Below are 144179 nucleotides of genomic sequence, written 5' to 3' on the forward strand. Positions count from 1 at the left end.
TTTGGTGTTCAATGTTCAAGGCTGATCTGCGCTAAATATACAGCAAGTGCTTGCTTACTAGTGCAGTGTGTGTAATTCTGTTCAGTTTAATTTAGCTTGCTTAAGCGCAAAAACAATCAAATCTTTACAAGTTTTATATGTAAAACAATTTCTATATACAGTAGATGTAATTTACAGTGAAGCATAATACTGCTTCATTGATGTTAATTGTTAGTACTAATGTCTTTTGTGAGCGAGCTGTTCTTTTTTACTCTGAAGTACAGACAGAAAAGATTCACCTTTGTTGGTTTAGTTTTGACAGAATTCATCTGTGTGCTTAAGTCTCTTAAATTTTTTAATGATCACTGTGCTTTCGGTTGATCTCTAAAAAGGCTAACAGACTCTCTTACTTGTGATCTTTTGCACTGCACATTCACAAACGTTGAATCCAAAAGCTGATCTAATTCACAACTACAAAACATCTCTTCAAGCTGCATTTGTAATTACATGTTTTAATTTTATACAAAATAGCTTCACTTAACCTTTTGGATAGAGATGACTTTTAAGACTTTTTTTTCTAGTTAACCTTTCAGCAAACAAAACTAACAAATTCTCATGTATTTATTCTAATTGGTTTGTCTCAGCAGATGAATGACCAGCATTCCAGTCAACATAGTTTTCATTGTATTAATTAATACAAATAGCAGCAAAAGAAAATATTTTGCATCCATAAAGCAATGACAATGCTTACTATATTTAATGTTATTATTTTCTTGCAAATTAATTACTTCTTGACTAGAGATTGTATTTGGAGAAAGATACTCTGACCAAAAAAAGACAAGCAAAGACAGGGTTTGTTCATAATAATACAGTACACCACAAATGAAACCTGACAGACTAAGTAGGTAGTTATTAAGAATGGGTTTTCAAAAGTGACATTGTGGTGACAACTAGAAATAAATGTCTTTTCTTACAAATTACAACATGTAGTTTGCTCAAGCAAAAATGCAAATTACTGTTTTTGTATTTGATCACAGTTTGGCAATTGCTGGAAAAGCACACTAAAATTGGAAAGTGATGGTATTTGCATTCACCTATTTTTTATAATGCTGTCCTTTTATCTGGTAGTTGTCACTTCTGTTTCCTTCCAGTGATCTGATCTGGGAATACACTCTCTGGTAGATGTCACAAAAGACAACTACCTTTGTACATTCCTGGACCTCCAATGATGCTATGAATTACAGGGTACTTCATTTTTATTTATGCCTTTGCTCTGCAATGTGTGTTTTATGGGGTTCCCAGGAGCAAAGTGCATCATTTATACTCCTTATGTAAAATACAGGATGTTAAGTGACAGAGACACATTGAGACTGGCCAACTCATTTATTGAGATCCTGATATAAACCAAAGGGGATCAATGCTATCTGAAGTGCCCTCCAGATTTATTCTTATATTTCTGACTAAATAGAAAGAAAAAAACATAAAACAACAGAAAGATCCACAGATTGGCTATTGTATTCTAGTTAAAAATTCAAGACCTGTCATGCTGCAATGTTAATAACATGGTACAGAGCAAGGTCATATTTTTCATGTATAATTTAAATCAAGAAAAACATGAAGGTCGCATTTATTTGCACATATTTTGTAAATGCTCTTCTGGATTAGATAGTAAGATGTCTCCTATATGTGGTATGAAGTTTTAACACAACCTAAATTATTTTTAAAATGAAATTAAATGTTTTCAACCTGCTGGAATTGCTATAGGACTTTCAAACTATTTGGTTTTTGTTTGTGAACTGCCTCATTGACTTCAAACCACAAATGTTTGAGCTCATAAAATAGATTTGGAGATTGAGATGGAGAGTCAAGAACATTTATTTTCTGTATAATTATCCATTTCTTGGTTGAATTGGATATGTGATTTGGATCAATGGGATGCTGGATTGTCCATTTTCTTCTGTGTTTTAATTCAGATTTTTGTGGCGCACAGTAACCATTAGTTAAAAGTTAGTTTGGGAGGAAGGTGAGATCCTAATCTCACACTCATCCGCACACCTACAAATATATGTCTCGCACCCACACACAGGACTTTCTTTCATGTACAGTAGCTGTCTGGCCCTCCACCCCCGCTTCTCTGTCTATCTGTGGATAAATGTGACTTTTACGTTTTCCAGGAGTGCAGTGTGGCTCTTGTAGATGAAGACATTTGTGGGAAACTGGAATAATTTGAGCATCTTTCTCCAAATCCTGACCTTCAAATGATCCATTTTAATTGTATCCATAGAAATGACTTAACTACTTGTAGATGTTTCCCCAATGGAAATGATTGGCACCATGAAGTGTGCTCTTTTCTTTCAGGGAGCAACAGGGACCTATTTCCATATGATTTGGAAGTGTTCAGATGTGGCGTAAATCTCCTCCATATTAGCTTTTATTTCCTTTGTTGAATTATACAGTATCTTGTTGCTGAGTTTGGATGTGCAGCAGAGCTGGATTTGGCTGCTAATTGGGTGGTCAGTCTGCACTGGTGTGTCTCTGCGTTCCCTTCCATGGTATCAGTAGGACATTTCATTTTTTTGATGTTGTATATGCGAAGCCATGTTTTGCACATGACTGGGGTGAGGGCTGACAGAGATTGGGACACAGCAGAGGACACCAATCAGGCTTTGTTGAGTTCACCCCTAATACAGTTATCTGATGGGGATACGAGAGTTCCGTGGGGAGTCAAGGACAGAGGAGGTTTCCTGGATGGCAGACTGGGGGGAAGGGAGAGGCAAAGTTGTTAGAATAAGATTTTGCTTTTCCCTGTGCTGTTGCTTATGTTTTCTTTTTCTTTTTTCCCCAATCAATGACATCAAATTTGTTACAAGAAAGAATGGGTTGCCAAATTAACTTGGCTATAAGCAACTGCAATCATTGTTGCAGTTGTTCACCTACAGTTTTTGTTAACATCTCAATAGTGGCTTGATTAGAGCGTTTAACTTTTATGTTAGGTGTAAGCTTAAAAACATTTTTTATAGCAAAATAAACAAAATTGCCCCTTTTATCACTAAACAGACCTCTATTCTAACTCTAAAAAACGTTAAACTATGCAAAATTAGACTTCTGTAGAATGAAAAAAGTAATTAGAAAATGCAACACCTATGCCAAGGAATGAAAGCTTTACCTTTTTGACAACATTATCAGCTGAAATCTGTGATTAATACCATTATCTATAATGTGGTAATTTCATATATCAAGGTTAATTTTGAAAGGTTTCTTTGCACTTGAAATTCTGAAAGTTTTGGTTCTCCATTCATGCATGAAAAGGCAGGAACAAAATAGGCTTTTATAAAATTGGAGAAAAATTATACATGTAGTCAAAATTAAAGTGACCTGAAATATGATATGTTATGTTCAGTGCAATCTGCATGTGTTGTAGCATGGCAAAACAAATAATAAGATTGAGACAAGCCAAAACTGTATTTGCTTGGACTGAATCTCTCATTTTTGTCACTTTTTCTTTGTAATAAAAAAGTGGAAATTGTTATAAAATTGCATGATAATACAAAGTGGAGTCTTTAAAATAACTATTCTTACATTTGTCTTGAAAAAGCAGCAATAAAGGGGTTTAAGTGTAATGAAGTTTATGAATTTGATTTTTTCAATATTTTAATGATATAAGCACACATTAGACTTTTAACAAATGACAAATTGTAACAAATTTAGTAAGGTACTGAAAATTGTGTCATTATACTCAGTACTTAGTACAACTTAATAAAGTATTTCGTACAATTTGCTACCTACTTTTTATGAAACCTTATTTTATTTCTTATCCTTTGTAAACTGTGTTTATAAATTTTCATTCATTTAATTCTTTTAAAAAATGGTGTCCAGTTTTATAACTCTTCTCTTAGAGAATAAACAAAATTAAATATAATACATGATTTAAAAGCAGGATTTTGTTTTAGGTATATATTGGGAAACAGGACTTTTTTAACTTGAGCTTTGCTTTGATTTTACCCTGCCAGAGTTAAAGAAAATTCCAATCAAGACTTTTTATGCTGTAAATTAAATTATTCTTCCGAGCAGTTGTTAGTAAAATACATATATTAAAACAGACCATGAATAATAATTGAAAGGCATCTTTTTGCTGAAGTTCACAACTGATTGATATATGTATCCTGTATTTACCTGGTTTCTTTGAGTGGATCAGTGACTTTGTATATGTGTTACCAATTAGAAATATACTTATTTTTTATTTTTGTTGTTTAATGCTAAAAACTATTCTGAAAATGTATAAAGACATTTTTTCTTAACTACCTACTGTGGTACTGAAGAAGAGATTTTATATACAGAGATTTTTTTTTTCTTTATTGTTGCAATGATTTATTTGAAAAAATGATTCCAGATACAGTATATGGGCAGAAAACCCACCTACCTAAATGAAATTTGCTACCTACTTAGTCAAAAAATTACTCAGAATATTTTGTGTGTAAAAATACTTTTGTGCAAAACTGTGTAATTTTGGAGTTCTATGTTAAACACCCATTATCAAAATCTGTAAATTTACTGCTTCTGTCTTCAGCTGGAATATTTTAATTTCATGTATACTGTAAACACTGTTTCACATGATTGGTTTTGTTTGTTTACTTGTTTCTCTGCATTTGATTAAACACTGTCAAATAATGCCTAACTCTGTGGAGTGTGTTACTGATCAAAGCAGAAAGCCTAGAAGCAATACTGTACTTACATCAGCTTGAGGTGCAGAACAACATGCTAATTAGTTCTCTTTAATATGTATTAATATTAATTATCCATTAATAGCTGCTGTTACTGGTACATAGAGGGCAGCTAACTACAGTATGCTTTGCAGAAATAGAGAAATATATTTTGGATCCGACAGACAAGATTGTAAGATAGTCATGTGTAAACTAATGCTTTCATAATTTTCGTCATTTTAATTATAGTATTTTGCTTAATTATGAACAGAATAGCAAAGGAAAGAGCAAATTACTTTTTAATGTGTATGTTAATGTGTTTGTGTGTGTGCCTTTAGTGATCTATTCCATGCACAGCTTTATTGTGGATGGCAAAATCCCAACATGTGTGCCTTGGTATCAAAACACTCGGATGTACAATATAAGATCACATTAAATACCTTTTTTTAACACGTTAGATTGCTATAGTATATTATCCTATGGTTTATAATTTCCCAGGCTCTTAAAGGTTTTGAGCTTTTCTAATTTTAATATTGCGAATGGCAATATTATAATATTATTTTCAACCTATCTGTCACGGGCGTTCCTACTCTGTCCTGTCCCTTGTTTCCTGTGCTTTGCTCTCCTTCTGGTGTCTCTCTCTCTGGGGCTATATATTTCCGGGTCACTTATTCTCCTGCGCTCAGCATTGACGTTCGGATGTCCTGAGACCCGCCTAGCATCCAGGTTGCCTCATGTCCACTGCCTGAGGGCATTGGTTTCTATACGACTCCTGAACTGCTGAGCCCGGGCTTATTCCCCGTTCCGCTGCTACGCATATGGGTCTTTTTCCGCTCTCCTGCCTCTCCACAGTTTGTCCCTTCCAACATCCGTGACACATTTATGTAAAACCAGGAATTTTGTTATCTTAAAAGGCAACATTTTGTAGTGCTTATGTCCACATCATTTTGTTCTGCTGTTTAGCCACGACTTGGATGGCTCCATTGTTTGACAGTGATCCTTGGTCTAAAATAAAAGCATTAAGTAGCTATGGGCTCTTGTACTTTGTGGTCAAAACTGTTCTATATACAGTATGCTTGCTACAAGATATGGTGGTAAACTCATCTTAGAGAATGCCAGCCTGCCTTTAAGGGGTGTTTGTCCCTTTTCTTCCCTGAAAACAACCATCTGTGAATTGTGGTAGGTCTACTTGTGGTAAGACTGTCTAAACAAATTGACACAAAAATTAGCAAGTCAGAGCCAGTTATGTTAAAAATGTATATATCTCCAGATTTTGGCAACACAAATTAAATTATTTGCAAGCTTGTTCTGTATGCCTAAAACATAAAAAAGTTTGAAAATAAGTTTGCAAACTGTAAATATCAAGAGGAAATGTTTTTATTTTTACACTATTTCTCAAGTAATTTTCCCTTTAAAAAAAAACAAAAAAAATAATTCATAGCCATTAATATGTAACAGGCATGTCCTTTAGTCAGATATATTAAGCCAAAGATGGTTGGCTTGGTTTTATTGCTGTATAAAATGAGAAATCAGAGAACATAATTATCAGATGGAAATGGTTCTCACAGCTACAATAAATCAGAATTTAGGCAAAAATGTGTGAGCCCACCAGCTTAATGTACTTTGGTTAGATCATAGTGTTTCAACATTGCACAGAATCAAAGTACTGTAAATCATACTGAACAGCATTCACATTAGAGTTTTGAAATTTGAGTGGATAAATTGACTTTAAAACAAGTTAGCAGAGACTATAGATGATGATAACTATTACTTTTAAGTTTAGGAAGTTCACTACTTCTAACTGCTAATGTGACTACAAACTGTATGTTTTCCTGTTTTTTTTAGTTTTTTAAAACATCATAACTTGTGGAATGTGAACACTGTATGCATACTATATACAGTACATACTGTATATTCATGGCCTAACTTCAAAATAAATTTCTTCATATCCTGCTGCACTTGCAATTCATCTGCTACTTGAAACTTCATCAGTCAAAGGATTCATAAAACTTACTGTTCCTGTGGTTTTTAAATATAACATATCACATATGTATCTTAATCAGATAGGCTGTCTCACTATTGGTCATTTGATTCAGTGCCATTTACAGCACCTTCAAATAATTTGCAAAAACAGAAGGTGTCATTTCTCTTTTAGACTTTTGTCAAATCAAACAAATGTGGTTGTTTGCTTACCTTTATGCATTATACAAAGATAAGGTAAGATGAACGGAGGGAATTAAAGTAGACAGCAGATGATGCTCCCCAACCCCTTCAGTAGCTTGTGCACAAATACAGAGTTCAATTTTGTTACCATGGCAATGTTATATTAGTTTCATTTTAATGTAAGGTGGCTTGAACCCTGATTTGAATCACTCACAATTGTACTTTAACTCAGAATATACCTTTTTCAGCTTTGCGTTAGGCAGGAGAAACAGAAATTCCCTTCTTGCAGTCATTCTGCATTGACAAAACAATACCGATTAAGAATATAGTTATTACACATGCAGTATTTTTGCCTTTGTTCCTTCTACACATTTTACATGACTTTCTATAGCTAACCTGGAATAAAATAATTCTAATAATAAAAATAAAGTTGGCCACATTCCAATTTGAAGACAGGGTTATCAGAAAATTACCTATAGCCCATTTCCATGCAATCATTATTTAAATATATGTCCTCTGAAATATATGTTACTTTAAGTTACTTTGTGTTATTATTTTATCATTTTTTTATATACGCTTTTTACTTTTATGACCATGCTATATAAAATCATCTCATCCCCAATTTAGGACATTAAAAGGTCTGAGACATACAGTAGAAAACCCCAAAGTGGATTTATCTGTTGTTGCTACCAAGAGCCTCTGCACTAACATTCGTCAGGATGAAGTCTAGAAATGCATTGGAGGGCAACTATTAAAAGGTATGTGGATTCAAGCTTACAAGTTGGATTTACAAAGTTCACAACTGCTCAATTGATTCTCTGCAAATTATATGTGAAGGGATGCTTGGTGAGTTGCAATAACTTAGCCCATACGGTGATGTACTCTTTTTTGCACTCCCCTTACCTGCAAACATTTCCCTGCTGTGCTTTTGTTCTCTGCTTTTCTTTAGATCAATGATGAACGTCTACCCTAGACAGGTAGTTAAAACAATCTGTAAGGAAGGGAAAACGTATGAAGGGATGGGAAAACATAGGGATTTTTCAGCCTAAATCAAACGCTGTACAAGGTTGACTTGGCAGAGTCATTTCGTTACATTTCGATTTTTTTCTCTTGTTATATTTAATGGGTTTTCCTGAATGTATCATACACTACTTAAAACTTTGACCCACTTGAGGTGTCTGTGAAAAAAAGGAAATAGCCTCAGCATATACCCAACCTGAATCTCATGGTATTTTTTCACCAATGACAAATAACTAGATGAAACATTCCAAGCACAAGACCAAAGTTTAGTAACAGTGTTGTGCTAGTGGACAGTAAACAGATCCTTTTGTTGCACGAAATGCTGGCTTGGAAAAGGTACACAAGCAGGTTTGATTCTCTGAGCTCTTAATTGAAACCAGAATCTTTTAAATCCCAGTGCTTAAATTAACTACAAGACTGCATGTCTTCAGCTATTATAGGCATAAAACTACCCAATCCTACAATCGTGTTCAATTTTAAATAAAAATTGAAAGTGGCTTTGTACTTTGCTACATGAATCCTGAGATAAGCTCCCTATGTTTGTTTTATGCAAAGTCTGACCTTGTTGACAAGCCTGTTGACATTGCCAAAGAAAGTTTTATCCCACTGCCCATGAAGCGTTTTAAGTTTGCTGATGCATGTAACTTGGGAATGTCTCTGGCTCTTAGTTTTGGATGACATCTAGCAGCTCTGGAATTAAGAGACATACACACACGTACACATGCTCAGACATAGCAGATCTGACTCTCAGGCTGCCCCTGGAGACACAGGGATTTCAATTTAGGTTCTGGGTCTCCAAAATTGTAATGTCAGACTCCAAGCAAATGATTTAATACCCTGAGGTGGAAATTAATAACCATATGTCATACTTCACTCAATACACAGTACCATGCATATTGTAAATATAACACATGTCCCAAAGTAATGTCATAATAGTATTAACATATTATGACAGAATTATATATGAACATGTTCTCCTTCCCCTCAGCAACATTATGATCCATACTGTATATTGCTCCTCAGAATACCCTAAAATTTAAACATAGTTGGATATATTGCTGTGATACTCCAGCTACATAAAGGACACAGGTCCTAAAAATACTGTATTGTTTGGTCCCTTGACCAAAAGGACTATAGTTTTTTCTGTCCTGAATATTAACAGTATGCATCTGTGCTTCCAGACTAGATCTTAATTCCTTGCTAATTTTACTAAATGGTTTATATAACTTCATTTAGTTGTAAATTTTTCACAATAGCCTTTTTCTCCTGTGTCGTAAGGTGTTGTTTATTGATAACTACTATACTGTAAGACCTCTAGAAAACCAGTCTAAGGTTTTGACTGCCCATATCCCAGTTATTTCTGTTAAGGTATCCCACATGGGAAGCTATCCCTCTTTTTAGTCATACCTGCCTTCAGTAAAAGTGTAGTATTGCATTAACTATTAACATAAATATGAATTAAAGATATTCCTCTAAGCATATAAGCATATATAAGTTATAGCAGATATACTGTAATGTCAGTGTTATTGCACAAACTGTTTAATTCACCTTTTCATTATCAAATTCCTTCAGATTTATACTGAAAGTTTAAAGTTGCATTTTGAAGGTGCTTCAAATCCAACACTTAATGGAAAACAAAACAGAATTGCCAAAACAGACATAAAAGCATACTGTAATTTAATACTGCTTCTAAAACACAGCTCTTGGCTTTATAATAAAATTGTGTGTTGATACATACAGTATGTCTTCATTAAAGAGCTGGACAAAATGTGGCACATTTTAGTCTCAGTTTTGGTTTTTGGAAAATTTCTGTTTACCCAATTTTACATTCTGAGGGTACAAAAATTTATATTTGAACACTTTAAAAACACATTCTTTAAAGTGATAAGTCTTTACTTTAGGACTACCTTCAAAAATTGTGCACTACCAATAATGTATTGAGAACTATATTGCTAGCACTATAACATTACAGAAAAAAGGGTGTATGTTTAATTGAGTGTGCAGAGAATTACGCTCTATAGATATTTGATGTAGTTGACTGTGTATTTATAAACAGCTCTCACTGTTATGACAGTTAAGGTTGCTGCTTATAAGAAATGTACAGTATTTGTCTGTTCCCTTGAAGATCACTGCCAATATATCATCTTTCATGCATTTGTCCCTGTGTTACGTCCCAGTGTGTGGTCTGTGTTTTTTTTTATGTTCCACACTGCTGACCCTTGATTGTTCTCCCTTCCCCATTGGCCCACCATTACACCACACTTTCTGTATGACATCGTGATCAATTAGCTTATCGGCCAATCAGAGTGCATCTTATTCAGGCTATAACATGGAGGTTTTCTGAAGGAAAGCCTTTAGTTTGACTTCGGTCCTATTTGGGTTTGGTTATTGCTTCGGCTTTGTTGGTTTGTTGTTTTGCTTTGTGTGTGTGTGTGTTTTTGTATAGCTTTGGCTTTGTTGTTTTGTTAGTTTCTTTGTACTTTTGTTTGTTTGTGTGTTCATCCTTGTTTTGCCATTACCTTGCCCTAACGTGTTATATGTTCAACTTTTGTGTTCTTTGTACCCTGTTCCTGTTGATACTCTCGTTTTCCCTTATTTGTATTCCTAGTTCACTTGTGATTTTGTGTGAACTTGTGTATAAGGTTAATTTAGGTTGTTGGGTACATTCTACACACTTAGTTGATTTTGTGTTAGTAACACTAGTTTAGTACGAGTGAGTGCCGTTTGTCTTGTATGGTTTTGGGTAGTCAGTGGAGGTTAGCTAGGGTGTTGAAGATGCCAAAGACCGTGTGTTTCGGGTTTTCTTTTGTAGTCAGGTTAGCTTTCCCTCACCTTCCTAGCCAGCTCCATTTTGTTATTTTCTTTTCTTTGGCACCACTCTAGTTCCTTACCCTTGTTATCACGCTTCCTAGTCCCTCACCAGAACCCACCTGCTTCCAAATTATGATGTTACACCCCTTTACCCCTAGACACTTGGGGTCGTAACACCCTGAAAAGGTGGACCACGCTTGCCTAATGGATAAAACTAAGAGAACTGGACATTTAATATGTGAATATAAACACAAAACTTCATTACATACTATATAAAACAGATCCACAAACATTCAAATGTCAACAGGTTTACAGAGATACAGCAAACAAGAAAGCCAGATGGGGTATTTCACATAAGAAAAATAGCATTAGTGACTACAAAGAAAAAATGTACAACTTTAGGTGGTGGAATAAACACCTTGTAGCTTAAAAAAGACCAGAGATTCCAGTTTCTAACATCTGAGACTTTACAACGAATAATACAGGTGTGAAGATAAACAACACAGAAAAAATACACAATAATAAAAGCTTCACATGCCAGAAACAGCTTTGAAATTTGAAAAATAACAAATGTCATTTTAATCATATCTTACAGGTTTTAATCATTCAGCTGAATTCCTCTAGGATTTATTTTATGTAAAGTAATTATAATTTTATATTGCGCCCTAAACTTAAAATTAATTTGCCAAAATTTATAAGTTTTAAATGTCACCAGTAAGAGTAAATGTGAAAGTGTTTCCATGGGCACCTTAAATTTTTTTTTTTATTTTATATAAAGTCAGTGAGCAAATAAAAAGGAACGATATGGGAGCAGGTGTTAAAAATGTTAAAGTCTTCAGCACTCAGAGTTGAATACCTTCAATAAATTAGTATTAAAGCAGTGAACTATTTAAGAACAAGCATTGTCTTCATTATCATTACTGTTATTGACCCACTAGGTCTTTTCTAAGAACTTCCTGAGCCACAAGATTAGCTTATTTCTATAGCTATATATTGTATAGCTATATTTGTACAATGAAGAATAATGAGGACAAGATAGACAATCAAATTTAATAATGAGATTATAAGAATGTCTCTGCATTTTCGTTTTTTCTAGTATACTGTATGCGACATCTATTTGTATGACCCTGTCTTATGTTTTTGCTACTGTTATTACCTGCTATGCTATCAATTTAACTGGTTAACTATTCAATCAATCTACTCCAAATAAAACTCTCAAAACCTTGCTGCGTAGAATAGCACTGAATGAGCACGTCCAAGATATTGGTAAATGTTATGGTGCAGCACTGTGCATGACCACATTTCCTCACAAGTAAGAAATCCAATCATGTAAAAACACAGATGGTACACACTATTTTGTGATACACTCCATTTAAAGAATGCTTTAAATTTTCTATAGCTAACCTGGAATGCTAAGAATGCTTTAATCAGAATGTTTCTTATAGCAGGCATATTTTACAATTCAAGATCATGCATTTAACAAATTTTAGAATATTCACGAAAAATGTAAGATGATAAAATCATGTTAGAAAAACAGCACAATGTGTTCCATTTGACTGTTTCCTGATTTATCATGCAGTTAAAGCTGTGGGCTACAAGAATGGTAACTGTCATTGCCAAAAAAGCAAGAAAACAACCAGATTTCTTTCTTTGTGATGGCAACAATGTTGACTTAATTTGACACATAAGTGTGTTACTTATGTAAGTAAATCTTTAGTTAAACAGGAATCATGCCATTACATACAGTAGTTGTTATAGTTAAGAGACAAGGTGGTGACTTTGGGAATATAATCTGTTTTACAGAAACGTATTGCAGCCATTTTCACATAAATTTTAGGCATAGATTGAATTAAGCACATTTTTGCAATTGCATCACTGTCAGCGCCTACCTACAGTAACAACTTTGCTCATGCATTTATGATCAAATTTATAGATATTCCAATCTAATCTGCATACTCTGAAAATAATCAATACGATCCTACATATTTGGCTCAAAGAAATACAATAAGAGTACACAAAGTTCAAAAACACTAATTAAGACAATTAGAGAATATCTTTACAAGAAAACTAAAAGGAATGATGAGATGTTCCCAGAAAATCAATTTAGCTTGAAGCGTGTTTTGCAGTGTGGGAGTAGGATACAGTACTAGACACTAGCACATAGACAGTTAGATCACATTGGAGACATTTTATATGAGGAATAGACCCAGCAGAATTATTTTAAAAAACTGTGAATTGAAATTGGCTTTACATCACAGACACATGCAGAAGGTAAGCCAAATGTCTGTTATAAACCGTCACTCATTTACATAAAAGTTGTTTCAAAGGTAAAAATGGCTATAATAAAATAAAAGTTCACCTTTTCCTCAGCAAATCAAATCAGTTGGTTTTTTTTTCAATTTGCAATGTAGAGCAAATAGGTCTCAATGAAAGGAGATTTTCTCTAAACTGTTATTAGATTACTTTAAGGGCTGTTTCTTTCACATTCAATATTCACATGTTTTTAATACAAGCATGATGAATGGTAAAGTTCTGTGAAGGTAACAATCCAGTGACAGACAGGAAGTAAATAAGATGAAAGGCTTGGGTTTAAAGAGAAGATAATTAAGGAACAAAATGCTGCCAACAAAGTATAATACACACACAAAAACAGAATTCTTAGAATTTGTGCAGCTTTTGTGTTTGCTTTGTCAGGGGAAGAGACTTTTTGCCTATCATTTTTATTTTCAAGAGTGTCAGCAATCAGAATCTGTCGCTACATATAATTTTCCTTACATGGATATAGTTATCCAAAATATTGTGCATGATAAAATCCCACCAGGGTCAAATCATGCCTTGAAGAAAAAATGCCTCAGTACAGAAATACAGAGTTTATTTTGTCAAATTCAGTCTATTTTTTTAAGATGACATATTTGTGTTGCATAGTAGATGGATGTAAAAGTTTAAAAGACAAAAACCTTTTATGGAACATTTTTACATACAAGTAGTGGTTGTCCAGGAATATATAAAGGGTATTCCTTTTACTGTATCGACCCCATTTTAATTGGGTAAAAAAGATAATGTGAAGCTTAAACAGATGAAAAGTTGTAAAGCTTCCCAGTTTGACTAATAAAGTTTATTTCTTTGTTTTTTATTTTCATTTCGGCAAAAAGAAAACGAAGTGCAACCTTTAATGGTCCAATCAGAAAAGTAGTGGCTGATTAAAACACGAAGCTCACATAGAGAGCACCACCACTTGAAAATACAGAAACATTATAACATCATATTAAGGCATGTACATTGATAGACTCACTGAAAAACAATACATTTAACATAACCCACTAAAATATAGAAACAGAAAACGAGAACAGGCCAATTCATTTTGAGCATCATGTCATAACACATTTGTACAATACATTCAGCACTCAGTTCACACTCATTGATTCCAAGCGGAACCTATATCCTGGTTCATGTCAAAGGAATATGATCCCTAGAACACAGCTCCAATCTCAGAACATGTGACCTGGATTCTGCCAGGAGGTGATCATTTTGAACTCTAAAGAGAAAAAATGACAAAGGTATTCAGTTTTTACCCATATACGACACAGTGCAAAAGGTTAAAACAATAATACAGTATGCAGAAAAAGATGTAGTGTCACAAAAGTATTCACCTCCTTCCAATAATGTCCCAGTTTGCAGAATTAGAAATGATATATCATGTTTTTTAACAAAAATTGTCAACCAAACCTTGAATCCTCAATCTGTTCTTTTAATAGGTGAAATAAATTAAATGTAAGCAAAAACTGCAGAGAATAATCCGTTAAAATGATTGCATAAGTATTCACTCTTGGTAAACTTAAATTGATCCAAGAGCACAAAATTGTCAAGTTACTCAGTTGAGTGTTGTCTGTCTGCAACAATCGTGATTCACATGATTTCAGAAAAAAAATGCCCTTATCTCTGTACAGTCCCTCAGTCAGGTAATGAATTTCAAGCAAAAACTGATCTATGGAGACCAAGGAACTTTTCAAAACAACTCACAGGTAAAACTGCAGAAAACCATAAAACAGGAACAGGGTATACAAAATTAAAAGACACTTAAATACAGTATCTCCTTGAGCATGGTGAAACTGGTTATAAAGAAGTAGAAGGTGTATCATACAACGCCAATATTATGTAGATTAGGCTGTTCCTCTAAAACTGCACAGCTAGACAAGGAGGAAACTGGGTAGGGTTGCCACAGGGAAGCCAGAGACAATCTTCAAAAGTGTTCAGTGACTTAGGAGAAAATGTCCAATGAGTCATCACAACACACAAAAACAAAAACCTGGCCTGAATGTCAGATTGGCAAAACCATCTCAAGTCATGGAGACTGCAACAAAGCTTTTAACGGAACTCTAAAGACATGCCAAGGGTTTTGTGGTCAAATTAGAAAAAAATTGACTTTTTAGGTCAAAATGGAAAACTTTAAAATGCAAACCCTGCATGGTGCATCACCCACTGTTCCCTACTTTCAGGCATGGTGGTGGCAACATTATGTTGTGGGGCTGCTTCTCATCAGCAAGGACTGGAAGTTCCAGGGTTTTTTTACAGTATAGTGTCCCCATCACTATACTGGAGCATTAGGGTGAGCATCCCCTATTGGCCCCACTAACACCTCTTCCAGCAGCAACCTTAACTTTTCCCAGGAGGACTCCCATCCAGGTACTGGCCAGGCTCACAGCTGCTTAGCTTCAGTGGGTTGCTAACTGTAAGTTGCAGGGTGATATGACAAAGTTTTGCCAACTTAAAATGCTGACTTTAATGGCTCATTCATAAAAGTGTTCAGTTGAAACATTAAAAATAATCAATTAAAAATTTGTATACTGTGCAGCATTTGTAATTCAACAAAATGGGACATTATTAGAAATGGGTGAATATTTTTGCAAGGCTTGGAATATCCCGAACACATTTTATCACCAACTGAGCAAAAGAAAATTTGTAAAATTAGATAACACTACTGCTATGGTAACTCATAAATGTGACATTCCCAACTATTTTGTTATACGTAAAAATTAAAATACGTATCACACAACAGAGAACTAAAAGCATACACTTACAGTTCTTAAATAAATGTCTTTAACTGTTACAACAAAATTTAAACATTTTTTTTTTCTGTTTACTTGTTTTTTTGTGCTTTGACATCCTGTCAAACATACACTGATTGGGAGGGAAAATTCAATAAGCAAAGGTGTGACCATCTCTACCTTTTTTATCACATGCCTTCTGTAAGCTGAATTAATTGATCATTCCTATTAAAAAACAAAGCAAATACTCTACCTCTTCTTTCACATTTAGCACAGCAGAAGCTGGAGATGAACTACAAAGAAATAAAAGATGGATTCAGAATAATTATAGAGATGGACAAAAGTAAAGCATTATTTCAAAATAGCATTGAAAAGCAGCTTTAGCATTAAAACTACTTTGGTATGTAAGTCAGAATGTATGGATGTAACAGTACACACTTTTATACAGGTACTACTTGAGAATTTAAACCAGCAATGAATAGGGTTACTATTATGTAACTTGTAAAAGGATAAAAGGATACAAGTTAAGAGAATACCTTATTGTTACACCATTTTGTTGACGTGATTAGAAATATGTGAAGAGAATAACAACACAAAGTCTATCTACGTAATACTTGTTCTGTACAGCAGACACACCCTGTTCATGTGCAGTAAGAGTCCTACCTAACTTAATCACCTAATATATCCCTTTATCAGAACAATCAGTTAGTTTGAGCTAATTCCTGCACAGGGAGGAACAAGGAAATGTTCTTGTCATGTTCATAACCTAAAGGAAAAATCACATATTTCTTGCATGCTTCTGAATCTATGCGAACTGAGTTGTATTTAAAGTGGGGACTGCCTGGATTGTTTTAAAATATACTTTCATTTCATATAAAAATGGTCACTGTTTTTTATCATATAATGGGTAAAAATATAAATATAGGTCAAGAAGAAACAAGCACAATAATGTTAAATCAGTTTGAAGAATTACAGTAAGAGGATAACACTTTCTGCCAAGCACAAAATGGTTATTGATTTTGGTCTCAACGCACTATGAATGTGCCTATTCCACCTGAAAACTTTAATGGTTCCTGCTCTGCATCAGAGGCGAGTATAGGAATAATATACTTGGTTTTCCAGTCGCTAAGGAATGAGACCTTTATGTTTTTATAATATAAAAAGAGATTCTGTGTGTGGTTAAATATTGTAATGTTTTTTTCTTTCTTTCTGTATCCAAAAAACAAATTCATGGTAAAACTGATATCTGGCGAGCTTTTGCTCTGGGAACAATTATATTTGTCAAATACTTTCTAAATCACTATAACACTATTAAAGGAGAAACTGAAAAAGAAAACTATCTTTTGAACATTTTAAAATTAGATTTATTAATTTCACTCCAGTGTCTTGAAGTTGCCACAATTTTTCATGGAATAAATAAGTTAAAGATGATTAAAAATGGCTACATTATATGCACTTATAACAATACAGTACATTTCCATGTTTTTGGCCTTTTCTAAGAATACAAAACATGACTAAAGATCTGTTGTGTCTACTTGTGGCACTTCAAATAACCTTACTGTTTTCTTTTCATAAAAGAAAAATCTGTATTCATCATTACCCCTTTTCAAAATGTAAAATCCAGATAGAGGAACTGAACACATGGAAAGGAAATGTTTATGTGCCAAGTATATTCTATAGTATCTGATTGACAAAGGAAAAGTTGAAAAAAAAGATTTTTCAGAAAAGCCGAGAACCTTTTTAAGCCTTTAACATGACTTAAAAAGATCTTTTCTTCTTGGTTTTCTGCATTAGCATGTAAGCCTTTTCCTAACAGACTGTAAAGCCTGAACAATATAGTTTGATATATAAAGATCTCAGTAGTATTTACAAGGATCATTTTGTTTCTGCAATGATCCTTAAACTTTATTGGTGAAATGGCAATAAATAATAAGAGTCACAATACCATTATATTTGAAAAAAAAACTGCTGTCTGCAGACATTTCATTTTTTTTCCCGGAAGTCTGAATTTCTAAAATGTGACACCAGTAGAATTCTGCTTTATTCTTGAATTTTTTGACACATCGAAAGTGATTCATTAAGTGGTTAGAAAGTATGTGCATTTCCAGTTAGGAATCCATACACCTCCACAGTCCAATTATTGACAGTCATGAAACTAAACATTCAATGTACTGTATATAATTTATTATCTAAAAATACTCAAATCAATTTTAATGCATAAGGTTACGTGTACAGTTTAACGACAGATGTAAAAAAGATATACAGTATCTACAGGCCTATTTAAGCATAACAAATTTAAATTCTGAGCTATTGAAGGGTTAAAGGCAACCAGATATCTTGATCTGGCTGGAGTTATTTTGGATTCGCATGGCTGGGTACTAGTGCAAAGGGCAGTTCCTTGGTCATTTGTTTGTCAAGAGGATTTCTGCTAAATAATTTTGTACTTAAAATTCACCCTTAAATGCACAAATTAATAGTGACACATTGAAAAATCTAATGTATGTACACTTCATCTCATAATCAATTTCATGGTGGCCCAAGACCAATTTCAATGAACCAAAAATTCTTTCAGAGGGCATTTTCTTGGCAGGGGTTCTTCCCCAACTTAGCAATTTCCTTGTCAGTTAGCTTGCGTAAGTGGTTTTTGGTATGCACGTGTATCACCTGTCTATGTGATCTGTAGCAAAAGTGTGCTCATCTCCCTTGATTTTTAATGAGTGCTGCTGCCAAGCAAAATCCGCCTTTTTACATAACAGTTCTCATTGTTTTTCTTTAAGGTAATCATTTTCTGTTCATTAAACATGGCTTCTACCTGAAATTTGTGTTGTTTATTCATTCTTTAGGTTGAGAACTCAGTGGTGACCTGTTTTAAACTTAATCTAAAATTATATTCGTGTACAACTATTAAAAAGACAAAAGCACAATTTATTAAGCAACTTCTACACTGATCTAACCTGCCACGGTTAAGGCTCTTAAAACAGTCAAACTAAGCATTCAGTTTAAATTACTCATTTCCTTTTGCTCAGGTATAAAGGGAAAACAAGAGCAGACGCATGCTTGACTAAGTATGTCAGTCCTGTACTTTTTCTACCAATTCTGAGATATTATGAACAAATTGACAGGATTTTGGTTCTTCAGACTAAACTGAGGTCCATATGTTTATAAGACCTTAACCATTTCCACTTGGAAATCAGCATGCAAAGTGTGAAGGATGAGAACAGAACCCTTTCCTTTTCAGAACCCCACCGCCAAGCACACACAGTACTTCAGCTTCATTTACTGCAGAGAAAATAATGATAAAAATAAGGTTTCATTTGAAAACTCATCATCTAAAAGACATACAGCTGTGCCCCAGATACTGCACCAGTTGTACAATCCTAATGGATGTTGGCAACAAAAAAAACAACCATTTTGTTTTCTAAGACATTTCTTAATAGCGATGAAGAAAAAAAAAACACTTACCTCCCGATTTGTCTTGAGGCATTCTCGAAAAACTTGGCTTTGGAAGCAACACTAGGGAAATAAAAACAGGAAACCCTTTCAGACGATCAGCGATAAATATCTTTATTGCCAGTCAGACTCAGATGAAAAGCTATCCAGTCCAATAACAACAAATATACAACTGACAGCTTGAGAGAGAGCATGTTACCTTCGATTTATTTGCCCACCCCTGAGTTCAATTAACTCCTTTGACCAAAAAAGGACAAAAAGGGAAACTAATGAAATGACTGTAAATGTTATGTACATCCTTGACTATACACCAGTTCAAAAGTAAATTTACTTGGTACTGACAACACTTCTTATGGGATTCGAATTTTAGCTTGGGAGAAACACTCAATCTGAAATATAATAGGTCATATTAAGTGATATAGAGTGAATATAAAGTAAACCTTCAGTGAAGTGAAATACAGTAGCTTCACTTCAATTATTTAGAACATGGTATTGCATTTTGTTTTAATTGCCTATTCTCAAAAGTGCTCTCAGACACTAAGATTCAGTGTCTGAAAAAACTGATCAATTAATGTATAATAAATGACTGTTCATTCAATAACTTTTACATGCACAAATTCTGTGCTTTCATAGTCTCAATTTTTTGCAAGCACTCAGTAAAATAAAAAAAGACAAAGTGCATTTCCTTATGTTGTATGTGACCTGGCAGTATTCAACCAGTGCTAGAAAAGTTGTCAAAAGGAGTTAGAGGAAACCCAATACCTGCTGCATTTACATAACAGTAACAGAAACTAGGTTTGGCATTTTAACGAATAAATAAAACACATCTCAAAACAGTCAAATTTACAGTAGGTGTCAACTGTTTTGCGGACTATTGCTCATAGAAAAAGTGTCTGTAACCCCTTTAAATAAAATTGTTTTCTATGTTGTGAACCTTCGTTAGATTTTCTTTTTACTTTTGGTGATTTTAATTTGGTTATTGTTAAGAATAGAATAGTTTAATTTGTCTCCTTGAAAATTAAATAAAAAATAGATGCACATTGCCAGAAATTAAATACAGTTTTGAGGCTAGAGTCTTGCATAAAACTGTGGAAAAAGTATGTTTAACAGACATATTCTCTGTAATGATTAATGAAACCAGGGATTCTGCCAACAAAGAACAAGATACAAGATGTGGTTTGTGTAAGGTAATAAAAACAACCATAGTTTTCTTTAGCCTTTGCAGCTTTATCTTTTTGGGTGTCTTTAATCGTGAAATAGAGCTTAAATCTCTTGGTTTTCATTTTTTGAATATATACAGTATACAGTATGTTCATTTGGCAGTGCTGTTTGTTGGGCCTTGTGTAATGAAACACTGACTCCATTGAAACACACTCCCTCAACATTTTGATTAAATGCTCATAAGTGGGGGAAGGGATGTTGGCATGTCACTCTGCAGTTTTAAAAGCAAGTTTCCCCAGGCAGGGAAAGGCTGAGAAACACTGACCTAAATGTTGTGTGGCACAGACACAGAATGTCTGGAAGTGTACCACTGATTATCAGTCGACTGAACAGAAATCTGCTCAATGAGGTAGAGATACATAATTCCTGATAACATCTTTATAAACATTTCAGGTCTTAAATAGCAAATAGCCCAGAATGGTTGACAACAGCGTGAATCTGACATTTGTTAACAGGTCAGAGGTATATTTTAATAATGACCCCTATTATTTTGATATACAGTATGCTGCATTTTTTTACTTTAGAAATTAAATTCCACCCTCCCCCCAAAAGAGAAACAAAAAGCTCGACATGCTCTGTGATCACCCCCTTTCTTGTCTTGCACTTTCAGTTTAGTAACCTGTCGCCAGAAATTAATAATGAGTTTCTGCATCTTATTTTGGCTTTAACCTCCCACTCCCAGTCCTGTTCCCAGAGGGCACAATTCAGTTGCTGAGCATGTTCCAACCGTGAGATATCTATTTTAGAACAAATGCTAAATACCTCATATGCAGAATACAGAATATGCATTTTTCTTAGGACGGAAGACTTTTTTTCATCAAAGGATACTCCATTTCTAATATGCTGTTTTCCCAAAATCACAGACATTGTTGTGTTTTTAAAAAATATAGTGTTATAAAACGAAAATATTTACAATGTATAATTCTAGAATAAAGCAAAATACAGAGTTTGAAATAAAGACTATTCAAAACAGCTGTACATGTCTGACATCACTAAAGTGTGAATAGTGTCATTTTTAAAGGCTTTTTATGACCTCCCTTTAAAAATTCTTACCGTTTTTACTAGATCCTATTTATCAAAATATACTGATTGCTGTGATTGATTACAGGATGTGTTTTTTTCATCTGAAGCCATAATTATTTAAAAAACATTGCTGTGATTAGTTTATACTACAGAAATTTCCATTCTCTTAATCAAAATTGTCAAATATCTCATTCAGAAATCAAAATAAACAAATGCTCAACATAACACACATAAATCAATTAATAAACCTCATCATTGAACTGCTGAAAGAGATCAGCATCACCTGTAAAAACTGCTTTAGAGATTGGTGAAGCAAAACACCACGCCTCTGAATGTACAGTATCTTAATTTGTAATTAGCAGGAAAACAGATTTGGCGAAAATGTGAAGTGATGACACGTGGCAAAAAAATTAACACTTAAGATGTGGAACAATATTTACGAAACATGAAGACCAAGCCAATGTACTGTATATTATTACAAATTGCGACTCCTGTTATTAATAAAAAAATTTACCTATACTGTATGAAATGACATGCAATTTCTGTATTAACATAAGGAAACCTACAAATTAAAAGTTCTCAAGTTATGTTATGCTGTATGTTGCCTATAAAATACTTTTATGAATTAAAAACTAATTAAAGTGTATCAGTGTCTTTCCTGACTGATTCACAAGTACAGCAGAAATGCCCAAATGCTAATAACAACCTTGTCAAATATTCTGAATGCAGTTTAGCACCACTACTTAAAAAAAAATATTCTGAGAAGTGAATGTTTAATTCCCAGGCAAAAACACTTCCAAATATGTTTTATATTGAAACTTTGTCATTTCAATTTAAAAGTCATATATACTGTATAACACAGGATAGATTTTACTCACTAAGATACAGTGGTTTCCTCTGTGGCAGCTAAATTTGGTGGTTTTGCCGGTGCTGGACATCTAGTAGGTGGGTCAGGAGGTCTCATTGGAGGCCTGGTGATCATGTGCTTCTCTGATGGTGATTTCACTTTTAATACACTGTCCCCATCCCCTGCAAGGCAAGGATCACAAGGATTTAATCTCACAGAATTCAATCTGCAGTCAAATCTGACATAACTGAACACTGTTAAGAAGAGAAATTCACTGTTTAATATCAATACACATATTTCACTTGCTCACCTAAAAGAACTGGAAATGACTATTCACCCTAAATTAGGCTGAATATGTATTGTGAATGTAACTACAGTATCTACCCACTAAAACTACATTATGTTTAATCTGAATGATTTGAAAAGCAAGCCAAAAAAGATACTTTTAGTAAAAAAAAATATCTTATGTTCTGCCTAGAATTGCTCCTTCTTAACATTGTGATTGAACACTTCGAAAATGTATTATTTCGCTTTTAAAATGAAAGATGCCACCATTGTACATTAATACTTGAAAATAATCAATAAGTGCTTATACCCACTCCCTCCTAGTCAATGACAATAGATGTGTCTCTCCCTCTCTGAGTAAATTCAGTGATTCATGACAGCTTTAATTTTCACATTCATTCTCTCATACACACTCACAATATAATTGGAGAGGCACCTCAAATTGTGTTCAATGTCATAAATAAAGCAACTTAAAAATGTGAGCGACTTCTTACTGTGTTTTGTGCATGGCAAAAATCTAAATGTCAAGAACAGGGGAAGCCTAGCTTTGGACAGAAAAACGTGGTTTCCCTCTTTACCAGAAGCTGTGCCGCGAGGGGGAAGTTTTCGATTCTGAAAAGAAGATGCTCTGGTCACATTGATGCTTGTCTCCCCATTGGCCGTTGCATTATCAGTTTTCTGTCCCCCATCCTGCAGCCGAGCCACCAATTTCGCAACGTCGGAGTCAGAGTGTCTTTCAGGACGATGGGCAACCTTAGGCAACAACTGTTTTTGTCCAGACTCCTTGACATTGACATGGGGAACATAGTTTGCTAATTTTGTCCGCTGGAGTGGAACAGGGCTGGCTTGAGAGGTGTCGTCTGTTTCAGTTCCATCTGACCTGCCGCCATTTTCAGCATCAATGTTGGAGTCAACTGTTAAACAGCATAAAGCAAAAAAAAAACAGTTTGAAACCACTCAGGACTTTTCCTCCTCTCTCCCTACCCCCAAAGAGAGCTTACAAGCTCATTACTTGGCCTCAGGATTATGTCAGATCAAACAGAACACATTCGTCATAGCTAAAACAGACTTTTAAACTTTCCCTTACTGAGGGGAGTCCTGAGTCCCAAGTATGGGTCTAGTGAAAACTAACAATATCGTTCATATCTCCCATAAACATTACATAAGAGGTTTCATTAAGTCAGCTGTTAAGCTGTCAGTTAGGAAGGCATACAAACTTGCACAGAACATTAGAAATAAAACAAATTTTAAATTGAACAGATCCCTCAAAGTTAACAATCTTCTATAATTGCTCTGTGCATATGCTCCTTAATTAGCCAGATTCTTGAAGAGCTTTTTTAAACATCTAAAAAAAAATCTGAAACAAAAACAAAACAAAAGCTCGTTCAAATATACCAGCACAATACATTTTATGTCCAAAAACACCACTTTACCATGAAACACAGAAGTGTAAAAAATTGTATGTACTTCATAAATCTATGAATTTCCTATCTTTCTCAGTTATTTAAATATTTTTGAGGAATATTCCAAAATTCGTCAGATAAAAAGTACAGTAATAAAAGCAGTCTGAAAAACCTACAGAATATTTGAAAGAGTGAAAGAGTATTAATGTTTGGAAGTGGACTGCTATACATTTTAGTTGTTTTGTAAGACGCATTTTCATTCAGAATTAAGCTCCATATAAATACAGCAATTGATCCTGTATTTGTACACCTGATTGTGTCAGATGTTTGATTGTTTTTCCGGAGGTAACCGATACAGTAAGGTCTTGATTCATTTAATTGTGTGAAATAAACCAGATGAAATTCTGAAATTAATGAAAATAATGGCTATAATATTTAGTCACTTCCAAATAGCTGATATTATTTGTTGAATGCTAATATGTTTTTCAATTCCCTTTGTACTTTTATGCTTTCCCACTTGGGAATAATCACTTGTTAGGCAACTTGTCTTTCCACTGATATCCCTGTATAGTACAGAATGAATATATTCTATGCATGTACTCCTATGACATGGCCACCTGTCAGAGTCATCCATCATTTCACACACTGCAAACTCTAAAATGCTTTAAAGGTCAGTAAACACCTATCAGAGTTGTGATGTAACTCTCTCTGATAATATTGGAACGAATTATGAATTTGGCAAGTCCCTGCAGCTGATATTTAATAACAAGACAACGATCATTTTGAAATTGTATTATTAGCCAACTATGACTTGGGAAGCCATAGTTGGCTAATGACTTTGCCAAGGCGGATGATGGCAGGAATATACTGCTCAACAGTATCTTTACTTGGTAAGCCTCTTAGGAGCCCTTTTTAAAGTTTTTGTAAAACAGCTTTCTTTGATTAAATGTATATATATTTTTTTTAATTATGCCATCAGTGGCCTTAAACCATTTACAAAAAGACAAAAAATGGGGGAAGAAGTCTGTTTGTAGATCTGTGCCTATTAACTTTAAATGGGACATAAATCATATGATGATCTAGTTTTCAGTAGAGAACAGACACAGGAGAAACTGATGTCAAAATAGAAGTTTGAATTATTCTTATAAGATTGCCTTTCTTATCTATGGTATAGATTGAGCTAAAAATACATAAGTATTTAATAGGCACTTGAGATCAATAAAGTAATAGATAAAATTCCCATTCAATGGCAGTTATTCTATTTTAATTCTTTTTTAATAGTTAGGCTATTTCATGCTTCACTATGATCTTAATTAGACCGACAAGCATAATTCATATCATATAGGTCATGGGCATGGAAATACTTAATAACGTAAAGGGTAGAGTCAATGCTTTGATGATTTTCATCATGAGTCTGTTGCAGTGTCAGTATTTAATGTCAGTATCTTGCTATAGCTCAGGCACATAGTACAAAGTCTAAGAAAATAAAGCAATATTTGAATGAAAATGAATAATATTCTGTTTAGTTGATACCTTTCATTTTTCTAACTGTGCTATTCTATGCCAAATGTGCCAACTAACACATGGTTTGATCAAAGAAGTATTTAAAGTGCACTCTGAAACATGCTTTGTGACGAATTCTATAGTTCTGACACTGAACACGTATACAACCATAGTCATTTTAAATAACAGGGGGAAAGGACACTGAAAGATCGATAGCAGATCGATAAACATCTCATGGCACAAAGCAAAAATGTTGCTATTTGTCTAAAGGTGTTCAACAAAATACAAGCAGTTATCACAGTGTATGATTAAAACTGAATTGAATCCCCTTAATTCTATTTAAGTGACCTATGAACAAAGCTTTTAGCAATGCAAAATATGTTAACTGGTCTTTCATTTGAAAATGTGATTATGAAAAATTTCATTGCGTACAAGAAAAAAAAAACAGTAACAAATGTTAATGGCATTTATGTTTGACACAAGAAGATGAAAACCAAATTACGGCTAAATGTCCTTCCAGTTCAATTAACAGCTAACAGTACCAACAATAACAGGTTTTTGTTTTCTTCTGACCCTTGGGACTGGGAGGATAAAAAATACAGGAGGTGTTGGATAAACTGAAAGGCTTAGCAATGCCAATTGTAAAGAAGGAACCTCTTCAAAATGAAAAGGCACTATATAACAAACACAAAAGCCTTACTCACACTTCTTTTCTGCAAAGGAGAATCAAATATTGTACCTCTAGAGACAAGAAGTTCTGTAGAAAATCATGTAGCCATTCATGATCTATATTAATACTACTTTGACTTTCACAGATATTGCTTATATTCAGATGGATTTGGCCCCATGCATATGAAATGTTGAAGCTACACATATTAGATAAGGAAAAGCTCTCACATAGGTTAGTCTTCCTTTAAGACTGTATGTTAGCTAGATATCAAGGAATGAATGTCTATGACATAACAAGGCACCTACCATCAGCATTCTCAAACTGGCAGTGGTTGAGAACAGGCCGAGGGCGAGGCGGACGTTTGGAGATGGTGATTGGCTGCCGTTTCCTTGGGTTTACTCTGGGCGGGGGAACAGGAGGAGCTGTGCTTTCCTCTGGCGCAGCACTAAAGATCTGCAGGTTAAATGGTTCTTGTGAGCAAGAATAAAAACCAACCAGCCAAACTGGTTCGCTGGAATTCAACATGTAGCAGCAAAAGCCATTTGAAAGGACTAGTAGGAACACATATTATTTTATTGAACACACAGATAAAAGTATTTATCAACTTGCCAAAATACAGAAGCACGTAATATACAGTAAGGTTGAAAGTTATCAGAAGCTGGAACAAAGAAACAGAAGTAAATTAAAAGATTTTTGCTTAAAAGGTACTTTGACAGTTCACTTCTAAATGTATTTCATTCCAACGTAAATCACTGAAAGGATTAGATCAAGAAACTATAATGCCATCGTTAGTTTTTTACTCATTTTACCTTATTTTCAAAATGATTACATTCCAGACATCAGAACAGCGGGATGTGTTTATTGTAGTGAATGACACCAACATATTTTAGTGTTAATGAATTTTGAATTGTCGTTTTATTTTCTCTTTGGACTTGAAATGAATGAAATTACTTTATTATTGCCAAAGAATAATAATTAAAAACCTAGATGTGTTTTGTTTAGGTGACCTACTGTATGCAGTTGTTAAATTGAGGATTGCTATTTTACATTGGTGAATTTCCATGTATCCTAAACTCAGCTTCTTGTTTTCTAAATACAAATACTATTTTATATTAAAATTAACCTCACCCCCCAAAAAAAACAAATACCGGTGTTGTGGCGTTGTCCAGATTTCCCTTGAAAATTCTGTGGCCAGCAAAGCAAATCGGTCTTCTGCGTGATTGTCTTCCTAATCCTCTCCATGGTACACAAGGCCAAGCTACGTATCTTATATGAATGTTTTTGTGTCTGTTCCAACATGTGTTTGGTTACATTTGCCCTGCTTATTTTAAATGTGTCAGAGTTGTGACTGGGATTACCTTCTGATAGTCTTGTATAAGAATCTCAATGACAATGTTCTGAAACTTGATATTGAGCATTGCTGCCACAGTCTCTTCCTCGGCTCTCATCAGCGTTGGCCCAAAGATCACTCCCATGTTGGAAGGGGTCATCAGATTCTCTTCACTGTGATTGCACACACTGTAAAATGCATGTAGACACACACAAAGAGGGGCTTTAGCTTACATTAGAAAGGGATAAGGTCTACTTGGTGAACAACAACTGTTTTTGTTTTCATCAAAAATAGCAGATGCCTCAAGCACATACCCCAACCACAAAATCAAACTGAGAAAGAAGACTCTCACTGGCAACTTACCGAGGCTGGGAGGAAAGACTGGGAAGAGTACCAAACAAGAGGTTTCAAACCCCTATCTTCTGTCTGCTGCCAAATCACTAGGCCTCCAGAGTAATAACTGAAGGGCAGAACACATGTCACTGCCTGCTTCTGTTCGAAATTGCTGTACCCAAAGGAAGTCTAATACTTTACACATCACATTTAAATGCTTTGTCAGAACAGAGGTTGGATTGAAGTGCAGGAATTTCTAGTGTTACCAAGACGAGAAGAAAAGCAAGTGTGCAAACGTGAGTCGTGTGACCCATCCCATTCAGGCAGCTAGGTATTTTTTGGCTGTAAGTAGCTATCCAAGTATCTCAACCAGCCATTTTTTTTAAAGAAGTCAAGGTATCAGCTACAACAAGATGGCTAGGTAAGTTGCTCAGACCACCACAGTGGCTTGTGTAAAGAAGTACTTCCTGTTCTCATTTTTCAATGCACTTCCATCATAGTTTTCACTTGTATCACATAGCAAACAATGTACGTACATGTACAGTACATATAATATAATAAAAAGGTTGTGGTGAAATAATAACATACAGTATATAGATTCAATTTATTTTCCCTGAAAATATCCAATGATGTTTTGGAAAGACCAAGCATGCAATTTGCTTTGTAAGTCAACAATCTATACAACAATATTTGTCTTGTTCAAATGTTCAAATCAGGATACCATATTAGGATTGACTGAGAAACAGTGGAGAAAAATACATTCAGTTCTGTGAATAATGTTTTGATATACTGTACATCATAAGCAAGTCTTGACAGAATGGTATATACCAGGATCCTGTAAGATAAAACTAATGTCACCACTTCAATAAGCTTATAACTTCCACTCAATATTATTTGAAATCAGAATGACCTTTGAATGCAACTACTATGAAATAGAGGCCTTAAACAGTCCTCACCTGGCAGGCATGTATCAGGATATTCCTTAAATCATCATACTGCAGGTGATCCAGCTGGATCCTTGGTGTTAGTCTCCTTCAGTGCATTTATTCACTAGTCTTCAAGAACTTTCTTGTGTTACAAAGTTCATCTTTAACTGAGACTTGAAGCAATGAGTACCAAAAGAACAAATAAGTAGTTTTACAGTATGTAGTTATGAAACATACTGAAGTGGGTAATAACAGACAAGCCACAACACATTTAAAAACCAAGAGGTTTTCAAGGAAATTCAAATGAACAGCAAACAAATAATGTAAAGTGCTTTGCTGAATTTCATATGTGGAACTTTATGACAGATTCTACTTTTGTGATATCCTATAAAAAAAGCTTTGCTTTTTTAAAGCCAAGTTGGTATGCAGCAGTTTTATTTTATTTTGAATGCTTGAGTCAAAACTGTGCTTTGCCCTCACAAAGAAAAGCTGTCACGGAATATCTAATGTGAAAGAATGAAACAATGTATTTTCCTATCATTTTTGTATTAAAACAGCCTGCAAAATACATCTTCATTCTAGAGATTTAATTTTACTTTACCAGTACTGAAACCACAAATGTATAATGGACATCCACTTAGCTCAATTTAATGATCAGATAAAATGGCAAAGTTACTAAAATAAATTTGCTTCTATTTGAATACCTTATTATTTATAATTACCTTATAACATTATGCAAATATTTAATCGTCATGATCATAAATAGTGGTGTGTGCCATTTTAAATAATGATCATGTGTGGCAAAAATGTACTGTCATTCAAGAACTTTGTGTTTTGATACTTTCTTTGCCAAGTATTAAAACATAAAGATTTGTATTAAAACACAAAGCAGTATGACCAATCCCTGACAGTCATGTCTCCCTTTCCTAAACAAGATTTGCATTTCAATTAACTTACATGACCATCTGGGTAACTTGTGAAAAGCAAACATATTCAAGGCCATTGTCTGTGTTTCTAAAATTGAAGAAACATCAATGGCGGATCACCAATTGTGAAATAAGTACCTGGTAGAATTTAACTTAAAACACATAGAGAATTCCATGTTTTATGGTTTAGAGGCATTTGTCTTATGGAATACAGTGGATGGTATAGCAGTGGTTAGCATTGAAACCTCACAGTTTTAGGGCCCTAGTTTCATTTCTGGACACGTGCTATCTTAGTGGAGTTTGTGTGTTCTCCCTATGGTTGTGTGGGTTTCCTCCAGGTGCTCCAGTTTCCTCCCACAGTCCAAAATCATACATGTACTGTAAGGTTAATTGGCTTCTGGGAAAGTTGGCGCTTTTGTGAGTGTGTGTGTCTGTGTTTGTCTGCCTTGCAATGGACTAGCTATACCCTGCCTTGCCCCTGTTGCTTGCTGAAAAGGGCTACGGCTCCCAGATAGAAAAGGGTATGGATGGATTTTCTAAGGGGTCCTTAAACAGAAATTTGGAGGGAAATACCACAGTGAGGAGTGAAAAACAGGTGAAGGGAATTTGTGTGGAGCAGAGAATGATCATATTTATTTTTGTATTCCAGTTTGTTGTTTCTGAAAAATAACATAAGTTTGTTTACAAAAAAATGTCTAGTTAAGTATTGCCCCATCAAAGGAAAAACAGGTTTTCACCGACTGTATGACTTACGCATGTAGTTGCAACAGTTTACTTCAGTCAATACTTTAATTAATCTGAAATAATGGACCATCCCATTTTACAGAAACAAAAACCACCAAACCCAGGTATAATTACATGCATATCACTCACACAAAAAAAAAAGATATGAAAGGAGAGTTAGTAAACTAATGAAACAACTGTTCCTTGAAAAGCTGGTTCTTACTTGACTAAATGTCTGATCAGCAGGTTGAGCATCTCCCTGTTCTTCTCTGGGAGTTTGTAAACAAGGGAATGGATGGCACCCAGTCTGTAGTCCAGATTATCAGACTCTAAAAGCAGAGAAGTACAATATCACTTGGAATGCATTTCTTTCAAGTACCAGTTGCTGCTATACAGTACTTTGTACATACCGTAAAGGCATGGCTTCCAAGTTGTGAAAAATTAAAAAAAGTTACTGTAAATATTTAATTACAAATGGAAAGTGGCTTTACCTTAATGTGCCACAAATGGCAAATGGTTTTTCTATTCTTCCCTGTTTTTTTTCCTAACCATTTGAGTATTTAAGTATTTCAGGAACAGCATTTATATTCTGACAACTAGTACCACCCTCTGGTGAAGCATAACATTAACAGAGTGGTAAAAAAGTTAGGAAGTGAAGATAGGAATGAACAAGGTTCAATTTGACTATGTGATAGCATGAAAGAAATGACAAGATGAATCTTATATCCACTAGGATTTAAACAAATTCTGTATTTTAAACCAAAATGTAGAATCCGTTCTCCTGTGTGTAAAATGTCAATTAAGTAATACGGGTCTTGACAAGTAATACATCTGTATTTAAAGAAAATACAGCAATGAAATAATAAATTGATGATACATTACATATAATTGAATGTATCATGTACATGAAATGTGATACTAGAATCCACAGCATTCTAAAATAAGCCTAAGGACATAGTAGAGGCATAGTAGAGGGCACAGTGCCATGATTTAAGGTGGGTGGGTCTAAGTAAAACACAGGCACACTTTGTAACCATAAGCTAAATAATGCTCTTTATTTACAGTGTGGGGATACATACCAAATTAAAAAAAACAAAAGCCTACAGTAGCTTTTGCCTTCTGGAGAATGTCGTTCAGACAAGAACCCTCAACATGTCTTCAGTTGCCGCTCTTTTACAATACTCTATGTATTTCCACGTTTATAGTAGTCCATATATTTCACAAATGATACTGGAAGGCAGGTATTTTAGTCATTTTTTTTATTTTACAAGCACCTATTCTGTTATATTAAATATCCATCCAATTTCGAATTCTCAATTGAATCATTAGGTCTAGGCTCACAGCAATGACTTCTGTGTCCATATGGAGACAAATAAGAAAGTGCGAACAGGCTCCTCTGGCGCGCCCACTATCTTAGCCATTTGTGTTTTGACACATTGTAAGCTCTGTTGCGAATTCCAAAAGTTTCAGTGCCAATTGGAACAGCAGCACACCCTTCACTGATGTCAACACAAGCTTGCAGGTGACCTGAAAGTTGACCATGCTGACTAATCTCAACTCTGACAGTGCTAAGCCAGTTATGCACTTCTGCTACAGAAATCCCAGTCACAGTCAGAATGTAAAATGAAATACTTTTGTCTTTGACTATGGATTACCAGAGTCAAATGGAATATTACTTATCAAAGTTTCACAAAATGAAAACTGTTGCATTGTATCTCTCTCATTATGTCTTAGGATCAAATACATTTCATTGTGAAATGTTCTTAAAAAAATAACTTCTACACACCTTGGACAGACAAGAGCAAAATGAAAACAAATGCAAATTTATCTTTTTCCACTATTCTCTTAGGTTAATATGCCATTTTCAGCATTAATGAAAATACTTTCTCTTCATTAGAGGAATTTAATACATTCTTCATACAGCTTGAACTCAGTTACTTCCCTTGCCAAATGAACCTTAAAAATAAGAAATAGGCAATTTGTCTGCAATGTAATAGCATAATGAAAAATTAAATATACAAATGTTGCAATTGTAGTTCAGCCAGTTAACCTAGTTTGCGTAAGAAACCTTTGAACTTCCTTTTAATGGCAAAGCATATTGTACATACTGATTAAGTAAAAGAATTCTCAGAATTCACAACATTCACTGGCTGATGCATTCAGAAATGAAAATATAAACACCTGTGCCTCACTGATTTACCAAAGCTAGTAATTTAGCTACATTCAAAATTGCTCCTTGCAGGAATGCATAGACTACAATGGCATAAAGCCTGGCAGCTAATTCTTTAAAGTTTCAGTTGAAAACACAATGTTTCAGGTTCATCAATGTGTTTGAAAGAAATAAAACATTGTTTTTGCTATCTAATAATTATGATCCCCTTTTGAGTTCTAACTTACCATCTGTTTTTTCCTGGCAAAGTACCAGTCAGAAACATAATCCTTAACTACAGCCCCAACTGCAATTTGCTCAAAGCGTTTAACTAATCTATCCAAATGGATCATGTTCTCAAATTTAAAAAGAACTTTTGATCCAAGCACGTACAAAATATATTGAGAAGTATAGAATGTTTTTCATGGAAATAGAATTATTTTAGATAGTTTACGCAATAAGCACTCTAAGACAAGTGTTCTAGAAATTATTTACAGTGGTACGATTTAATAAAATGCTAGTTTTTGTGAAATTATATGAATACTATACAGTACATAATCTAAAATATTTTTCAAATTCATAAGATTGTATATGCACTTCAGTCAACAAGAAATATTAAGCTTACTGGCAGCTAAGATAAGTTCCCTGTTTAGTTTGTAGGTCATCAATGGCTCAGAAAGACTCCTGCAAAAAAGAAACACAAAATGTAAAGTCTGTTATTCTTACTTGTGTTATGTAAGAGTTTTCCTTTCTGGATAAACTGTGAAAAATGAGCAATATGCAATACAATTAAAATCACATTTTAATTATTACACAACAATATAGAAGTAAAAATATAATATGATACAGTACATAGTTTCCAGATGACAATTACAGGACACATCTTTCAAGGACAAATGTATATACACAATCTGTTTTTTTGTAGTTTTGGATGAGCTGTCAGGATATATCCAGAGATTTTTTTAAAAAAAATTAGTGCATTAGAACTGTCAGATTTCCTGGCAAAGTGTTGCTTTTTGATGGGATTATCAGGCCTTAACATGCATTACAGAAGTAGACTTCAATAACTTCAATAATGCTCCAATAATCTAAAAGAAAATACTTATGTGGAATAAAAAAGAAATGATCAACACGTACTATAGTAATATCGTGAGTTAGGATATTTGAGCACAATTGCAACAGGAAAAAACAGTAGTAATTATATAAATGTTTGCCAAGCTAAACCTTATAATGGTGTGAACGCGAATGTCCATACACGATAACTTTATTTCCTCTGCAGTTTATTAAATACCATACAAAGTGTTTTACTTTACTTTTTTGTAGTGCACTTCTTTTTTAATATAATCATTTGATTTCGACCTTTACTGAACTGCGTATTTTGTGTTATTTTGTTCAAAAGCAAACACTACTCTCTCCAACTGTACTTATTAAATTCACATTTTGAACCTCCTGCATTATCCCTTTGTAATCCTGGCAGATATTAGTGTTCCATACAAGAGGTTAGAGAGTTCAAATATTTGTAAAGATATCACTATTGCACAGCATCTTTAGGTTGTGTCATTCAGGTAATCAGTTCTAACAAGTCTTGGCATAAAGAGTGTTTGGAATGACAGTTGAAAGGCAGATGAAATCCTAGCCGTGGTAAAGGGGCTGCTGCCATCTAATCTCACAAGCACTAACAGCAGAAAGAAATGTAGAACTGGCCCTGGCATACGGGCGCCATGCCATGGGCAAGATTGGACATCACATTCCCCAAGAGGCGGCACACAATTAGCTCAGCGCCAGTAAGGGCAAGCCAGTCTTGATTCCCTGTGAAACAGAAAAATCTTGGGCGCCTTAAGGCTCATGGTGACATCAGTGAGAGAAGTGCCAATTCCTGTCCTCCAGTGAGCACTGAGCTTCCTACTGTATAATTGACTGCTCCCGGGGTGGGCAGGTTGGAGGACAATCTATGGGCCCAACCTTAATCTCCCCTTTGGTGTGAGCCATGGTATTAAAGACAAATCATTGTGTGTCCAGATTTGCTGGTTATATTATTAAAAAAAAAGAATAACTGGCAACTAAACAAACTACATCCAAATTGCGACACATTTATCAGGCAGTCAATCACTTTGTAAAAGAAAAAAAATAGTTGAGGCAAATCAAGCAGAAAAACAATCAGATTACACTGATATTCACATAGTTTCATAATTCTCAGATTTACTCTTTCAACATCCTTGAACACAGGCTGCTGTTGTGTTCTTTTGAGTGCAAGAGACATGGCTCCACAAAAACATTTCTCTCCTGTATTATTTTTATGTTGCTCATCTTCACAAAAATGTAACAAGACTCATGATTCAGTTCACTTGTTTGAATATTTCTCTAGCTATGTTCTGTAACCACTGCAACACAATGCCTCTTTACTTAAAAAGAATGGTTACACATGAGAAAATGTTCCTGAATTCAAAATGTAGTGATGAAGAGGACACAGCATCTTCTGCAGAGATTAAAGTCTTTACTAAAAACAATCTACTGTAGCTCTAAGATGCTGTTGACTGCTTTTTGTTGTACTACCATACATGTATTAGTTAAATAAAAATTGTACATACCTGAGGTAGAATTTCATTGAACTAGTGATGGTTTTAATATCCCAGTCGCTGTTATGAAAATCGACATCCCCTGGACATTTGGGATCTGCAAGGAATGATGCATATAATGATATAATATAATTATAATAATATAATAATATAAATAATATAATTTTTTATATTCATTTCTACTTTTAATATTTTATACACCTTATGAAGTGGACAGTGAAGAGACAAACCCTTACCTAGACCTGTCAAACGTAGGAAATCCATAACTACTCAGTGTCACTGATCCCCGCTTTTATGGGTGACAGCTAAGAGGTTAACATAGTGTTAGGTTCCCAGTAATAATATTTATTTTTCCCTGATATGAAACTAGCCCAATAGAAACCCTGCCAAGATCAGCAAAAATCAGAATGGGCCATAACAAGTGACTGTCAAAGCTCATCAAAACTGGGATTAATTTTAACAAACTGTAACAACGATCAAAACCCCTCAAGAGTAGCCAACTGAAAAATCCATCCACAAAAGATCCACAATTGCTCCCATTATACCAGCTGTTTCCAGTTATATTTGGTTTTGGTACAGTTTATCTTTGATTTGGAAAATTGTCTTTCTCTCTCTTCTCTTCTAGGTCCCTTTTCAGGCCAAAAAGGACCATAGGGGGAAGAGGGGGCAAAGACCACAATTTTTCTCGACCATCCGACACTGGGGGTGGAGGTGATGTGGTCAGCATCACGCTCCAGCCAACCTATTACCCCTGAAAGGATTAACCCCCGGTAATCATTAGGAAAGCAGGCTGAGCCGTCTGGAAGGAATTAGAGCAAGCTACATCACTTGCCCCTACCTGGGATTGAACCCGGGACCTTCCAGTCAGGAGCTAGACACCCTTGCCGTCTGAGCTACCACAGCTCAGGAAAATTGTTTTTAACTGAATAAAATACATTATTATAGTGTTCTATGGCAAAGACATAGACAACAACTAGCTGTTAAATATACTGTATATAACCTATTCAAGATGTGTTTGTTCAATGAGACCGAAACGTGATTTGGGATTACATCTAAAATTCTATGGTGATCTATCACTTTCCCACAGTATACAGTAAAAATATGAGTTATTCAAATTCATAATAATGGAAATATTTGTTTTTGAGACTTGAAGTGTGATTTCTCACAAATACTACCTACGTACTACTGTACACAGTAGCATAAACATACAGTAGCTAAGAAAACAGAACACTTTCTACCGCTCTTTACATTTTTTAACGACAGTTTAGCTGCAAACCAGACTCTTACATTTCTGCTGGTTCTGTCTTTCTGTTTTTCATTCAGCATTCATCCAGTAAAGGAAAATGGTATTAAAGCCTCTACATACTGTATGTTCTTCTGCCTGTTAGTTTTAAAATAAATTATTATTTCCGTTAAGTCTGTTTACAATTGAAATGGTAAGATTCACAAAATCCCTTTGAATGGGTTGTAATCTTTGTGGTCTAAATATTTTACCAATACTCATTGATTAGATTATCCTAGGGAAGCATGGTGGCACAGTGGTTAGAATTGCTGCCTTGCAGAGCTGGGGTCAATTCTGAACCTGGAGTGCTATGTGTGTGGAGTCTGTATGTTCTCCCTGTGTTCATATGGGTTTTCTGCAGTTTCCTCCCACAGTCCAAAAACATGCCGGTAGGGTAATTCACCTCTGGGAGAATTGGCCCTGGTGTGAGAATGTACACCTGTGTTTGTGTCTGTCTGCCCTGTCATGGACTGGTGTCCCGTCCAGGGTGTACCCAAAGGGCTTGCCTTGTGCCCACTGTTTGCTGGAATAGGCTCCCCCGTAACCCTGAATTGGAAGAGGCGGTTAGAAAATGGATGGATGGATGGATTACTATGCTGTACAATATTGTTTATGATTTTCCTCTGAAGGTGAAGTTGACGGTGAGCATGCAGCTGTTGCCAAGATAATATCCTCACCAAAGAAGGCATTTAAAAGCTTTTGTACTTGGATGTTGCTGCCAACTGTTCTGTAAACCCCTTCTTGTGTGAGACCTGGAAGAGAAAAGCAGGTTATACCTTTTAAGTAAAAAACAATATTAAAAAATGCAGCACTTTGAATGCACTCTAGCCAAGGCATATACAGTATAATTAATTTAATTTCTGCCTTAACAAGTTGCTGTTGTATCATGTCGGTGTGAATAGTGCTCAATGCTCTAAAAAAATAATGAGACACGATAAAGCCCTTCTTTACTTAACAAGCACCACTGGATTACTGAAACCAGAACAGAAATGTTAAGAAAGCAGAAAGCTTCCATTATGAAACATTCAAACTGAATTAGATATACCTGTAAACAAATTATTTTCAGGTACTTAGTCGGCGTGGTGAAGGCTGTTTTCAACTGCTGGCGTCTTAAATCTTACAGACTGTTTATTATAACAGTCAAGAGTGATGCCAAGCCAACAGCAATGACTACATCACTTTTGTGGTAGTGCATTTTTACAATGAGGAAGTTGTTACAGGACCATGCACACCAAATTCCATTTCTTTCTTAAGTACACAGATGACGCAGAGCCTTGTTTTTTTGTTTATATCTGGCCCCTATTCAGAAAGCACAGTCCAATGAGGAAAGCACCCACTAGACATGGCTCATTAAATTAGAACAAGCATGCACCACTGCCCTCCACAGGAGAAAAATGGATATCACAGATATAATACGAAGATTCTTTAAAGAAAAGGCTTTTTAGCAGTGCTTCTGTTATGGTGGGATGTGTCTCACCTTTCGCCTCCACATAATTGATGCACTTCCGAACAAACTTGAATCCTACTTCATTCAACTCCACTGCAAATGACAAAAACATATGACATAAATGTATGTGAGTTTGGTCTGCATACACATACCAAGTGTACTTTTTACAGTATTGTTTTTGAAAGTACTTCACCACTTTTTACTTTTAGGTGAAAATCATAAATAAAATGTTACCTACTTTCTGCTTGCTTGTGTATTGGGGAATGGTAAATCTGTAGCATAAAAACAAAACAAAATTTACATTGGGTAAGAAAAGCAACACACTGTGTTTTAGTCTTAAAAGAACTCATAAAACATATTCAATTTAATTATTTCTATTACAAATGTCACTGATATTAACCCCTAGTCATCCTTCTGTTTTTCCCACCTTGGTCTCTTAATGGCTTATTTTAAGCAGTTGTTCACTAAAACCAGTCTACCTTGGTACTGTTTCAAGGCTTTTATTCACTGCGGATCATACTGAGGACTGAGGACTTCATCCCTCTAGTCGTATGATATTAATTTGAAATAGTACGGTTGCAGAAATAATGGAAATTGTGGTAGTAACGTACTGTAACTGTCACTAAAGGCTGCCAAGCACTGTCGCAAAACACTGAACGTTTCATATATATAGTGTATGTATGGTTTCATGTGTTATATGTGTTGTTTGAATATGCAGAGAGTTTTCACAGCGGATTAATTGGCAAGGACTCTGTGTATATATATTAGAATGTGTCAGTGAGAAAAGGACAGCCCATATATGGAAGCTGACCAAGTCTCTTCTGTAGAAGCCTGTTTTGAGCCTTTTATGTGTTGAGTTCTTTCAATCACCACCTGAACTGTAAGTTACACTTCTGTCAGAGTGTGTTTAATGTTGAACCACATTCTCCCACAGATAATAAGTGTCCCTGGGTGTCTCGGATACTAGTTTACCTCTTCCTTCTTTCAATAATTAATAATTATAACAGTCAGCTCCATATATTTAAATCCTCCTATTCCTTACAGTTTATATACAGTCCTACTGTATATTTTGAGATCTTTATGCTAGATTTACAAAGTACTTGAAGGAAACTTTTCAAATGATGCTGTATAATACATCATGTTATTTCATGCTCTTATTCAAGTTTACTACAATTAACTTGTATAGCTTATTTTCAGTTATTGTCTTGGCTTTCTCATCCTTTTTATGCATATTTTTCTTTACCAGGTTTTTCACAGTTTAATTTTATTACTCTTTTATCATACTCTTATCACAGTGCTTTACTGTACTTTGCCCTGCTTTTGTCATGCAAATGAACTTCACTGGATAGGATCCTATTACACATAGTGTAGTTCTACCATAGGGTGGCAGCAGTGAATCACAAAAGACGGTGACCTACAGGCTCTTTTCCATCCATTGCTTCCATCCATATCTTTCTGTCAAACTCTGAGAGGGCCTGCAGGGTGACAGGTACAGGTCTACAGAAACAATAAAACAAAGAAAACATTAGACCATGGGTTACAGGAATGGATGTATATTTGCCATTTTATCAGTTCTTCAATCAGGGCTGGGACTAGGTTTTGTTTTTGGGGATGATCTCCAAATATTTGTTTCTGCTCTCCAGAATGTTGATGGGGTTCCAGTATCTCCATTACATTATCTCTTCAGGGATATTTTACTGTACCTGAAGAGATAATGTAAGATACTAGTTACATATTTTAGTGGGTTTTGGGGGGGAGGATGTCTCGTGTGCTCATAAATTGGCCAAAAATACAACAGTGGTCTGTTTCCAGACTGTGTTGAAACCCCCCTTTTGACAACAAACTTCAATCAAATATTTTCAGATGCAAAGCATTGGACAGTATAGAAAGTATAGAAAATAAAATCAGCTTCTGACTACATATGAGACATTCCTGGTGTTCCCTTTCACAATAATTAAAATATATACTTTAAAGAAGTATTCACTGTAAAAAAAATGTTGAGGAATGTGAGTAAGAAACAGGCTCCTACAATCTTGGGTAGAATCCTTTAAAATCCTTCGCCACGTTACATTATATCTTTTTGCACTCTACCTTTTTTTTCATTCAATGATAAGAAAGCTATAGTTTCAGAAAATGGAAAATATATCAGCCTGGTTTCCCACCTTTCATGGGTTTCGATATCAAAACAAAACCTCTTGTCTATAGAATCTGTCTTCCGTCTAATGCAGGATTTTAGTTTTAGCTCTGTTGGTCCCTGCAAGGAAAGCACATTTAAAATATAGCATTAATGCAGAAAATACACAAAAATACTTTTTTTATTTTTCCCCTTTATTTACTGAGGTTTATCTTGGCAATGGTGCTGGAAACACTGCTAGGAAATTTGTGGTGGGAAATTGTGGCTCAATTTTACACAGAAAACACAGAATACTCATTAGTATTAAAAACAAGTGCAGAAGAGACCACCTCTAAATGAAATCAAATCTAAGACACTCAAACCTTTCTTTTGTTTGACATGTTAATGATCTTATTAGAACCACAATAAGTACGTGTCAATTAATGAATTGTAAATGTGGCCTGAATATGGAATTTTTCATTTGTTAATATTTATTATATTTAATCTTAAAATCTCCGTTCCTTTGCATAGAAAGTACCTGATAGAAAACCCCAACATGTATCTCCCCACAAGCTACCAGTGCTTGATACCCCAAGTGATCAGGTACATCCTAAACCATTAAAATTCATTTGTCAGTAGAATTCACTTTCTTAAATTTTCTTTTTTCCACGATGTTTAGGGTCCTTCACATACTAGGGCTAATTGATGTCCATGAGCTACTTCTTTCTTTCTTTGCAATTGTTCTTTAAAAAAAAGGAAATGAAACTGGTCGGCTTTTAACAAAATGCCATTAAAACAGTTGGAGACAGAGTTTTCAACTGATGTGCTTCTAAACTCCAATCTACTGAATTTAAGACGTGATCTAAATCTTGATACTTTTGAGTCGCAACTATTAGCAGGCCAGAGCTTATCCTGAAGCACAGGGTGCAAAGCAGGCCTCGAGAGCAAAGGAAACTCAATGTGGAGAGAAAGTCACAAGACAGAGAAGTCTATCACTCCAAGAAACAATGTCTTTCAGCATTAGTGAGGAACGCCCAGAGACCTGTGAAATAATAATAATAATAATAATAATAACGTAGCAATACCAACCACCACACTGCCCTGCCTTTTAATTATTAAGGGGTAAATCTGGTACAAATAAAAAATAATTATGCCAAGGTGCAGTTAAGGATATGTCATTATATACAGTAATAATCTCCATAATGAGGCACTGTTTGATTTCTGTTTCACACAGGATGGCCTCTTTCATTAAAACATACCTTTCTGTGGGTATGTAAACAGATATTTAGTAAGCAGACAATTACAATCCTTGTGTGTTTTACATTATTGCACAAGCATGAAGGGTAACACAAGACAACACTATATGTATATAATGCACACCCTTGTAATATTTTTTAAAATACATATTATGATCAATACAATCCTCATATTTCAGTCTTTCATTACTTACTTGCTTAGTTGCGGGTTTCTGCTCAACAGGAATCATGGATAACACCTTGTTTTCTTTGTGATATTTGCAGTAGTACTTTACCCATGTAACTCCCAAGGCCCCTAGGAAATAAATCAAGCAAAACAAATCACTTTGCCCTTAATTAATACTGTGGAATATGTAATGAAAATACATTACTGCAGAATTATTATTCAGTGTAACAATTATTTATTTCCTGTAGAGTTGTTTATGAGCTGCTGTATGCCTCTGTAATAGATGTGGCTTATAGCAAGTAACTACAGCTTTGACAGGTCCATTGGCTCTTTGGTGTATTAGAAGTGCATGTGAATTTCAGTTCAGGAGACCAAAGATCAGTTTCCTGTGCAAGACAAGCAGAATCCTTACTAATGGTGTCGGAACCTGGGCATCCTTCGCTCAAATACAGTTCAAATAAAAGGTGAAAAACATAATGCATATTTTGAGTAAAGGGATCACTTTTTGGTGCCATTCATAAGGAAGCTGGTTGTCTGAGTCCCACACGGGGATTCAAGCTCTGAACACCTACGCTGCAGCACACACGCACTACTGCATGAAAAAAGCAAATTCACTAAGCAAGGTTCAAGTATCCTTCACATTGCATCCATTACAACTAGACCAATACATCACCTGCTACTCATTTAGGGCTACTTTAACTAGTTAAGCATGGTAAAAAACATCTCTTAACCAGCGTATGAAATCAACATTTGAATAATTATTTGTTCTTTTTTATTAAACACAGGAGGCCTTATTTTTTTTTTAAGCCCTGCCTGCTTTGAAATTGTTAATTGCTCATGACATTGGCTCACTATTTCAATCCTCTCCAAAATGCATATCATCATAGACATCTGCCATTTTATATGCTGTACTGAGAGCTCCTCAGTGCTCACAACAGTTAGCGTCATTTGTAGGAGCCATCTGGTCTTCACTGGCAACACTGCAAACTCACAGGTTCCCTAAAAATCCCAGGGGACACTGTTGGGCTGTGAGCCAAAGAAAAATTGCCAGCCTCACATATACCAAAATCCACAGCTTGCTATATTTCATAATCAGTTTATCATCAGTCAACAATCCATTGGGATTCAACAAAACATTTAAAACAGCTCAAATTATCAGAAAGGGTTAACAAATTTTTACAGTCCATTAAATTAGTTTTTAAACATTTTTTGGTTTGGCTTTCCTGGGTACATATACATGTATAGTTGTCCTTTAAACACCCCTTTTCCATCACATGGTTAGTCTCTAAGTCTTGAAACACATACTTACACTTCTCCTGTGTGAAGAGATATCCCTCGACAGCTGGCTGGCCAGGAATTTGGCACATCTGAGGTGACTCTTTCATTCTTTTCATGAGCTCCTCCATCTCTTCCCGTGTGCTTTCAAAGCGATTTCTTGTCTAGAAACAAGAAGGTTTTCCAATGTCTCAAAGTATCAAGCTTTGTTAAACACGTATTTTTATTACATTAATTAAGTACCATTCAAAAATTACACGTATATTTTTACGTACCCAAAGTGAAGGACCTTTTGTTTCCAAATAACATCCTCTGTTGTGTGGAAAATGCAATGATTTTGAACAGACAGGTTTGTACAGTGTGACGATTCAGGGTCTCAGGGGATCTCAAGCAAAGCAGCGGGCGCAAGGCAGGATACACCCTGGATGGGATGCCAGTCCATCTCAGGGCACACAAACTCAAACACGCACACAATCACAACAGGGCCGAATTTTCCAAAAACAAACTCAACAGTATGTTTTTGGACTGTGGGAGGAAAACAGAACATCCAGGGAAACCCAATTTAACACAGGAGAACAAACTCAATGCAGATACTGTAGCACCCAGGTCCTGAATTGAACCCAGGGTCCTCAGCGCTATGAGGCAGCAATGCTAATCACTGTGGCACTGTAACACCCAAACTACTCAAGCAAAAAACAAACAGCAAGTAAATAGATAACATTCTAAGAGCAATCAGTCCAGACATGAGAGCAGCTTTGTCATAGCTATATTCCAGAAACTTCTGTGGAAAGGAGCTGCTGTTTCCAGTCACCTGACCAGTTGCTTGAAGAAAATTGTTCAGGTGACTATTTAAAAAGCAGGAAGCAGAGGCTTCCTGGGTTGGTCTCTTGGTGCATATCTGCTATCTGAAGGTCAGAGAGCAGATGCTCTGTGTGCAGTCTTCCCAGAGGGAGGAAGGAGTTACCAAGAACTGCAAGTTTCGAGTTTGAGATTTTGGATTTTTTTATGAAGAGTCTCATAGGGAGATTTAGTTTTAAGAACAGTGGAGACAGAAGTTTTGTGAGCACTTGTTTTGGAGAAAACCGGTAAGCAACATAGCTGCCCTATGTGATGAATATGGACTTAGTGAAGAAGTTTAGTTTATTAGCTCAAGTTGGGCTTAGGTTTTGTTTCAAAGCTTGTTTGCTTGGATTTCCTGTATTGTAAATAAAGAGCACTAATGAGTCTCACAGCTGTGTGTATCTGAGTATTTGTTGTCCTGCATTCATGGGCTGTCAAAATATGAATAAAAATGGGAAAGCTGTGATTACTAAATTATTCAAACTGTTTGGGATGGCAAACTTGAATTCAATTAGGTGCACAATTACCTAAACGAAACATACAACTATCTGAGTGATCTCCTTTTGCGTGCACTAATAGATGATGATTCAAAGTCTAGCAGTGATAGCACGGAAGGTAAGTACCAAGTTTGTCTCAACCTGATACAGTATTCTCTGTATTCCATTTTGAATTAACAGATGGGAATGCATCAGTTAATTAAAAAAAAACATGCCATTTGATTCAGCAGTAAGTTGAATCCATGTGCTACTAAATTAGATTAATATTACAAAGCAAACTGTCACTCATTAAAACACCCTAAAGATTGGATACTTAATGTTGATATTTACCAGAAAATTGTTACCAATACTCACATTTTGCAAGCTTAACTGAAGTTCTTGTTTGTATGGCATGAAGTCCTGAGTCATTTCAAATGTGAGGTTATTCAATGTTAACAGACTCTGAAGAAAAGCCAACACCTGCATCAGAATAAAAATCAAAAACATAATTTCTGTAGCATATAATAAATTAAATAATAAAGCAAATACACTAGTGAAAGTAAGGGATAACAACATTTATCCTAAATATAACAACATATACTTACACACCTTTCATTAAAGCAGCTACAATATAGCTTGATAATTCAGGTCTGTTGTAAAAGTAGTTTCATTGTACTCAAAAAATACTTCTTATTCTTAGCCAAATAACAACAGCTTGACAGTCTGATGCAAAAGAGAATGGTTAAGCCCTGCATTATAATAAGTATTTTTTTACATTTTAAGCATACATCCTCAAACATACTTTACTTTTCTATGATCTGCTTTCAGACTGTGTTTTAAATATAACTGAGTGCATGTGTTTGAATTAGCACTATGAAGCTCCTTTGTAAATGTATTTTTTGTATACACCCTGACCTTCTTTTCCTCCTGCAAGCTGTTGTTATGAACCATTTTCCGAACACCCTGAGTTTGTTTTTCTCATGTAAGCTGTTGTAAGGCTGGTAACAGAGGCGACAGCTACACATCGCACAGGGACAAGGCTAGGCCAGTGGAAATATTTGCAAAGGAAAAAAAGTAAACAGGATAGCTTTTTGAAAACAAAAGGAAGGCACTCACGGGCTCCACAACATCAAACTTCTTCCTGTCCTGAACCTGCTGAATTTGATATACATACTCCACAGAAGACTCATAAAAATTAAGCCTCTCTTTATCAAGCTGGACATCTGCCTGCAGTTAAAAACAGATTTATAAACAAAGATATTACCAGATAAAATACATCAAATACAGTACAAATACATCAGGTGGATGCTGCACATTGGTGGTGGTGGAGGGGAATCCCCATTACCTGTAAAGCGCTTTGTGTGGAGTGTCCAGAAAAGCGCTATATAGGGTAAGCAATTATTATAATTACAGTGCCTATTGAAAGCCTACACCCCCCTTGGATTTGTTCAGATTTTATTGTATTACAGCATGGAGCCATGATGTATTTAACTGAGAATTTTTGCCACTCCTCAACACAAAGTACTCTAATATGTCAAAGTAAAAAATAATCAAAACATTTTACTAAATTAATTAAAAATAAAAAACAGAAAATAATTGAATACATAAGTATTCACCTACCCCCCACCCCCCAGAGTTAATACTTGAAAAGACCACCTTTGGCAGCAATTACAGCTGTGAGTCTCTCTGGGTAAGTCTCTTTCAGCGTTGAACATCTTGACACTGGAATTTTTGCCATTCTTCTTGGTAAAATTGCTCAAGCTCCATCAAGTTGGATGGGGACCCCTTGTGAACTGCAATTTTTAAGTCATTCCACAGATGCTCAATTGGACTGAGGTCTGGGCTTTGACTGGGACACTCCAGGACCTTTTTGGTTTTAAGCCACTCCAGTGTGGCTTTTGCTCTACATTTTGGGTTATTGTCCTGTTGGAAGATGAATCGTCTTCCAAGTCCCAGTGCTCTTACGGATTGCAGCACGTTTTCCTCCAGGATTTTTCTGTACTTAGCTCCATCCATTTTTCCTTCTATCTTTATGGGTTTTCCAGTCCCTACCGTAGAGAAACATCCCAAAAGCATAATGATGCCACCACCATGCTTCACTGTAGTGAATGTGTTCTCAGTGTGATGTGCTGTGTTAGGTTTTCACCAAACAAAGTTCAATTTTGGTCTCATCGGACCTTAGAATCTTCGTCCAAATTGTTGAGTCTCTCACATGCCATTGAGCAAACTCCAGCCGAGATGTGATATGAGTTTTTTTCAACAAAAGCTTTCTTATTGCCACCCTTCTGTACAAGCCAAATTTATGAAGTGTGTGTGTTTTTGTTGTCTCATGCACAGTTTCTCCCATCTCCGTCATGGAGGACTGTAACTCCTTTAGAGTTGCCGTAGGCCTCTTGGTGGCCTGCCTTACTATGGCCCTTCTTGCCCAGACACTCAGTTTTGGAGGACGGCCAGTTCTGGGTAGATTCACAGTTGTTCCATATTTTCTCACCTTTTTAATGATGGACTTCACTGTGCTTTGAGGTATATTCAATGCCTTGAAATTTTCTTATATCCTTGCCCTGACTGGTATTTTTCAAGAACCTTGTCTCAGATCTGTTTTGAATGTTCCTTGGTCTTCATGGTGTAGTGTTTCCTCGGAAATGCACTAACTAGGTGGGGAAGCTCCCAGACACAGGTGTATTTATTCTGAAATCATGTGAAACACTTCAACTGTACACAGGTGGACTCCAGTCAAGTAATTATGTGACTTGGAGAAGAGAGTTGGTTACTTCAGAGGTAATTTAGGTGTGTCAAAGCAAGGGGGTGAATACTGATGCATTCAATAACTAAGACTGACAGACTTGACATACTGAATGACCTCTTTTATATTACTTTGACAAGTATGCTTCAGGAAGGTTATAGAAGCTTTTCAAATTACTGTGATTACCAATGGATATTAAAGGAGAGTGAAAACTGAAGCAAAACACACAGTGCCATGCCATCATGAGGAAAATCACAGAACTGTCTGATGATCTATGGAAGAGTATTGACATCAACTAGTCTACTCATTGCTGTAAAATGTATAAGGCATCTTAGTTTAAACTTTACCAAGACTTTCAAAGCTAATGGGGTGGCTGTTAACTCACCCGGAAGAAGACTTAAGAATGTTTTACCCAAATGTGTGGTCAGAAAAGTGGTTTGGGTATCTCACACCCAAGAGCAAAAACTGTTAATCTACAGAAAACCACTTTAAAGGTCTCCAAGAGTATCAATCAAAGTTGGCCTCATAAATCCGAGGTCTGTGGCAGGGCTTTTTGTGGCAGAGTGAAAAGAAAAATTGAGTTTGCCAAATAGCAAATAACTGACTCCCAATTCCAATGGTATCCCAAGGTGTGATGAAAGATGAAACACAAACCATTTTCAGAGCAGGCTCAGATGAAGTATGATTAGCACAGAAAGACGTTTATGTTTGAAAGAATGTCATCTTTTAAACATTCTGCTTAAGGGTTGTTTTCTGTGTTTTATGTCTTCCATCTTAATGTACTAAGTTAGAATTTAGGAACGGATTATTCAAGAAACTTAAGTCTAGTCACAAATGAACAACCAAATGTTTAAGAATGCAAAACCTAAAACAGCATTATGAATTGGTCATCACAGTCTCTAATAGAACTAGATAATAAATAGTATTAGATTAAAAGGCCAGATCACAAGCTGAGGAGGAGGAATACAGTAGTTCAATATGTCTCCTGAAAAGCTTAAGAACCTATTCAAAGGCTGCATAACATACGTAATATGGTTATCTCATTGAGATATGTAAATATGGGGTTCATAAACTATCAAATGAAGCAATTATTGATGATAATAAAAAGTGAAATTCATTAAATTAGTGATTTAATGGCTTCTTTACACAATATTCTGCGTTCAGCGTAAAACCTGTTAATCAAAATACACACATAATGCTGTATGTACTGGAGGTATTAGCAAATGTTTATACTTACATCCTGTAGATGAGATTCCTTTTTCTTTGAAGACAGGTTTAAATGTTTTTCCAGTTGAGAATAATATTTCTCACTTTCTTTGTCAAACTTCTTTTTTCGTTCCTGAAATACAAAGCCAAACTCTCTAGTTTAATTGTGTCAATTTTTGTTCACTTTTTACAGGTTGCCGATGCATTTAAAATGAAGTACACATTCTTATTGTCAATCAAACTTTATATTTTAGTATTAAATCTATCCATCACTCAAGTTTGCTTCATTCCAATAGAAGTTCACAGAGAGTTGAAGGCTGTCCATCGCAGGATTCACACAAGCACACAGTGACAATTTGGAAATACCAATTAACATAGTCAGCAATGATAGGTGGGATGAAACTGGCCCATCCTGGGAAAGCTCCAATACAAATAGAGTATAAATGGATCCCTGCACAAAGGCACGCCATTGTGAAATTAAATCCAGATCAAACTCCCAAACCACTGGGACACTCTACATTAAAGTGTAATACTGTAAGTGCATTTTGAATGTACTGTATGTGTATGGTCCTTTGCAATAATTTTGAACAAATATTGACCAAAGGATAATCTATTGTGCAAAATACAGATATACAAGTAACAGAAAACCTGGATATCACAAAATAGCAATATTAGATATAGTCGATCTGAATTACCACTTACTTGATACATTTGCACTGTAATTTGAAAAGTGCCTTTTTGTCCTGTTGGCTGTGATGCATAGGATCTTTTGAATTATCTTTGTAAACAATTCTATTAGATATAACAATTAAAACTTGCATTGTGTTATCATAACATCAATCCTGTTAGACATTACGACAATATCATATATATTGTGAAATTATTCACCTGACCATGATTGGAATTTCACACTTAGAAAACACTACGTATACTTGGAGAACATGATGGGATTTTAAATGTTAAAATTGATGCCATTGTTATAACCGTATTATTATAACCTGTAGAGATACAAAAATGTACATTATGAAATATTTTAAAACATAAAACTGGAAATATGCATGCTTTAAAATAACCTCAAACCTTTTTGTGGCTTTGTCTTTAACCAAAGCATTTAAAGGGAACATCAGAGCTTCTTTATTACAACACATCTAACACCCAGTGATAAAAGAGGAACAATTCAAGACATTAACAAAATAAAACAATTTCTAAATACTTCAGTGAAAACTACTGATTATAAATTTCCTATTTATCTGCAGCTGCAAAATAACATAACACCTGCAAAGAGACAAATATCACCAAAAGTTAAACTTGTTTATGTTTTTTCCATTATACAACTCTGATATAAAATCTAGTTGGTATCAGAATTTTACACCTGCTGACATTTTGTGTTGTATCCACTTTGGTACATTAAAACAACAATGCTTATATACTAAAGCACACTTATATATTTATTTTTAATGTTTGATTTACAGTGTTCTACTGAATGTATCTTAATGTTTATGTGTGTAATGTACTGTACATATATTATATTTTCACCCTTTGTTGAAGAGGAAAAGATATGCTTCAACAAACACCCATAGGTCTAACTATACTATGAAGATATGTCTCTAATCATATTTTTTCTGAACATATCTTTTGAATATCAAAATACAGTGTGTAAAAAATTAACAAATTCACAGAAAAAATGCTTCAGTGCTATTTAACATAACACTGTTACTGTTATTTACCTACCTAAGTAAATTAAGCCATTTTTATAAGTATAGAAACATCTAGCTATTTGGGTGTTGTGTACCTATAGTGTTACATAAAAAAAAACACCATGAATCAAAATCTCACAGTTTACGTGTGGTTAAGCAGAAGGAACAGCTCCTCTTAACAACTGAATAAAAGGTACATTTTAAGGAAAATACAAGATGAGAAGAAAAGGCTCTTCAGTGTTGTAATTAAAAAGACATTTGGGCTGTAAGAAATAATTGTGACTTTGTATTGCATAAAATACATTTTTTTGTATTTACAGTTACAAAGGAGGGGGGGTATTGGGTTGAATTATTTATACACCAATTGTCTTAAACAAAAGCTGGGTCTCCTCCCATTAAATGGCATAATTCAAAACTCTAAAGCGGACAGATGGAGGCCTTTCAGAAATAGTTTAGGCTTAGCTGTTTAGATAGCAGCTTGCCTGTTCATCTAGTGTGAAACCTAATTCTTTAAATGTAAAACGTGGCAAGAGCTTAATGGAATCCGCTGACTTTCTGAAAAGAAAAGGTGATGCTAACAGAATCCTTGAGAAAACATGAAACTGAGTCTATAAATGTATATGGGCAACAAGAAATGCAGGTGCAGCCACAATTTCCAAATTCAGTAAACATTAAAAAATGGATGTTAAAGCACAATAATGCTTTCATTTGACAGAATTCTTCTTATTTAAATATGCTTTACATGGAGCCCGCAGCCTGGCTCAAGAAGTCTCCATGAAAAGAGCCATATTTTGTAAGCTACAGGACCCATTTTTCCCTTTCCTGCTGCTGTATCCGGCAGGTTCAGAGAAATTGGCCTGTTATTGACAGGGATTCACAGGCAAATCATCTGATCTGCGAGCCCAGGCCAACAGCTCCACGTGTATAAACAGACACTGCTGTTGGAGTGGACTGAGCAGCAGAGGCCAGCAAGGAAGAAAGAGCATTCCTCCACTCTTAGTCATTAACCATAACAACTTTCTTTTTCTTAAAGGAAGAAACAGTAGGAAATCATAAAGCATTCTGAAGCATTATCTCCTCAGATACAGCTGCCACACTCCTTTCTTAGCTATTCCACATAGCTGTCTACTCAATTTCTCTGACTGATAGCTGACCTCAGAATATAAATTTCTTACAGAAGAAAGACAGCCAAATAATTTTAAAATGGATGCCTAGGAAGCAAGTCTTAGAATTTGTCTCAGTATTGTCTGTAGATGTCTTGAACCTGTGCTCAGAGAGACAGATGTATTTTTTCTATTTTTGACCAAACCAAATAACTCAAATGCATAATTAAAGTTTATAATCCAGCAGTGAAAAGGGCAAAGAATAAAATGTTTTTTGTTTGCCATAACTTATTATTATATATTATTTAATATTTAGTTTTGTGGCAGAACTTTTCAAGAAATGGTTAAAATCCTTCAGTTTCTTTTCCTAATTTTTGTAGCAGCTCCTAAAAGCATTCAAATCTGGCTTTTATTTAGTTCTGCTGACGATTTTGGACAGTGTTGCAGTCATGTCTTGACTATTTCCAGCAGTTATGCGCAGATGATCTGCAGTTGATTAACACACAGCAGCCTCAGCTCCCTTTGGAATGAGCCCATAGCCTCCCAAACCCAAGAGGAGGTCTGGCGCAGAAAATCCATGGGAAATGCTCTATCCCTTTCTCTGTCTTATTTTTTACAGTCACATATACTGTATTTCTCTTTCTACATACATTAGTGTCTTCAAAAAAGACAACCTCTGACTGTTCTTCTGGCTTTTATGCATTCCCTGTTCCAGTACCTGATGAGTGTGCCTTGATTACATACAGTATTTACTACTGCCACACCTTTCCTGAAAAAGCAGCTACAAAACGAAATACTGGCAAATTTTACTGTAGCATTTTCAAAAGGACAAAAGTAACAATTCGTAACTGGAGTAATAGAACTGTTAATATTATTCTGTAAAGATTTAACATGGATTCTGCATAAATTTAATGTTGCAAAGTGACGGAGATAACCTGAGTAACTCGCAGAGAGGCATGTCCTGCAGAATGTAGAAGCATTGTTGGCATTAAGTGTTAAAACTCTACCGTTTTATCAGAGAAAAGCTGACACAAACCTCAAAACACTTCCCATTTTGTGTAGACTTTTAGGTTGCCAGAACAGCAAACTATAAGAACTTTTAAGTCCTTAAAAGGTTAATAATTTACACCGTAATTTGCTGCAAAGAAAATCAATACATTTTAAACTTAGGAATTTTTCTTATACTGTGAACAAGATCATTTGCATGTGATGCTTTTGTTGTTACACAGTGCTTGAGCTGATACCACACCTAGGAGAGGCTTTTTAGGCAAAACAGAGAATTTTAATGCAGAGGTTACTTAACAGGACTTGCAGGGCTTGGAGAGAACAACAGTATTATTGTACAATGGAACACAACCTAGATTAACTCAAAATTCTCCTCGAGATTATTGTGAAACTCCCAGTAGGTTTTTGCCAAGAACTAAAAGGAACTTAAGGTTTTGCAGCAAAGTGTACTGCAAAGCAGATAAAATATTGTGCATACTCCGTTACTGAATGACAATTCAGCTCTAATCCTGATACGTCCAAGCATTAAGGTTTTTTTAGTGTTCTCTTAGTTACCTAATTACAACCTTAACTGAAATAATATTTCTTCAAGTTATGGATTGTCTTTATGAACACTAAATTTTAATAATAAAACATGTTGGTAATTTGTCATCTCCACACTATTTGGAAATAAAAATAATTTTAATTTAGGATTATTTAGGAATAAGATTTAATAGCTAGCTTTTACATCAATAAAGGATCATTTAAGAGCTCAGTTAAAAGAAAATACAAGGAAATACTTAAAAAATAAAAGCTCACAACATTTGTAGGCAACACAACCAAAAACTGTTTTAATGTTAATTGTGGAATTAACCTCTGCATATTCCAAGACTTAAAACAACATTGATTTTTGTGTGTTTTCTTCAAACTAAAAAAAATAAAGGACTTTCATTAGGAGTTAACTGAAACAGTCAATGTTAAGGCTGCTGGTCACACAGAATTATGTTTATTTATTAAGCTTAAATTTAAAATTCTTCCCTCCACTTGTCCTGCCCACACTTAGCAAGGAAATTATTCAGGCCACAAAAACAAGTTCATCTATATCCCAGAAAACCCCCAAAATGGCAGCCTAGCTGCCTGTGGGTTTTTAATCTTCAAATAATGAAGGAAGAAGTGCAGGTTTAGTGCTTTTTTAATGAGTCCTCTGCTAGAGGAGAGACTGGCATGAAGCCATTTTCCAGACTGCAAACAGCAGAGGGGTTGAGCGAAAACAGGGTAGACAGGCAGGGAGGAAGTAAGCTGTTATCAATGTGTAGCTTCTGCAGCATCCTTAATGTATACAGGAAGTAAAGATGTTTTTATGCATTTGTTGTTTTATAATAATGGCAGACAAACAATTTATCATTTCTTTTAAAAGTGTGAGTTTTATAAGAAACAGACAGACAGCAATAGACCTTAGCAATATTTGCTACACAGAAACAGTCTATATCATGTTGAATACCCATTCCTCTTTCTATTTTTTCTGAACTAAAATAGTTATATACAGTAGCAGGTCATTTAATATTATTATGGTCTCACTTCCCCAAGATAGAAAACAACCTTTGAAGCTAAACATACTTATCAATGCTAATATCAAGTGATGACACACCACTTTATTCATAAAATGTTGCCACACTGCAGCAGAGATGTGTATATCAAAAGTCAACATCCTGAAATGGAACAAACATTCAAGGACAGAAACAGGTGTTCTTCTCCTTTGAACTAATTGTGAGACTATACAGTATATTATACAATATATAGACTTTATATGACAATCAATATATTTTAGGTTCAGGCAGGAGCACTCTGTAGAGGGATCTAATCAAACTATTTTCTGTACAACAGTTTGAATACCAATACCGGGCTACCGGAAGTTTCCATGGAAACTAGTTGTTTCCCATGTTTTCCACAATTTAGAATAATAAATCATATAAGGTTTCATTCTCCCTGGAATTGATTGTTGCAGTAATTTCCCATTGCTCTTGCCAGTTAGGTACCAAAATATAAGGCTATAATCCTTGTAAGGTATCTATTACTTTTTCTCAAAGCCTTCTTGGACCCAGTATGAATCAGACAGCAAAATGACTATGGTAATGTCACTAGTTTAATTAGTTCTCTGGCACGATTTGTACACAGGATGTTGATGTGATTCATTTAAGAGCAAAAAGGGGAAAGGTTGACAGTCACTACTAGAGGTGCAGTAATTCAGAACAGTAAGAAAACAAGACAAAGCAAGAGATGAACATTATTCTAAAAAAACATCTGACAGTAATAAAGCTATACACCATGTTTCACTGCATCGCATTTTGTCATTTTCTCCAGTTTTTAACCAAGCTAAACTGCTTCCAGACGGAGATAATAAGCATTCAACTGAGTCTTGTTTCATTTGGTCAGAGGGTTACTCCATTGAACTGGTAACATGCAGTAACAGCATTGCCCAATAACTGTTGAGCACTTTCATTCTCAGTTAATCATTCAATTAATGATTATATGAATAGAATTACATCATACTATCATGTGAAGTTGTGAGTTATAAGAAGAGAAAAGAAAAAAGAGATTATGAAACACAATGCAATACACAAAAACGCTACAAGAATAAGGACTAAACATTCTCAAGTTTTTTCATTTCATTTTCAATTACTTTCCCAATGGCTTGGAATCCTTTCAGCGCCTTCATATTAGAGTAGATCCACACAGATTAAACAAGAGTCTAAAAGGATGTCCAATATCTTTCAGAGAAATGTTCTAAGAATAATACTATCAGTTCATTTTTATATTACCATTATTTTGAAAGTAGAATAATTTTAAAAAATCTACCACCAGTTTAAAATGTTAAAATGTTAAAATTATTCTTAACAAATGAAAAAGAAAAGGCATTTAATTGTTTCTCAGTACAAGTCTCCATAGCTCAAATCAAGATTTAATTTAAGAATCAGAAAAGATTCAGAGTTTTCCATTATGATCATTTTGACGAGACAAGATGAAAACTCTCGTCTGAACCATGTTCCTCAGAAAACTGTGGCAAATGGCCTGCTGTCCTCAGTCACCAGATCAACTAGTGGGTTCCACAGTCAGTCAACCTCTGCCTTCTGGAGACAGAGGGCATCCTCTGATGCGCGAAGTAACTTGACTTGACTGAGGGACTGATGGAGCTTTTGTGAGTTTTGTATTTTGAAGCCAATAAGCAGCTTAGCTGCCCTACGGCACTACAGAAGGGGTGTGAAGAAGGAGCTTAGGCCTTTTTTGTTTTGTTTTTTTCTTGTCACACTGTAAAAAGAGAACTATCTCGAAGTTATGGCTGTTTTGTGTGCCTGTTTTACCAACACTTGCCTATCAACGTTTATGTTTATCACACCCTTCAACATGGTGTGTCAAAGAAGTAGTTTTAGATCAACTAAACATACAACGAAACATAGTAAGTTTGTAAAAGTAAAATATGTATGAAGGCCCTAATTTTATTCTTTTGATTATTTAATTGAGATTAAATGAAACCTTCAGCACCATAACCCCCAATAATCCATAGTAACTTTACATACAATTGTGTACAATTAGTACTAACAACTTACAAATTATATAACAACCCAGACAAAACACAAGTGCACCAGAAAATAACCAAAATTGCTGAGAAATACTAACCTTTTTGATTATGTAGCTTTTTACTATTCATACAATACTTTGCATTCTAAATATTAATTTATTCTAGTATAGCACTTAGCAGTAAAGCGAAGTGAGTACCGAAATAACATGAACACACAAGACTCAAGGCACATACTGCATTATGACTAAAGTTTCTTTACTAATTCAGAGTATTTAAAGGTTTTTAAACTTTCAGACACTTTGCTGGATTAATTTTACAAACATTTTGCACTTGAAAATAGATTATCCTTTGCATTTCTTTTTAAAGGTGAAAGAGCTACACAAAACTTCGCAAAGATTGATTTCATCTGTCTTCTTGGGAGTACAGCCTTTATACTGCTGGAATTCTGCTTTTCTTAAGAATTGTCTTAATCAAATTAACCCTCACATCAAACAACTTCTACATTTTCATACAGTATAACAATGTTTTCTTTATGCTCTTTCGCTTCTATTCAAATCACACATTTTAATGAAAAGTGAAATTAAGAGATGAGATGTACAATTTTACATAAACCACCATGAAACCATTTTGTAAGTACATTATAACTTACACAATGTAAACTGTAGAGCCCTATTCAAATTTCACAACTGACAAAATAACTTATTACACAATTGTGAATTTCTCATTTAACCTTCAATTTTAATAATTGAAACCTTTATACAGTATATCACAACAGCTCTTTCACCATATCATCTTTCACACCACGGTCTAAGGCTAGCTTTTGATCGATATTCTGGTACTGTATGTTCAGCTTATTTGTTTTTTCACATCTCCTAAACAACTGTACTGTTGTGGTATTTGGCTTCCCTTCACTACGATTGGGATCTCAATAAACAAATGAATTTGCGTTTTATTATAAGTTTTACAACCTGTTAGCCTTTTTCTTGAAAATGACCAAAAAACAATTTCCTCCAAGAGTGGTCATTCAGAAGCACTTTTTCCACCACAAGCCAAAATTGCTTTTGGCAACAACAAATATTTCAATCATATAATTGAAGGATGCTTCAGCCTCTATGGCAACCTTGACCTTAAAATTTGTACTACAGTTTTTGTAACCTTTTGATACTTTAGCCTTTCATGTTTCACTGTTTTCCTCATGATCAGTACAGGAGTATTTATATTATGCAATTTTCAGAAGTAGGCCTATTTAAACATTTATGATGAATACACACTTATACAGTTTTGAAAATTTACTCGAAAAAATTTTGTGCATGTCAATTTGACTCAAAGTTAAATGTACTTATAGGAATATTTGCACTTTTTTGCCTTCATTTGGATCAATGAGAGAAAAATAATATTATATCAATATTATATCTGTTTAGAGCTGATATTTAATAAGTAAGATGTTTTAATGAAATGAGTATATATGAGATTAACAGACTGAATATAGCCTAGTCACATTCATAATTTTTCCTGGTAATGAGACAATCCCTGTTATTGTGCAAATGTTTGCTTCATACTTACTGTACTTCAGCAGCCAACTTGTGTTACCGGTTTAAAACAATGAATTTGATGTTTAAGTTTACAATGCATTTTACATTATAAGGAAGTTAGTCATCACACCTACATGTCATGCAGAGAATGTGCTGCACTTTCATTTAAAAAAAGACTAGTTCTTATGCCATTGTAAAATCATCATCTGAAACTTTTCTTTCTTAACACTGTGCATTAAGACTTCATTCAATTATCACTGGCTATATCTCATTCAAAAACATGTTTTACATAAAGAAGATTTTAAAAAATGATTTGTTTTAGTGTGTTTCTGTAACCGGTAATAATTTCCTCATAACTGCCATTTATATTTCATTTAAATATTAGGTGTGCAGCTGACAAGTCTAACTTACCTTTGTGACTCCAATTTGTTCTTTGCGGAATTTTTCCAAGGGCTTAATCAGCAAATCACAAGCGTTCTGCACCTTCAAATGAAATAGGAAAAATAACACAAAGTATCAAACAATGCAGTTCTTCTAGAGCTTAATGACAGCAAAACTTTTTTTTCTCTCAGTAATATTGTTACATTCACAGGATTGTATGCCATTCATTTCAACACTTCTATACTACTATATTTAACTTAGATACTGCTACAGTATATAAAACCACCAGATTTTATTTACATCTGGTGGTTGTACATCTGTTTGTACTTCAATTGGTCACACTAGTCCTTGTTTCTCAACATCATAAAAAACTTCCCCTATGAATTCTATTTGTGTGGCACAATTGCTGCTTTCTATATTTAATGGACTACTAAAGTTCAGATTCCATAAATACCTAATTTGGAATGATATTCTTGACAGCACAGCTGCAGCTTGTTGTATAATCTACCACTTGTTAAGATACATGCAAATTTACTTGTTCTATTTAAATTCAGTCTACGTAAGCTGCGATGAAACTCTGCCCTTTTTTTTGGAAAGGGAAAATGTCATCATATGCTGACTTTGACAGGTGTGTGTGGGAGTAAATGCTAAGAATATGTGAAAGAAAGTCAGCTGGAAGGAAAAAGAAGGCTGTATAAATCAAGAACAAGGTTGAGTAATAACAGCTCAACATAAATGGTTACCTTGGTAATGTGAGTTCCATGCCCAGACATTTGACACTCTTACTCCAGGAGGCAGCTGTTTTTTAATGTGTGTGTGTGTGTGCAGGGAAGGTGTTTGGGGGGTAGTGATGACTACATTTTATGCAAAGAAGATAGATGTGATAGAAGCAAAGCAAGCAAAACATTGGAGACCACTTTCGTCTGTGCCCTGTTCATCTTCTGAGAGATTGTGGAATTTCTGAGCACAGCAACACAACAGAGTAGAAAACAGAAAGACTGAATCACATGGACCACAGCCCAGAATGAAATTGGTAGAAAAAAGCAAAGATAGCATGAATTTACCACATGGTATGAGTCACACCAATTGGCAGAATATCACATTGTTGTAGTTCATGATATTTGTGATTTTGAAGGAACTACCCAGGCGGCAGGGGCTTGAATATTCTAATGTAGGAAGGCTTGCAAAGATGCATATTTCTACTGACTTCTAACTGTACAATGTCTGGAAATATAGTATAAAGTAATGTAGTGCTTCTGGAATATCTTACTTTCCTTGTCTGGCCAAAGTCAGAGATTAATGTCTTCATAATCCTTTTAGTAAAACTACATGAAACAAAGTTATTTCACAGACAATGCTTCACTGGCCACAATGGTGAGAATTATAATCTAAAATATTAAATTATAAACCCATGTTTTAAGTGTCATTTCACCACTAATAAAACAGCATCAAGTACCATATGCTTCCCTTTACAATTTAAAAAAAGTCCTATTTGGAAGCAAGAATGATCTTATTTTGCTCCATTCATTACTTAGCTTAAAGCAAAAAAAAAAAACAACGGCTTTCTCCAAACATTAAACTCTCAAGACAAAAAGCCAAAAGCAAGTATGAAGGCACTAAAATTCGAAATTCTAAAAAGGACAGATGTGGACAATTCCACAATTGTCTTCAAAGTGTTACAGGTCTAAAAAAATCCCTCAGATTTATTTAACAACTCCACTGTGATTGAAGAAAATGTTGCCAGATAAATGTTATCATACTGTGTGTATCTCAAACTGCTAATTTGCAAAACTGACTGAACTTGTCTCGGAAGAGTTTTAGACAGCCTTTTTAAATGGACGTATCTATAAACAGTTGCACACAAATAAGAACATAAGTATAGTTACAAACAAGAGGAGACCATTCACCTAGCCTGTTTGGTAGTGAGCAGCTAATTGATCCAAGTATCCTGTCTAACCACTCTTGAAAAAGAACTTGAAAAGCCTGTTCTATACTCCCAAGACCCTGTTGGTAAAGAAATGCCTTATGTTCACAGTATTAAATGCACTTTCATGTAATTTCCAGTTGTGTCCTCTGGGCTGTGTTTCATTCTGAAGAAACTGGTTGGGAGACTTTCAATACCCTTGAGGATTTTGAATACTTGTATGATGTCCCCTCACAATCTTCACTGTTCAAGGCTGAAAAGATCCAGTTCCTTCAGCCTGTCAGTTTAGGATATTCCTTTAAGACCAGGAATTATCTGGTTGCTCTTCTCTGGACTGATTCCAGAGCAATATCTTTTCTATAACATTTTGGCCAAAATTGTACATATTTATTCTAAATTAGACCTAAGTCTCATTAAACTATACTACAGTATATAATGTATAACAGTTTGCCAATCTTCCTAATTTAGTACATTCTGCAAAATTGAGTAGTTTTCCAGAAATATAGATTTGGAATCTAGATCATTGATATACTGTAGATAAGGATGAACAGTGGTTCTCCACTAATTACTTCACTTTTTTTAGCATTCATTATTTATCTAACATTTTATTTTAAGACCTACTTACTTGAGTGTTCTAACACTTCTCTATTGTCAGCATACTGTAGCAATGAAAAGTATGTAGGATTCACAATCTTCACAGATTCAACAGTTTCTCTTTCACTCATGAAGCCTTACCAGCATCATCCTTTCATCTTCAACTTCCTGCAAAAGCCCAGAAAACTCCTTGAAAGACTCCGCTGGAAAAGAGACCAAATTATATATTTATTTTACATTGATGATGCTATTTCTTACATTCTACAATATTTAAAGGAAGGTCATCCATAAACAAATAGTTTAGTATTAGTTTCTGCTCGGAATAGTTATAGTCACCACTACAAACAGTATACTCTTTATCATTAAATATACTGTATGCTACACCTTACGTTAAAAATCATTAAAACAATGCAATGAAGGAAAAACTGTGGCATTTAAAGCTTATCATAACATGGTTAAATACTTTAAAACAACTGTATATATTAAGGGTTCCAAAAAGGCAAAAAAAGAAATCTAGTTTCAAAGTGCCTATGTGGTGTAGTCAAGGTGATCTGAGGGTTCTCAAATTGGTGTTAAATTTCAAAGAAAAAACATCTGTGTTTTCTGATAATCTTAGATTGTAAATTTGTAACCTTAGACCCACCTATATTATGTCTAGATACGTTAATAAGAAGTAACAAGCTCAAGATGAAGAAAAAACACTTAATTCCTTCTTTTGATCTCAATTTATACTCAAATGTTGTTGCAGGATTTCCTGAGCCATTATTAATATATGAGGCTAGTGTTGTCAAACATTTTATCAATCTTACAACATAAAAGGAAGTTTCCAATCAGGATCCAAAAGGCAGGTGAATTAAAGCAGCAGTTATTCCACTGGTCTATCCAAATAAATACATTAAAAGGATCAGAGCTACAACCTCTTAAAATTGAACTGTTATAAAAGTTTATACCACAACAAGGTATTGATACACAAAGAGAAGGCAAAGGTGAAGGTAAAGGTATTTTGTATGTATGGAAACATTTAACAACTGAATGTGTTTCACATTTCTTAAGCACACAGGCAATTAAAAAAACAGTTTCACAAAGGTTATTCTTTTTTTGCCTTCTGTAAGTGCTATGCATTTAGAATAATGCAGTTAGAAAACAAGACTTTGCCAGTGTTCAATATGTATAAAGCTTTACATACTATCCCTTTACACACTCAAGCTACAGTACTGGGCACAGTTGGTGTTTTAGCCTACCAATATTGATCTCATCATCAGTCAGTGAATCACCAATGAAGTCAAACTGGAAGGATTGTAGAGTATGAGAGAACTTCTGAACAGCCAACGAGTAATCTAAAAAATAAATATAGAGTGTTAGTTTGCAGAGCACATTAAAATTGACATTGATTAAATAGATTATTGCAACAGTAGCATTAAAATACTAGTGTATGTCTTGTAGTTCTGTACTAATCCCAAATATCTGGCTACACTTCTGCACTACAATTATTTTTTCATCATAAAGAACTGAATACATTTTCTAGATAACACTGGTACAGTCAGCTGTATTACATGTTTTTGATGAAACAGTGCTCTCTCTGACCTATTATCACAATGGCATAATAATTTGTTTTGGAGATGTTCCTTCAAATTGCTTGATAGAAGTAAGCAAATTTAAATTAGTTCTAAATGTCCTTCTTGCACTGATCAAGTTTCTCTCAGAAAATCTCCATGTGGTGTAGTTTATATCCATAGCTCTGCTACACTATGGTTTGTAAACAGTACAGGTACATCTGAAACTGTAAGGCTATGCAAACTAAACCCCAAAACAGTCAGAGTAAAAAAATAATATGGTTATTTTCTCAAATCAGCCATTCAGTACACCACAAACTGGTGCTTCAAAATAAAAAGGGAGGTATGTGCTGGGTTGAGAGTAGGGGTGCAGCCGTTGTTTGAATTGATCTGCCTACAGGCCATGATGCAGCTGCAAAGCAAGTCCCTGGCTTCACGACAGAGAACCCCTTACTAGGCCCCAGTTTCAGCGAATGTTTAACAAAAGCAATATAAAACAAATGAAGGCCTTGGACCAATCTTAAGTAGCTTTCACATGCCAAAATGTACAACGAAGTGATACATAAACTGTTTTGTAGGACACAAAACTCTCTTTTAAATTGTAATACTGACTGCTCTCTAACAGTGTGTGGAGAAGCAGGTCATAAAAGCAGTAATATAAAATCATAACATGCCGGGATTTGGATATATTCCAAAGCCTCTGTCTGTGTTGAACAATTTTAAGCAGAGACAATGGAAAAGATTATTTGTCTCCACTGTTAATACCAACAGAGAGCCCCAAAGAATCTACCACTGTGCCCAGTTATTTCATATAAGGCACCAGGCTGTCGTAAAAAAACTGTTCACTTAATTCAAGCCAGTCTTGATGATATTATTACAATGCAATCAAGCCAGGGAACAGAGAAAGCTAAACCGAAATGAAGGTTTTCTGTCGTTCATTCAGGCAAATATACTGTAAGTGGATTCTGCAGTGGAGTCACAGCCACACATCCTAACTGAAAACATCCAAGTTAACAAAGTTTGCTTCTTTATGAATGCATAGATAAACACATTTTTATGAACACATAAGAAATAAAAGTGGTGAATAAAGGATTTTGCTTTCAATGTCATCACTTAATTCCGCCGTGGTTTCAAGGGTAACCTAATGTGTAAGATGTTGATTTTCTCAGTGCAAAATGAAGGATTAACACGAACTGAAATGGCAACTTGAAATAGAAAGGCAGCAATGTCTTATAAGTCGTGACAGGCCAAAAGGATTCAAAGTCCCACCCTATCCGTCTGCTCATTTTGGCATAAGGATGAAGTCGATTTATCATTGAAAGCACTGTACTGAAACACATCCCAAATAGACATTAGAGGAATTTCTCCAAAACGGTAGATAACTAAGCATAAATTACAGAATGCTGGTTTCTCTACTCCTGTGCTCTCGATTATTGCAGACTTCCTAGCTTTAGTAGCCCAATTCTGTAAATTACAGAACCTTGAAATACAAATCTGAGTTCCTGGAACACCTTTGATTGTTCTCAGCCTGGGATGCAATATACAAAATATAGAAAGGTACAGCCTAAAAAGCCTTAAGCATTGTGTATTGTGCTAATTCTGTCAGTGCTTGCTAAAAGACATTTAATTGCTACTGTAAGTCTAAGTCCCATACCAAGAACATTACAAACTTGAGAAAGTATTCAATAGGGTGGCTCACATTATGTAAGAGTGAAACTGCCTTTTTTCCAGTGTCATAACATGTTACAAGGTAGAGTCATAGTTCCTGTGCATTTGATTTTGCATCATAACATTTATTTTAAGAAGTGTTGCCCAATAACTGCATGAACCTAAAATTAAGCACTGTTTGTCTGAAGAATTTGCTTGTTCTTAATCTCACATCTGTCTGACAATGGTAATGAAGTGCACAAGGCAATAATCTGAACACAGCCTGGACTTACACATACTGTATAGTCTCAGCCAACAGTAAACCCACATTCATCAGTCACTATGTAATAATCAATTTACAATAACATAAACAATGCACAGTTTAGTAACAGTAAAGTGTCATTTATACTAAACTGATAAGGAGGTTAAGGATTTAAATAAAGACAATTGCAAATAGAAATAATGTTTGCAGGTCTATTTCTTCTTAGCTGCTACCTTTTCATTGAAGTTCTGAGCTGTTTGATCTGAGAGCTCCTTAGTGTTTCAGGACCAATTTACTGAGATATGTGTAATGTCTCTATTAAATATGCAGCCCTATGACAACAATGCATAATTTAAAATAAAAACTGATTACAGCTTGTATAGTATTTATTCTATTAGGAGTTTTATTCATCTTATTCCAGTCATGCACAGCACATGCTTTCACTCTATAGTGTATCTGGACAGCAAATGTTCATAGCAAAGGAACAAATTTAAACTGTTTTTATCATTGTGGAATTAGGCTAGCTGTCAGAATGGAATTTGTTTTTCTGAAAGATGCTTTAAATAGTCACATACCAATTCTTCATCTGCAAAGTGTCTCTTTGCAAACATAAAAGCTAAAGATAAAATACAGAGTATATATATTTAAAAAAAGGATATCTGATCTGTTGAACAGAAGTAGAGTGCCTATTTGAAAATAATAATTTAGAGATTTAGAACATTTATCACTTGGATGTTACTTCAACAAACATGTATCAGATTAAAAACCATTCAGTGATTTGTGCTTTTTTTCCTGAAATATATTTCAGAGAATCAATAATGAAACAGACAGATGTGAAAGATTCTCCTCCTGTATGCTGTTTCTGAAACACACCAGAATATACATTTTCAAAATATCAGAGACAACTTGCAGACTAGAACATTTCTTTCTAGTCAGATTCAGAAGAGATCCAGAGTTTTTACATTTTCATTTATTTTTATCAATACTTTTTCGGATGGGCATTTCAATTGGCTTTTTATTATGGTTTCACATTATACCACCAAAGTGACTTCTGTATCTCAGTTAAAGTTTCAATAACACAAACAAAGAGCACAGGTCCAGACGGACTTATAATCAGGGACACTACTGTACCTTTCTGAGTCAAGGCCAAGGGCAGCTGTCTAGGTAATGGCAGATTTTTATGTTTCTTATGTGATTCACAGAGCTGTGCTAGCCTGGTTTATAGTTTTAAACTATAAACTGCATTCCCGTACCTGCTCTACCGCTCTTGTACACCAAGTATGAAAACATCCTACAGTGCACTAATGACATAATCTACTTCCTCTGCCATTAAGGAGCATTTCAAGAGACAACTGGTAAGCCAAACTCATTCCAAAAGCCAAAGAAACAAATATAAACATCAGTGAGACTGCATAGAAATATGTTTTGTTTATGACGCAATATATTTCTATAGACAAGAAACTAAACCGTTGCCATGGCATTCTATACACTATTCTCAGCACTGAACTCTAACACTAATCCCATTGGACCCCTTTAAAACTGTGGATTGTATGGATTGAAGGTCATGTTTAGGTTCTCTCCCCACTTCAGATTTGTGTTATTGAATTTCTGCGAAGCAGAGAGAGGCACCTTCAGATGTAATCCAAAGCTATCCGCACATTTATAGGCAAAGTAATAATTGCATTTGAGGGACATTAAAATGTCAATAAAAACTATTAGTTTGCGAGAAAGCAGCATACCATTCACAGTATTAGCCTAAAGTATTATAAGTGCAAGTGAAAGTGGATATGTGTATACAGCATAAAAAGTTTGCAGCAGTAGTGTGAGTGATTATACTTTAAACAGGTTACTTAAACTTTCATTTCCTTTCCATAATATATTTAAAGGAAATGACCATAAAATGTCTGATCAAAAATGATCTGTGATTCCAGCATCAGTTAAGATGCATGATTCTTCCTAGTTAATCAAGCAAAAAAGTATCAGAAACTGCAACTTAGAGGCTGTTAGATGAATGTCTTATACATCTCTTTTAATTTCAGATACAATGACATATATTGTTTCCAGGGTTGCAACTTGACACTAATGAAAAGGGGAAAAAAATGAGTTATGGAATGGAATCTCTGCTGGATGACGGCAAACAAGGACAATACTGTTTCATCATTTTTGATATATGAAAAAGGAGGCGGACTAGCCTACAGAATGCAATGGACATAAGCTGAATCCCAGAAAATGAATGTGTAAAGTTTGCACTTTGAAAAAGCATGGAAGAAACAAAACAAAACCTACATCAGTTGAATGCACTACAATTTCGGCTCAATTAAAATGTACACTCCATGAAGAGATTATATTCATCCATGATTTTTCTTTATTTTCTTCCTGCTGGGTATTGGTAAGCCTTTTAGGTTGCAGCAAGCATAATTCTTACAACCTTTCTCAAAGAAAAAGAGATCCAATTAAACATTTCCTTGTGTACTTTATTTATGTAATGAATGTGAAAATCTCCAGCATTAGTCCACTGCCTAGTGTGTATCCTTAAACCATTTTCTCTTCACTAAAAGCAGACTTCTCACTAGCACATGGATTTCAACATGGTTCCCCTGACAATGTTAAGTATAAGCAAACAAAAGGTTACATATAAATACATCATTTTAAAAGTCTCAAGAACTGCAGTATAGGAAGAAAATAGTGGACATTTTAAAAACACCAAGGCTCTTTAGGTTGTTCACTTTTCTTTAAATGAATTTGAATAGAGTAAACAAGTCAACTTAGTCCATTTTGTGGGACAGTTGATAACTTGCAATATTCAACCACTGTAAATATTATAAGAAGGGGGGTTGTGTAAAATGAAAAACCACAGGAAACGATGACTCAATCAACATTTCCAAAAAAAGGAATTGGCACTTTTATTACACATTTCAGCAGGCTTCCCTACTTCCTGGAATAAAAATATGATTACTAAAACTAGGGGGAACTAGGGAATTATTATTGTATTCAAATACATTTGCACAGGCTCAGTCTTTACTAAACCCCAACAGTGAGGGATAATTGATGCAATCTAATCAAAGAAGTCGAGATGATGGCATAGAATAAACTATAATTAAGACCACAAGAAGTGATATTATAACATGTGTATATAATATTAATTTCTCCCCAAATCCATCTCTCTGACAAACAGTGGAGCTGAAAGATTAAACCTTTGCCTAATAATTTTACCTTTAGTATAAGTCATGATTATTTTAAAAGCTTACTTACTCACATTACTTACTTACTGTTAGTGTCAATAAAGCACCTATCTAAAACAATGTGATCTTCAATTTATTAGCCCAAGAAACAATTTAAAAAGACTTACAAATTCACACTGGTAAAAGCTTTAAATCAAAGTTCTGAAAAGTTTAATTTTCCATAGACATTATAGTTTAGCTGCCTTTGTATACAACATCTTACAATGGCTCCCACCAAACATCTCTGGTTTTCAAAACAGCCAAGAAAATATTAAAAACTTTTTTCACATTCTGGTGGTATACTGATTTGATAGAATACATTTTTTAATTTGTAATTTTACTGAAAGCATAAAAGAATATGTATAGTGGTCTACTTAACCCTTCTGTGATTTGAAAACAAAACAATCCCATAGGCCAACAGCCATATCACCCTGCAGCTCTCAACTTGGTACCCACTAAAGCTAAGCAGGGTTGAGCCTGGTCAGTACCTGGATGAGAGACTTCCTGGGAAGCTATAGTTGCTGCTGGAAGTGGTGTTAGTGGGACCACCCTGTAGTCTGTGTGGGTCCTAATGCCCCGTTATAGTGGCAGGGACACTATACTGTAGTGGGCGCTGACTTTTGGATGAGACATTAAATCAAGGTCCCTGTGATGGACTGGTGCCCCTTTCCGGGTGTACCCTGCCTTGCACACGTTGCCTGCCGGGTAGGCTCAGGCTTCCTGCGACACCATGGGGAATAAAGCGGTTTGGTAAATGAAATAACATAACAATCTCATAGGTCACACAAAGAGCCAAAACTAATCCATATCCTTGCAGTAATTTAAAAGACTGTGAGGTTTATTAGATACGACAATAGTCAGGAGTTAGATTTATATGTACACTAATTCAGAAACACACTAACATCCTTCAATAACTGACTGCATATAACCACAGTGGTTTGGCAGTCCTTCATTCAGAAGCCCATCCCTGCAGCTGGCAGTAGATGATGAACCTGGTAATGCTACCTTGCAAGAAAAAGAAAAACATGAAAGTCCACAATATTCCAGTTCACATACAGTAGTGGGTCTCATTCGACAGTTTAGCATGATACCATCATGTGAAATACTGTTTTTGCAATTGCAGTCCTGGAGTACCACTGTGTCAATGTTTGGTTTTCATTCAAGTATAGCTCTTTATTAATCATACTTATTGAACCTCTTTAGAATTTATCTAAACCACTTCAACTCTTAAATGGTAGGATGGGGTTATAAAGCATGAACCCTATGCCAGATGCCAGGTTTAGAAATTCCTCCTTGGGACTACTGTTTAAATGACCAGGTGGCATTTAACCACAGAGTCTATACATCACCAATAATGCAATTAATGTGAGTGATTCCCAACTGTTTACGTATATCCTTAATTGATTGGCTTAGAAAACATCTGGAGAGTAACAAACTTAAACTATGTTGAAATACATCTGTTTGCCACATTTCCTGGAAATACATATAAAGAGAATATGAGTGGTATGGTGGTGTGGCAGTTAGCACAGCTGCCTCACAAGCTTTGGGTCCTGGGTTTGATTCTGCACTGGGTCACTTACTGTATGGAGTTTGTATGGTCTTCCAGTGTTCCTTCAGCAAAGTACAGTACATCCCCCGAATCCAATAAATCCAATCACTTCTTTCTCAGACATCTTATCTTTTTTATACTGTATAGACTTTTCAATTAAAAGGCATTTTATACATTTGAATTTGCCAGGTGATCTTTTTGAGCAATATAAAATAATAATTACAATGCCTGCTATTTTGCTTACAAGGTAAATTAGAATATAAAGTACGTCCGCAGTAGGAAACCGAATGACTCTTTGATGCAGAGTAGTCACTGTTCTATTTAGCACAGAACAGACTCCTAACTAGTAAAGCGGTGTGTATATGCTACTGCGGGATGCATAGCACATCTGTTTTAAATCTTACAGGATCTCAAACAAAATGCTTCATCATCAAAGGACGTCTGTATGCGTTTCAAAAGCAAACTCCACTCCCTCTCAATTGCTCTCTGTGATATTTTGTTGAAGGCAAAAGGCCAGCATTAGCTAAGCCAAGTACCCCATACTAATACATGGATTCTATAAAATTTCACGGAGAACAGGATCAGATGGTGCCATTATTTTTATGGTGACAATTTTCTTCCTTTGAAATTTCTTGACCACAAACATTTCAAATACTTTAAGCACAGAATGAGAGAAATTCTACTAAATGAAACCAAAAGACAGCATTTAGAGAGTATAGCATCTTTCTATTATTCTGCTTGCAATTTTAATTTTCAGAACACTGTTTTCTTGTTTGTTTCTTCTACATCTGAATAATATCAAGATTACTGTGATGCTGTTCCATGATTGTACATGGTATTTTGGAAAATGTCAATTAAAATATTCCAGCAGAAAACCACTCCCAGGCATTGAATGTATACATAGAATAATAGTAATAATGTATAATAATAGACTTCATGTTTTTTCCAGTTGTATACATCTTCTTGTTTCCATAAACTGTGATGTATTCTCACATTTATTAGTGGAATATACGAATGGAAAAATATATTCAAAATTTGCAGTTTTCCTCAAATGATTATCTTGCCAAGTTTTGGTAACAGAGATAACCAAAGGCAGCTATCAGAACTGAAAAAAAAATTAATACTGTAAAAGAGAAAAAAGCACTGAGCACAAACATATAATAATTGTTTTTTATATACTTTTGTGTTGATACTTATGCTAACTAATTTTACTTAATATTTACTTAATTCAATAGCAGAATATTTTAAATTATTTACCATATTTTTGTTAAAATAACAACAATCTGGCAACTAACAGCAAAAAACAGGAGAGTCCCTGCACAGCTGGCATAAACTAAAAAAAAAGAAATATTCACGGCAAAGGTTAGATCATCTCAAATGACTAAAAAAAGCAGAAATGAAACAACTCAAAACCATTGGAATCAAAATCAAAATGTGTCTGCAATTGTTGGAAGTCAATGTCGCAGAATAAGCAACACAGTGCACAGTGCTTTGCAAAAATATTCAAATTTTTCCTCTGGAGTTCAATTTTGTAAAATTACAGAAATGTATATTTTTGTGAAATTACAAAGTTAATATGGCTGCACATTCAAAACCTGAATGCTCAATCTAAAGGTATAGTTAATGTCAGCCAAAACTAAAGAGAAATAACATCTTGGTTAAATCTCTACCAACTTTGCACACCATCTTAGTGCAAGCGTTGCCCACTCTTCTGGTAGATTAGTTCAAGCTTCTCTCTCAAGGATCTCTTATGGATAGCTATTTTCAAGTTTTTCCACAGATTCTCAGTAGTATTCAAGTCAGGACATTGAAATACTCAGGGACATGTATTTTCCTATTTTTAAGACACTGCAGTGTACCTTTGGCCTTGCCTTATGCTTTGGGTCATTCTCCTACTTAATACGAATTTGTATCCAAGGTTTAGGTCTTTAGCAGACCAAAACAGGTTTTCCTCCAAGATTAGTCAGTAGTTTGCTCCATCCATTTTTCCCTTGGGATCCTTCTCAGTCCCTGATAATGACAAGCAGGTCTACATCTGACAGAGATGAACTATGCTGGGTTTGAGTTAGATGTAATGCTTTTATTTAGATTAGAATGTTCCAACTTTGTTTTGTATGAACACAAAATCTTTTGCCACATGCCCGCAATGTCATTTACTGTAGGTACTTTGCTGAAAATCCCATGCAAGATATGAGTTTTAGAGTTCCATCCAAGCCTTCATTGTGGGGTGACTGGGATATTGTTGACATTTTCTCCCATTTCAGACATTTGAACTGTGGAATATTTTCAAAGTCACCGTTAACCTCACAGTGGCATCCAAACTAGTTTCCTCCTTGCCCGCCTGCTCAGTTTGGGCTGGTGGCCTGATCTAGGCAGCGGCTGTGTGCCTTCCACTTCTTAAAGACTGGCTTCACTGTGCTCGAGGAGATATTAACGGTATCTGAAAAGATTATATGTTCTTCTCCTGTTCTGTTCCTTTACACAGTTTAATCCCTGAGTTGTTCTGAGCTAAAGCTCCTTGATCTTCATGGTTGAATCTTGGCTTGGAATTCACTACCTGACTGACGGACTTTAAAGAGGGAGGTGTACGTATATGGAAATCATTGCTATTTCAAAGTGTCATGATTTTAAAGAAAGCTTTAAAGCAACAAAATGTAAAAATTTTGGAATGGTCTGAATCATTTTGCAAAGCACTGTCAATTTCTTTAAATTGTTTTGGTTTTAACTCAGATAACCCAATGGCTTTTGAATAATGTCTCACACATGTTTTGTACGTGAATGTATTAATATTATTAAATTAATATCAATATTTCTGTACCTGCTGCAAAACAATAAGTGTATGTTTAAAAAAGTCAACATTTTAGATCAACAAAACTAATATGGCAAAAATGGATCAATTCAGCAAAGTCATACAGTTATACGTTGAAATGTTAACTGTATATACAGTATTGTGGCATTCATAATGATCCTAAAAGTCTACAGTTCAGTGATAGCATAAATTTAGTAATATGTTCAAGGATACACAATACTTGAAATGAACAGAAAGAAGACTAATTCAACTTTCTGTTCATTCTAACATTGCACATATTCCTACAGCATACTTTAATAAAAGATTTTGCAGAAAAGTATCAACTACCCCAGTTCAATAATAATAAAGAATCATTATGTAGTTGACCACTTACAAATGTTTGTATCAGTGTATATATATATTGAAAACACTATTAAAGTGGCTCCAGCACATCCTGTAATTGTTGGCTGCAGCTTTCTGCTTTTTGTGTCCTTAGTTAAGAACAAAAGCTGCAGCATTCTCCAGGTGTATTTGGTTAAAAAGCAAGGCAATTGCATTACTTCTTCTGACAAAATAAGATAATAAGAAAAAGCAATTCAGCAATTCTCAATATCATGTCTTTTTAGAATATAGCTACAGTACCACCAATGTTTTAGAATGTTACATGAAAATATGAACACATCAGAAATCTTTTTTGAGTACCGCAGAATGTTATTACTTGATAGGCAGAGCAGAAGAAAAGAGTTCATGATCAGAGTGGCATAGAAAAAGAATTCTGTGTGAAAAGTGTGAATCAATTTCAGGTTAATATGAAATAGTTAAAACTGGATAACATACTGTAATCTCTGGGCACATAAAAGACAAACAAAAAAAGCTTACGTCCAAAGTGCATTTTGAAATGAGTTACAGTAATTACAGGAATTACAGTAGGATAGCTTGTCTTTGCCTTTTATGATTCAGGTTCTACAGTACTACTGTATAGCAGAAGTCTCAATACTTTGCCAAATAGGCCAGACAGCCCACATGTTCTGATGTTGGGGGTTTAGGTTTATACCTATGCTTGCAATTACTTGATCGGGCCAACTACTGACTGACTTAGTTCACGTTAACATTATAATGAGCTATTTAAAGAAGACACATAAAACTGGATGGAATGAGGCTCCCCAGAACTACCTGCTGTTAAACAACTGCTCATCACAGCTCTGTGCTAAGGAGGTATAAAGTTGCAACACATGAGATATTCAAGAAAATAAGAAATCGAAAAAAGCACAGACCCTAAGAGGCTCATTGATTTATGGTACATTATGACAGGAAAGTAAATGTAAATTCTACTTTATTGGCATCTGATGAAACTGACAAAATGGAATATGGCACCCTCTTTTTAAAGTTTAAAGGACATTAGTCAATTACACAAAGTTTGAATGTTCTGCTAGAGCTTCTTACAGATGAAAGAAATGTACAGATTATGGGTGTGTTTTGTCACTGTAAAACACTGCTTTTCACTAACGTAGTAATTATCTGTTTGTTATCGGGTCTGTGCAATTCTATGAAATACAGTATTCATAGCTACAAAGCCAGCAATAACAACAAACCACAGTGAACACTAGCTTAAGATTGTGCACTAACCAACTAACACATTACTTTCTTAGACTCAGACAAGACAAAGACAAAGCAATAATAATGTGAAAAGGCCATACTCGTGGATCGTGATTTGGCTGTATTATTTTATAAAGTCTGGACTTAAAGCCACTGTAACAACAATTACTGTTGATATTTCTTTGTATAATGCACATATACATGAGGATCCTCACTCAATCCCTGCAAAGGATATAACCCAGTAATCCAGTTCCTGAGCCTCCATTAAACAGATGCTGTACCATTTAATAGGTAGAGGGTAGCAGAACAAAGTATTAGTTCAACACTGAACATTGCATTAGTGCTGTGTGTGATTCTCCAATAATGAAGTGTTCTCACTAGACTTGGACATCTACTTCATTTACATCAAGATACTGTGAAAAATTCATACAGTGTCAATATCAGGACATTTTAAAGACACACTTTGTTATATTCTGAGACATTAAGCATGCAGATCAATGTAAATCCAAGGCTTAACTGAGGTCTGTTTTCATTCATATTTGTTCAGTGGAAATCTAACTGACTCCATGGATTGGGGAGGTTGAAGAATGTGGTATTTGATCAATCAGCCATTCACATACTGTAACTAGCTGCCTCCGACAGAGACCACATATAGAATGACTGTCCAAAAGAAAACTTCAGTTTTACTTTTTCTTTTGCTGTGGTGGGGAAGCAAGCAAGCAAGCAAGCATTTATTTGTTATCTTGCAGTTACACAACCAAATATTAATGTCCCTTGAATCCAAGAGTGTGATTACTGTGATGTACTTTGTCATATCAAACCAGTTTCATTTGTCTGTTAATCATAGTTCTGTACCCTTTCACACAAACTAATCTTTCCCTGCCTGTTAAAAGATCAATTATTTGAAACAGTAAATTAGCAGAACTGCATGTACTAAGTTCTTTATCCAGAGCAACAATGTCAGAAAGGATTTGAAGTTTTTTTTGATTACATGAATAAGACTTTTAAAATGTCATGCACAAACAGTAGATGATTCCAACAACCTTTCTCCTCTCCTAATTGCCATTGCCTTGCTTAGCACATAATGTACAGTAGTATAAATTCATTTTTACTGCTTACAGGGACTTTTAGAAAATCTAACCCAGAGTATTCATAATACACACATTCTAGTTTAAGAATATACTGTACCACTTTTGAAACCGGTACTTAAAAGCAAACTGTATTCTTACGCCAACTTTTCAGCTAAATTTAGAGAGGCCTTTAACTTACCCAAGAGATACCTGCAGTTTAAAAAAAATCTAATTACAGTATCCAAATATGATTCATTGTTTAAACTTAAGTCAAGGAGCATTCAACTCCTTGTTATAGTGGCTTATACGTCTTCATTAGTATCCTGCAAACCTAGATATATTTCTAGACCATAAAATGTTAATAATAGAGGGTTATTGGTCTGTGGTTATACAACTGTGCAAATACAAAATGCAAAAGGTCTGCTTATTATGGAAGCATAACAATCTTTAAAACTTTACAATATAATACATAAAGGCAATGCAGAATCTAATTTATATATTAATTTTTCACCTTGGAAATAACGTTTCATTGATAGTAACGGTGTTTTGGACAAAGGCGTAAGAGGAGTAAGAGGCATTTTGAAAATGATTCAGATTTGCTATGCTGTCCATAATAGTCTTTTATTCTTATGATTATCGGTGGGATAGTCAGTGCCATTTGTGCTCATCCCAATGAATTGCAGCAACTACTTTTTGTAATCAACATTTCTACATCACTGCGCAGGTCGATGGTACCTTTACGCACTGGGTGAAGGCTGTTTTTAGCATCTTTAGTTTTCTGTTCGCACAAACAAAACACGTCAAGGGTTCTGTAAAGGTCACTCTTGCCGACTTGTATTAACGATGCTAACTAAATTTGTTCTGAAAAAAAAATGCGCTTCGATAATAAAAGCTTCTAAAATCAATGCCCCTGCAGACCAAAACAATAAGCAAAAGGAGACAGCTGGCGCATCATCCCTGCTGCGGACTAAATGGAAATTATGCAGAAAAAGACCAGTATTGTGTTCATCGTTATTATTATAATAATAATTATTACAATAATCAGAAGACGTATGTGATGTTGTAAAAGGTAAAAGAAAATATTAAAATCCTGAGAAAAATCAAGCAAATAGTTATTTGATAAGCTAGACCAACAATGGCGTACTATAATAATAGACAATATCATTGAATACTTACTCTTGATTGAACTGATAACGTTATTGCCATCTTTTATTACGTCCTTAAGAAATTTGCTGGTTCTTTCGAGTTCCGCCTCGTAACATTTTAACCTCTCCCTAAAATCCGGACTGTCCAAGTAGCAGTCACTGAACTCCAAGGGAGGATGTCCCATTGTTGCAGTTAATGAAAAATTAGTTTTATTATTAATCCAAATCCAACCCCGCCAACTCAGTCTGCAGTTGCAAGTAAAAGTTTTTTTTTTCTCTCCAAATAATATCAATGTTCTCCAGATGGCTTCCCAGATTTAAAGAGTTGAAAAAACTGGAGTCGGGTGTGCTCCCGACCGGTTTGCAGTTCTTCTGCGAATGTATCACATACTATCTCTCCCACCAAAGGTCGATGCAAGCAATGTGCGTCTGTACATTCTTCTAGCTTCCCAAGTGCATCCAGTCATTTTCCCAGTTTTGTAACAGATCTACTCCCGTTCTCTCCCGTGAACACATGTCAGATATGGTTTACTAAATGTGTCTAAGCAGCAACGCTTAGACCAATATAGTTCTCAAAGGGTAGGCGTGAATGATGTTAAGATTCCCCTTTTCGGATTAAACGCCTTCTGAGAGAATTCCCGTGTTTCAGGATTTCCTTGTTCTGGGATTTGGTACAGTAAATGAAGAAAATACGATCTAGGCAGGGCAGAACAACGATCCTCCCCATCTCACATCCGCAGCCCTGTCTTAAAGCGACAGCAACGACTTTTCCTAGAAAGGAAAGCTTTCCTAAACGGGGGAGTCTCTTATCCTGGCCGAGCTGGAGGACTCCCGAAGACAACCCTCTCTGTAAGGCCCGGGCATGGAATTGTGCCAGTTCCATATTAAAACCTTGGTGCTTAAACTATAGACTTTTTTGGAAGTTTTTTTTAAAAGAAAAATGCTGATCACACTTTTGAGAATGTTAACTTTAAAAAATTGCGAGACTTGTAGTGTATAGTATTCTTTGGACTACAGATGACTTGTCCTATTACAATATTAGCAAAATATAACGGCTATACCGACTGACTTACTGCATCACGATTGATACTGTATTGATTCTTTCTTGATTATCAGGAAATAATTATGGCATGACCAACTTACAATAGTAGAATATAGTACCTCCGTGCTTAATTTTAGTGTTCTAACAATGCGTTTAGTAAAGATAATTCCACATAAATACTGTAACCATCTTAAGTTGCAATGAAGAATATAATGAGGGTTCGCTGTCAAGGGATGTTCCGTACAGATTTAAATACTAGTGCTCTTAATAAGACAAGTATCTTACTGCACAAGCTGAATTATGTTCAATGAATCTCATCAATGCATGATTTTTACAAACTCGTAGTTAAGATTTTATCAAATTCATTTTTAAATGAATTTAACGTTTTATATGTTTATCAATAATAACATAATCTGAACAAATACGTTACACAAGCATTGATCATTTTAGATGCTTAAAGACCTAGAAAGTTAAAATATTATATTTACGTTGTTTTTTTCAAAAACCTGAAAAGGAAGAGGGTTTCTAGAAGATTTTCTTTAGGGAAAAACTAATATAATCTAAATCATCAGTCTTTGAATTATAGGTCTTACTTGCATGACATAGCGCATCGGTAAGTAAGGTAAGTCTGTTGACATCTCTGAATATTTAAATCCGAGCATTGTTCCTAAGAAAAGTGGTTTATTTTGGTAAAAACACGCCATCCCATGGTTGTATATGCACATTGCACTACTTGATCTTTTTCACGTGACGTTTTTAAAAGAAGGCGCACAAAGTGTCGCTTCTGATGACGCAACATGTTTGTCTCCACGTAGCTTAGATGAGCAAAAATGGCGGAAGTGAATGAGTCTAACAAACCTCTGGTAAGAAACGAAGCATTTTTACATTTTTATCTAACACATGTATGCATCAAAGGTGGGCACCACTGTTTTCTAACAGTGTCTGAAAGTGTAAGCATCATGGACTGTAACATTAGGCTTTACTGTTTATTTGTTTTCAGAGACAGGCCTTTATAGAATTGTTTTTAGTTCGGTTGTTATGAAGGCTCCTTTTCACATATATTTTATTCTGTGCAGACTTTATATTTAATCAAAGAATAATAATTAAGGTATTCGAATGGTTTTAATTAATCTTCTAGAGACTGGGTTCAGAGTAATACATTCAAATTTGCCAAATGCAAGTATTTGTTAGTACACCTGTTGGGAATATTTGCAATTCTCTTTGGAAGAAAAGCGTTGCGCAGCTAAAGATCTATAAGTAATGATCAGTTAAATACATATATTGAACCGGTCTAATAAGAATTGGGAAATATTGTAGGTTTGCCCTTCGAAATGGGGGAAAAATGCAATAAGTCTATATTGTCTACGAAAATAGATTGAAAAGTTTTAAAGCATGTCTTCTTGGGAAAGGAGGGCATTTTTCTGCGTATGGCATAGGAGTGTCATCATCACTCCAAGATACAGTATTGTATTTAAACACTTTTATACATTTTTTCTTTTCATATGTGAATTGCTTCCTTTCTCCTAATTATGCTGGAATATCCTTAAAAATGCAATCTCTCTGAAGTATATGGATGGAATCTTTCCTAAATATATTTAAGGAATAAAGATCCCCAAATGATTTTTTTTATTATCTATTCTTATGTATTACATGTGACATTTTATTACCAATCTGACACTTCTAAAAAGATCCCTTGATGACACAACAGCTGCAATTTAACTATGAAAAGTAGACATTTTGTCAGCTTGTGTTTTTTTTTTGTGTTCTGTGACTAAAAATCTCCCTGGGTGTAAAAGTTTACTAGCAGTGCTGTACTGGCTTTTTATTATCATATCCAAACAGCTTTTAGAAATCAGTTTAGAGTTTCCCCAGATTTGTATGATAAATAAATGAAATTAAATCTATCTACTTGTTATTGTTGTTGTGCTGTTTGTCACCCAGAACTGAAATGTGGTTGATATGACATAGAATGATCCTACTGATGGACCTCTATGGGCACATGTTGCAGTTTGCAGGGCTTTCAGATGTATCGATCTCAGAAGACATTCCTGTGGAGGGAGAGATCACAGTTCCAGTTGGCTCCCCAATGCAAGATGATGAGTACTCCACACTTGATGAGCCTGTTAAAGAAACCATTGTAAGTTATAGTGTCGTAATAAAAGGTGTGCACACACAGCTCATTAACTCTTCACAATTCTTTAATTTTGTGTATCCTGTTATCTCAGTGTAACCATTGGCATCCCCAAGCCTGTAAAGACAACAGTATGTGCCTAGGGTCTAATTGCTGCAACAGCACTGGTGGTTGAGTAAGGAATATGAGAGTAGCAGTCCCTGTTGCAGTAGGAGCATGTAAAATCTGTTAATCTGCACCTGTTCTTTTTTCTATCGTTCTATGCTTTCTGGTGCTTCTTATTGCATGCTTTCAGGTTATAATGTCTTCATCAAGACTTCTGGTTTTCAGTATAGAAAGAGTAGCTCTTTTTATCACACTCTTGTATTATACTTTCACATGTCCTTGAAGGAAAGTTATTGATTTTCCAGGGACTCCTTCTCAGTATGTAGCATTCCATATATGACATCCTTAGGGATCTGACCATCTGGCATGCATCTGCCATGGCCCAGCCATCAAATTTGGCTTTGTTTTAGTTTAGCTTTCCAAGTAATTTTAGTTTTATTTATACAGTTAGAAAGTTGCCTAAATGGACTAAATAGAATCCCCCTGTTTGCAGCTTTTCTTATTTTCTTGTATAAAAATAGAACATCTCTCTCCTTAGTTGTAATTTTACAGTAGTTAAGTTTATTGAAACTATAACAGTAGTTTTTATTATCACAGTTTTATTAATACTACTGATAGTGTGTATGTCTGCATACATGGAAACAGTAAATGCTCAGTTTAACAGACTAATAGAGGTGATTGGGTGTCTGTTATTGCCAAATGTTCATTAAATCAGGAGTGACATTTTTCAGCCCAAAAACACTATTATATGAAAAATAAATTTTTGGATCTTTTGACTTACTGTTTTAACAATAACAATCAGCACAGTCAATTAAAATTGATCATTAACCTTTTTTATCATGAATGTTCAAGCTCTTTATTTTATGTCATAAATATACTGTATAAGATTTGCTAAAGCATACGAAACAAGCAGTTTTGTGCATCACATCTGAAATCCGGTAAAGCGAATTCTGTTAAATGGTACTGTAATATAATTGAGCAAGTGGTTCAAATACTTATACAGTGTGATGCATCTTCTTCCAGTAAAATACAGTCTGTTTGCATTACAGTGGTAGTTGTGCACACAGTTTTTGGAATAGCCTATCTCCTGTGGCATATGAATGCATGAGTAGTGCTGCAGTTAATTGCAACTTTTTTATATGGATTGTTTCCAAGTCATGTCTAGTGTAGACCCTTTTCACATCTCTATGTCCAGTATGGATGAAGCGTAATCCATCAGATATACTAATTGCTGGCAGGTCAGTTGCACTTTTTTAAAATGACAGTTTGCAATTGTTTTGAAACCTACCTATTTAGTTGTGGAAACAGCTTTTGTGGATTGTACAAATTGAAGAAATGCAATTCCTAACATGATATGTATGAATTGTATTTGTATAATCAGTTGCACTCACTGTATAAAATATTGAAGAACTTCTGTCAAATATTATGTTGGTCACCTGAAAGAGCAAGAGTCTTAATTGTCTTGTATGATTTTATCTATGATGAGAGATGTTTCCTGGCCAGGGAAGGTAACAGAAATTTGTTGAGCTTCTGAAGGCAGTTATCCATTACCTGCCTCTGAAAGCATGCTTTAGATTTAGTGTAATATTATGCCTAGTGACTGTTAAGTTAGTCTTTGTTAAAGTAAAATGTTTCTTTATTTGTACAGATGAGAGATTTGAAGGCAGTTGGGAAGAAGTTTGTTCATGTGTTGTATCCTAAAAAAAGCTCTGCATTACTTAGAGACTGTAAGTATAATTTTTTGAGTGAATTGTCTAATTCGTGTGCCTGTGAGTATTAAGACAAACACAATTTGTGTTTGTCCCAAAATCAAAAACGGTTCTTTGAATTTAAAGATAAAGATGAACAATTTCTGATTTATAATTTGGTGATGGTTTTTACTGTCACAAATATTACATTGAATAAAGGATGTATTAAATCATAAAGCATAAAGGATACATTCTTAGCCTTGTGCAGCTCCATTCCTCATTTCAAAATCTTAAGCATATGTGATGTGAATATTAAAAAGATAGATAAAAAATTATTAAGCACGAATACATACTGAAACAGGACAACAGGAAAGGTTCTTCCGTAAGTATCTTTTCACTATCTTCCTGGTACCCAGGCAGATTCTGGAGCTTTGAGCACAGGCATCACATTTATAGTGCTTTCATCTGGAATGTCTGTGTGTGGCCAGAACCTCTGTAACAGCTTGATTTATGTGGTGTTTTATGGCTCCATATGTATTAGTACTGATAAGTAGAATATGCCTGACTAGCATTTTGAATCAGTTTTTTAAAACATGTAGAATTATATTTCATTGCAAATAAATATTTTAAAATTCAGCATGTAATGAAATTTGCATACATTTTCCCCTTTTGCTTTCAGGGGATTTATGGGGTCCTTTGCTGCTGTGCGTCACACTTGCTCTGTAAGTCAGTAACAATTTATTATTGTCTAAGTGTTATGCTTATATTAAACAATTCCTATTTTTTATGAGCAGATTATTATTACTGTTTTAAAAGTTCTGAACTGATAAATTAGTCATTTTCACCTGGATCATAAGTAAGAATCCAGGCCTGATTTCTCAATTTGTTTTTGCACCAAATGTAAAATTTAGATATGGTTCAGGATAATTTTGACGTAATACAGCGTGTCACTATTATTACTTTTTCAATAAGAACTAAAAGGGTTAGCCTTCTGTGTTGTGCCATTGCATTGGCAATGAGCACAATATAGAAGTTGTAAAATATAATTTCACTTTTGTGTGTACAGTATGTTGCAGGGAGGGTCTGCAGACAGTAAAGATGATGGAGGGCCCCAGTTTGCAGAAGTGTTTGTCATCATCTGGTTTGGATCTGTTATTATTACACTGAATTCTAAGCTACTTGGAGGTACCATGTAAGTACCAAGTGTTGTAATTCACATTCAGTATTTACACATTCCATCTCTATGTGTGCATGAAAAGCATTTAATAAGAGTAAGTACAGTGCCAAGAAAATGTTGGTGAACCCCGTAAAAAAATTGAAATTTCATTATTTTACCACGATAGCCTTCTTCATTAGCTCAATTAAGAGAATACAGTAATTAAAATCAGGTGTTTCAATAATTAGGTAGACCTTGAAGTCTGAGTTTGGAAAGCCGCACCCCATATAAAGATCTGCAATGTTATGAGTTTGGCCTTCATCAAACAAGTGTGTGGAAAAAAGTCATGCCACGAACTGAGAAAATCTTTGGCAGTCCTCAAAGCCTGTTGATGGGGTTCTGTAAGGAGAATTGGCCAAAAGTCCTCTAAATAGATGTGAGAGACTAATCAATTGTTTAATTGCATACATTGCTGCTCAAGGAGGCGCCACAAGTTACTGAATCTAAAGTTTCACCTACATTTTCACACATGGATATTGAACGTTGCATCATTTGAGAATAAGTGTTGAAAGAGTATCACGTTTTGTCATTTGTTTCATTAGGTAAACTATTAGTTTTATAATTAGTATCTTAGCACGGTAAATGAATGCCCATAACAGCTGACCTGCATCTGTACTTTGTACCTGAGAAGTACATTTTTTTGTCTTTTTTTTTCCCTCCGTAGTTCCTTCTTCCAGAGCTTGTGTGTGCTTGGGTATTGTATTATGCCTCTGACAGTTGCCATGATTGTCTGCAGGCTGGTGTTACTTGGGAATTCTGGCAACATTGGTTTTATAGTTCGGTTCATAGTAGTCTTTGCTTCATTTGGCTGGTCAACATTTGGTAAGTAGGTTATTTGATTATTTTCTGGGGAAAAGAATGTATTGTTCTATCATTATTTTAGACTCAAAATGCATGCATTTCATAAAATACAGTAGTGTTAGTGCTGAATATTTTTAATATTCAAAGTCTTCCCAGCAGATGGCGCTGTACTCAACAGAATCATTCATAACACACTCCATTGGATTAGTTGGAGAACCTTAATGCCTTATTCCTTTTTAAATCAAAGAGAAAGATACAAGTATCAAGATGTACATTTATGAAGTATTTGTATGCACTAAAATGCTTTGTAGACATTTTCAGTAAGAAACCCATTACGTTGAGAAACTAATGCTTAGTGTTTTTTTTTCAGCATCTACAGCCTTCTTGGCTGACAGCCAGCCTCCAAATCGCAAAGCTCTTGTGGTGTACCCTGTGTTCCTGTTTTACTTTGTCATCAGCTGGATGATTCTCACTTTTTCACCATCGTAGCAGTGGACCAAATATCACAGGACCCTGAATGTTTCCTGCAAGAGTAGCAGACATTTTTTTCTCATGTATTTGGGAATTAAAGAGGAGTATATATCAAGCATCCTCCTTATTCCCCTCTCATGAAAGCTGGATGCTAGATACAAACTGACCTGCATGTTCCAAGTATCTAATGGACAAAGAGGTGGTTGTGGAATAAGTGTTATAATACATATATTGTATTACAATACTTTTCTTAATTTCATTTCATTTAAAAAAAAACATTTTACTGCGTTGCAGTTACACTCATAGGTGGGAATCATGCAGTTTTGCAAATGCAAATAGTATCATTACTATGCAAGAGTCCCATCTCATGTGGATAATCATGAGAAGAAATGGCTTTCTAAGCAAAATAGAATGGGAGCAAACACGGTAGTGGTACCTGTAAGAGTTGCTATGCAGTTGTTTAATCACAAATGTCCCTGATTTTGCATTTTTACACAAATAATATAAATAATATATTGATACATTATATTTATAAATCTGGTTAAAGAGCATTCCTAAAAATGTTTAAGGCAACAGTACTTTCTTGGTTAATGTTGTCTTCAGTGAATTTCAAATACCTTGCCTCCATACTGTGTGTAAAGGTTTGGTGCCTAGAATAGTCCCTAAGCCTCTTCTATGCATTTCCTGGTCTTTAAGTAAAAATGAGCCATGCCTTGAGTGATGTCACTGTACATTTAATCCAATTGCAAAGACTGTATAGGATACATCTGTGTAAACACTGCAGCAAATGTTTAATTTGGAAGTAATTGAAAAGCATATTAAACGAGATGAATTGCAGAGGTTTGTATGATGGTTAACAAAGTGATTTAATGATTTTTTAAATACTGTGATTTTTGTTTCCTTAAGACATAAAGTTGAAGCATATGTACAGATAGCATATATTTAAAGAAACTGGTGTCCAATTATTTTATTTTTAACTTTCAATTTAAGTTCTTTGGGTCATAAACTACACAAGAAAATTATATATGGGGTTAGTGTGGAAAGACTTATTTTTAAAATGATAAAAGACATGTTTTATTTATTTCCATTTCTTCTAAATTGAACCTTAGACCTTCTTTAATTTTTATGGTGTAAATTTAATTTTGTACTATGTCAGTAGACACTTTGAACCTGCTTACCATGGAAATCTTATTCTTTACATTTGAATGTGTAGTATGAAACTAAACACTCCTTTTCTGAAATAATTTTCTTTTTATGGCAGTAGTTAGTTTTTTGATTAATTTATTTTGTGAACACTGAATAGGTTAAATTTAATAAGATACAGAATGGCTATAAAGAGGTTTTGTAATTTTGTATTTCAATTCAATTTCTCTCTTTTCTTGGCTGATATTACATCCTGTCATAAAAATGAATTTCAATTCAGATCTCTCCAGTGACAAAAATGTTTTTGTTTAATTATGAAGAATTATGATTAATTGATTCATTTAAAAAGTTTCCTGGTAAATAGTGTGAAAATGTAAAACAATTGTCATATTCTTAATTTATGTCTGTAACACTACATAGACCTAAATAATTTCATTTTGAAAAAAATGCTGCCACTGAAAGTTTTACCTGCCACTTCACAACATAATAAACATTTAAATTGAATTGACTGTATTTGCTATTGATAAACACTATTCCACAAACCGATTCAAAATTGTTCATTTTTATAATTTGATTTCTTGACATTAATATAGTTTTAGTTCAGAAGCAGTTACCTGTATATCTGACTAGATTCACTAACCTTATTTGCACAGATAAAATATTTCTTTGTTAAAATCATCCCTGAAAGAATACTTATGCTTGGAGTGGTCATTTAATACACTTTAATATGCAGAAAATCCATTGTGATTGGATACTTTGAACCTTTCTTAATAGTATGATACTTAAGCTAGTTTTTCTGTTGATCTTTTTTACCATTTGTTCCCACATAGCTCAGTATGTTATGTCTAAAGATAAAAAAATATGACGGACTACTATAAGTTCATGGAATGTGGTCATCTATTTTAATCGGTGCTCCTGGCATCTTCAAAAGCACAATAATCGGTTTGGCTATTGTTATTTCCTTTTATTGGATTCAACATGTTCAGAGTTTGCCAAACTTAGTTTTACATCCATTCCCTGACTTCCATCTTGACGTAACTCGTAAATTGGAAGCTACCCTTTCTTAGCCCTTGCGTAAACATAAGTATAAAAAGAATTGATGAACATTTTTAAATATATAACTTAGAATATATACTGTACAGTAAATAAACATTAGAGAGAGAATTAATTTTTAACTATTATTTAAGTACTGTACTGTTCAGTAACTAAACATAAAATACACTGTTAATAATACAATCACTTAGGTGGTTCACAAACTTAATTGCAGTATGGCTTACTCTTTTTTCAGCAATGAAGCGCAAGATCAAATACAGAGGTTGCTTCACATGTGTGAAAATGTGGTAATTGCATCATGCTTACTCTGCACTGCTCATTCAAGAAAAGAACTTGCCGTGCTACTTAATCTTTATGGATCTATTTCAGTTTTATAATGAAATCTGAATATACATATATCAAGACTTGCATATACCAGGTGAGAGGGTGTACTCCTTTCCTAAAGTTGATGTAGGAAAAGTATTTTTTTAGATGTTATCTGGAATTAAAGCTGCTATAATCTTGTATACATAAAGATTATAAATTATTTTCTATTTACCACAAGGTGCTTAATGCATGATTGTCCCCTTAACTCATGAACACATTTCTCACTGTGGAGCTGAATAACTACTGTACATTAGCAAGATGGGTGCTGTAATGGTGATGCCCTACCATTTATATACAGTAACACTACTACAATAAGCAAGTATTGTAGTTGGTCATAAATATTTGACTTTTCATTTTGGTTTTATTAAATTTGTAACAGCTCATCCACACCAGATCCAACCTGGAAACAATACAAACATTGCAAATTAACACAGGTCAGCCATGCATTCCATTTTGATATACAGTAGCTTAGTGGAGGTGCTCTTTCAACAGGCATTTTTTTCCTGAGATTTCCACTAAGCACTGCCAGTTTTCTTCCACAATTCTTTTCCAAGTTCTTGAGAAGCATTGGCGCAGGTTAGCTCTCTGTAATTTGTTGTATTATCTATTCAGGCACCTTTCAATAATATAATACTATTTACTTATAAGTGTCTTTAAACTTTTAAAAGGTGCTATACAGTTAAAAATGTATATATTCTAATTTGATATAAACAAAGCTATTTGATAGGATTTGTATGTGATTGCAGACTTTGAGAATATCGTTATATTATTTAACCTTCTAAATCTGAGACTTTAAATATTTTTAATAATGTCATCCTTACAACTGGGGTGTACATCTGATTTTGAGGTATGGAGACACTATTTCAGCAATGGAGATATTTCTTAAAGAGTCTTATAGTTTGCAGGTGGTGTGAATTGTTGTGCAGTGACTTTTAAAGTAGTGTAAACCCACCTCACATTGCAGAAGAAAACATGATTCAGTTAAAATGTTATTGTTAAACCATTTTTGCCTTGTTTTTTTCTAAAAGCATCATTGTGAAAGACAGTCCTGTCAGTTCAGTTAGTCAAAGTTTTTATTGGCACTTATTATAGCTTTGCAAAATTATTTATTGTCCTTCGGATGAGACGTAAAACCGAGGTCCTGACTCTCTGTAGTCATTAAAAATCCTAGGGCGTTTCTCGAAAAGAGTAGGGGTGTAACCCCGGTGTCCTGGCCAAGTTTCCCATTGGCTGTTACCAATCATGGCCTCCTAATAATCCCCATCTATGAATTGGCTTCATTACTCTGCTCTCCTCCCCACTGATAACTGATGTGTGGTGAGCGTTCTGGCGCACTATGGCTGCCGTCGCATCATCCAGGTGGATGCTGCACATTGGTGGTGGTGGAGGGGAGTCCCCATTACCTGTAAAGGGGTTTGAGTGGAGTGTCCAGAAAAGCACTATATAAGTGTAAGCAATTATTATTATTATTATTATTATTGTCATCATTTTCTGCCTAACACATGCAATTATTTTTTTCTCCACTTTTGAAATTGGTTGGGTTCAGACCTAAATACATACAAGGCAGGTAAACTGGGACAGATAAGACATTTCATTAGTGGTCCAAAACTAGTGTCCTGTGCCAGCTTATACCCGCATGTTTGAATACCTTTTCAATTTTGTTTTCATGGAAAGAGCTGCACAAGTTTAATTGAAATTTTGCAGATTTCACCAACAACAAAAGCTACATCACATTAGTACGTACCTAAAACGTTGCAACAGTTTTCGGACTTTTCACAGCCATATCAGTTTATCAGCTGCTTGGCAAACACAGCTGGCAATGGAACTGCTCCTGTTTCAAAACTCTTTCGCCAATTATCTTCCAACTTGTTATATATAATTCTAGTTTCTTAACACAGAAGTTAAATTAGTCCTTTTAAGCTTCAAAATCAAATTTCTCTCTAGCTAACTCCCCTTGATCTCTCTAGATAACTCTGCTTTATTACGTTATACTAAAATAATAAATAAAAATGCTTTCTTTACAGTATATCAAATTGTGACGCTTAATGGTTAACCAAATTATGTATACTTTATATGTACAGTATATGGGATTGTAACATCCTTTGGTAAATAATGTATTGTGAAATAATTCTGTTTCCTCTCAGCCAATAAGAATTCAGCCACATTTAAGAAGCAGGATAAAGAAACTAATGCATTTCAGTAGAAAAATCCTATCCAGGAAATTAAATTTTCCACAGCTGCCTGTTTAGGAATGTGATACTTCTCCCAAACAAGTTTAAACTTCATTAAGGAGGGAAAAGTATAGCTTACAGATACATGGAACTTTCTTAATTACCCTGAAGGTATTTTTATATTACGAAAAACGGCTGTGACTCTTTAAGAAACATCCCTGTAGGGCTCAAGATGCTGTTTTCCTTTCCACAAGCTATTTACATTACCCACCAAAGCATGCTTAAACACGCTTATGAAATCCTGCATCATAAAATTGCATATTTTAACATAGTATAATCTGAAATGGTAGGTTAAAATGTTATTTGTTTTGAGGCCTCAATAATAACAAGTCCCAGAAAAAGGTTCCTTAAGGTGCATGCCAAGACTTCAAAATCCATAAATGCTTTGACATTTCTACTATAAATAGCCTGTCCTTCTTGTTTAACTCTTGCCATTGTCACTCTTTCTTTAAGTAAGTTTCTAACTTTATGCTGAATATTCTGTAGTGTCCTGATGTGAAATTGATTTCAGGTGATTATGCTGTAATGTGATAAAGATACAGTATGTATTACTTTTGAACAAGTCACAGAAGAAGATATTTGTATAATAAACACACAGTAGTACAAAATCTTATTTAAGTTTTCTCACCCCTATGACTAAACCTTTGCAACAATGTAACAAAGTGATTAAATAAATTGTTCTGCAAGTAGTATGCATATTGATGTTTTAGTTGGAATATATGAATTTGATGCTACAGTAGCTCAGATAAAAGCTGCCACAGCACTGTTTAAAAGAGTAGGGGTGTTAACTGTGGTGTCCTTTCTAAATTTCACTCTGGACTAGCAAAATCTGGAATAAAGTTCCCCCTCAATCTAATTGCTGAAGCAATTTCTCACTTCTCCGACCTTTACTGCTGTGTTGTTGGGTACAGGATTGCTGCAATCCAGGTGGGTGAAAAGGGGTCTCCTCCTACAGTATTTGTAAAGTGCTATACAGTGCCTTTCAAAAGTATCCACTCCATTTAAGTGATGTACAGTATCTATTTGTTAAATTACAAATTATTTATACACATTGTTTTGAACATTTAATATTTTTAATCAGAAATATAATGCTCAAACTGCATGCCTTTATGGGTGAAAGACGTTGCTTTTCCAATTCAGGGTCATGGTGGCCCAGAGCCTATTCTAGAAGGCACTGGGTGCAAGACAGGAAACATCCTGGATGGGATGCCGGTCCATTGCAGGGTACACACTCAAACCAGGGCCTATTATACAGAAGACAGTTAACCTACCAGCATGTATTTAGACTGTGGGAGGAAGCCCAAATGAACACGGATAACATACAAACTCCACTCCCCAGGAATTGAACCCAAGGCCTCAGAGCTGCAAGTAAGCTATGCTAACCACTTGTGCCACCCAAGCTAGGTTCCTGTTTGATAATTGATATTATGCACATATCAAATAAGAACAATAAGAAAAGTAAAGAAAAATGTTTTCTTTTCATTTTTTTAAAAGACAATTAGGAAACAGAACAGAGAGGCTGCGTGCATCTTCATTCAAGCTGTCAGTGATGTGTATTGTGGAATACCCTTTAGGTAATTGCAGAAAATAAGGGCTTCTTAGAATCATTAGACAGTTTAGTACTATTGTTAATTGCCTCTTTCATTTATTGTTTTAGGTGAAATCATCACTTCCAAAAATAGAGGAAATGGGGCCTTTTATATTTCTAAATTGTTCTTTTTTTCCAATTTCCTTTTTTTTAACTAAAAGCCATTTAAAGTATGCAATTAGAATGCAATTTGTGAAGAAGCACAAAGCCATTAAACCTTGTACGTTGTTAATAGACCAGAGAACAAAGACAGTTATAGGACTGAATTCCTCCTTTTCTATCACACAACTTTGAGACTCCGCTAATTAAATGTTAGACTCTTCTCAATAGATTTGTGTCTTGCCTCCTTGATGCTACAAACAGTACTTGGTTCAGAAAAATGTATTTAAAAGCACAGTTAGAGGAGAAATGTGTCCTGAGTTGCAAGTGGGTACATGCTGTAGTGTATGAGTTGTACAACAATATTTCTAGTGTTTTATCTGCTTAGGAACCTAACATGTCACTGTACCATTAATATGTGTGGATGGATAATGTTGATTACTGCACTTACACTGTACTCCTTTATATCAACAGGATACTTATTGATTTGTTTGGTTCTGCCTGTGTTCTTTAAATTTAATTGGATGCTCCTTGCCATTATTTGTCATGTATTTAGACATAAATAATTATATGATTACTGTATGATATTTGTTTAGACGATTATATAGGTAAAATGGCAGGTTTATAGGCCTTTTATCTTTATGGAGATAAAAGGTATATAGGTTCAGTATATGGTTTAATAACCATATTCTTTACTTATATTTGTGGAAGGAATTGTGTTGCTTAATGTTTACTTTGACAATAGTGTTGTAATGTAGGAAAAAAAGTTATGAATCCCACTTCTTAAAGTTAATAAAGTATGTAAATATTTTAGAGACAAAACAAATAAGTTTCTTAGAACAATTATTAGTTTAAATTGTAAACCTCCCTAAAGCAAATGATAACATAAAAAATCATCAGTGTTGTTAAATATGCAATAAGGCAGTTATGCTACATTTCTAGTAGTTGACTTTCTGCGTTGCTGTAACCTTGACTGTTCATTCTGTTCGATTCAAATGCTTTAGACCCATTAAACGAAAGCATGCTCATAATCCTATTACTTATGTGAGCAGCCAAGCTCTATAAATAATTTTAACTATATCTAATTGAGCTTAATTACTGGAAAGCAGAGGCTATGTTTAATGCAAATTTATATTTCACACATAATTTAGAAGAATCCTTTGAATTCAAATTTTCTGCTCTCATGTGAATTGTTGTATCTAGTTTCCATGACATGGTGTTTTGACATGGTCAAGTATGTGCAATATATTTTCATACATTCTAGTGTACCACCAAAGTATTTATAAAGGAAATAAGCAACTAAAAAAGAATAACAAAGTGGAATGTTTTTACCAGTTTTCTTTTGTGGCATAATTATAGCTTTAAGGGGCATTGGTACTCTAAGCCGATTAAGCCGATTAAGATAAAGGCACAACAGGAAATGAATTTAAAAGGAAGAGATTTATTAGATGGAAGAGGACAGGTTTTTATGCTGATCAACATTTGAAAGTATGTTATTTTGCTTGCTTAAGTTTTTTTTTGTGAGCGGTGCATGTTTTGAATTAATCTTTGTGGGTAGTATTCTTCAGGAACTTTTGTTAGGTATTACAATATGTAGCTATAGCTAAGATTAAACCATAACATTGATCTGTCTGCCTTTTTCAAATTTCAAACCCAATATCTGATTAGACAAGATGCCTTTGGAAAGCAACAGATCACAATGAAGTGATATATTTGGAATTTGCTTTGTGGTTGGGGAACAAATTTATGATAGAATCCTAACCCTTACCTAACTTTTCATTATTTCACAAGGCCTTCTTCCATTGTCGAGAAGAAAACAGAAAATATTATGCTTATTAGGGGCAAGAAAAAAACCCATGTATTTAAGCATTTTTAGAAGTTATCTGTGTATCGCCAGACAAAAATCATGATGTAATAATAGATAGACTTTGCTTTTAAGTACGGTATATGAAAAAACTTGATTATTGAGCAGTTTAATTTAATGATTATTGAGTATTAACACAATTAACTTGATACCTGCTGTTTTATTTTTTGTTTAATGTAACTGGTCTCTTAACCATTAGAAAATACAGTACACAAAGTTTGGTAAAGTTGCTGTTAAACTGAATCAATGATGCTAATTTTAGGTTATAGGGTCTAACACCAAAAGAATGGCTTACATTTTTAATGGTGAATTAAAATACAGCATACATGTCCTTGTAACATAATCAAAACAAGAAAGTAAAAATTGAATATCTATAAAAATTCACTAAACTCAGTTTTGAGCTTGAAGCAGCATAAACATTATCCAATGAGAGGTTAGTAAGAATTTGGGGTTTCACAACTAATTGGCGTGAGGAATGGGGAATTCACTTCGACCTCTGACCAAACAAGTGGATTATTTCAGGGAAAATGGATCTGGATAAAAATTCAATGTACTGTACGTGAATGGATAAAGCTTGTACAGTATTCGTGTTCCAATGAGAAATTATCAAAAAGGCATGTTATATAAGTGAAGAAGACCGTCAAAGTTTTCTTGTACCTGAGAGCAGCTGCCAAGTGGTGTGTCTAAGCTGGATGATGTCATCACCAGTGTTATTAATGGATAGGTGCCTGTGAATGGTGCTCTGAAGCTCCAGATGTTCACTTGCTCATTTTGGCTGAGAGGGAGAGAGAGAGTGGGACTTGGATCACAGCCAAGGGAAAACCTGTCCTTTGAGTGGCTGTCTTAACTTGTGTGTACACTGGGTGGATTTAGTTAGTGTGTTGCTTAAGCCATATGAAGTCAGAGTGCTTTACATCAACGAAGAAGCCCGGCGTACAATTTGTACTCCAGAAGGAAGGTGAGTTCCATTTTTCTCTGTTTCGTCAAATTCTTGAGCTGGAGAAAACACTTTGATGTGTGCAAAGTTCACAAGTTCTCCAAAAGTCTTCTCAGTTCTCACACTGGTTTTCAAGGAAAACACTTTATGAAATAATTTAAACTTTTTTTTAAAACTATAGAGTTTTTTTATAAAGCTGACGTGTGTGTTTTAATGAGGAATAGAGGAAAAAGGCAAAACAACTAAAAAAACTTTAAAAAGTTCTTATACCTTAGAGCAGCTACTTCATGAAATACTCTGATAAACTCTGTTTTAATGTTAACACAAGTCTATATACCAAGCCATTGTTTCTACTAACTAAAGTAGAATAATTTTGAAAATGCATAGGAAGTGGTGAGATGTTCATGACTGAATTCTTCCTGTAACCAAAGATGACTGAGCCTGTGCTTTTTTTAGAAGTACGCATTAGGAATTAGTGGAGCATGGTTATAATATCTATTTTGTAAAGGTGAATTTGAGAAAGATTTACCACTGTTACTAATATGCAAAAAATGTTTAAGATGGGGTTTAAAAAGGGGTTTAAGAAGTAACCTATATCTAAAATTATTTCTTCTTCAGTGACTAAACAAATCTCATTATCTGTACTATACATTTTAGAGGTTTTTAGTCTAATATCAGCTGAAGTAAGGTTTTGCAAAATGTTACCAACACATCATCCTGAAAGTCAAAATTAGTCATATACTACCTCTTCAGTTTGTTCTTTGTAAACATTACTTACAACAAAAATAGATGTAAGGCATGTTTAGAGCAAATAATGAATGAAAAAGAAATATATACAGAAATGGATAATAATATGGGCAGGGATTTTTGCATTTTTCTCTCCAAAAGTCAGAGCCTCCTATTTGATCATCTAGATGGTAGTTAATTAGAAATAGAATGATGAAGACTTTGATAACCACTCCCAAAAGGTTAAAATAATAAAAATACTTTCATCACTGTTTAACTTTCATAATATATTCTTTGGCAGGGTTGGGCTAAGACTGAAAAACTACAGGGAACAAATCTGGCTTCAAGTTGCTTGTGAATGATCATGAAACTGAAATTTCATGTTGAGACAGTGCCCGTTACAGACTCATTCGGTTTGCTGGCATTGTATTTAAGGACATTTCCCTGCACTTCACTGAAAAAAACTGCTGGGGTGAAGCATAGGGCACTGGTGGGAAACAGAGCTGCTTGTGGAAGATGTTTCCAACATTTGACTGAAAATCATAAGAAAAATGTTAGCTGTTTGCTAAGAAAGCAAAGTAACTTTTTTTTTTAAATACGGCAATGTGATAAATGAATATAATCTGGTAAACATAATTAGAATTTTAACAAAACTACACAAATCATATTTAGGCTAGATACATTATGCACTCATTTCATAAACTGCCAGTTTTGCAGTACTTGTCATTTGAGTAGATAGTTTGGAAAGTAAACATGTTGCATTCATAGTGAAAGTAATATCTAATCTGTATAATGCATAAATAAGATGAGTATACTGTATCTTAAATATTTAACATAATAGCAATTTGGCTGATGACCTACATGTAGTTTATAGCATAGGTCAAACTGCATACTGTATATGCCACAGAGACAAAAGTTAAAAACACAGATGCTGTTGCACAAAATTGGGTAGTTCACTTCTCAGTCTCTAAGGCATATACTACCTATACAGGTGAAGATGCTCAACTGAAAGAGATCCTGCAAAAATCATGCCTTTTGAAACATTATAGGAAACAAAAGCCCCTGAGACTCTTATTTTTCAAAGCCTGTGCGATACCTTTTAGTTACTTTTAGGAGGTAGGATAAAGAGTGGAGATTTAAAAATTAAACTGTAAACTTTCTCTTTTCATTATAGTGTATGTGCATTCTGATTAATGTGTATTTTGGAATCTAATTGGTTAACAGGAAGGTTATTTTTAAACCTAAATCTAGCTCTGCATTGATCTTAAAGGAAGTGAATGTGTGTACAGCTGTCTGCCACTGTTCGTTGTCAGTGACTTTTGTTGACATACTGCTAATTCAACAGTGGCAGCTCTCCTTAGATTCCCAAAGCTGACTTTGAGTCATGAATGTTACTGGCTTTCATTACAGATGAAAAAATCCTTTCTTATTCAGAAATCCAATAACACACATTTGTATATCATGACATACTGTATATACCGTAAGGTCTCACATAAAGACAATTTCTTTCCGTTACAGTTTTATGTAAAACTAAGGACACTTACAAATAAACTGTCAGTAAAATAGAATATAATCAGTTCAAAGGGTTCCTTAAGTAAATATTTATTAAAAGAGGTTTTTGCACTCCCCATGACTTTAGAGTTTTTTGGGGGGGAGTGAGGAGTGTGTGTTTTGACCCCTGCTTGCTATCGTTAATATTCTAGCTACTGTATATTACCTGAAGACTAGAAGTCATGAGCTCTGTTCTTCCTTCAGTTTTTGTTTCATTTTTAGATTTCAGCTAGAAATAGATTTCCTACAATTCCATTGATACCTGATGTGCAGATTCTGTTGTGAGTACAGTACATAGAATGACTACAGTATAACAAAAAAGGTCAATTTATACTCTCCATATCTATGCTTATGATAGATACATACAAACATTAGTGTTCAGATCTTGAAGAATGTGAAGGTCTTCTCTTGCTCTCTCAGCTAAATGTATTATGAAAAACAAGGACAGCGTTTCAGCTTTACTTGAGGAGAAAAGACAGGTTAAATTGTACATGTTTAATTAATGTCAGTGTACAGGACTCTTCCTCAACAAAGATTCAGATTCATGTTATTTAGTTTGGTTAAATTGTGGATAACAGGTAGCCTTTGGATTGCAGCATTGCTGCTGAGTAGGAAACTTATTTAATTTTGTAAAACCTTTGTTCCAGTCTTTTTCTATTGAAGACAAGGACCTGCAAGAAGGTTTTACATTAATGAAACTTACCCAGTTTGAAGTATTAAATATTGATTATTTCTATTCAAGTTTTATTGAAGTTTGAATACTTTATCACAGCACATTATGTTCAAAACACGACTGTGCCACAAGTTGTCTAACTCAAAATATGATACAATATCTGTATTCTGAGTACTTTCCTCACAATCAAGTTATAAATTGCTGTTTCTCAAAATCCAATAAAATGAAATTGTGTAAGACTTACAATGTTAGCTCAATATCTAAAACACTTTCTAATGAAGTTTTGATTCCCTGAGTAATTCTGAGACTGAAAAAAAATCATATCCCAGAGTTTATTTAGATGCTGATTGACTATGAATATCCTCTTATGAACCTGTCATCAGTGCTTTTACTGAGCCTTTAATGCTTACTGCTGTTGCCTTTAAACCTTTTGTACTCTCAAACTTTCATCATTATTTTAAGATAATTCATTTTCCCAAACATCTACAGACCACATTCTTAAACTGCAAGTCTTCTGATCTAAAATTCTTAAAATATATGATCAAATAAGATGATACTGTATATGACAATAAATGATATTTTAAAGGAGCAAATCTTGTCCTAAAGAAACAGACTGCAGATGTGAAAAATTGCCTTCCTTTGAACTGATATACTGTAAGGATGCCTGATGTGAGGAAGACATGATGAAAATACCTTTGATCTCAGGAATGTGAAGTCCATTCTCCCATACATGTGGAACTGTTTATAAACTGACTGAATTGTAAGTGTACTGGGTGTTTTTCTAAGACATGTTTTGCTTTTTATCCATATTTTTAAACCTGCAAGTAACATTTGCTGCCTATTTTATAACCTCCTTATTTAGAATATCCCATTTCTTTATAAATTTATATACCAAGATGAATCAAGGGTTTAAAAAATTGAAAATGCAGAATATTAGACCTATGCTATGAACCACATCATTCAATTTTCATCTCAATTGTAGTCTTATGTAAATAAAATTCAGAATGTATACAGTATGTAAAGTAAGAGATGTTATAATAGATATTTAATTTCTTGATGAAAAATAATCAAGGCCATTAGAAGCAGAAATCTAATTGGTAGACCGTTAATAATTGCTTCCTTATTCTGTTTTTCAAATTATCTGCTAGACAGAATGTCTGTAGTGACCTAGTGTTTTCAAACAATTAAAGATTGAGTGAAGAAAACTTCAATTAGGCAACTGTGAACATAATTTGATTTCTTATGGTTTCCTAATGGTAACTGCAAATGAAATTAGAACTAAACACACAAGTTTTAATGTTTTTCAATTTATTTCTAATATTCCTGTCATTTGGGTACCAGATACTGGTACATTTGGGTACTGGGTATTTAAATACCCAGTCATTTCATTTTTCTTAGATTCTCCTTGTGCTTTTCCTTTGCAGGTTTTGTTTGGTTTCTCACCCCTACGATTCTAGTTTAAATGTTTCTGATTTCCTCTGTTACATGAATGCAATGTGGTATAAGAGTAACAGAAGAATGTATTTGCGAGTTTAGAAGGGCCTGCTAAGGAAGGGATGAATCCTGTAAATGTTGCTTAAAAAGGAAGAGATGACCAGCAGAAACACAAGAGAGACATGACATGCGTGTCATAGTGAAAAGACGGGATTTGAGGATTGTCAGCCTACAAATTACAGAAACAGCCATTGAAAAGATGTAGAAGAGTAGGGGAATCAAGAAAAAGCTGTGGGGGACACCAAATTAGAGCTAGTAAGGAGCACAGACTGAGTTACTAGGAGACCAGGTATGAGTTAAAAGCAAGGTAGGAGGGGAACTAGGTATGAACAGTGCCAGAAATTCCAAAGGTGGCAGAGTGATAAAGATTTAAGACAGGAGAAAAAAGCGGTCAGGCTGAGTGAAGAGAATCTTCAACAGAGGGCAGATTTTCTAGAGTATGTCAAAGTGAAAGCTTTGGAATAACTTTAACAGACAGTGCTGCAAGAAGAAAGCAGAGAGTTAGTGGTGCACTGCATACTCAAGAGTTTTTGTATGAAAGGAAAGAAGAGAGTCTCAAATAAATCATAAAATAAATTATTTAAACATTCAAAGAGTGAGATCTCAGTAGTATGTCAGACAAATTTTCACCCTTTCACGGCACTCTTGTCTTCTTTAATTTTTTCAGATGTTATCTTCAAAGCTGTCTGTCTCTCTATGGTAGAGGTGCATTTACAGATTAAAAACAGATAAGCTTGTCTGAACAAGTGTGTCAGATGGCAGACCCCCAGAAATGTGAAATCCTTTCCACTGACATTCTGAAACATTTCTGAAATAATTCATTTATTGAGCATCTGTATTTTAGTGAAATGCATTATGGTTAAATGAATGAGAGACGAGATCAACAGTAATCGTCCAAAAATAATACTTAATCTTAAACATTTTTAAATTTTGAGTGGGGTATCATTAAAACCATATCTGAATGTGAAAGCAAACAAATCCTTGGAATGCTGTAGTTGTATTTGCATCAAAGTCATCATTGCATAAAACTGCATTAGGACTGTTATTGTTTCAGATTTGCACTAAAATTAAACTTAGATGCCTGTCTTTTGTTCTTTAATAATTAAACATGAAGATTTGTGTGTTGTAATCTCCTTTATCCCTATGTTTGTTTTGTTTTTCAGAAATAAAATTACACAAAGAATTCACATGAAGGTTTTCTGCAGTTTTACTAAGCAATGAACCCTCCTAATCTAAGATGAGAGAGAAAATGGATCATCTCCTTTGATAAAGGATAAAGCAACGTGGTTATGATCCACTTTGTCTAAGTGGTAGAAAATAAAGGCTCCTTTTTGTACTATTCTCAAAATGGCTGCTGAACAGTCAGTTCCAGTTGTAACTGAAGTAAAAGGTGCTGATTATGACTTTCTATATGTAACTGAATTGAGTGGTGAAGAAACAGACTCTGTCTATGGCTCAGTAAAAGAACGTCATCTAAGTGACCAAGCAGGACAGAATAAGCAAGAAAAAATGGTCTCTATGAAGCGTGCACGTGTAATAAAGCATAAACCTAGTGCAATTGTGTTCTCCAAGGACTGCACATGGGAAGAGACAGCAGAAACAGCAGCTAGAAGGTTTTGCAAGCTTTATAGAGAGCCCAGTTTTTATAATTGTTTGCTTCACAATCCCGATGAGTTCTGTACTCTTGAGACTGCTGTTACAACCATGGACCGAGCTGACCTAGAAAGTCATACACTTGCCAGAAATCAACAGTTCAAACAAGGCCCAGAAGAGGCTCTAAAGCAACATCTCGGTGACACTTCTAACTGCCAATGCTGTCTGGTAAGTACTAAATTCTACAACATTTAATGGATATTTTCACTTGTTGGGAACAGTACTCATAGTGAATCATTTCTCTTGAGACCAAGGAATCTGTACTTTCGGACAAATCTCCCAAGATGTGTATGATCCAATTTCATAGATTCCTGCATTTTTCATGGGGTTTCTTTAGTCTTTGGTTCTCACTCATTTCATTTGGCAGCTGCCAATAAATGGAAAAGGTTACAGGCCTAGTTAAATATGATTGCTTCTTTTCTGAGGGTGGTTTTAGTTAAAGGTTTGCCTTAATGACTATTGACATTTATACTGGTTTGTATCTTTTCTACAGTACAGTATTTCGTACTGATTTTTCAGTTATTTATTTTGCCTTGTGATTGTATTTTTGGTATTTTATTTTTTCTCGTGCTGCAGCAGTGTGAGCTTCTTGGCCAGATCATTATTGTATGTGCAGTATGGATATAACTACTGAACCCCTGAACCAGATTCACTCAAATTTTTTCAGTAAGATACCAAGCTCTATACATGTATATCGCTTTGAATAAAAGCATCAGCCAAGTTAACAACAATAAAAGAAAATTCTCATTTGAGATAACTGGAAAAATTATGAATTGGCAAATACAAAGAGGAGAATGAACTTTTCTGTTCATTGAACTACATTTTGGTTTAAATGTCGAGCAATAGGTGAAAGAGGCTGAATGAATCAATACAGTGACTAATTCTTCAAAGAGCATGTAAGACATGATTTTGATATGTCCTGTAGTCTCATCTTGTGTATATTCAGCTTGATATTTTGGTCTTGATTTGTCCCCTTATCCCCTTTATTCTCCTACCCCATATCCCCGGTATATACTATAAAAGCAGCCATGAGGTTATTATTATTAGAACTGGTTATCTTTTTCTTTGTTGCAAAGCAATAACCTTTTGTGCAAAACCTTTGCACAGTTAGAGAATTGTGAATCATTCCTGTTGACTGGGAAACAACATGTCAGGAAATGCTGGCAAATTGAAAACCGCCTGCTGTGAGGCGATAAAAATCTGAGAAGGAATTTTACTTCTGAACATATTTCTCAATTAAGAGCAGCATTAAGCTTGAGCACTTGCCAGCTGCTATTGCTTAAACAATGCACTTTAACTCAAGCACCGAAACATGTTATGGTTGGAAAACCTTCATCCTATGATCACCACAGTGAAACAAAAGAAACAAAATTAAAGAATCATATAGATTTTGGCAGAACTGCACAATTTCAGTGTAAAATCATAAATTTTATTTGTCAAGAATGAGTGCCAGACCTCTTAAAGGAGTTAACTGATCGTACCAAAGGTGCCAGATTTAGTTTATAATCCCTACCACAATATCCATTATCTATTGTACTACAAGACACACTTTGACTTTTGAGGTGTGAAGCAAAAATGACTTTTATTTAATCTTGCAATGGTATTTTGAGAAACAATAACAGACAAGCTTCAAGATTCCTAGCAGAATTAAGCAGGTAAATGGTGGCGGTTTTCTCCTTCACCACATAATCAGTCAGTAAGGTAATAAAACCGCAGTCATGTTTTTACCCAGTTTGATACTTTTGTTGGGCAACAATGGAGACAGATGCTATTTTTTCTGATAAGGCTATTTTTTTATTTTAGTTTAATAGCAAAATGATAAAAGAATTTCATATCATGGATATACTAATGTTCCCATATAAACACAAAGTACCCATCTAACATCAAGAAGCGGTGCAAATCCCATTACACTTAGACTTTTTTTATGTTTGCTCAGTCTATGGCACACTAAGGCTTTCTTGACGATGATGAACTGTATACTGGTTGTAAGAAACCTGTTAACAGAGTAGGTGTCTAGCTTAAAACAAATTGGAAGTTCCAAGACAAATTATGAAATGAGGATATTTCTTAGAATCCAGAGAATGAGAAGTACTTCAGTGAACTATAGACTGGTAAATGAGTAATGCTGCACAAAGAGATTAGTGGTTTCTTTAGTATAAAAAAGTATGAAGAATATCATAAAACAGACCATTTATTTTTGTCAATGTGGTTTGACCTTTCTAAAGTCTGTAATCTTTTACTGTCTGGTAGTGTAAAGTTTTGAACAACTGTGCCTTCTTCTTTCTGTAATTACTCATAAAGCCATCCATTTACCATGACAGCTTTGTACTCCTGTTGTTTTCCAATCCTTTGCTAGGACAAGTGCAGTGCTTTTGTGGGAAAGAAACAGCTGTAAGTCTAGAAACCTCTGATGTACTACAAGAATAACTCACTTAGACGTCCGTAAGTGTGGTTAAAAAGAAGGCACAAGGGTTAAAGTGAGGATCATTATATATGATACTGCCTTACATTGCAATTGAAATTTGGCAATGAAAATGTGCACACTGGTTCATGGCACTAATATCCTATTAGGTTTCTAAATAGAAATTCCTGTACTTTACTCATGTTAGGGCAAATTAATCTGTTGTTCAGTACAGCCTTTTGCCTGTTTGTGAGAAAGGCACTTACAGTACCGTCTGCATAGGGTCCTGAACTACGCTTCGTTACAGACAGAAGAAATGCAGAAAGCCTCATTGAATTAAATAGAATAGCAGTGAGGGGATAACAAATAGTAACACTTGTTAAGGAGTAGCATACAGAGGAAAAAATAGGAATTTAATCAATTCATATACTGTATAATCCGGAAGTAAGTGGAGAAGGACATCAGGGAGGGTACAGCAGGATTAGGACCGGTTGACAGACAGGGGGTGGTGATCTGCTGCTCGGTGGGCGTGGCGAAAGCAAACAAGTCCAGGGAAGTCCTAAATGGGAAATCCGGGGTGGAGTCCAAAATCCAGTAACCAGGTGATCTATCCAAGACAGACAAGGTTAAAATCCGGAATGGGATCCGGAACGGGAACAGGGAACCAGGAAGATAAAAACAGGATAACGAGGCCAGGTGCTCCAAGCCCCAGTCTCAGATGGTCAGGACGCTGTGATGAAGCCTATGCCGTTGGGTCTTTCCTGGACCCACTGGTAGGCAGGCTTCCGGGCGTCCATCTCCCAATGCTGAGCCAGGAATAGTGAGAGCGCCAGGCTTAAATAAGGAGACGAAACAGGGGGCGGGTGCATGTAATCAACTAAAATCCGAAAGGGCGGGAGCGCCCTTAAGAGGAGGGCTTGTGATCGTGACATTGTTAGAGTGGAGAAATTCTGTAATATTCAATAAGTGTTTTTAATAAGACAATTTATCATTAAGAAATACAAGGAAATTAAGCTGATTCTACAGTATCATATGGGGGATTTTGAAGTATTTACAGCACATCAGATGTTATCAGCATTTAACAAGACATAATGAAAACAAAGTAAAAAGACAGACAGGGGAGATATCATAAGCAGCCTGACATAGAAAAAGGAAGATAACAAAAACCACAAGCATTGTATGCAATGTTTGAAAAATATCTTTACAGGATGATGTGCAACATAGAAAATGGGAGTTTATACAGTATAATGTAATAGCTGTCATGTTTATTGCCTGCCTGGGGCATTTTTGACTATTGATCTTCATGGTACATGAAATTCTATGTAAAATGTAAACTATTCCTGTTATTTTGTTACATAAAAAAGACTGCTTTGTCAAAATGGCTCTGGAGGTACGTAAAGTGACAGAGAACTACAGTGACAAGCTACTATCAAGAATGAGTTAGCATCACTGAGTATATTTATATTCTAATAAAAGCATTAAAAGTTTTCAATCAGCAGAGAGACAAAGAGCATAATACTTGGTGTTTGTTTCATTGTAATTCATTCTGTTACATTTCTTCTGTGTCATGGGGAGATGTGGCAAAACAAAAACAAATAAGATTATTGTGTGTTATAGTATTTCTTCAGGGGGAGAGAAAGGCTGAGGATTCGTTTTGTTCTTGTTGTCCCTTGATGTCTGTATACAGTACACGGTCTGTACTGGGAGGCACATCTTGATGGTTTGCAGGGGAGGGAATGGATCATAAGTGTGTGCAAGTCCTGTTTGGTGTGGCAGAATGTTTGTGGAGTTGGTGGCAAATTTTGCCATGTAAAAGCCTCTTCTTTTTCAGAGGGCTGTACTAGGGAGCCTTTGTTGCGTTGTGGCAGTGTTTTCAGGTTTCTGTGTTGGAGTGTTGGTTTGAGGAGACTAGCAGATTTTGAGAACTTGTATTTCAGAAATTGGTTGATGTTTGCTCCCCTGGGGTATTTGAGACCGATTTTCAAAGGGCTTTACAGGTAATAGGGACTCCCCTCCACCACCACCAATGTGCAGCCCCCACCTGGATGCTGTGACAGTAGCCAAAGTGCACCAGTACACTCACTATGCATCAGCTATGAGTGGGGAGAAGGAACAGAGTAATGAAGCCAATTCATAGAGGATATGATTGGTAAAGGCCAGGGAGAAATTTAGCCAGGACACTATGGTAACACCCCTACACTTTTCAAGAAATGCCCTGGGATTTTTAATGATCGCGGAGACTCAGGACATCTTTCTTTTACCTCTATTTTACGAAGATTGGCGCCTTTTTACAGTATAGTGTCCCCATCACTATACTGAGGCATTTGAATCCACACAAACCGCAGGCAAAGAGCTCCCTGCTGGTCCCACTAACACCTCTTCAAGCAGCAACCTTAGCTTTCTCAGGAGGTCTTCCATCCAGGTCCTGGCCAGACTCACACCTGTTGAGCTTCAGTGGGCTACCAGTTGTGAGTTACAGGGTGATATACTGTACAGTAACTGCTGGCAAGGAGATGTTCCCTAACTTGGGGTCAATGGATCTATGCTGACCGGGTTGAGAGGGAAGCAGTGGGTGGGAAGTTTTTGGTGTTGTGGCTGGGGAAGTTAGGCCTGATTCTGGTATTGTCTTTGCTTTTGGTGGAAGTGCAGTAGTTCGTTTAAAAGGAATCCAACCTAATTTAAAACAAATCCAAAAATGGAAGGAATAATAACTGGCAGTGAATTGACAGGGGCTGGATGGAGAAAATGATAGGAAAACAAACCGGAATCCAGAAATTATATTAAACCTTTTCATTTAGTTTGGTTTCTCATAATCTGTAGTCTTGCATTTAGCAGAGTATTATCATTCCTACCCTGCATGTTTGTAACAAATTTCATTTTCATTATAATTCATGTTAATCCATCTGATCCTCTCAATATTTCCTAGCACCTTTATTGTAAGTGCTAACTCTAATACAATGTCGAGAGCAGGGTAAAATTAACTCCGACAGCACATTTTTCATATGGTGCCTCAATTCTGAAACACATTGTTCAATGTCAACCAATTTTTTTATAATAAGAGCTAATAATTCCCTAGGCATGAGCTCCTGTGTAGCACACTGCCTGCTTGATTGCATCTTAAGTGTTCCTGTTAAAATATCTTCTGGCATTAGGGTAAATTAATTTGTATAAGAAATTGAAAATTAATTAACTTTTAAGCAGTGGACTAAATACCAAGGAATTCAATTTAACCAGAGGGAATAAAATATCATAAGAAATAATTCAGCTACTAATGCTTTGATTTTCACAGATTTGTTGTAATTTCTAAAATTGTATTGTTATTGTTATTGTTATTAATAATATCAAAAAATGTTTATTACTGTATCTATACAACAGTTTTATTTACAAAGTGCTTTACAGAATTTACAGAATCATCTTACTACAAAATGAAGTTGCTAAGATAACATTGCAGTAGGGACTTCTGAAATTAAAAATGAATGGGTGATCTAGATACAGTAGTATACATTCAGAATCTGTTGCCAGAGAAGTGGGACTTGAATGTAAATTTTGAATTTACATTAATTATGGGGTTGGTTTGGGGATTTTCCTTCCCTCTGAAATGTAATATTCCTTGAAAGGTTTTGGATGTGTTGCAAAGTCAACCATCTCCAAGAAATCTTTGAGACGTGTCAGCTTTTGCACATTTCAGTTGTTGGCAAATTCTATCCACAAGAGGGCGCAGTAGATAAATATACGATTTTTCCATTTCTAACGTTAACGTTAGGGAATGCGGGGGAGCGATAAAGCCCCTAGCTGTGTGATTTTTTTTACCGTTTCCCTACGTGAAGTAATAAAATGGAAAATTAATCTAATAAAAAAGAATACAGAATACTGTATCGTTGATTTCCCACAAATGGCATAGAGATTTTTTTCTGGACTGGTATATCATGCTTTAGATATCGCGAATGTGTTTATTTATAGTTTCATATATATTAAAATACCACTGTTGAACAACTTGAAAGGCTGTGTTTACTTTGTCCATTTATATTACTTATGCAGGTTGTGTCACAGTTTTAGGCTATAATGAATTCTTCAGCCTGAATCACACCAAATTCACTGGGCACGTAACCCCTGTATTAGATTTTTTTTAATGTTGTAGAGACCGGCAGATTTTTCTGGTGTCTCTTTCTCAAATCTGGATCATCTCATTTTTATACATATAATCACAGACCATCTAAAATTTAAATTTAAACATTAAGGATACCATTTTATTAGAGCTTCATGTTAGTGAAATTTATTTCCTTAGTGTCTTTGAGATATTAAGTTATATACTTAATGAAGGGTTTCTACAAAACGCAGTTTAAAAAAATCTGTTTTACTGTATTATATGCTGTTGTTCATTTCTTTAAATATACAAAAGATTTTAATACTTCGTTACAATCTACTGCAGGGGTGTCCACTCTTGGTCCTGAAGGCCTGCTATTTATCTGTAGGGTTTCAAGGTCTCTTTAAGCAGTAGTGCCTGATTAGCTGGGATAATCTGTTAGATTATTCCAGTTAAACCAGTAACCAGATGTCTTAGCTCAAAAAGAACTGAGGTGGAAAACTCACAGACACACTGGTCCTCCAGGAGGAGTAACTGGCCAGAGCTGAGCTAAGGTGTTTAGGGAAAGTTGTTCTTGATAACTGACAGAATGAACAAAATTTACATAAAACATTCAGGTACTATTGCAAGTTAAGTCATGTTAACTAAACGTCAAATGTCACGCAAGTTGTGAAAAGTTATCAGAATCAGAATAAATGAATAATAAATATTTTACATTCATCTATTTCCAGAGGATATGAGAAACTGAAAATATGCTAAAGAAATAAGGATTTTTTTTTCCTTGTTAACATCTAGAGAACATCTTGCCTCTTGTTCCAGGGGGAGATTTTGAAAAGCTCTACACATTTCTTTAACAGGGAACATTCTCTGTCATTAGTTAATTTATATCTTGACCTCGTCCTCACCCACACTAAATAATGCCATGTTTCTTAATGAACTTCACAAATCAATGGTATTATTGTCGTTTGTCCATGGGAGTCTGTAAACAGAATTCATGGTATGTGTGTTATGCTACTTTCAATAATGCTGAACTGTTACTTTGATGGAATTTTATTTCTTGTAATGGTGTTTTGTGGAGAGCCACCTATAAAATTGCATTGGGAGATTAAGCAAATGCTCCTGTTATCTTTATGAAAGTAAAACCTCCTGTACTCTAGTTACATTAATAATCTCACACAATCATACCATGATATGAAGACAATAATATCACATTTCTTGCTGTATCATGGGTTATTATGACAACATAAATTGTTATAGTAAATCATGAAAATCAGCATTTTCAGAAATCCTATTTCAAGGATATGTCAACAGGGCACTAGCAATTATTAATTCTGGAAATTAATGTTTGAAAAAACATTACAAACAACATAATGTAATTTATATATATTAGACATTTTAACTTGCTATGTTCTTGTTACTATTTCTTACCTTTTCTGATCTTATTACTGTTCTATATTTAATTTCTAAGAAATACTGTTAATATTTCTTTATTAATAAATAATAATAACATGATTTTAACAATTCCACTAAACTGACTGGAATTAACCTTTACTTGTCCCCCTGCAGCCAGCACATGCTGATGCAATTGTCCACTCAGTCTTCTTCAGTTAATAATGTCACGCACTGTTATACCAGTACAATAAACTACACAATAGCTCCTAGCATGGAATCATTTGAACATTCTTACTTCGATGTCAGTATTACTTTTCAGTGAAACATTATTCATCATCCATTGCTCTTAGTATAATTAGTGTCTCCTTCTTTCATGGAGATAAGAATAAAACACCTTCATTTCCATTCTTCCTAATCCTAAGGTTTTGTTTTAATAGTCAGATTTTTATTTTGTGCTGAAATTGGGGGTGCTTTTTCCAACATAGTTTAAGAACAAAGTTTTATTGAAACTACATCCCAAAATGGAAGCTAAACAGTTCAAGTCTTTGTTCTCGTATCCTGCATTTCACACTGAGTGGGCATTGCTCCATTTTCATACTCCAGAATAAATGCTAGCCAAATCAATTCAATTCAGCTCTAAGAGTATATGAGGAATCATCAGATTCTTTACTTCCTATGATATTGCAAGGAGCAAATCTGATTCAATGGCTTAGTTATACAAACTTCTATTCTAAAAATGTATGCCAAAGACTGCAGTTAGTTCTTTATTTTGCTTATTTTCTAATCAGAAATGCTATACATATCAGACCAAACTGTGAAACTGTAATTGGTTGATCGTGAATAATATAGTTATTATTTGATACAAACAGTGCAAAATGCGTTTATACTTTTGCTTCACAGCAATAATAGAGTTATACTATACAAAGAATTTTAAAATCATTCTCAGCATTTGCAGAAATTCTATCAGATCATTCAATATTAATATTCACAATTAGCATTGTATTTTAGTATTATTCATTTGGCTTATTTTCTAATTACCAAAAGCAGCTCACTTTATTTTGCACCTCATTAGGCACCTCATTAGCTCAACATACAGCAAAAAAAGAACTTAGACACTTTGGGATCAAGTTTTCATCACCTGCACCCCAGAATCTGTTTTTGTTAGTCCTACCTGCAGTATGGGGTTTTAATGAGACTGTCTACTGAAGCATCTAGTGCAACAGCATCTAAAGAATCTGAATAAATATCTGAAAATGAAGATAGTCCTTAAAAACCTTCTGCTCGTTTTAAATAAGAACAACTTAAAATAGCAGACAGATTCTTTAGCACTGCAGTGCTCTCCCTCAAGCGTCTGTTTGTTATCTTTGCAGAGTGGCAGAGAGTTTAGTTCAGCATTGGTATGCAGGGAGCATCCTTGCCTACAGCGTCTCATTGTGATTAACGGGGAGGCTATGCTGTGCCCCGCCTCCTTCCCACAGACGTGGTCCTTCATCCCCAGTGCCCTGCTTCCCAGCCCCAGCAAGGCACTCCAGGACTGTATACTGTACCACAGGTCCCCCTGAGGGGGGAATGGAAAAGCCACCTTCTCTCAGGAGCCTGGGACACAGCTAAGGTTAACAGCATGGCATTCTTCAGCTGTTTGTGTACACTGTTCAGAAGGGCAAAAGTAAGTAGTAGCATATCTTTCTGACTGCACAGGGCAGTACTGTGCTTTTCTAGAGGTGGTTAAAAATGACATGTCTTTTGCCTTGATTTGATAACAATAAAAGTTTTAAAAAACTTAATAGACTTAAAGTTTAATATGCCAGTAATCATTATGATGTTGTGCTGCTTTTCTAAAGCAAACATTTCTCGGGAAGATGAAATAAAACATAGCTATGCATGTCTGTTTGTTTAACAGGTTTTTAAAATTCTTTTTTTTTAAAATTTATTACTCATTACTTTTTTTCTCTTCCGATATCTAGTGGTTTGTAAATGAGTGACTTTAGTTCCTGAAACAAAAAAGAAAGTCTTGCAAAAGCACAAGTGAAAGGACGGCATTATTTAAAAAAAACTGGCTGGTATTTTCATATATGTGAAATGTGGAACATGTGACTCCATCAAGTAACGGACATTCCAGACAATGTGGAGTGGGTGTAGGAATGGACTGTGTGCAGACCTGCTCCCAGTGAGCATGCTCACAGTAAACATTTCAGTTAAGCCACAGTTACTACAGAGATCAAATTCAAAAGTAGGTGTTGCTTTAAACTCCATGCAAAACCAGGGGTGTGCATTAATCATATAAACCATGACATCATCACACCACTCACAGAAAACGAAATGTCTTGTACAGTGTGCTTGGCATTAAATTAAAACCCAGCAGAGCTTAACAGTAGTGTCTTTGTAACAGGCAAATTATTTTAAAAACGTCCAATTTTGTAAAAATTCCACTGCATGGTTTCAGGAACAAGTCATAACGTTTAAAGCAGCCCTGAGACCATCCTGAATACAAGCCAAGGGGAAAAGAGAAGATGAAAAACAGTAATGATTTTCCATTAGGTGGTAAGATGTTGCAGTGTGTGCCTCTTAAGGTCTTGTACAGTATACTGCATAACTGCAAACAGACTTCAGAATTACATTGAGAACCATTGCTTAAACTTGTTAATGTTTTGACATATGCCAGTCGGAACATGATGTTATAGTCTCAAGACAATTACACAATATTACAGTAATGTAGATGGATTTTTATCACCAAGTTTTATGTAACCCTCTGCAGTGCACTTGGTATTGTGATACCTTCAAAAAAGCAACAAGATTTTGTGATATGGAAATTCAGAGTGAGATACTCATTTTCTTGTTTTATTTTTTTACCCCTGCCAACCTTTAATTGTATTTTCTCTGCTGTTTTTTTTTCTGAAAGCAAGATCAAAGAATATTTCACCTTGGTGGTGTGTTACTTCGTAAACTTGAAGCACAGCCAAATCCCTTAGGCCTACGATTCTTTAAATCCAGACTGTATTAATACCTGAGAATTTATACTGTACTCTCACTTTAGTATATCATAGGGCTTGCTGTAAATGTAAAAGATTAAGGGAAGAAACATGAGATTTTTTTTATTTGGATTTTATGGAGGAAAAAGAAAGCTTATTTTTTATATAGACATTTATTTTTATGTTTTCAAAGCAAATTATTCAAAAGTAACATACAACAGATGGACAAACACTTTACTGATGCTCAGATCTGATGTCAGATCACTTCAGGATGACACAAAATGTTAATTGCAGACATTTTGAACAAAGCACGCTATTACTGTAAATTCCATTTTTGTATTTTTAACATCCTGAAATTTGTATGTTTCTGCTGTCTGAACATTATAATATCCATAATTTTGGAACAATTTCTAACCAGTGTTATGGTGCATTTCCACGTTTACTATGTAAGTGAAGTGTGCTTTGTTGGTCATGTGTACTAATAAATAAATTTAGGATTTAGTTTAAAAACCAGCCATACCATCATATTGGCTGAAGAAGGTGAAATGAGAAAGATAACTCAGTAAATAGTACTCCTGAAATGATACTGGATAATATGACGACAATGATGACGACGATGATGATGATGATGATTATAAAATTATTATTCCTTCATTAGTTTCCATTGGTAATAATATAGTATGAAAATTAAATGTGAATGCACAAATCACTTTTTGTGATTCTGTTCCTCTTTTTCTCTAGCTTTTATTTGTTTGTCTCTTAGTTTGATTTGTAAGGCATTTAAACCAAAATTTTTCATCACCAGCATCTTCACAGGGCTATATTGTCGGAGAAATAGAAGCACTGTGATAAATCTGAAACTCAAAAGGGGCTGATATACAAAGGTTCAAATAACAAAATGGTGCTACATTTTTTTTTGTAAATCTCACTCCTGTTTCTTCAAATGTAAAAATGCATGAACATTTAGAAAACAAAATCCTCTCTAAGCAGATCTTTGAATCTTCATAACTTTGTATTTTCATCCCTGGAAGCCTAGATTTCTCAGATGATGTTTGGTATTAGAAGTGTATTCCAGATAATTTTTAATTTCTTCACCTGGAAAAATGACTTATTATTCATTTGTTTCAGGGGCTGCCTTTGCCATGGGATAAGAATGATGCTGGTAAGTACAGTATATTAAAAACATTTTGATTGTGAAATCGGGGTTGATGAGTGTGTGGTAGGTACTATCTGTGAAACACCATTCCTATTCATATTTCAGCCTACTTTATAGCTTCCCTAAAGAGACATTTATTTAATGTGTCCTTGGTTGTAGTTGTGGATGAATGCACTCCCATTTTTAATAAAAGAGAATTGTCTTGGCTTTTACAGTATGTCACGTGTATCTTCAGTGTATATTAATTGCCCAAACAGCCAAACAGATTTATTATGTATTTTTTAAATTTTAACTTGAACAAGATTATGATGTTTAATTCTCTTGCAGTCTAATATAAGCTATTGACTTGCTGGAGTTTTACACAATAGATTAACAGTACTTTTCTTCTCATAAATATGTGGGACACAGGACCTTTGAAGTTTTTTTGAAATCCTTAGTTAGACATAAAATGTCTATCAAATCAAATGTCTTGAAACAATCAAGAATAACTTTCAAAATGGCAAAAAAAATAGTTAAAGTCTGCATTCTTTGTGGTTGATTCAAATATTCTAGAGCCATAAGGATATAATAGCAATGTTCCACAATACATACTGAGGCAGGGGCTGTATACTGTGCTCTCATCGGGGTCAACTCGTTTGTTTGGTTCTGGATCTGACAGTGTCCGAAGCCCGTTACTTCTGCGATCAGAAGGAGACGGTGTTCCACTGCCACAGTTCCTGCTCCTGCCTGTCACCCATATTTGCTGTGCTGGTCTGGCTCTTCATTGACCTCAGTCTGGCCTTCAATGACAGGGTGGGTTATGGAAGAAAACGGAAAATTCAGACCCTCCTCGCTAATTTTCTAGTGGGCCAGGCAAAACTCACCATCTACAAGACTCTGAAGAATAAAATCTCTGGTTCTGGGTCTGTAGAGAATGTTTGAGAGGTTGGTGAAGAGCAGGATCATGTTAGAATTTATGTTTTGCAAATTGCATGACAATCTTGGTGACTTTGAAACGTTCTGGTGCTTTAAGAATGCATTCTGTAAAATTGTGAATAACTTAGGATTGTTTTTTCAATTATGAATCCTTTTTTGCAGGGGTAAGGTATGGATGTAAATTGGAGTGGAAAATATTAAATCTTGTTTTTGTTTTCTGACAATAAAGGCTAGTTAAAACTCAAACTCATGGCCAATAAACAAAAGAATGTAAAAAAATGTGTGAATGGGCAGACAGATATCTCACAAGATCAAAAAAGTCACTATAAATTATGGAAATGTGAATATTAGTATTATTGGAATATTTCTATAAGGGTTACATACACTGTAATGCCTCGAGGTATAGAAATGTCATGGAGCTTCTCTTCCCAGAAGCGTGCTCTGCAATGTGACCACAACGAAAGAAAGTATGTAATCTAATGATTCACAGCTGTGGGCGGTCTTATAAGACCAGATTAGATATGAGAGTTAAATATGAGTTAGTGTGCAAAGACCAGAGTGCAGGGGTGTAGTAGAGGGGTCTTCACTCAATGCATAAAGGATAGAGTGATGGGAAAGTTTTCTTTCCTATGACTGGCCTCTGGTTGACTCAAAGGAAGCAGGGCTGCACTGTGTTGGGTTTTACAGCTCCTTGGGGTGCTTTTGTATGTGGTATGTGGTGGTGAACCTGTGGAATATGGAGTCTAGAAAAGATCAGGACTGGACTCCATGTACGGTGTCTAGGAGCAGGGAGGCTCCCAGACTAATAAGAGTCATCAAGAGTTATCAAGTTGGTAGGTCCAGAATAGTATGCCATGTTGCCCCACCAGTAAGGTAAAGAAATCAGTACAGCTCAGTCAAAATGGAATGGCAGAGTTGAGGGAGATTTCACTGTTACTTTCTGAAAGGAGCAGGAGAGAGAGAACCAGTGGTACAAGTTTCGCTGAGTCTAGAGTCAACAAGCAAAGAGCTCAGCGATATACTGTATATTAACTTTAGAGCAAGTCATAAAAGGATTGAGGTGTGAATGAGAATCATAGTGAATATGTGATGAAATTGGGCGTGAAGTATCATGAGTACAGGACTTGGAGCCCGGGGGCTCAGAGGTCCTTAGTATGTGAATGAGCTTGGAAAACATTGTGACACATCTGATCTCCTAGTTATCCCAACAAGTGGGTATTTGAGAGCACCACTCTCAGAGGAGAGTGGATGAAAAGGGGATTAGCACAAGTTAGCACAAAAGTTTTCCCCAACAGGTTGTGATGCACATGTATGTCATCTTGGGCCAGCCTTGATCACGCTTTAAGTCATGGCTGTCCTGGGTGGCATCAAATTACACACATATATATATTCGTTTAAGCTACTTGAGACCTTATACTTTTATTTAGCATTTTTTTAGATTAAATTAAAATATCATACAATTGATATAAAGGCAACAAAGCCAGAACAAAGCACAGTACAAGATTCCATGCAGTTTCCATGCAGATTCCATAAAATTTAAAAGGGCTTACATGAGTTCTAGGTTAGGTGCAGTATCGTTACTGTTGTTCTTCTTCTGTTGTTCAATGGATACATACAGTACTGTAGTAAATCTCGTGATTTTCTGCTTGCTGGCATGTCTTAAATGGGAACAGTAAAGCTGGAGAACTGCTATGATGAGGATAGGATAATGTGACAGCTCAAGGGGAACTGTTTCACTTTCATTTACAGTAGGAACCTTGGTTTGGTGACTAAATAAGAAGGTATCCTTTATGAGATTAAGGGATTTAATGGGAGATTTATAAGAGTCAATTTCTGAGGAAGCGCCTTTCTAGTAAAAATAGTGATTTTATGGAATTCTACAATATGGAAGATCTACAATGGTAACAATGACAATTAAATAAAAAATCTAAGATGCCAGGAAGAATGATTTAGCAGTATTTACAAAGAGGAAGTGGAATGACTTTAGTTGACCTTTTAACTGTAAATTGTCACCTGACCTGCTTCTTATTACCAACTCACATGAGCCTTTTCACTTTTTCACCGCTTTAATAAAAGCAAATGCTGATTGGTAAAGTGTCCTTATTCCATATACTGCAGAGAATTGTCTTCTTTTAAAAATATTGGAGAACATTTTGAAGCATCTTTTAGAAACACACAAAAAGATAAAACTGTATTACCTATATAAGTTATAACTCACTGATAGAAACTGATACAGAGAATTAAGTTTAAGGAAAAGCAATGAATATTTTTGGGTCATTCTGTTACACTGTACGATTCTCAGATTTAATGTAATATGTAAACAACATTCTGTTGTTTCTTTTCATTGTGTCAATGTATCATTTTATGTCTTAATATGCACTAAGGCTTGCCCTGTCTACTTCTACAAGATTGCAAAATGCTATACTATACTTACAGGTTTGCTTTTCCTTTCTTTTGTGCAACTGTGAATTTAGTATGCTGCACCATCCTACTTTACTGATAAATGTTAAAAAAGCTAGGCTGAAATTTTCATTTGAAGCAGGAATTAATCCCAGCAAAGAGGAAAACAAGAGGCGTGCTGTTTGTCAGCCTTCTCGAGTTCACATTGAAGTTAGGAAAGCAGAATAATATGAGAAAACTCTGGTTTCAAGGGAGATGGGCTGTCAGTAAAGAGAAAAGAGATAAAGCTTTCTGAGCTCCTCGTTTAAATTAGCCCTCAGTTTAGCTCTTTGTATCTTAGAAATGATGAGGATTCATCACAAATTTGTTCAGCATAAAGCAGTAACTAAGCTTTGCTGCCATTTGTGCCAACATCATCTCTGATTCAGTGTCTGGTTGCATGATGCTTAATCGTCTTTTGCCAATTATGGGTAGTCTGAATTTACTTTTTATGTCTGCCCAGTTTTATTGTTGTTTTTGTACAGGAATAGGGACTGTAGCTTTAATAATTAGTGTTGGGGTAAGACAAGATAAGATTCAAGGGCCATGAAATGGATTTCCCTGTTAAAGTACAGAAAACTGGGAGATCTTTTAACCAAGGAGACACTCGAGGGAATTTGGGGAATTGAGTCATTCAGGTGTGTCATGCTGTTTGTTAAATATTCTGCTATTTTTCAGTAACTTGTAATTGGCACTGATGACCACAGATTAGAAAATGTGATCATAAAGCTGTGCCTCAGATTGTAGCTATTTAAGGATCCCATGGTCCTTTTCATTATTCGGTATTAACACCAGTGTCCCGGATAAATTCCCCTTCTTATTTACAAAGTACATCTTCCATAACTATTGGAAACTACTGTATTCTGGCTAAGGTTTACTGTTACTCTCTGACTAAACAGGTAAGGTTTAGTCAGGGAGTAACAGCTATTGGCGTCACATCACAGTGATGATGAAGAGTGTCCTGTCTTGTGATGCTGCACTGTGGTAAAAGAGTGCCCACACATCACATGAATCAAACAGAAACAAGACAACCCACTTCAGTTTTTCAATTTAAAAAAATGGTAGAGCTTACGAGTAAAGGCTTAGGAAATAAATATGGTGCAAAGATCCTGTTAACGTCCGACATTATCTGCACATGACGGGGTTACATTGCTCTCTTACCACCGAAGCATGTGATATTATTGAGATAACAGTACATTATGTTGCTATCACTGCTGAATCTACTTCTAAAATTAAATGTAAATTTTAATGTATAACACGCGCCATTGTTTGCAGTGCTAATCTGCATTTTTAATATTTTTAAAGCGTATTATATGTTATACAGTATATTATACGTATTATATGCTGTGATATGCAAAACGCAAACGGTACATTACAGACCGTTATAGTGTTTCAAGAAAATGAAATGACTGTACAAAATGGTTTCGTAAGACGAGGGAAACAAGTTAGATCAAACTCTAATGAACGAGGAGAGTATGCAATGTAATACAATTAAATTAAATGTAGCTTATCATTTTATCATAAAACAACATCCTTCAAATAGTAGTGTGATGTACTCCACAACCAGAAACATAATAAAAAATCGTGAATAACAGTAATAACACGTGTTATATTTTAAATTGTACTACAAATCCATAAAATAAAGACAACTTTTTTTTTTCTTTAAAACGGTGGGAAATAAAAAATGTATGGGTATTCACAGGAAAAAAAAAACTTCAAGTCCCACCGTCCATTGCATCATGTGACTTTTAAAAGGGATTCAAACTTTGTGTGAGTGTGACTCAGGAAACAAGTCAAAATCAGTTTTTGAGCTGAGATCAATAAAGAGAATGTATACTGTAACCAGACAGAAAGATGTATTGGTATTCACTGTAAACTAAAAAGTATATGGGAAAGAGAGTGTGGTTGTTAGGAGTGATAGAACATCAGATTATGCACTGATGACTACAGAGCGAGTGCTTTGCGAGGAGGCAAAAGAAAGTTCGGATATTTTTGAATAATTTTTTGGACGATGGATCGCAAAAACCGGGAGACTCTTCGACCAAGATCTCTCAGTGTTCATTTCAGAGATTCGACACTCAGAGCTTTCGGCTTACTGCGGAGGAAAGTTAACCAGCGACAGTTTTCAGGTAAAATATAATGTAGCGGTATCTCCTTTAGAGAGCCTTTATGCAGAAGAATTTACAGGCAATGCAGGACCAGCGAGCGGACAGCATGTCAGTCACTGCATATTTCCGATTTTGTAAGCATGGGAAACTATACGTTCCGTCTAGACGTATCGTGCTAGAATATAGATATTTTCATCACGTTTTAAATAAAAAGTTTTACCAGATAGTCTTGTGTTACACTAAAGTTGTTAACGTCAAGGGATTTATTCTTTATTCATAAACCAGTAACAGGAGTTTCGTTGAGTATATTCAACAGCGTATTCAATTTCAATTTGGAAAACAGTTTCAAGTTTTTCTCAATACTATACTGTAGTTGATGGACCTTGTGTATATAAGAAATAGTGTTAGACGGGATACACGATCTTTTCCTATGCCCGATTTTGTTGAATGTAACTCGCCTGCGAAAATGTTTGCATCTGATAATGGTATCTTTAGGATTGATTTACTACTGTTTTGCAGACATACTGAAACATGTACTGTATAAGGAGCACAGTTATTGAATATTAAATATTTGTTTTCACACCAATTAATGTTCTAGTGTGAAAACTTCTAGAATTTCTAGATTCTAGGATACTTCTGCTGGAATATAGTGTAGATTGCAATGTTGGAACGCTTCTAAAGACAGAGTATTCTTAAAAACTCAAAAATACCGTGTAAACAAAGTTGCAGTTAAGAAAAGGCAAAGGTTTTATTTTTAATAGACAAAATACTTTTCTCATATATCTATCTCATAGGTATACCTTTTCTTTCTACTACTACTGTACCTGTAATTTCCTAGTAATATTAGTAATTAATAAAACAGAAATTAACTTGATTATACAAGACTATATTGTGAAGAATCCTGTTTGCTATTTGTATATTTTTGTTTATGGTTTAAGGAACCGTGGCAAAACATTTAAAATGTATTAGCTTGGCTGTGTTCTGATGATTCCACATATGCTTTGTAATTTAACACTTTGGAACCTGCTCAACTGTCTTCTCTTCATCATACATAGCTATTTTACAGAAATGTCAAAATTTGCATACATTAAACACCATGAGTGTGAAATGACATTTGACATTTTCTGTCAAAATTAAAAAATGTGAGGACAATAAATCTATTTTTAATCTTAATTATGGAATAGAGCAATTTCTTGTCAGGTAACCTTGAATATACTACCATTTACTCTATAACTCCTCTGTAAATGTGTACTAAATGACTACTTGCTTATTTCTGAGCTGAGTTTATTGGTTTTACTTAAACCTTTCTTGTTGACCAACTTGCTTCCTTATAACTGACTGCTTGGGGCCATGTGACATCTCAAATGTGGAACTGAAAAACCTTTCTTCAAAACAAAATGCAGCGCTCACAGATCACTAGTGGTGCATCCAACTGATACTCAGCCACCCTTCTGTTCTATTTTAAAGTACAGTACACATTTTCAGATGTTTCTGCTGTTTTACACCTTTCTTTTAGTGTGTGTGGAATTATTTTAGACATGCAATAATTACAAGAACGAATGATAGTGTGGAGTGGGGGGAGACTCAAAGTCCCGTTCTAAAAATGCAGGCCAGCTGAATGTTACTCGGTATTAGTTTACTCAACAGTGGATGACAGAGGTCATTTGGGTTTTGGGCAAGGTTTCTAGCAGTTCTCTTGTACAAGCAGTGAGGGTGTCGACTGCCCCCAGTCCCCTGCTCCACACACTGCCTTCCTTGTTTTTTTGGCAGTGTCAATTTCACATTCACGGGCTTGCCGCCATTCCCCAGCAATTTGTTATGAACTATTAATATCCAGCGATGTGTGGCCTGGCTCAATGAGCCCTATTGATGATAGGCAGCTCCGCCCAGGTGATTAATGAGCCTTCGTGGCAAGACTGGCTCGGAGCCATTCTAATTACATGTTCCGCCCAGGCAGGAGAAATTGAAGTGACTCCTTTTTCCTTAATTACTGCTCAGGAAACAAAAAAGTAAGGAACAAATCTGAATACTGCAAATAAAGTTTGAAGTCAAGCAGTGTTATTTTGTGTGTGTGTGGGGGTGGGTTATAAATGCTATTTACATATATTACATGTAAAATTGTAGTCTTGTAATTCTTCTGCTTAGTTAATGTAAAGATATGTTCTGGATTGGGGGCAGCAGGGCTAATTGATTAGTAATGCAGAACCCGAGTGATGCTGATGTAATCCCACAGTTTTCTGTAAGGATCCAAGAAATGTGGAGGAATTTTTCTAAGCAAAGGAGCCACACAGTACAGCAAGATTTAACTATTTGTTTTACTGTCCAGATAGGTCCTGACAAAGACTTAATGTTTTATCCGTTAGGCAGAAGCCATTGTCTTGCATCCCAGAATTTCTCTGAAATAGAGGCATAACCATTTTCTGTACTAAAATTAGTACATGTCAACATAAAGTTGAAAAATTTCATAAACCCCGTTTTTCCTGACAAAAACTTTATTTCAGTCAGGTTCTGCGCCACATTACTGTCAAAAACTAAAATTGTTCTCAGATTTTGCTGCAGTACTTCACTGACACAACACATATATAATTAAACTGACACTGATAAACACAATTGTCAGGCACATTAATTCATCACATGAAAATTGAATAAAACATTAAATGTTTACAATTGTAAAGTACACATACAGTACTATTACTGTCAAAGTGCCATATGTGGTAATTTCCATGCCAGTAAAGAGTAAGAGGCCAGTAAAAGCCTCTTACCCTCATCATATTTTTAATGAAACACATTAAATATATATAAATAAAAACTAACCATTAATACAAAATGGGAAACTGAGATAGAAGAGTCTACCTTTGATAAGACTTAGAGGTTTATGTTGATACATGATTTACATCTGTAAGACAATGTAGAGGACATTGTGACACTTTTCATCATGCTATTGAAAAGATATTACTACTACTGTATGTAAATATATCCGGAGTAGTGAAACCAGGTGTGTTCTGGGTTTTAAGAGAATATTCTACACTGAAAGAAAGAAGGAAGTATAAAATTAAGTCTTTTCAGTCTTACGTCTCTTAACAGAGAAGATTAAGAGAGATATTCAACCCAGTGGGTTTCTTCAGAATGGTCAGTAAAGCTTGAAGCAGAGGACGTATTGTAAGTGGAAAGTACAGTATGTGGTAATACATTTAAATGTGAGAACAACTAGATGGGATTATAGGATTAATTCGCTCGTAATTACCAAACAGGCTAAATGACTTCCTCTTGTTTGTAACCTTTCTAATTTTCTCATGTAAATGAGAGACAAGGACATTTTGACAGAATTTCCTTCTATCACGGTAAAGCATATGTCACGATAGTAAAGCCTGTTTATGAACCAGGAGGAAAACACCGCAGAGCAATAACAACTTTCACCACCAAGGCATTATGGATGGTATGCTTTCTGAATAATCGTGCTCCTGTAAGATTAACAGTGGAGTGAAATTTAACCCGGTTGCATGCACACGAAGACATTCAGGAGACATTCCTGGAGAAGGCACTATGAATTCTCTCAATCTAAACCTGATAATTCCTGTGCTGTCCATCTGACATGTTTAGGCATACTTGAAGGGACGATCTTGATAAATAGTCTTGTTCATAGCTCTAAGTCTAACAGCTTAATAAAGGAAGCAACAAATTTCATCAATATCAATTCAAACCATTTTATCCAATACAGGGTTGCAGGGGAGCCAGAGCCTATCCCAGCAAGCAACGGGACACCACTCTATTGCAGGGCACACACAGACAGACACACATGCACTCACACTCACATCAGGGCCAGTTCTCCCAGAAGCCAATTAACCTACTTAGTCTTTGGGCTGTAGGAGGGAGCTGGAGCACCTGGAGGAAACCTATGCGAACATGTGGCGAAGATACATACTCCATGCCGACAGCAGTTGGGGAATTGAATCAGTGCCTCAGCACTGCAATACAGCAGAGCTAACCACTGTGCCACTAAGCAGCCCTTACTTCTTAATATTACTTTTATTGTTAAATTTAGTGTTCAAAGGATCACTTAGAAAGTTAAAAGCAGGCATATAATACAAGAGTTGACCAATGTTTTTATCTTGTTAGTTACTGTACTACAGAAAAAAAAACAAAGTGGGAGTGATGATTTGATGCCATTCTGATTTCTCCATTGCGATTAATGGAATCTCTGGTCCCAGGCTATTACATGGTTGCAAAGCATGAGCTGTTCTTCCCAGGGAGTGCAGTTTGGTCAAAAATATAGCACTGGCCTCTTTGCATATTTTCCATTTTTATTTCCCCCCTCTTTAACTTCAGGGTCACACGCAGGCTCATAGTTTCTATGGTTACACACTGCACTGTACATAAAGGGTTATACAGTATATATTTATTTAGGAAGTATAAATTAAGGAAATAAAAACAGTTCTGTGGTCAGTTTTGCGTATCTGGGATGCAAAACAAATTCACGTTGCAATTTTTTTGATCAGTGTGGGAGCTTTTCTTAAACCAGACTTTCACAGTTGGAAAGACCTGCGATCTGGGAATTTTTCTGTATAAGAACACTTTTAAATTTTCATATGATGCTATCCATCAAGTTGTAGGCAATGAACTGCAATTAAAGGACTAATGAAAGCAGCCCAAACTGGACACCCTCTAACATGGCATAATAAGAATGTGTACAGAACTATTGTAGAGGCATCAGTAAACCTTGGAGTACAGTTGTGAATGGTACTGTATCTTGGACCTTGGCTTCAGTTCCAAAGAAGGCTGCCTCATACAGTTTTATTGTTCTCTCCAAGTTTCAGATAATTTTTACCGAAGAGCTTAGCTTTCCTCCTGCTTTCCAAAGTCATGTTGGATAGTTTTAGTGTCTCTAACATTGTGTATATGTGACTGTGTGGGCTTATGTATGCACTGACTTTTACTAAAAATAATATGTGGCTTTCATATAATGGATGGACAGAACTTACAGTAGTTTTGAATGCTGATTCATTGAAATGTATTAATCAGTACTATCACCCACTACTACTGAAAAGGCTCAGTACCCTAATGTACTTTGTGAAGTCCTGGGAACACTGAGGAGCCTGGAGCCATGCTGAATGCAGTGAGTGAACTGGGAGGTGTGGGGATAGTAATTCTTGGAGGTACTGTACACAAGTGCCTAGAAGGTCAACAAGAGAATTTTAAAGTTATTCCTGTAAGAGCCAGTGCAGGTTTTTCAGGACATGAGAAATGTGTTCATATTTTTTAGAGAAGCACAATTAAGCCTGAATTGAACCTAAAAGAACCCTGCACACTATGTAAAGTACGCTTGCAATTATTTTTTGGGGTGAAAAAAAGTCTGCTACTTTAGTAATGTCTAACATCGTTTTCTTTCTGCCTGAAGGAAACACATTGCATGTTGCTCCCTGCCCTTTGTTGTTAATTTGCCACAAAGACTTTAATGAACCCTAGACACAGTCACTAGTTTAGAGGTGTTTTACAGCCTCAGTTTCTAAGGAGGTTCCCTGCTGCTATTTTAAAGAGCCTGTGTGAAAGCAGCTCTTTCTCAGTGCTCCAGAGTACAAGACAGAACACGTTGTTGTTCATTGACTGAAATCAAACACTATCTTTCTATTAAATCAGCCCCTTGCCTCTTTCTGGGGGGTGTTGGTATGCAAGTGTAAGATGGGCTATGTCTGATTTCTTTTTTGCCTTTAACAAGTTTAGCAAAAGTGGAGAAAACCTCCCTAACACAGATGCTGTATATATACAGTATGGCTCACAATGTATTGCTCTCATTGTTACAAAGTAATTGAAAATAGTTGTTAGCAAAAAAACTGTATGTGTGCACCATAAACAAAAGCATGACTGCAGGATTATCGGTTTTACATTCAGTAAATTAAGGACACAAGAAAGGTTTACCCAAGTGTGCTGTCAGAAAAGTGGTTTGGGAAGATAATTCACACCTAAGGGCAGAAATAGGAAATCTTAAAAAAAATTCTATTTTCTAAGGTAACAGAAAAGACACAAAAAGCTGCCAAATAGAGACAAATAGACTCCCGAGTCAATGTGACCAAATGTGGTTGGAAGAAATCCAGCCTGTTTTTAGACAGTGTCACCAGAGGTATAATTAGTCAATTATACTATTGGTTGTGATTGGTTGTGAAAGGTTGTCCTGTTGAAAAAGAATATCATATGTTCTGTAGCAAATACAAATGAATTGATTCTGCTTTAGGAGTGTTTTGCATTCAACAGTCCTGGCTCCCTTGGTAGAATTGAAGAAAGATTAATTCTAAAAGTCTGTTGGCATATTTTATTCAAACGACTAGTTTCGTCTGCTAAGAAGCTCAGGCTTGGTCTCAAATGACTTGCCAGCAGGTTTGGCACGCAATGCCAAATCCAGATTTGGAGGACACCATCAAGTCAGCTGCCAAATGGTTAAGGGAGAATGAAATCAATGTTCCTTGATTCACTATCACAGACTCCAGACCTCAGTCCAATAGAACATTTGTGGTAGCAAGGGCACAGAGGAGTTCACAAAAGCCAGACATGTATTGTGAATGAAGATGAGAAGTTCCAATCCCCACTGAGAAAATTCTCCAGGAATCGCCTTCTCAATGTTGTCAAAGCCAAAGGAGGATCAACGAAATACAGTCTACATAGGTGGAAATAATTGTGAATATTTTATCTGTAGAAAATTCAGCAGTTATGTTGGACAGATTTGTTTTTGCAATCTCCAGTACTGATACTGGGTTCTGCAACAAATACGGGATTTGCACATATATTTCTTTTTGTGAAAACCAAGTTTCAGTGACATGATGTCAAGGATATGAATAACATTCAGCTTCATGACATACATAGCAGTGGGAACTCTGTGAGTGACAGGCTGAAATTCTTGTGACACCTAAAAGGGACGGCATCCTGTTTTATGCAGGACAGATTGCCGTCGTGATTAGAATGTTTGTGGATCTTTCAATCCTGATGAATTCTGTAGCACTAGTTGTGTCCCTTTCCTCTTTGTAACCTTGGTAACCTCTTATCACCTTCTACCAGCAACAATGCATGAAATGCCAAAATTAAAAAAAAAATTAAAATAGACCTTAATACTGGCAGGATGTTGTATTTTTTGATACAACAAAAAATATTTTGTCAGCGTCAACCTAGAAATTCCTTTCATAAATGTGAGAAACAAGCATGGGTAAAGACATGGCTTGATCTCTTGACTTACTTATAACTTCTTAACACACTTTGGAAATGTGATTTGAATGTGTTTTTTAATTGTATTCAAGATTTTTTTCAGTTAGTTTTTGCATTGCTAGGGCCCTGGCCTGAATTCCAGATCTGGGGTGCTAACTGTGTGGAGTCTGGTTTGTGTGGGCTTTTGGCTCTGGGTTCCTCACATAGTCCAAAAACATACTGGTAGGTTAATTGGCTTCTGGGAAAATTGGCCTGTATCTGTGTGTGTGCCCGGTGATGGAAAGGCATCCTGCCTCGTGCATTGTTTGGCTCCCCTGCGACCATGTGTTGGATAACACTGTTATGAGATGGATGGACAGTTTTTGCTAATTTTTAATAGTTATGGCTTTCTTTGATATATCAGTCTGGTATCATTTGTTAAACTACAGTGATGGATTTAAAGCTGATCTATAACCATAATGATAAGTCACTTGTTTGTCTGCAAAACAGTTCTTTCCCTTCAAAATGATAGTACATTGCACAGTATATTTTATTATTACAGTCCTTTGGAAAAGTAACTACTAAAACTACTTGAAAAGTAGTTCTTTCCATGCTGCATGGAGTATGGAATGTTATTTTATTGTCCTTGTTGGATAAAATATGAGGACATAAGTTTGCAACCACAGAGCTGGGCAGCTTGTTCCAGACTCCTACAAGTCTTTGTGTAAAGACGTGCATCCTTTTCAAAGTTTTAAATGCACTGCTTCTGAGCTTGCAATTGTTTCCTCTGTTTCATATTTCCGTTTTGATGCTGAAGAAGACCTAATGCTTAGCTTTGTTAAAAATAACAGTGTGTGACATAGCTTTGTCAAAACTAACATTGAAATGCTGATTAAAATAGTCTGTTAACAGTAATTAATGGAGATCCGTTTTAGCCAACCCCCTCTTTCTTGGCAGCAGCTTTTGAGCTATATTGACTTGTGGAAAAAACATTGCGCATAGGAAGGGAAGTTTGGAGCAGCTTTTCCTGTAATGAAATTCCATGGGAGAGAGAGAGGCATCTGGAAAAAAAAGTGAGATCCCATTGGTCTTTTACTAAAAAAGAGGTGGGACACAACCACAAGTCAAACAGCATGCAGAGGTACCTGCTCCTCAGTTGAGAGGTGCCAATGACTTAGTGACAACAGCTATGCTAGGAGAAAAGCTTAGCTGGCAGTAAAGATATAGAAACCATAAACACTGACAAGAAAAACGTCAGGGTTATAGCCATCGGTTAGTTTTCTTCCCATGACTTTGCGGAATACATTTTAAAGACCAGGAGACTACATGAAGAGCCCACAAAGAAACTTGACTGTTTCTCAAGGTAAAATTCTACACTGGGCTTAAGTTCAGCTCCTCTCATTTTAGTGACCGAAGGATCTAGATTTAGTGACATCTTAGATTGAACTTTTGTAGCTTGTAAATTTTGTTGCAGTTTAGAGAAATTTTCTCATATTGTTCAAAGAACATTTTTTGGTGTTGCTAATAATGTTGGCAAAGAGTGCAGTCTGAAAATGTCATTATCACATTATTTGCCGGAATGATAGAATATTTTAATTGTTATTGAAGGTGTTATTAAAGTACATAGCTGAATAATTGTATTCTCACTTCTACTTGTCTGCGTTTGGATTGAAGGGAACTGAACTTAAGAAGTTACAAAGGAACAAGTAATAGGTTTATTCCATGCTGAAAAGAGAAGAAAGAAAACACAGCGTTTCGGCCGTGGAGCCTTCTTCAGGTGTCATTTTGGTTAAGAATTTACTATCAACAGACCGTTGATTAGAACACACTGATTAATAAACCAAGATGAACTGTTGCATTATGTAAAGCCCATTTTTGAAATACTTCTGTTAATTTTCTAGATGAGTCATGTATCTGCCCTAATGGGTTACAGTTTTTAAGCCTAGAAGTCTATAGGAGTATTACAAGTCTAAAATGCCCTATATTTAATTAAAATAGTTATTTGCCTTTTGTTTGTGATGTTAAAATTCAGTTTCGGAGTAGTGTAAGGTTTTTTCTTCATTTTTTCACTAAATATTTTAAATTAAAATAGAGCAATTGTATTTTATCTTTAATAGGACAGAATAGACCTATGTAAAAAGTAGACATAATCCCTGTTTTAAATGAAAATATGGCATAATTACATAGTAATCAATTAGCATGTATCAAAAAACGTGTACTTTAATGTTTTAAGTGTGGCTAGGTGCTATTAACAACTTTACACTTATAGTAACACAGGCAGGGATAATTTTCAGTCATCCAGAATACTTTTATAATGCATATTAACAGTTTTTGGTCTGGAGATAATATAAGAACATACATTTAAGATTAAACTGTACTGTATGTTTCTTCTGTACTAGGGCTTTTCAAATTCATTGACATGTCTGTTGGCTGAGATTAAAAAGAAAGAGTGGAACATTAAATGCTCTTGTATTATTGCTAAATTCACAGATTGTCAGGTTTTGTTTCTTTTTCAAATTGTACTGTTCCTCACCTTTTCACTTTAAATTATTTAACTCACATGTCACAAGGGTAAATTCTTGGGAAGACAAGGAGAACTTCCAGTTAATCATTAGCAGAAACAGTTTTCATTGGAAAGAGGTCTGGCTTTAATAGTTTTCCATTAACTAAAACTGAGAATGTTATGTGGGGCTTTTCAATATAATTTTTCAGGCTCAGACTTTTTATATTTTAATATTGGATGTCAGATGAGCTTCAGGAGCCACGGTAACTGTGAATCATTGAAGCATTTGTTGTGGAACATTAAAGTGTATGTGGCATATTTGTACAGTGGTAGTCATTTTTTTCTGAATGGGATTTTTAATCAGTTTCAAAGTCTGATGTCAACCTTTTGTCCTTTTTCAGTTAATGAGTATACAGTGTGCATATTTTATGGATGTATTATGTCACAGTACATAATTATGTGTCTAAACATTTTGTTTGCTTTGGTAAATTTCATTTGCTTTGATTACCTCCAATGTTGACAGGACTGGGCATTTCCTTTCTTTTTTTATTACACAGTTCTCAGTTGAAGATGAACTGTTCTTGACTGAAACTGTGAGTTTGAATGATGCCGGGTGGATGCCTGCACTTTGTTTCTAAGGAGATGAAAGGAATGGCAATCACTTTTTAAAAATCTTGATTACTGTAATTTATAGGATCGTTTTCTGAGTCAAGTTGGTCAGTTTTAATGTCATGTATTCAACATTCAGCCCCTGCTTTCAATAACATACCTAGTCTTGTACAGATATGCAATATTAGCAATACTTTCTTAAATGCTAACTGCATTTAGCAACAAGGTATTTCAATGCTCCAATCATGGAATAACTTCAGTTTGCTGCTGTGCTTCCACTTAATACATAAAGTATTATAATACTAAATGATCTTGGTATTAACAATGTTGCTTTAGTCAGCTGTGTTTTTGTTTTTGTTTTAAGTATCTTAATCCTAAATAGCATTCCAAAAGATTCTGTATTAAGACTTCTTGGCTTCCTGTTAGGTTTTGTGTCGACATCAAAATCCTCATGCTCACCTATAAGGCTCTACATGGTTTGGCACATTAGTAATTTTCTGATTTATTATTTTCCTACTCTCCACTTCACAACCATCATTTGTCTGACTCAGATATCCTCTCTGTCCCCCAAGCTCGTCTATGTACTATGGATAGCTTTTCCATCTCTTACTGTGCTCCATAGTGCTGGAATTCTATCCCTGGAGTTATCAGAGAGTCACCTTCTCTAAGCGTTTTCAAAACCAGATTCCAAAACTTCTTCTTCAGAAGGGCTTTTGCTTAATTGATGTCTGTGTTTTCCCCTTTGCATTTTCTCCTGCACTCTGAACCCTTGTTTTTTATTGCATTAACTTTTCATCTCCTATTATTGTTTTTTTTCTTACTATAAAGTGCTCTGAGAAGCTACTTTTAAAGGTGCTATATAAAATAAAGTTTGTTATTATTGAGAGGAAAGGTCAACTCATAATGTACTGTAACTGTGATAGTTGTAATGCAGAAGGTCAATAGGGATTCTGTCCTTTATTCCACTATTTTTCCTTACTTACTATAAGCTATTTTGTTAAATGTGTCTAGAAATAACACACATTTAATAACAGACATTGTCATAGCATTTAATTTACATTTACAGGTGAAAGTGTACATCGCTTTACAGTGAAGTTTAATAATCTAAAAACAATAATTTTATTGAAAGGAATACAAATACTGTTAATGATTTTTCTTGAGGGCTCTGCCTTTACTATAAAGTGGTTCACATCTTACTATTTATTAGAACATACCCCATATTTGCATAAAGTGTAATCATAGTGAAGTGTTGCTCCTAACTTGAGGAGACCAGCGGGAGTGTATCGCATCTGTTTGCCAAGGGTCAGGAGATTAACTGTGCCGATCTGCCTTCCTGACCTGATTTTGTGCACTGTTATCTCCGAAACAGCCACTTCTGTTCTTTTCATACAACATGGTGTCATTTTTATATCTGCTATCAGAAGGAATAAAAGTGGCCACTGATTGCAGCATATACTCAGGTGCGGAGACCTGGTGAATAAGTCCTTGAACCCATGTGGAGATTAAAACTAAATTAAAAAGTCACTTGAAGGGATTTATTCAGCCTCTTTGGAAGAGGGGGTGGTAAGACTAAAGGCCGAGGATTATCCCCCGCTGCTTAGGAATTCTTTTATTCATTGTGTTTGTGTATTAATGGCTCCACAGAACAGAAGGGTACTCCACAGAAAGTAACCTTCCCTATCTTTTGAGCTAACATTAGCATCATTTGACGCATGTCCTGCATTTATAGTGAACAAATAAAAACGAAGATTTATTTTCCTCTTTATATTGCAATTTCTTGCTTTAACGTACAGTAGTTTTGGGCTTGGGCTAAGGTTTAGATTTTGCAGTTTGTCACCTTCATAGGTGCGCTGTGTGTGCAGCAAAGTGAGTAAAAAAACACTGTTCTTGCCATTTTCCTCAAGCACTGTGCAAAACAGTTGTTTTTTTTCTTCAAAATTGCGCTAATCTAACGCGTTCCTCGTGGATCAGTCAGGGCTTAAACATTGAGCAAGCCTTTCAACATATTCTGAGCTTGCAGGGTTGGGTCAAAATAATTTTGCCAGTGAAGCAGGTATACACTGTGTGAGGTAGGATTATATTAAGAACTTAATCTTAATTCATTTACTGTTTGAAAACTGGATGTACTGTCGATTTTAAAATGAATACCTTTTCAGAGGTCAGAAGCTATGCCGTTTCTAGGAGACAGTTCACCTACAAAACAACTTTGGAAGTAAAGGATGATATTTAATGCCTCAGCAAATACAGTATATATATTTAATTTAGGTATAGATAAGCATTTTTTTTAATGGAATATTACCAAGTATTGCTCTAAATTATGGTCTTTTTCAGTTTGGATTTGCTGACTGCTTGTCTCATCTCTAACAATCCCTGCTGGACACAGAGGAATCAGGATGGGGGGTTACAGTATGTGGGGGGAACGAGGATCGTAAACTCTTTTGTCTAACAGCCCATTTTGTCAAGTTGTCACCATTCAGCCTTTTGTGAGCAACAGGACAATAAACACCAAGCGGAAGGGTGATGTTGCTTTCACTGATAACACGCTGTGCTCTGAGATGCTCATCACTTCCAAGGAGCACCATTGCTGTGGCATATCCAACCCTACTGTAGGTCTGCCTGGTCTGCTTTGTGCCACTTCTTGTGGGATCTCAGTCGCAGGTGGTCATGACACAGCCCACGATGGAATCAGAGATACAGTATCTCAACTTTGAACTTTCTAGCTGCTTTCCCTACACTTTAGCTGTCGAAGCACTTGGAAGAGCCATCATTAGGTCATCGTTTTTCAAACTCAATTTAAAATGAAAACCTTTTAAGAGGTCAGAAGCTACAGTATGTTGTTTCCTAGGAGATGGTTGACCCATGAAACAACTTTGGAAGTAAAGGATGAGATTTAATACCTCAGCAAATATATCTGTTTAATTTAACAACTTCAAACTTCTGAAGGTCTTTTTCATAATAATAATAATAATAATAATATTAATAACGGTTTCACGTTTAGGTGGAGACTCATTTCTACCCCCACTTAAATACAACATTCATCTGGCTGACACATGGCAACCATAGTAGGCCAGCAGGCCAAAGTGAACCTTAGCCAGGAGAACAGAGTTAACACCCCTATTCCTTAAGAAACATCTATGACCAAATCGGCAGAACCTCAGTTTAATGTCACATCAGAGAGATAGCACCTCTTATAGCACAGTGATGTTTGAATTACTTAAAATGGCTTAACAAGAGCTGCAGAAAAATGAACAAAATTCTAATCTATAAGATATTTGTATCAATTTATTCTCTGATGACTTTATCTAATACAGGTTTTCTGGGTATAAGATATACGATCCATGCCATTCATAGTACACTATTGTTCATTTAAGAGGGAGCTTTCTTCAGCTATCAGAGGGTTAAAGCACGGAATTGAATTTGACATACCACTGGCATTGTGTACACCCAGTTAAAAATAGGGTTTGATGGAACAGATTTTCTTTCCAGCTGTATAGAATGCAACATTCCAGAACATGAACAACATTAACCATTTTAATTAAGCTTGTGACATACTTTTTCACTTCATTCATACTGTATTTGTTTTGTCAGTATACACAACACAACAAATCTCTGTTTTCATATTTATGTACTGTTTATATACTGTAGCATTGTGTGGACATCAATAAACTAAGCAACCTAAAAAACAGACCCTATTTTAGAAGTAATGTTTATTGCTTTGTCTTCAAATTTTAATTTGTATTCATAATCTAACAGCTGGATATAATAAAATGAGGGATTTGAAATATCACAGTCTAGTCAAATGCCATTATTGTTTCCTGAAGGCAAGCTTTGTTTTAATGTCCTTGATTGTAATAGTATGCATTATCCATTATCCATTATCTCCATATATGAATTACTGGAGTAAAACAAATATTAAAATGGTAAAAGGTTTTGGACTAAAAGTTATGAAATCTATATTCTTAATCTCTTTCATCCTTTGTATTAACAGTATAAAATATACAAATGGCAAATATTGGTTTGTTGTGAAGTATGTCATGTTGTAGACCAGCATTTCTCAAATGTGGACACCCACTGGATTTTCTGAGGCCAGAGCTCATCCGACCCTCCTAACACACTTTTTACCTTTTTACCTTTTATCAAGACAAATGCAGCTGCACTTGTTATTGTAGCAGGTATATCTAAACTAGATGGATATGTGGTGTTATTGTAAGCATTGATATAGATTAATATTCATTGTTCCTACTAGCAACACTTTAGTTTTGTGAACTACTATTGGTTACCATCAGCAAAAATGTTGATTTAACTATAATTAAATCTGAAATGATAACTTTTATTTACCTGCTTATCTGTTTTTTCTCAAGACTCAATATGTTATCCAGAACTGAGCAATTTAAGTGAAGTAATAGCTTCTGCTGTGAAATGCAGGACACTTGTGACTTGGCATTAGTCTTTTGTATGCAAAAACAAGAGGAACTGTCCTTTGAAGCAATTTCTAACTTTTTTCAAAAAGGAAATGATCATTAACTCCACATCATAATGGGAACTAAAATCTGTACTGTGTGGGAATTTTTAACCCTGTGAAATATTGCCTGGCAATTGTAATGCCTGTTTCACAATAGCAGACCCTATAAACATGTCCTACTCAGAAAATCTCTGGTTACTTACAAACAAAATGTGTGGTCTGTTCTGTGATGCCTGTCTTATCTATGTTCCTGGACATTTTATAGTATACATCCTGATTACTTAGACCAGTGGTTCTCAAACTGTGGTACGCGTACCTGCAGTGGTACACGGAGTGCCGCCAGGTGGTACGCCAAATGACCCTGGAACTGTGTCGTGTGCGCTGAAAAATCGGAACAGGTTTTCATATTTTGTATTTTAATACGTGTCGAATACGCAGCCTACGTACTACGATACAGTGCGCGCTAATACTTCAGTGGACACAAGAGATACTCTGTAATTCTATACCACTCTATAGGAATGCGTGCTATGGACGCAAGTGACCAATTGTATTTTAAAAAAAGCTACTGTATCTCCAGCAAATAGGGAGGTAGGAGAATTTGCGTGATTTTGGAACAATGCCAATGTTGTAAGCACAGGAATGCATAGAAATACGTGCTACGAATGCTGGTAATCTTGTGAGCACAGGAAAGCGTGATAGATAACAGAAAAATATCTACTTTTTGTTTGACAAAAACAAAAGATTGGTGAGATTGGTAAGCTGGCAAATGCATGTGCTGTAGTATCAATTACAAATTGCTTACATTTGCATAGAATTTTTAACACAAACCGGCCCCCAGTGCAGTACCCACGTGGGTGACACACAGCAGCCATAATGAGCCAGCAGCTCCAGGACACAGCAGATGGCAGTGAGAAATTGCTTCACCAATTGATTTAAGGATGGCATTTAGGGAGGCCACTGTTAAATCCCCAAATTCCGTTTAATTACCAAGTAGTCAGGTCTTCAGTTTAATGTTCCATCTGAAGGACTGTGACTTCTGCAACACAGTATCCCTTGTCATCATACTATGGTATTAGTTTAAATATTGTCCATAAGGTAAAGTGCCACCTACTGTCCATTGTGTATTGAAATGGTCATGGTTCCAAACTGAATGTATATAGCTGCTTTCAGCTATATTATGGATGAATAGACTATTCTGGTCTACCTTGGGAAATCATTTCTGACATTGTATGAAAAATATTTTCAACACTATACTCAGAGACATCTTGAAATGATTACCTTGTCAAAAAGGTTATTTTCTCAACATTGAAACAGGGAGTGAATCTGGATGCAATAGTAAACTATGGAAACTTCAATTTTTTTATCTTAATCACATAAGTTAAGTTTCACCTTTTCTAAGTCTTAGTGCAAATGAAGGGGAATTAAAAGAAAAATAATAAAGTACTGTAATATTAATTGCATTTTTTTTTACAAAACTACAGCTCTTTCAGGTTTTCATGATATATGTGGTGTGGTTCCATTTTAATGTGAAGAATTATTTTTGTGACCACTGAACAATTAATATATTAATTTGTTAAATTATATGGATATTATAATATTAATGTTATTCTTATGTATGCAGGTACAACATTAAAAGTAAAATAATGTACTTCAGAATGTTTTACTGTATATGTCATACAGAGTGTTACTATGGTCTGGTGTAAAATAGTTGGCTTTCAATACTTAAGAAGCCCCGCTTCTTGAGATTAAAAATTACAAATGAAAGTTGTCTTTTAGCTGCTTTTTCATTATGGAACTTAAAATGTTTCATTGACCAGTTCTATAGAAAATGTCTTGTTACTAGGATAAATAAAATCCCTTTGACCCCTTCTATCTATTTTCTGTTTCTTTGATCTTTAGAGAACAGGAAGTTGGGAAATTAAACAGTCCTGACATTTGGTAAAAATTATTTCTATGCAGTTTTCAATATTCTTATGATATTCAGGCTCAGGCTGAACATTAGACGGATCAGATAAGACTCAGCAGCAGCAGCAAATGCGTTTATTTACTTTTTGTTTATGGTGTATAAATATTGGATTCAAAAGGCTTTGGTTAAAAAGAAACATGTTTCCAATTCCAATTGTTACTAAATTGGCCTTAAAAAAACAAGTCACTACCTAAAGGTTTCCATACCTTTCCTACTGTTGTTGTTATAATAGTTTTCTTACCCTGATTGTAGGACTCGAGAGAAATAAAAAGCACCACCGTTCATTAATGGTTCAGACTTGCTTGTCAGTCCAGAAAATAGCAGTGCAGTGAGTTGTCCCTGTGGATAACAACCCTTGAAATGTTGCACCTGCACAGTATTTTATCTTCTTTGTTAAATAAAAAAGGATTTGATCTTGGATAAGGACTAACACTAAATGTTTCAGGTTTTACACTCTTGGCTTTGTAATACTGCATGCTTTGCAGTGGGTTAACGAAATTGCCAGCAAAAGCAGGGATTGGTCTACTTTTATTTCCCACATTTGTGACCTGGTTAGAAATGAAATATTCTTAATTTCAAACCCACAATCTGGATTTTCAGTCCATAGAGCAGATGTTTAGTATTGGGAAAGATATTCTAACAAATGAGTACAAAACCACAGCTTTTCCATCTTTATTTCCATCTTCTCAACCTAAATGTCCTTGTTTTCCTCTCTGTAAGTCTGGTAACTACAGCTGTGCAAGGTGCTTTTGATTAATAGGTTTAGAACACAATACTCAAAAACCTTTTTCATATGTGACGTGCAAGGTTAATTGCAGCTGCTTGTCAAAGCCAGGTTCAAGTCTGAAGGCTGAAGTCTGCAGGGGGACATGTGAAATTTCTGAATTTCTGGGTTAGTATTGTTCTCCACCATTTGGAAATATCTCTGCAGACAGATTAGTCAGATTCCAGTCCATATCTATCACACAACACATCATTCATTCTGTTGTTCCATATAATATGGTGCATTAACACACTGGCATGATAGGATGTAATGTTGAGAATGTAAAACATGCAGCTTAAGAGATGCAGGGACGTGTCAGATGCACTATACATGCAATCCACTCCCATTATAGTGGTGCACTATGAAGGTTTTGTTTTACAGTGAAGAATTCTAGATCAGCCAAATTAAAATAAGATGCTTCTCATTGGAGTCTTTTAAAAAAAATGACCACAACTTGTTGTGTGATGCCAGTCTGTTTGTCCCTATTTAGATTTTAAAAAGCAAACACAATGCTTGGTTTGGTTAGTTTAACCAGTGGTTTTGATTTAAGTGTGAGTTGTTTTCTGAAATAACTCAAAAGTAAATTAATTGTTAAGCACTTGCTCACTTTTTATAGTGGTCTTGTTAAACTTATTGTGGATGTATGTAGACATTTGGATTTTGTGATGTTAAAATGAAAGGGTGTGTGTCAGTCTGAGTTCTCACTTGCACAAGAAAAATATCTGGAGCCTCTCCAGTAGAGTTCCTCAAAAGTTCGCTTGCTCTTGTACAGTAACAATAGCAAACACTTTGCCCTTTGTGCTGTCCTCCCACTGTCATCCAGCTGGCAGCAGTGCAACATCCTACAGAAATACCCAGTGATTCATTAGATGACATGATGCGTGATAGAAGATTGTGGTTAAGATTTTCATAGAGCTCTGATCAGGGGAAAGGGGAAATTCTCAAAATGTCTGCAATTAGTCAAGAACAGGCATAGTTTGGAGTTGCATTAAAAGAAAGTAATTATGTTCATGTGGACAACATGTAAAGACAGAGTCTGTAGAAAATAAAAGAGTAATTCAAAGAGATTATTAATAGTACTTAGCTCAGTCGATATTTAGTAGGTTTGACTTTATGTATTTGGCTGCTGAGTATAAAACTGTATGCAAGAAAAAATGTGGCATTTATGGACAATTCCATTTACATTTTTATCAAATCTAAAATCCCTCCAGCATAACCTCTGTGGGGGTTTTTGTCTTCTTTGTACTGCCATACAGTTTAAGTTGTTTCATTGCCTTGTTAAAAGGAACTTTATGTTTAATATCCGTACAACCCACGCAGCACAGCACAGAGAGAAGGAGGTAAAAAGTGTTTGTGAAGCCAATTAGGTATTTCCAGTATTGATTAATACTTTCTGTATCATTTATAACCCCACTTGTCAGATTTGATATGCTTCTTTGTGCTGCACACAATTAGTATACAAGGTCATTCTCTAGTAGGAGAAAAATACTTTTGTTAATAATTAACAAGATAATTTTTAGTTCCAGTAATTCATGGAACTAAATCATGGAAAAACAAATGTGGCAAGGTCCAAGAAAAGCTGAAAGAAGTGCTATGACTGTTAGGAACATACTAAAAAGGAGAGTATCAAATATATTTAAAAAAATCAAAATTTCAAATACAGTCTTTGAGTAGATCCAATGTTTTAAATAAATTTGTTTGCAACACAAATCATCAGTCTATTACATTTAGAATTCTCCAAATGTATTGCTTTCTAAGTCTGTTTTTTATGTAGCATTATCTGGCATTTATTTAAAGCTTTTATTTGTACAAACATAAGATCAAAACACAGTATCTGGTCTTAAAAACATGAATCTGGAAAATCTGAAATAATTATAATATCAATCCAGATGTCACTTTCAATCTGTTTTTTTTCACTTCTTGGCACAGGAAATACATTGACGGCACTGTACATCCCTTCATATTGTCCTTGGGGATTTTGTTTTCTCTATCCAGAGAATCCCCAAATCATTTGGATTTCCACTGAGACTTCTGTCCAGTTAAGATAGGAATCTCCTGTCTTGCAGTGTGGGTTTTTTTTTAATTTCACATTACCTTGGACTTTTTTTCAGTACACAATGCACAATACCAGAACATGAAATCTATTTCCATTATACACAACATAATCTCAATACTCTTAATGTTTGTAGTCCAGTACAAAAACAGATTAAGTAAAGTTATGTGTCATTTTATTCACTAGAGCATGATATTGCATAATGTTTTCAGGACTGTTATTTTACATCAAGTATTTTTTCCACATACTGTATATATAAATACAGAGTTTTTTTGGCTTTTGTAAAGGAATAAAAAATGGCTCAGAAAAAAAAACGTTCCTGATACTGACTTAAGGTTCCGTTTTGAACTTTGGGGGTAGATAGAGCATTTTAACAAGAAGCCAATACAGGTAATTAACTGAAATGTAATGATTTTGACTTTAACAATGAGCATTTTCAGATGGAATAAACAGTAATTCCTCAAGTGTCATTCAAGTATGGTTTGAAACATGAGTACTGACTTTACAGTACATAGTGTGTGTGCTGACACCGAGCCAGTCATTCACACTTTATTTTCATTAATCCAGTCATTGTTGTATTGTTCCATCATGGCTGCTAGGCCTCTTGGGTAGGACATAGCCGTCACTGGACCCAAGAGGGGAAGCCTGGTTGCAAAGGTGATGAGGAACAGGATGAGAGGATACACCACACACAATAAAAACGTGCTGGAAGGAAGTACGTTTTTAAGTTTATCGGGGTGGATTAAATTGATAATGGTACAAGTTATTCCTCTGTTTCAGAGGCCCCTACAAACTTTTTCTTTTTATTTGCTTGGGTGGTTTGCTTATTTGGTCTCATTTTGTAAAGTATTCTAGACGAGTATTTTATTTTCAAGATCCTTGCAATATGATTGTTGTGCTTTGAGGTACATGTAAAAAAAATTAATGCAGACCAGTCTTTATAAATTGGGTTAGCGACACTAATATTTCAAAGCATTCCTTTTTTTCCCATTTTTTAAAACTACTGCAATGTCTAATATACAGTATGAATACTTGACTGCGTTCTTTAATCCCATTTAATCAGACTTTGTAGACGTCTATTAAAACAGCCTTCGATTTCCTTTATCTTATCCACATTGGGGGCTGCTATAGTTAGCTTGTTGCTTGGTTGTGATTGAGACCTACCCCCTACTATTCCAAGGAAGTGGTACAGCCCAGTTGGTGGGGGTTTTCTGAGGTGGGACATTTGTTCATGAGGAACCAGATGGCTTTGAGTATGAATGGGGTCAGGAAGGGCAGGTTTTATTAGCTTGGTACAGTACCTCTTAGATGGAACACAGTCACCACATCCCACACGTTAGAGCCTCCTGTTTGGGAACTTGATTTTCCCTTGCCTGTTGGTTTTTGGTGTGGATTTCTTCTTCTTTTCTATTCTTCGCATGGAGTTTTCAAAGTTTTGATCTGTCGGGGAATTTTTCTGTGCTGTACTTTTGTATGTTAATGAATTATTTTCAATGAGCCATAGGACTAAACTTCAGAATCTACTCTGCAAAAATGGTAAGACGTGTTTTTCTTGGGGTATAAGTTTACAGTTGCTCATACATAACTGCTGATTTTAAGAATTTGAAACGCTTGAAGTACGAAGTTTTGACAGAAAAGCCTTTTGTAAATTTGTCTTTTTAGACAGTAGAGTAGATGTGCAGTGAAGTGTTATACTAGGAACTGTACTTCTGATGTTTCATTTGCAAATGCAAGAAAAGACTTGTTGAAAACCACTGTTTGTGTTTTTTTCTTTAAACTTGTGGCTGCTTTAATACTGAATTGCCTTTCTCTCTAGATATTACATGATTGCTTTTTAATCAAGCATGTGAATGAGTTAATATCAGATCTTATTACAATCTTCTTCCTGATAAAGGAATTCTGGATTGGCATCTTACATGACACCAAGAGGTAAAAAGTCTACATCTTTCAGCACATAATAATTTTGTATCAGACTTTGCTTTAGGCTGTTTTTCAACTGGAGGGAGATGTTGAAGTTAAGTACATTGCTAAATATTAGGGTATTAAGTTAATGACTGGATGCACTTCAACCTCTTACATTAATATCCTATTGTTAAAAAATAAAAACAGTGTATTTGATTCAGATATTGTTATATAAAGTATATCCCCTTATAAATGTCTTTCAAGGTATACATTTACAACCTGTCAGGGAGTTATAGTATGGCGCATTTTTATTCAACTGTTAAATAACCTGGTGCTGTACAATACAGTTTGTTGCATAATATAGTAAAAGACCAACCAGAGCCAGTAAAAAAAACTTTGACCTCCTGTGTAGTTTCTCTGTGTTGCCATGTATGTTCAATCTTGGAGGAATTTTAATTAAATAATGATGTACAGTAAGTCTTCAGTACTGTGGGCTTTGAACTTCAGGACATCAATAGCCTACATTGTAACAGTACAGGACTCCCATTGGGAAATTAGTGTGAAACAATAGCTTCCAAACATCTAGTGTGTACAATACCCATTATTCATCACATAGAAAGAGAGGAATGGTTGACTGGAGATAGATGTTGTAGAAAGAACATTTCCTCCCTTGTTGATTGAAGTTTTTTTCTTCTGCTGTAGTGTGTTACACATTTTTATATCGTATATTTATACAGTACTTATGTGCAGACTTATGTATGTAGTGGCAGTTTTACTGTATTAACACTCTCCATTTAATTGCAATTCTGCAATTGTTACCGCTAAATATTGTGAGTACTCATTTATTGAAGAAAGTGGTATTTTAAATTCCTAAGGAACTAATTTAAAGGGTATGAATACTTTTAAAGCACCACAGAAGTATTGCAGAAGAGTATGTATATATACAGTACCAGTACATTTTTTTCCAAGATGTTTTGTAAATACACATGGTAAAAATAACATAGATTAAGCCCTGGAGAACTGTAAATAGATGCTGAAATGGGATAATGGTGTGTGGCCTAGCCTAAATTCAGTGCCACGCCTATGCATTTGAAATTGCAATGTAAAGTTTGTGCCAGATGCCTTCAGAACACAGGGATTGGTGGTTTCTATCCATCTGCACTTCTCTCTGAGATGTTCAGCCAGTTGTAATTCTTTGCTTTAAAAATAGAGGAGAGGGAACCAGTTACAGAGGTCATCTCTATGTTAGCCACAGGCAGTTTTAGCTGGCTGTCTTGACATCCAGTTATTATCTGCTGGCTTTAACCAGGTTGTAAGAAAACTTCATTGTGGGAGGTGGTTTAGAATAGAATGTTCTAAACAGAGATCGAGATCTTTATGATACTGTTTTTTAAAACCTCATATAGAGAGTATGCAGAGTACGGCGACATCAGTTTACATTTTTAATGAATGTATTGTTTTCTTGTACTGTATAATGTTTGTGCAAATTCTGTTTACAACAGGCCTGCATTAATGACTAACATAATGTTATCTTTGATCTGGGTAAAGTCTTATTCTTTAAAATAAGATCAACTTTTAATAGCATTGAAGAACAAAGAACAAATTGGGAACTTGAGTTTCATTAGCTTACAGTACTGTATATACTGTATACTGTATAAATATCAGCGTATAAGTTGCAGTAGGATTCCATAAAATATGCAGAAAACTTTAACAGTGTCAACGTTTTTAAAGAAGTTTCCTGTTGTTGTGCCCTTCCTGTCGCCCATTAACACACTCCAAGCTGCTTTGTTTTGGCAAACCATCTGCTTCTCAGCTGTGGATTTCAAACAACGCTATCCCCCAGTCCCTTAGAAATAAAGACTACTGAATTTACATACAGTCACAACAGTTGTAAACAAAGGCTTAGAGATATGCAGAAATCCTTGCTTGGTGGTCAAATTCCTCCTCCTTGACAGGAGCACTCAGGATTCTTTTTCTTGTTCTGAAGGTATTTCTGTACTAAACAAGGCTATATGTCAGCAGTGCCACTTATAATAAAATTAACACTGGAGTATAAGCGTATTATAGTATTGTCCTAAAAATGAAGTTACGAAGTAGGGGAGGATTTCTTACTAAGGGAAGTATGACTTTAAAAAGAACATATTCCAACACTGTTTTCCTGCTGTCAATGCAAATTTCTATATTTATGTTTACTACTGTTTTTAGCTCCTTGTCACTTCTGTCCCCTTCATATTCTTTCCTGTCTGTCTGATTAAAACAATCCCTAGGGTGTAAGAGCTCCTTACCAAGTCATCCAGTTTGTCTGAAGACCCAGAATTTTGATTTCCTCATACCTAACCTTTCTGTTTGTGGATTAGCTAAGGTACTGTAGTCCTTAGGGACGCTTATGCAAGGGTTTGACACTGCTGAAGCTAAACTACAGCGTATGACAATAAGGCTTTCTCAGAATAGGCTTCTTAATCCCCAGTAGGATATTCCTTTCCATTTTAAAGGAATTTAGGCAATTAAAATAGACAAAGGAACCTTCCTTTGTATTGAGCTACCCTAATGGAGGTATTTGCTAAGCTCTTTCATCATGGCTTTAATATGAGAATTTCCTGGAATGTTTATTTTAGTGGTTTATAAAGGTTCTAAAGGTACATCGCTCTTACACTACCTAGGTGTGCTTACTATATGTTTTGAATCTTTTGTGTCCCTTTAACCTGAAATTGAAGGCATTGTTTTTTTTTTAATGTTATAAATGGTGCCCAAAATTATTGTTTTTGAATAATGAAAACTGCAGGGTGAGAAAATAAGTACACTAACGTATCCCTAACAGAAAAATGGGGAGGAACAGAGACGCATCCTTCAAAAAATCGACTACAAACCTTGCATGACCTACAGTTGTAAACCCGTTTGATGAAGTGTTTCAGATGTGTACATGCTTTTGTATTTTGTCCATACTTGTAACACTTGTCTTACGTTGTTCTTACATCCCAATCTGCTAGTCAGTATCATCACAACATGAGCTCCGGTACATTTAGCATCAAGACAGGTATTAATTTGCCATTTAATATAGTGCTGTAACAAGTGAGTGACATGTACCCTTGATTATCCAAGCAGTCCTGCTGCTCCAGCAGACTGTTAAGCCTTGATAGTGGATGCATTTATAAGCCTCTGGAGTCTGCTCTACAGTCTCTACCAGCAGGCCCAGGACTTGGTGTGACGCCCACAGCTAAGGAAACCAGATGGTAGCTTGTGCAGGGCCTCTGCGTTGCATTCACAGAATTTGTTTGAAGTCAAATAAGCCTTGGAGACAGACTGTCTCAATGCTTCTCTACAGGGCAGCGGTGCTTAGAAACCAATGCAGTGTATTTTATTTAGTTCTTATTCTGACATTAGGATCCCACAAAAACTGTTTAAGAAAGCTTCTAAAAATTTCAAATCTAGCCAGCCCTCATTGATTTCTGTCAGTTTCTACTACTTGAGTTATGCTTAATGATAATGTTGCTTTATTAGCCCTATACAATTTCTTGCATTAGGAATTTGTCTTTTCACATACCCCAGCTTGCTCTCCATGAGACACAAACAGGGAGAGAAGCTTGGGGTCAGAGCACAGGGTCAGCCATTGTACAGGGCCCCTGGAGCAGTTGGGGTTAAGGGCCTTGCTCAGGGGCCCAACGGAGTAAGATTCCGCTGCCAGCTGTGGGATTTGAACCAGCAGCCTTCCAGTCAGAGGCACAGATCCTTAGCCACAGAGCCACCACTCCACTCTTATTGTAAATAAGAGTCATTTGGATGTTTCTGTTTCACTCTTTTGAGAATGGGCAGTAACTAGCTGAAATAGCTTTTGCCAGCTGTTGGTCTTTCATAATCCCTCTTTAATAATTGTTTGTGTTTTGCTTTCCATTTTGGTATCAGTTTGTATCAAACACATTATGATAAAAGCTGTGCCTTTAAGTCGGAAACGGAAGAACAGAAAACAAGAAAAACGAATCTTAACCTTCAAGTTTAATATAAAAATATAGAACAGAAATCCTGTTTTAATCCTAAATGTCTGAAGAGACTTTGTGCTGGTTAGGCTGCTGTGAGCAATTTAGGATAAATTAATAGTCATTGTTCATTTATTAAATATATGAGAAAAGTAAAAAAAAATTGCCTTATCTTAACTGAATGACTAGATTGCAATTTAGTGTCCTCCCTTTTTGTTTAACTATAACATTAATATTTTGCCTGCTTTTATGTCCTTTACTTCATTTCAAATTTCTGTTGCATCCATCTGTGCATGTCCATCTCCAGATTTGTGGTACAGTTCATTGCCTGTTGCATTCAACTTCAGTGACAGCATTAAAAGTGATAAAGATTTAGGTGAGAAATATAATGATAGTGAAAGTGCCAAGGTAATATTACATTTTATTAGAGTAGTAGATCATTTTTTGTGAGTTGTATATCCAAAATCCTATGCTGGCCACCTTGCATGTTATTTGCTTTTAACTCAAAATTGTTACCAATTGTTACCTTCAACTCTGGAGAATAGTGACAATCTTAAGGATGCAAGTGATATTTTTATGTCTCAGAGCCAACAGTCTCTTCCATTCTTTCTGTACCAGAGACTTGATTCTTTTAATGGACCTGATAATTAATTCCAATTAATAAATAAATGGTTAGAACAATTTGGCAGAGAACTGGATGGATAGAATTCCATTATCAGGTCTCTGAAACCCCTCTGAGGGTGTTTCTTGCTCTGCGTCGTATTTTTGTAATGTATACTGCAAGCTCTTTTAGTTTAATTAAAATGATATAAAAGAGGAGCACAGTTTCTGTTTAAGCAACATTCTGGCAGTACTCCTGCAAAGCCTTTTCAGATTTTTTCTTTTCAGAGAAAGACAAGAAATGAATTTGAAAATATTTTGTCCTATACTTTGGTAAATGGATCCACTGGGACTAAAAGGAGTAAAAGGCTTTGTATGCATTTCCACACAGAGTGTAGTGAGTTCCAGTCTATGCTTAATGGCAGAAGGTGCTCCTGGGATATCATTATCCTTTTCTTCCTGTAACCAAATAAATCAGAATCAAAGCTTTAATGGATTTAAGAGTCTTCTGAGTCAATAGTTTGAGCTGTAGTAACACATTTTATATGTCCAGCTGCAAACAAAAATATTCACACCCTGTGTCTGAAGCACTGCTGTTGACAAACACCTGTGTTTAAGAAACTATATTTAAATATCAACAACAATTGTTTCCAGAGTCTGCTGTAGACAGAGGAGGGGTGTCACCACTTCAGGAACTCCATAGATACCTGGGTAACTGCAGTTATCGGTGCTCATACATCCTGGTTGAACTTGGTTACATCATTTGCAGTCTTCACTACCCTGCCCTGTAGAATGCATACAGTAAGTGCTAATAAATCATGGGTAGATAATTGTAGAATATTAAGCATACGCAGTTTATATATTTAAATGAAAAAGTAAATATATTTGTTGCAGATGACAGGTACCACCAATTGTGTCTGATTATAGAAGTGACAGGCTGTACTATGAGGATTTTTTGCTGCAGTGTGCAAAAAAGAAACTTAGACAGCCTTTATGTTTACAGCCCACCAGTGTAACAACAACTAAGCAGATAAATTACTATGTGCTATCATTTGATCTCCCGTCAAAAGCCTGCTCTCAAAAGCAACAGCAGAATTGAAAATTTTGAAGCTAAATATATGTGCTTAGTGTTCATTTGAGTACTGCAACTGCTCTCCCTGTGCAGTGATTTGACCAAGAGTCTATTGTGAGACACTTTCTAGTCTTGTTCAGGTGTTGATTAATAAGATTTTAGCACAAACTTATAATTTTTTATCTGAATATTAGTGCTTTATGAGATTATATAGGGTTGTTCTTGAGCCATGGCAGCACCACAATCTTGCTTTTTCATATGATAATGATCTAAAATTTGACGTTTTTTAATGAAGCTGAATTATGATGTGTTTTAAATTTAGGTAGAGGAGTGGGACACTATGACTGTTAGCAGTGCAGCCTTGCTGCTCAAGGAACCTGAGTGTCATTCCTGCTTTCATTCCAGTGTGGGAGCTCTTTTCCCCTTGGTTAGGACTGATTGGTCCACCCAGAGTTTGATCTCTGTCCCCTTGAGGAACTTGTCTGGCCTGTCTACCTCATTGCTTGTCCATGTGCACAGCGACTTTGGTAGCTCTCTCCCCTACGACTACATTACTACTACTACACAGACACAGTGGAAACTGTACCACACCCTGTGATACGAACACAGACACGTCAAGTTGAACTTTCAGAAACTCCCATTATGAATAAATAGACAAACATCATAATTGTGAATATCTGAGTCCAGTTTGGAAATGATCAAAACCTTTGAACCTTAATATCTCTCTATGATTCAGAATCCATCACTGGAATAGTCCACAGGCTGCATTTACATATATGGAATTACTTCCCAGAAAAAGCTGAGAGGATATTTTGTCACTTGTTTTCCACTATTAATAAAAGGAACCCACTCTTCCCTCGGTTTGATGCTCTACCACTCAGTCAAAATGACTTTAATGATGTAAGCCAGGAATATTCTCCCTACACCTATTTTAAAAACTGGTAAACTGGTTGTCTCAGTCACTTATATAACTTAATGCACTTTTCTAGAAGTGTGTTTAGTCAACAGGGAAAATAGACATTTTAGATTCTTTTTAGTTTCATCAGACAAATTTAACCACAAAACCCCCAAAAATGCACTGTGTGCACTGCAAAGCAGATGAAGGTCAAGTTCAAATACAAGAACTAAAATTTAAGCCTTTTTAATTTCTGCACTTTTTCAACATGTGTTGCACCCAATTATGTTTGACAGTGACACAATTATAACAGAGGACGTATGACCAAAGATATAAAAAAGGGGGAATATTTTAGCCCCTGTACTAGTGCACTTTGATTTAATCAATTTTTTTACAACCCAAATTAGTTTTTTCAGAACTGCAAACATATGTTTATTTCCACTTTGCATATTCTTTCTGTTTACATGTAGGATGATTATTATACGGTTCACACTAGCCATTGACAGAGGCTCATATTTACCCAATAAACCTAAATATGAGAACTGTGCAATTACGTTTCTGGAGAAACTTTTCTATGCTCCAGCCCATTAATTTTAGAATCTGCAGTAAGCAGTGAGATGTGACAAATAAATGTGCTCTGCAGTTAGGCTTTATTTTTTATGTGTAGCTAACCACAAAAAATCAGATAAGGTCTTAATTTCTACGGAATCGTTAAACATGCACATTTTTCAAAGTAATATGTGCAATTTTATTAAATTAATGACTTAAAGGTTGTTACAAAAATATATTTTGTATATGTAGATTTATATAAAATGTATATTTTTATATAGCCTGTTATGGTCCAAACTAATTTTAGTCTTAGCTGATTAAAAGTCCCATTTCACAGGATTTGGTTGGCTAACCTAGGCTTCTGTCTCCTTCCTGTGTAGGATTTTTCCCAGGGGTGAAGGATATAGCATTAAGTAGTTATGAATGGCTGCCTTGGCAGCCTGCCAGATAATAGCAGGAGACATTTAATTTGGCAAATTGTTCCTGATTTAGTTATTAATGAAACATTATTTGATTTGTTGTAAATCAGGTGTTAAATGTCTGCTTTGGCCAGAGCTCTTTAATGGATTATCAAAAAGGAGGTGCATGATCTAAAATGACCATTATGGTAATGATGATATTACATAAGTGGAATTTTGTGGGATGTAATTTGTAGTCCTTCACCCTAGGGTTCGTCTTGATTGAATTAAACTGAGAAGATTCATTAAATACTGGATTAAGAAAGCCCTGAATGTATACTGGGAATTTAAAACATCCTATGATTCTTTTGAATTTATTCATATAATTATTTACCCATTGCATGTATGCTTTGGGAAAAAGAGTATGCAGATTTTGTATATTTATTACATGTTTTTGTTTCAG

At 35.2% G+C, this 144179-nt stretch overlaps 3 protein-coding genes across 4 annotated transcripts in view; 2 read left to right on the top strand and 1 right to left on the bottom strand.

Annotated features, from left to right (window-relative positions):
* Positions 1-10965: 10965 nt before the first annotated feature.
* On the bottom strand, positions 10966-75183 carry ophn1 (oligophrenin 1). Its single transcript, XM_088924484.1, has 24 exons — positions 74542-75183; positions 60921-61016; positions 59821-59882; positions 57192-57263; positions 47919-48020; positions 45055-45165; positions 44314-44418; positions 42657-42786; positions 41376-41476; positions 39975-40066; positions 39231-39309; positions 38051-38084; positions 37843-37905; positions 37043-37117; positions 35096-35180; positions 33133-33191; positions 30582-30687; positions 27479-27638; positions 26426-26573; positions 23123-23458; positions 22291-22441; positions 19181-19231; positions 15972-16011; positions 10966-14208 (listed from the first exon to the last, which is right to left on the bottom strand). The coding sequence occupies exons 1-24, from the start codon at positions 74693-74695 to the stop codon at positions 14197-14199; spliced, it is 2424 nt and encodes an 807-aa protein (XP_088780610.1). The 5' UTR covers positions 74696-75183; the 3' UTR covers positions 10966-14196.
* Positions 75184-76341: 1158 nt separating this feature from the next.
* yipf6 (Yip1 domain family, member 6) lies at positions 76342-83611 on the top strand. Its single transcript, XM_088925109.1, has 7 exons — positions 76342-76415; positions 77561-77689; positions 79437-79515; positions 80156-80198; positions 80543-80668; positions 81357-81514; positions 81864-83611. The coding sequence occupies exons 1-7, from the start codon at positions 76383-76385 to the stop codon at positions 81980-81982; spliced, it is 687 nt and encodes a 228-aa protein (XP_088781235.1). The 5' UTR covers positions 76342-76382; the 3' UTR covers positions 81983-83611.
* A 30822-nt stretch (positions 83612-114433) lies between these two features.
* Positions 114434-144179, top strand: part of stard8 (StAR related lipid transfer domain containing 8) — a 56236-nt gene continuing 26490 nt past the window's right edge. The window contains exon 1 of one of the 2 annotated variants that reach the window (XM_088925492.1): positions 114434-114827. In XM_088925492.1, coding sequence (XP_088781618.1) covers positions 114710-114827 — 118 coding nt within the window. In that variant the 5' untranslated portion in view covers positions 114434-114709. Of the gene's footprint in view, positions 114828-123195; positions 123337-144179 lie in introns of those variants that run through there. The other variant, XM_088925493.1, reaches the window with a different exon arrangement.

The sequence above is a fragment of the Atractosteus spatula genome, chromosome 9, assembly GCF_055471065.1.
Source record: "Atractosteus spatula isolate fAtrSpa1 chromosome 9, fAtrSpa1.hap1, whole genome shotgun sequence".
NCBI classification, from domain to species: Eukaryota; Metazoa; Chordata; class Actinopteri; order Semionotiformes; family Lepisosteidae; genus Atractosteus; species Atractosteus spatula.

Bases quoted from the DNA above. Each gene is read 5' to 3' on its own strand.
- yipf6 (XM_088925109.1), top strand. From the start codon at position 76,383: ATGGCGGAAGTGAATGAGTCTAACAAACCTCTG. The intron at 76,416-77,560 runs GTAAGAAACGAA...CACATGTTGCAG, and splicing joins ATGAGTCTAACAAACCTCTG to TTTGCAGGGCTTTCAGATGT. The intron at 81,515-81,863 runs GTAAGTAGGTTA...TTTTTTTTTCAG, and splicing joins ATTTGGCTGGTCAACATTTG to CATCTACAGCCTTCTTGGCT.
- ophn1 (XM_088924484.1), bottom strand. From the start codon at position 74,695: ATGGGACATCCTCCCTTGGAGTTCAGTGACTGCTACTTGGACAGTCCG. The intron at 48,021-57,191 runs GTAAGTTAGACT...TTTGTATTTCAG, and splicing joins AACAAATTGGAGTCACAAAG to GAACGAAAAAAGAAGTTTGA. The intron at 44,419-45,054 runs GTGAGTGCCTTC...ATTCTGATGCAG, and splicing joins AGTTTGATGTTGTGGAGCCC to GTGTTGGCTTTTCTTCAGAG.